Consider the following 129,920-nt stretch of genomic DNA (forward strand, 5'->3'; position numbering starts at 1 on the left):
CGCTTGTCACTGTCGGTTCGGTGCAGAGCTGAGTGTGTACGTCAGTCCACGTGGCCAGATATTCCTGGTTCATCTTCAGGCCACGCACTGCGGCTCAGTTCGCACCTACTGCTGGCTGGCTGGGGACAGGGCCAGCAATAGCCTCTGACTTGAAGGGATTTTTGCTTATGTTAAAAATCAACACGTCATATTTCAAAATCATTCCATCTTGAGAAACTTGGAGCTGGAGCGTCTCCTGAGAAGCCTCTGCTGTACCCTGCAAGGCAGGTAGGGGGCGCTAGTCTATTTTACTTAGGAAGCTGGGCAGCCAGAGCCCTTAAATGCTGTCCCTGTCAGGATGCACAGTGTCGGGGAACTAATGTTTGCCCAGCTCCAGCCAGGCTCTCTCAGTTCCCATCCGAGGCCTGTTCTTACTCGAGGGAGTGGCTAACGCTCACTTTTCTAATGTTGTAGCCACAGCAGAGTAGAAGCAGTAAATTTCAGAAGGTTAACACTAAAAGCAGGAGGGAGCAAAGACTAGTAGGTTAACAGGAGATTCTAAACATTAGGAGGCAGGCATTCTGGGATTTTTTTAAAGCAGCATTCTGGGAATATTTGATATAAGCCGGGGCCACCGGCCCGCAGACGACTCCTTGAGCATCGGGGCCTCATATAATCACGTCAGGTCGCCAAGAAAAGGAAATTGTATTTCACTCACTCTGGACCAGAAGCCAAGGAAATGGAGTACATATTAGACGGCCACAAAATTTACACACACGGGCAGCTTTGGGAGGTTAAGAAAAAATAAACCCGAGGAATAAATTTTTCCCCAATTACTCCGGATAAACAGTCCTGTTCTGCCTCTTCATGGACTTCATATTAGTTTGGTACACACCTTAGAAACACTTAAATAAGGGACTGAATGACATCGGCATACCGTTGGGTTTTTCTAAGCCATGTGAACCAAACGCTGGACTTGAGAGCGCTCGGCTAGCTTTCGGCCTGGTGACAGCCACCCGCAAAGCAGTCCTGGGGACGCAGATGCGCTGTTTCACCCAGGACGCACAATCAGACGCATTAAAGAATATAACCAGCCCCGTCTCACAGCTGTTGGGGATCAGAACCCTTCAGGGGCTTGTCTGCATCACAGTTTCATTGTTTTATGTTGCCCCCTCCCCAGATGGGCAGCTTGTAGTTCAATTGAATTCCTTCCTGCCCTGGCCCTTAGCACTATACCTGGTACTTAGTGGGTGCTCAATGCGTAATTCTTGGATGGAGAACACGTAGCATGGTGACAGTGCAGGACAGGATCTTAGAAATCCCAGAGTGGGCGACGCGCATATGCCTGTGCCGCAGGAGGGGAGATGCAGCCGCCCATGGAGCGCCCACCTGCCCCGTGCTGAGTGGGTAAGACACCCCCTCCCAAGGGCCTTGCAGTCACGACAGGGACAGGGGCAGATGCAAGAATGTCGCGAGGACGGGAAGACAGTGGCCGTGGGGCTCTGAGTACCAGAGGGCAGCACCCCAGGGGGCAGGGGAAGTTTTACCTGGATGTTGGGAAAGGGTCAAGAGCTGCTACCTAAAAGGGAAGTGCTTTAAAAAAAGGGGAAGTGCTTCGGAAGAAGAGGAAACAGCCAGGGCAGAGGCCTGCGTTGCAGACCCGTGGGCAAGCCAGAGAGCCTGGGGACTTCGTCTATGGGATGAGAGGGGGTCACGGGAAGGTGGAAGCCATGGGTTTTTGAGGGATCAGCCCCATGGGACGGTTGCAGGCGACCTGGAGGCCATGCAGGGAGGCGGGAGACCAGTCGGGAGACTCAGATCCGACCTTGCTGGTCTCTGGCTGGCGTGGTGCAGGTGTCCAGGCTTCAGAGGTCAGACCGACAGTATTTGGCAACTGGCTGGCTGTATGGAGGGGCCAGGAAGAGGAGGGAGGAACTGGGTTTGTCCCCAGGTGCCTCCTACCTGTGGAGGCAGGGCAGACAGGAAGGAGGGTGGAAGGGCTGAGGCAGGAACTGCTCTTGGACACACTGAGTTTCGAGGAAGGTGAGGTGGTGTAAGTCATTAGATTACAACTGAACATTCGGAGGAGAGGACTCGGACCATTACATCTGCAGGTCTGGACCTAGTGATAAGAGAGGTTGGGGCAGGAAGAGCAAGAAAGAGGAAAACAGGGAAGAGCCCTGGGGAGTGTGTGCTACAGAGAAGGACGGCCCAAAGATCGAGAGGGGCAGGATGCGGAACAGGAGCGAGAGCTCCCCAGAGAGGCCCTGATCCCCAGTGGACGTCAGGAGTCACCACGGCAGCAGGTAAGGATGAGAGTCTCCTGGGTTAGGCAAGGCTGGTGAACAGGGCTGTGGGCTTTGCAGGGTCTCTGGGCCGGGAAGGAGTGGCCCAGTGAATTGTAAGGTGTCTTCTGGTTGACGTGTGCAAGCACACATGTGTGTGCATACGTTTGTTTCAGGCCGTCTTAGAGTTTGTACGCCGAATGCATGGGGCCCAGTCCTTTTGCCCAGATTCACCGGTGACACAAATAAACATTTCAGTTTGGATGATGAAAGAGCCCAGATTGCTGAGGCGGTGACCTGATCCCACTGGGACAGGGCCAGCAAGGACCTTCTGGACACCCAAGGTCACCGGGGTGAGCATGCTGCCTTATCTCCTGCCTGGTTACAGGGGCTGCTTTGTCTGCTGAGCCTGGCTTTTTAATCAGCCAGGAGGTGCCTTCGTGGCACCTGCCGTTTTCCCTGCACACCAACTCTGCAACATCAAAAAGGACAGTTAAGATTTACACTCTGAGATCTCAGGCCAGGTGCTGCAGCTCTCGAGGGGACCTGTAGCAGGCACTTTGGCAAGTGTTTGGTCTGCGTGTCTAGAGCCCGTGGTCTGCAGCAGAGGTTGAAGGTTTTGTGGAAGGAGGCTTCTGCAGTGAACCGGCTTTCTCTGCACCAGGCACATCTTCAGTCATTAAGAACTGTCACCCAGAGCAACAGTCCACGCACAGGTGCAAGGACGCATTTGACACAAGCTTATGCCACTCCCATAAAGGGGTCAGCTGTGCCCCAAGTGTGGGCTTCTCCAAAGAGCAGAGCCCCCCCCCACTCGCATGGTGATGGTGGGGTTGGCCCAGATGCCCAGCGTGGGTTCCGCTGCCCCAACTCAGGTGCCAAGGCCGGGCCTCTGCCAGTCTGCCAGGCGGGGCTCAGAGCCTCCCCCGCCCCCACTTCCTGGGCATGCTACGTATCACACAGTGTTGCTAATATTATCACATGTGCAGGGCAGCCAAGTCCGCCCAGAGGAGGCAAGAACACTCCTGCAGATCCCAAAAACATGTCTCCAGGGAGCCAAACAAGACAGGGTTTCTCTCTTCACAGGGAAGTCTTCCTGCAGCCTCCCCCGAGGTGGGCTCTGCTTCGAAGGTTGCGAGAGCATATTCATCGGAGACCCCCCCTCCAGCACACACCTGCACCAAACTGCAGGTTTGTCTATGGCACAGTGTCCTTCCTCTCGAATCCCCACCACAGCTCCTCCAGAGAAGACGGGGCAGGAAGTGGGCCCATCTTCCAGACCTGGACACATGGGGAGGGGGCAGGGCCCACCCAGCACGGCCTGCTGGGGAGCATGTGCCTGGGGAGAGAGCACGAGGAGATTCCCACCCGGTGAGCTTCTCTCTCTGCCGACCTACAGCAGGGTTGGCCGCTCAGCCGTTATCAGGGCTGCATTCTGGTTTCAAAACAAAGATAAATAAGCCAGGTTCCTAACACGCTACTGTGTAGACCGAAACGACGAAGCTGGAAGGGCGAGGGGCATTTCTGGCGCTGACTGAGAAGTGCTTGCAGGGCCCATGTGCTGTTCGGTAACCAAGGAAGTCGCTGAGCGTGGAGGCCACTTCCCTGGTACAGTGTGTATGCGGCAATTCGGAGAACACGAAACCACACGCCTTATCTGCAGGGGCTCAGCCAGCCCTGCCGTTCTGTCTACGCAGCTCTGATGCTCTTCCTGCAGCAGGCGCAGGGCCTGGACATCGCGCGGCCCAGGGTCGGGGGGGAGGGGCTCAGCCCTGCTGCTCACGCTGCCCCCCACCCCAGCCTTCTTGGCTGCTGCTCTGTCACCACAGAGGTCCCACTTGCCACCAAAGCTGGTGCTGTTCTTTGCAAAGGACTTTTCTTTTCCATCATAACCTTGACCATTAAGAACTCATCATATTAATGAAGCCAGAGCTTAACACTTTGGCTTCAGTGTAGCTCTTTGTAAAGCTATAACCAAAGGAACGGACTGCAATTTCATCATGACCGGGGAATGGTCCTTCAATCTTGCTACCAGCCAGGCAGGGTGCATAGTGATTAAGAGTGTGGGCTGAGGCCAGGGGTGCTTGGGTTTGTACATGAGGTCAGTCACATGACAGCCACGTGACAATGGGCACGCCTTTACCCTTTCTGTTCCCTCACTTGTTAAAACATAATAATTACAACTAACCTGAAGGCGGTGGTGGGGATTAAACACGAGTAAAGGCTTAGGATCGTACTTGGCATGAGTAACCCTTTAATAAATGTTAAGTAGCATCATTCTCCATCATTCCAAATGCAGCGCACATCTCGCCTTACCCAGAACACCTTTCCCCAGACACTCTGGCCTGCACCCCTCCCTCCCATTTCTGGGTTCCCCTAAGAGTCCCCTCTGTACTGTGCAGTCCAGAATTTGCAGTTCACTTTCCTTGGACTTTAAAAAACCCGTGGCCCAGTCTGGGGCGATGACTGGGGTACGTTCATCTCCACAAAAAAGTGGGCAAAAGCCTGGCGGTGTGGCATCACGTACGGGTACTCCGATTTACAGTAACACATGAAGTGTGAAAACTCGCCTCGGCACAAAACTGAACCGAGTGTTTAGAGCAGCCTCCAGCCCCAAGCTGGAGACAACCCGGAGGTCCTCCAGCAGGTGCTCGGTGAAGCTTCGGTCCAGCCGGGCTGTGGGCACGCCTCAGCAGCAGGAGGCTCGCGCTCCTGACCCAGAACAACCTGGTGGCATTTCCAATGAATTATGCTGGGAAAGTATGTCACTCGAAGTTGGCATGCCTTATGGTTCCAATGGCAAAAGCATCTTGAAATAGCAAGAGTATGGACATGAGGACAGCTTAATGGTTGCCAGGGCTGAAGGAGGGGATGAGGGCAAGAGGAGGGGCAGCCCAAGTTCCGTGGTGGTGGACATGCTGTGTACCTGCAGGTGGCAGAGTCAGCGTCCTCTTTGTGACATTGTACCCGCGGACCTGCAACGTGTTGCCACTGGAGAAAACTGGGTGAAAGGCACAGGGGTCTCTCTGTGTCATTTGTTACCACTGCGGAACCCACAGTGATCTCAAAGTCAAACGTTTATTGTAAACAAAACTGCTGAAGGTGTTCTCAACAGAAGTGGAAAGAGTGGACACATTTGCCCACTCATGGGGAGAGATGGCCAACCTCTTTTAGAGGGTTTTACTTCTTAGAAACAAAGTGTGTCGATTGTACCTGAACATTTTTGAGTTTGTTATACTTATTCCTCGGAGTGAAATAATAGCAGTGTTAAGCCATATTAAATGACGGTATTGTCTACGACAGCGATTTTCAACCAGTGCGCTGCAGGAATTTTTAAAGCACGCAGCACCTGACTTACTTATTCAGGGGCACTGACCGCTTTTCCCCAAGATTGTCAAATAAAAAAGTGACGACAGCTAACACAATAACCGTCCAGTGTGAATGGATACAAATTGTACCTATTTTTTGTCAGATTGGCAAAAAATATGGCATATTTTTGGTGTGCCACAGAATTTTAGTAATTAGTTTATGTGTGCCACGAGACAAATAAGGCTAGAAATCTCTGGTCTAATACATTAAGATTCACATTGTGTTTTCAATTGGGAGAAGTACAATAACTTAAAGGTGATCTTTTCATCTCTCTTTAAAAATTTTTAATTATTTATTTTTACAAAGAGAGGATGGGACAGAGACATCTGGCAGGGGCTGACCCCGAAACCCAGGCCTGCGCCCTCACCGGGAATCAAACAGTGACCTTTCACTTTGGGGGCTGATGCCCAGCCCCCTGAGCCTCGCCAGTTTGGGCAGAGGCGATCTCTGATTGGCTCACTTCACAGATTCAGGAACTCAGAGGCTCACAGCTAATGAACAGCACTGACAAGAGCTAGGACCCCAATACCCAGGACCTAGTCCTGTGCTTCTGATACACTTCAGCATTATCAGCAAGTGTAGAGGAAAACCCTGAATTACTCTGGTTCCCAAGCTTAGTTCTTGAGATGACTCACTGCCATCCAGCAGGGGCACCCCTGCTCTGTCACTGGGTGGGCAGAGGGCCACCAGTCCAGAAAAGTTCACAAACCAGGCAGGTGTGTGGCCTCATCCTTGAAGCCCATTGTAGGACCTGAGTGGGAAAGGACAGACTGACGCTTGGAGAGCTGGCAAGAAAGAATGAAAGGAAGAGAGGTGGGAGGGAGGGAGAGGAAAAGGGGGAGGAAGGAAAGCGAAGAGCAGACCAAGGCAAGAGCAAGCTCTCCAGCTCAGATCAGGGCTTCTCTGATGGGTGCCCCAGAAATGACCACACTAGGGTGAGCTTTTCATTTCCGTTTAGCCAACGGCACTAATTTATTTCATCACTAAGGGGGAAGCCAGTTTAGGACAGAGCAATGGGAACATAATTTTCCAGAACACCAATTACCACCCTGGGACTCTGGGCAGGGTCCCTCCTTGTTGCCCTCTTGCCCTCGCAGAACAGGAGGCTGGATCTTTCGGTGGAGAGGAGCACACAAACAACTGAAATCAGGTTTGCAAAATAAGATTCCTACTGAGTTGCCGTTCAAGCTAGCTAACCAACTACAAATGTGAAACAGACCAGAATAATTTCCCTAGCTTATTGAATTGGCCCCCGCTTCCCTGTGAGTGGTGGGGATGCTGGCTGCAGGGAAACGATGCAGGGGAAGCAGAGTAAAAATTCTGCTTTTTTGAAGACTTTTTGCACTTTGCACAAACAGCTCCCACTGCCAGATGAGTCAGAATTTCCGAATGGCATAATTTTAGAGCCTTCTTGTGGTTCCCTCTCTGGGTCACTTCTGAAAGGGAGGCCTTGGGGTGGGGTTTCCTGTGCTCAATTCCACAGATGACAGAGGGGCTCCCCACCTCCTTTGCCAGAATTTTCTTTCAGATAAGTTTTCCTCTCCACTCCTTTTTCTGGCAGCAAGGAATGCTGATGCCGAATTGAAGTCTTTATGGTCTTCTGGCTGCAAACCACGCCCCGGTCTCCCTCCCCAACCCCAAGGCCGTTCTCCTGCGTTGCTCCCTCTACTATTTCCTTCTGTATGAACTGTTTTGCAATGACAAAAGGTGGCCATGTAATTGACAAGGAACAAGTCCAGTTTTCAGGTAAAGCTTAAGAAAAACAATGGACGAATGTCCTGAAAAGCATCAAGTTTTGTAAAACCAAAGATAATGACAATAGCAATAAAACCAGTAATATCTGCACACTATCCTGTGGTTTATAAAATAATTTTGTCCCATGTATTCTCATCTATGAACCATTATTGCTATCCCTCTTGAACAGATGAGAAAACCAAGATTCTAAGAGGTCACATGGCTAAGGTCCACGCAGTTAAGCAGTGGGGCTGGGCCTGGACTTGGGGTCTCCCAGCTTTGAAACTGGTGCCCATGGGCGTGGGAACAGCGAGAGGAACAATTCATCTCTCTGCACCAACACTGCCCTGTTCAGGTTCCAGTCCCTCGGACACAGATTCATTGCACTATGGCCTCCTTGAAGATGACAGCCCGTGTCACATTCTTCTCCATATTCCCAGGGACTAGCACATAGTAGGTGCTCAGGAAATGTTTGATGAAAGTCTGAATAGCCGGCTGTATGCCAGAAACTGCAGTAATCACGCTGTACCCAGAACAGCTCACAAAACCATTTGAGATAGGTTCCTATTATTGCACCCATTTAACAGAAGAGGAAACCAAGCGTGAGTAATGAGCTCCGAGTTGCAAACTCCAGCAGTCTGACGGCAGGGCTTGAGCTCTGTCCTCCCAACTGCATGTACCTGGAACTGGTCAAGGGCAAGAAAGGGAAAGTCCCTTTGTGTAGATGGCCTGTGAGCCTCAGAATAATTATAACTTAACAAACGGGTAATTAATTCGGAGGTCTGGCTGACACTGGCATTTTGACTCATGTTAGGTCTACCCAGTGGTAACTCCAGGCTCTATCCACCTTCCTGCAATGTGCAGAAGACACACACACACACCGTCTGTTTTACACTTTACTCTTTCCTTTAGGACATTGGTTTCTACTCTTATTTATTCAACACACCTTGGCAGAGGGCCTGCCAACCTCGGTAAGAAATGAAAGAGGAAAACACCCTCTGGGAAGCATTAGATACGTGCCAGTGACTTCACTCCTCAAGCCCAGCCTCCTCCTCCCCATCTTCCAAATGCGCGTAGCCACACCTGAATTGTGAAGACAAGTCCGCCTGGTACTTAGTTCTACAAAGCTGTAGGGCTCCTTGGCGGCTGTCATCCCCATCCAAAGGAGGCGGCACCGATGGTGCAAACGTGTAATTACTGGGACAAAGACCAGGGATGGGGCAAAGGATGGTTCAAAGGGCCTGGAAGCGCTGGGAGCGCCAAGGCCCAGAGGCAGGTAGGGGTTAGAGTCCTTCTGCGGAGAGGTCAGGGGGTTGGTGTAGTCCGAGTCCGAGGGACCAAGCTAGCGGGCTGCGGAGGGAGGGAGGCACTTTATTGGGGCTTAGGTTTCTGGGAGGTTCGGATGAGGCGTGGGGTTCACATTCTTCGTGGCTCATTCCCAGTCGCCTCCATCCCTGGGCGTTCGGGGGGCTCCCACCTGAGCCTGGGGCCCAGAGATCCCGCGTGTGGTGGCCCCGGGGACTGTGGGGTCAGAGGGGCCGGATGGCGCTCCCTCACTGTCAGGCTGACCAAGGATGTCACTTCCTTCTTGGATTTGCGCCCCCCGGGAAGGGTGCCCCCTGCCTTTGCCCCCACCCGGGCTCTGAGAGGGCGACCCCGCCAGCCCCCCAGCCTTCTCCCCAAGTCTGCACGCGCAGAGGACCTCCCTCCCGGATTCAAATTTCCCGGGAGAGCTTCGCGCCGTCAGCGAGGATGAGACCCGCGCGGAGGCAGGCCGGGGCGGGGGCTGCGGGCGGCTGCGTGACTGGAGACCGCAGCCCTGGGCGCGGGACTAGGCGTAGGATGGCGGGCAGCCCCCCGCGCTCTCTCCGCCCGGGGGCTCTGACAGAGCGCCCTCTGGGCTGGGCCCGCGCCCCCACGCCCCCGCCGAGCGTCCGGAGTCTGGCGCGCCTTCGTTGCCCGGGCCCCGCGAGTGCCCGGGGCCGCTCCCGCGTCCGGTCCTCCAGCCGACTGGGCGGGGCGGGGGCCGGAGTGCGAGCCCCGCCCCGCCCCGCCCCGCCCCGCCCCGCCCGGCCCGGCTCCGGAGCCGCCCAGGACGCAGGGGGCGGAGGGCGGCTCCGCGCGAACAGCCGGCGGTTCCGCGCGAACTGCCCGCGGCGCCCCGCTCCCGCACGCCCTGGGCCGGGTAAGTGGTGCGTGGCCGGGGGCCGGGCGGGGGGCCGGGGGGGATGTCGGGGCCTCAGCCCCCGGCCCAGCCCTGACGCGCTTCCCAGGGACTAGGGTCCCCGAAAGTCGAGGGGACCAGGGGAAGCGTGCCCGGCGCGGGGGCGGAGGCCCTGGCATGACAGCTGCCGGCGGGCGGGTATTTTTAGTTTAAACCCGGCCGTTCCCTGCCGCCTGCGAAGTCGCAGAGTCCTTCCGCTCCCCAGCCCTGGAGGTTTGGCCCCCAAGAAAAGGCCCCGAAACCCCGGGCAGCGCGTCTGCGGCGGGCTGGGCGCCGGGGGAATCGGACCTGTCACCGCGGGCTCCCACGAGCAGTAAACACGGGCAGAAATCCCCGCTCTTGGCGAGCGCGAGCTGGCCCAGCGCCGCACGTCGGGAGGGAGAGTCAAATCCCGCAGGCGCCGTTTCCTTCAGACCCCTCCTGGCTGCGAAGCTTTGGGCAAGCCGCTCGCCTTCTCTGAGCCGCAAGCCGCAGCTCTGAAGGAGGAGGTGGTGAGGCAAAGACCTCCCCCTGCGGCCTGAAGGGGCCCCCACGTGGATGCTGACTCCACGCGGGGCCTTCCCATCTTGACTTCGAACAGTGAATCTGCGAGATGTGGCCCAGCGGTCAGCCCAGGAGCAGTGGGTGCTGCCCCAGCCCAGCGGGTCTCTGCTCCGAAGCTTTAAGGAAGGCGACTCCAACTGGGGTGGGTTGACAATGAGTGTTATTACTTTATACCTTTAGTCCTGAAGCTCCAGCCCAGGGCTGCCTTGGGACTCTCTCCCAGGTTCCTGATCTCTTTTGCCTCTGAAGGGTTACCTTCTTTAGGCACTAATTAGGGCTGCCAGTGGGAGGGGGCACCCTCATGGCCAGGGGACATGCTCTGTCCCACCAGAATGAGACAGTGGGGGATGTGCCTGTTCTCCCAGAAAAGGGAGCATGCCACACAAATCCCTGTCCTCCTAAACTTGGTGGGACACCTTCCTCAATCACTGGGAGGAGAGGAAACAGGCGCAGAGAGAGGGAGTGATTTGCTTAGAGCCACACAGCCAAGAACTGACCCTGACTTCTGAAGGCCAGGCCCTGCCTCCTGTACCGCTGGGCCAGCCAACAGGCCCCAGGGTTCAGGAGCTGGAAGGCGGAGGGGCTCCGGTGCCAGCGGGCTGTTTTGCTCCGTTTCCTGTAACCGTGCTGCCCCAGCGGGGCTCTCTGACATGTGTGTATCTGCACATTCCTCAGGCAGGACCGCCTAGGGCAGCCCTGCAGCCACAGCTGGGCCAGCCCGCAGCCCTGGACGGAGCATTCTTTTCCACCAGAGGGGCCCCTGGGAGGGCAGCTGGGGCAGGCAGTGGGCCGGGGAGGCTTACTTCAGGAACTCCTACCTTGCTGGGGGTCCTAAGGGGAAGTCCTGAGGATTTCCTGGTGACCCCGAGGGAAGGGGAGTGGTGAGACTGAGTTCAGGTTTCTGCCTCAAGGCGCACGCAGGCTGGTTGGCCCCAGGCCCAGCTGGCACCTTCAGGGTGAGTGAGAACACCTTCTCTCTCCATGGGAACTACTCCCAAGCCCAGGTGCTTTGCATGTGGTCCCAAAGCTATGGACTTACTGTGCCTGCGCAGTCCCTCCACCTTGTTAGGCCAAAACCCAAGGATGGAGGCTTCTGGGAGGGCCTGGCTTAGCTGCAGGGCCACCTCCCCTCTGGAGAGGTGACTGTGGGCGGGCCAGCACAACCTCCAGAGTACCTGGGAGCCCAGAGAGCACAGGGCCTCCCTAGTCACCAGCTGTTGGATGAGGGTGGCTAAGGCAGAATACCCAGATTCTGTCCTGTCAGAGTCCTTTCCCAGCTGCATGACCCTGGGGACATGGCTTCACCTTTCAGAGCTTTGATTCCCTTCCCCACAAGAGAGGGTAACTGCGGCCTCTGCACTGTAGGGCACTGGGGGCTCAGACAACACAGCCCACCACAGCTTGTGTGTGGTTACAGATGGCACCTGCAAGCCACTGTCACAGTCTGGGGCAACGCAGCCTGGCTGGGACACCTGAGTTCCTTTCCCTTCAGCTTGGCCCTTTCCTGCTTGGCCTTGACGTTTGCATGCCTGTCAAGGCACGCAATGGAGATGGAGTTTGGCCCCAAGTCACTGCACTCAGAGCCCTTCCAGCACGGGAAGCGGGTCCTTGACCCAGGCAGAGATATCCGAGGGGCCTTGGGGAGGGCTCCTCGTGGCTGTGGGCTCTTTCATAGCATTCCTTGTCTCTTGCCTCCATGACTCTGACAGTGGGCGGGGCTGCCGTCACCCACTCACAGAGGAGGAGGAGGGCGGTGCAGAGGCTGGGGGGCTGGAGGTGGAACTGGTGTTCTGGGGCCCTTCTCACACCACACAGGCTGCTCCCAGCGATGCAAGGACAGTGTTGCATGTCAGTCATTGGGAGGGCAGTATTGACCAGGCAGGATCCTGGTCATCGTCACCACAGTGACATTTGCTGGAAAACATGGATTCTAAGCATTTCCCACCCCTACCCCTGCCGTACGTAACATCTGAAAGTAGCCAAGAGTCACCAAGAGGGGATCCTGGGCGGAGCAGATGGGAGTCAGGGAAGTGTCTGCTGACTCCCCGTGCCCGCCACCTGCCACAGCCCCCAGCGGACCTTTGCGTTCGGACCTGGGGATGATGCTCTGGGGGGTGAGCAGCTCAGGAGCAGGTGGTGGCAGTCCTGGCCGCTGAAGCCATGGTTTTGTCATTTCTAAAGTGGAGATAAGAGCCCCCAACACCCCCTGTGTGCTGCTGAGAGGAGAAATGAGACAATTGGGGACAGCACTCAGCAGGATGCCCACCATGGCAGGGACATGCCACTGACAGGTGTCCTCATCGTGGTTGTTACTGTTCCTAATCCTTCAGTGGACTTGTAACAACTGTGATGACCTGGAGTGGCCTGCACCTCTTGCCTGGATGCCCAGGCTACAGACTGGGAAGAGGGTCCCAGCATCTCCGAAATGCTCGGAAAGGCCCGGCAGGGAACCGCTAAGGAAAAGATGACACTCAGTACATTAGCAGTGAGTCACGTGGTGAGACATGCGTGTGGAGTGAAATGATGGCAAAACAGGGAAGGGGCTGCCTTAAAAGTCCAAACACCACAGCGTGGGGAGGAGGCTGGGGTTGGCAGCGTCGTGGGGGGTGGTTACTAAGCAACTCGCCTTGCAATTATGTGTAAGTACACCTGCGTTATATGCATACCTCTGCACATAGATCCCGTTTCACAAATTTAAGCAGGTTTCAAAAAAGGGCAAGCGAATGGCAATGCAAGATTGGGGTGGTGTCTTTGGTGAGCGGGAAGGATCGGGATCAGCGGGAAGCCTGGTCCACGTCAGAGGGCTCCACTGTCTGTGTTTCTTTGAGTGGTGGGCTCATGGGTCTTATTCTGAAATATCCTGTGTTTCATCATTTACAAGTAGGAAATATATATATATATATTTATATATATATATATATATATACACACATTACAATGTTCATAAATGTCATATATTCCACTATATACAACGTTTATAAGCATTGTTTACATTCCATTATATATAATGTTTAGAAAAATTGTATATTATATTACATACAGTTTAAAAACATTATATTTCACTATATATAATACATATAAACATTGAATATATTCCATTATATGTGTATACCAAATGTTACAAATAAATTAAAAGATGATATGGAACATATTCACAAAGCTCTCTCAGAAAATCAGATTCTACCCACAGATTCAGACATTAATCTGGCTGGATTTTAAAACTCAAAGAAACAAATCCTGTTGTCTGACAGATTTTTCATTCGGGAGAAGTGACGCGATCTCCCTCTCCTGGCATCATACAACCTGAAGATATTAACATCTGGGAGCTCAGATTTTCAACAGGATTTTTTTTTGAGTCCTAGCCTAATGATTTATGCTTCTGAATCAGAACGTTCTGGCATGTTTGAGCTGGGAGGAACCTCAGGCCTCCTGGCCCGATCTGATGGTTTTATGGAGAGGGAAGTGGCCTGGCCAAGGACAGTGTGAGGCCCCTCGGTGGGGAGGCAGTTCCTTCTGGGCTGCCACACCTGCTGAGTCTCATCAGGACACACCGCGCCCCTCCTGTGACGAGGGCCATGGCTTCCTCCTCAGGATGGGCGGGGAAACAGGTGAGACACCTGAGATTAGACCGATGTGATCATTGTAACTTTAGAAGGTCAGGAGAGGGCTACCACCTGTGATGACGGCATACTTCCAGAATGTACATGAGCAGGAACATTGTGGAAGGAACTCTATAGGCAGCACCCAGAACCTCCTTCCCTGTGCCAGGCCCCTGGGGACAGGCGCTGGCTCTCCCCCTGCTCCTTGCTGGGTGGGCTCCATACACTTCAAAGTCGCCAAAGCGACTCAGTGCCATGGGGGTGGTTATGCCCATCTTTCAGTTGGGGAGATGGGTTCAGAGGGGTTAAACGACTTGCCCCAATCACACAGCAGGCGAGTCTGCAACAGGACTTTCCCCCGGAGGGGGGCTGACAGCTGAGGAACCGTTTTAAGTGAGCTCTGCTGGGAATGCTGCTTCGCTCCCCAGAAGCTGCAACCCAGCCTGGTGGGCAATGGGGACACGCCGACGCTGAGGGTACTAGGGTGGCGTCCTCCCAGCTGTCAGACTGCAGAAGACCCTTCAGGCTGATGGCTCCAAGTGCCATGCCTCCCTCCTGACCGAGTTTGCTCTGGGACACGGGCAGTGGTGTGCCAAGAGCGGGGCGGTCCACCCCTTTTTGGTCTCTGGTGCTTCCCGGGTTCCACTGGGCTCCTGGCCACCTTCTCTTCGCCCAGATCAGAAGGGTTCTTCTGGCCCTCCCTCTGCCCAGGTGCCTGTCACAGGGCTCAGGGGGCTGTGGTCCCAGGACTGATGCCTCCGTGGGAAGCTTTGCTGATGTGAGGCGTACACAGTGACAGCCTTTGTCCCCTGCATGCATACTCATCAGGGCAGCAGAGCCCGGGGGCCAGGTCCCAGCCCTGCTCTGTGTCCAGGGTCCAGTCACGGTACTGTGACCCAACTCCCATTTGTCTGATGGGGTGAGTGACACCTCCTGCAGGGGTGATACCTCTTACACGAGGGCCCAGTGGGCGAGAACTTTGCGCTAGCCAGGAGCTTTGAGAGACTAGGAGACAGAGCTGCCCTGCCTGTGCCCGAGGCAGCCGTGCGTGCAGGGTTGGAGAAGGGCTTGGAAGCGACAGACAGCCGCGGAGGAGAGGGGGAATGCTAGAACCAGCAGGGGCCTGCGGGCCGGCTCGCCTGAGCCCGTAGCTGGGTCCGCGGGGGGACTGAGTCTCCACAAGCAGAGGTGACCAGCCTCAGTCTCTCGGGTGACTCTGGGCCCATCTGCGATTTGAGACTGTACCTCTGGCCCTTGGGCCAGTATCATTCCCCTTAGAGCCACCTCCCTAAAAGTCTGTGTCCTTGGCATTCAGGGTAAAGGGATGGACACGGTGGACATGGGGAGGCTGATCTTCAGGGTCAGACCCACTTGGGCAGCACCAGGGCCTGGATGGAATGAGGGGACCCGCCGTGGCTGGTTAAGCGCTAATTAAGCCCAGCGTTTTGTTTGAGATCTGGTGAGGGCCGAGCCGCTCCCACGTGACATTTGCTGAAATAATAGAGCAGGCTGACTCACTGGGGTAGCCTCTTTCCTTGTTGTTCCGAAGAGCTTGGCCCTTCTGTGGCAATGGGAGGAGCTCACAATGTTACAGCCACCTTTGACCTTCACCTGGGCCAGTCCCTGTTTCCTGCCCTTTAAAATGGGAGGTTGAAATTCCATCTCTAAGGTGCCTTGAAGTCTGGATCTTCTCTAGTCTGGGAACCACAGCCCAGAAATAGGTGTCCTCTGCCCAGCGCCCCATCAGGAGCCAGGCCATTTAACACAGGTGACTCGCTCCCTGTCTGGCTCCCCCTCGTTCTGAGGATCAAGTCCCAAGCCCCCTACCTGCCTCCGTGGCATTTCAGGCTCTTGGACACCTGGGTCGCCTCCTGGCTTCCCCATCCCGGGGCCCCAAACTCATCCTGATCTTTGTTTGCCACCTCCGCACCCGAGCGCCAGCTGTTACCTCCGCCATTGTCCTCGCTGCTCATTGTACCAACACCTGGCTTCACGGCACCTCCTCCTAGAAGCCTCCCTCGGCCGCCGCCATGACACTGCACACAGCATATTTAGTAGTGTTCCTGTCTGATTCCCCACTAGACCATGACCTTGAGGGCAGAGATACAGGATGATGCGTTCTCACATCCCAGCCAGAGGGAGGTGGTCACTGTCATCATCATGGCTATTGTCTAATGAAAAGGCTTTATACTCTAGGATTTTACAAACTTGAGGATTGCTGAGCTCACCACACCCCCGAAGGGAGTGGACAGAGCCGATCCTAGTGACCCCCAGGACATAGAGGACAGAGGTGGCTCCAGAGGCTGGGTGACCCATGTCATCTCCCGGGGAGGCCCCCTGGAGAATGGTCCTTTTTCTGGGGCTCTCCAGGGTTGGCTCTGGAACTGGGAGCACGTCTCTTGTCCTCTCAGGGACTTGTGTCTGACATGCGCTCTCTTTCCTGAGCACCTCTGCTTGCTTCTCCCACTCGGGTCGGGTCTTCCTCCTTGCTCTCCCCTCTGCCGAAAGAGTCCCCCCAACCCCTGCCAGGCCTTCCCAAAGCTCCCCCTCTCTTCACCCAGATCTTAGCTCCCAGTCACGGCCTCCAGGGGCCTTGCTGCCCACAGCAGCCCCATCCTGCCCCTGCCACTACCTCCTGCCCTACTGTGTGCCTAGCACTCATCACTACCTGAAGTTATTTATTCGCAGTGAGTTTTTCTTCTATTTCCTCGACTAGAACATAAGCTCCAAGGGGGCGGGAGAAAAAGGTCTGTCCCCATAGCCTGGCCATAGAGGGTCCTCAGTGTATCCTTATGGAACAAAAGAATGAATGAATGAACAAGTGAATGGCCATATAAACGGAGAGGGTGGACGGGGTGCCAGCTGCGACCCTGGCCCGGTTTGTCACAACGCTGGCATCTGCCCAGCATTTACGAACTCCAGCATCGGTCTAAGAGCTCCCTGCGTTTTTTGCCTCGATTCTCCCAGCTACGCAGTGAGGTGCACTCCCGTACTCCCATCGGGCAGAGAGCTTGAATAACCCGCCCTCGGCTGCTTAGCAGAGGGGTTTGGAAGTGAACCGAGATCCCGGGACCCCCGAGCTCAGGCAGGTAATGCCAGCCTGCACTGACCTCTCTGTCCCGGTGTGCGCAGGGCGCGGCGTGGTGAGTCAGACTAGAACTCAGCCTCCTTGCCAGGCAGCTGGTTCTCTCCTTGCAACCCCCAAAGGCCATTCCTCAAAGGAAATCCTTTCTGTGTGGCCAGTGTCACATGGGTCCAGGAATTCCACTGGTTTTGCAGGGCCGGGCCCACCCTGGAACAGCCCATTCTGTCCACACCCTTTTCTCTCTTGGGCCGGAGGAGCTCTGTCCGCCTGTGGCTGGTGCGCTAGCTGGGAGGCCTCAGTGGCGGAGAGCCGGCCGTGGCAGGTTGGACGGGAGCCAGGTGGGGTTGCCAGGGGAAATTCCTCCCGTCAGGACCAGGCAGCGATGGCACCTGGTCCATTTCATGTGCCTGTTTATCTGTTTGCTGATTTCAAATGTAACTTTGCTCAGAAATAATTGTAGAAAACAGATTTTTGAGAAATTCCATCTTGTGGTATCTCTTGCCCCCACTTCCTTCTGGGTGAAACCATCTGAAAGCGCAGGGGTGGGGGTGGTGTTCTAGATGTCCCGTGGCAGGCTCTTCTTGTCAATGTGCTTGTTAGAGGCGGTGAGGGGGCGGCCCTGTGAGTTCCTCCTTGTGTCCCCCGCAGGAAGCACTGGGGTTAGTCACACAGCTCCTGGCTGGCGCCAACTTTGGTCTGGGAGCCAGAGAGGCACATGCTTGTGATGGGACCTGGGCTCCTCCGCCCCAGAAGCCACTGGCCTTGGGTGACCACATTCCTTTGTGGTGCTGACAGTGACTGAGACGGACAGGAAGGAGGACCCAGAGGCGGGCCCTGCCTGGCGGTGGGAGGAGTCGGGCAGGGCTGGAGGGTGCTTTAAACAGACTATCCCATCCTGGGTGCTGATGACTGGGAAAGAGTGAAGTTTGGGGGCTGGAGGGGCCCCAGGAGAGTCTCTAGTTTTGTCAGAGGGCACAGCTTTTTGTTTGTTTGTTTTTTTTAGAGCTTTTATTTATTTATTTTTAGAGAGATGGGGAGGGAGGAAGAAAGAGAGGGAAAGAACTATTGATATGGGAGAAAAAAAATCAATTTTTCTGGTGCCTCTCACACACTCCCTACTGGGGACCTGACCCACAGCCCAGGCGTGTGCCCTGATTGGGAATCAAACCGGTTACCCTTTGGTTTGTAGCATGATGCCCAGCCCAAGGGGCCACAGTTTCTCTGGACCTCGACCCTCTTCTCCGTAAGCTGAGGGGTGAGGGGAGCCTGTGCTGCACCCACACCCAGCTGTGGGCATGCACACTGCAAGCCCCCACCTGGAGCCGAGGGGCTGGTATTTTTAGGTTAGCTCACGGAGCACAGGGCCACCTGTCTTCCTGTGCAAAGGGAACTGAGACCGTCCGGTCTGGCTGAGTTCCTCGCTGCTCCTGGTGTGGGGCCGGCAGCCTCGGATGGTGGGATCGCACAGGTGTGCACGGGGACCCTGGTTCTGCCACCTGCACTGTGCTGTTGGCACGTCACATAACCTCCAGGGCCCTGGCCACCTCACCTGTTCAGTGGGGCTGGTCACACCTTCCCTCTAGAGTCACTCTGAGGAGCAGGTGTGATCACAGACCTCCAAGGAGTCAGTTCCCAGCTCCAAGTGAGTACTTTCAGAAGTTCTGGCTCCTCCATCCCCAGCTTCTCTGAGCACTTCCCACTTTCCCGAGGCGCCCTGGCTGTGGAGGTGACTTTGGTGACAGTGTGGGTCACTTGGGGCTCTCAGCACTTCCACTTGCCTCTGCTCTCCCAGTGGTTGAACACAGCACAGCTGTGAGTGAGTCAGCCTTGGCACAGGTGTGCTTGGCAAAGGCCAGTGCTCTGGCAGCCCAGGGCGGGAGGGGCCGGAGTCACCGCAGCCAGGCCCGTCCCAGCTGGGGGACTCCTGCAGGGGGTACAAGGTGTGGGCCACACACCTTGGTCACTCATTTCCCTCCCAAGGCCCCAGTCATCCCTAATGGCTAATGCCAGCCTCTTCTTTCACAGAGGACTGTGGAGAGTCCCTGCCACGGCCCCGGGCCGTTGGTCTTACCCCCCAAGCTGAGGGGCGGGGTCCCTCTCCACATGGTGCAGGCCATCATTTCAGTGGGTGGCGCCTCTGAGTTCGGACCCGGGCTACTGGTAACTGGCAGGATGAGTGTGGTGGCACAAGCCCGAGGTCCGGAGGGACAGGAACTCCCTTTGCAGTTTCTCCAACGTCCTTTTGACTTTTCCTCTCAACCCTTCTGTTTATGTGATGTTCTCATAATCACTGGGGCTTCCCCTGAGGCCGGCCACGGTGTGCAAAGCCCCCCAGGGACTGCTGCACAGGGGTGGCTGAGGAACCAGACCATGTCCAGGGAGCGTCCCGTGTGGCACTGACCTCGTTGCGGCAGCTCTCCACCGCTTCTCGCCTTTGACTCCTTGCAGGCCTGGGCGGCTAGCAACCGCACATGGGCAGGGGGCGGGAACTGAATAAACGGTATTGTGTTTATTCTTTGTGATGTTCTAGACACAGCAATTGAGTTTTGCCCTGCTTTTCTACATAAGGCAAAGATAAAAAGCTTTCTTTTAAAATAAATTTAAGTCTAAATGGTCCAATTAAAAAATAAAACTAAGGAGAAAAAGTAACAGTGCAGCTGTCTGCACATGTGGCAACGGCATGGGTGTGGCAACACACAAGGGGCCAGGTGTGTGAGCACAGGGAATGCGGGGACCTTTCAGAGCCCCTCCAGGCCTGGTGTCCTGATGGGCCCAAGGGCGCTCACCCTGGGCTGCCTGACGTAATGGACAAATAACCGGGCCTTTTTGTACCAGCCCTGGGCCCCTGGGGAGATCCAGGGCTGGCAGATTCCAGGTGACTGTGCCTAACCAAGATTTCCCAGTTTTGCTTTAGTCAGTGACTCCCACCCCCACCGCTGCCCGTGGACAGTCCAGCTGGCTCTCTCTGCTGTGATGCGCTCAACAGCCTCCAACCCCCGATCGGATCAGAGGAGGCTCCCTGCCCAGCGTTCAGAGCCATTTTTCTGGAAACATTGCCGCATCATGCCAGGGAATGTGAAGTTACCAGGATCTCAGCATCCCCAGGGCCCGCACTGGCACGTGGGCAAACCACAGGGGGACGAGAGGAGCTTGCCCCCCAGGGCAGCGCCCACAGAGTGGGCCCAGAGCGGGCCCAGAGCCTTGACATCTCAGATCCAAAAGGGCCCCCGTCCTCCGCCCACGGGTCTTACACTCTCCAGAAGGGAAACAAACAGAATTCGAGGCGATCAGACCCTGCCTGGCCCCCACTGCCTTTTTTCAGCTCGTGCCTGCTGGCACCGTCCTGCCGTCACCGGAGAGCTGGCCCACGTGCCAGCTTTCTGAGTGTCAGTGCAAGGCTCCTGGTGTCTTTTGACTGGGCGCGTCTTTCCAGCTGGGATTCACACCACGGCCCTGCTGGGAGGGGGTGGGGTGTGGAACTCGGTGCAGGATCCAGATGCTGTCCCACATGCGGTAGGTGGCTCTGGAGGAAGTCCTGTCAGTTCAGGGAAGACCTCAGCTCAGTGGCAGATGCCACCTAAGTGCCTGTAAGGAAAACTCTGGAGGGCAATCCCGAGGGAGACACAGCTGCCAGCCCTAGACACCTGCCTGCTCGGCCCATTCCACGTCTCTGGGATCGTGTACTGCCGTATTTTGCTGTGTATAATGCGCACCCACATTTTTTACCCAAATTTTCAGGGGAAAAAATGTTTCATTTTAATTTTTTAGTTCAACTTTTTTACTTACTTATATTTTGAAATGAAACATTATCATAATTCAGGGTATTATTTTGCACACAGGTAGCATTATTGCTTCCTAGAGTTGTACTTTTAACACATAAGCATAAATAAAAGAATTAACATTTATATAGATACAGAATTGGTACTACCCATGGATAATGTGCATCCTTATTTTTCCATCAAACATTTGGGGGGGGGAGTACACATTACACATGGCAAAATATGGTATTTGCTAAGTGAATAGTATGGGATCTTCTGGATTGCTGATAGGTGAGGTTGGGGTGAGCATGTCCCTTGAGCTGACCATGGCCTTTGGTCCCTGGAACTTCTAGAACAGAGGTCACAAGTTTTCCTGTAAAGGGCCGGAGAGTAAACATTCTTGGTTTTATGGGTCGTACAAGCTGCACCGCAGTTTTCCCATCTTCCTTGCGCCCAGCAAGCAGCCAAGGGCACTGGGCAAATGGTGGGCGTGGCCACGGGCCAGTGAAGCTTTCCCAGGGACACGGAACTTGCCTTTCCTGAATTTTCCTCGGTGGCGTGCGGCCCCTTGCTGTAGGAGCTCTCTCTGTGGTGGAGGACGGGCCTTGCAGGGTCAAGCAAGTCACGGTTGTTGCCATTTCAGTTCCTAAAGGTGCAGTTCTGAATACAGTCTCAGTCTGTGTCTGCTGGTTAAATTCGGACCTGGAGTTAATTGGTTCATTCCTTCCTCCAATATTCATGGTCTAGAGGGGAAGAGAGGAAGAAACAGGAGGGAGGAAACCAGGAAAGTCCTGGGCAGACCAGGACAAGTTGGTCACCAGAGATCAGCCAGTCACATCACTCTGACTGTGGCACTGGGCAGCTGGGGTCCTGGGCAGACCGTGGAATGGGGGGTCAGCTATCCGCGGAGCCTCAATGCTCCCTCAGACCCGACTGCCCTGCCTCCTCCTTCCCGGAGTCCCTGGGCCCAAAGAGTCCCCTGCTGTGCTGCCCCGTGAATCTCTGAGCACCCGAGGCAGAAACCACCTGTCCTTGGGCCAGCCCCTGCCGCCCCAGAGCACAGAGCTTCTCATAAACGATGTTGGGGGACCGGGCGAGGGTGTGGGGCCTCCACCTTCATCTGCACGCTGGAGCCAGTGACTCAGAGGCTTGCTGTTGCTGCGCCACTTTGCACATGCTGTTCCTTCTCTCGCATGCCCTTCCCTGCCTTGGCCACCTCCAATGTGACTCTTCCCTTGACCGTCCCTCAACACAAGCAGAGGGCTCTCACCCCTGCGGTGTCCCTCTGAGCTGAACCACACTTGACTCCCTGATCTCTCCCTCTGTTCATCTCTCCCTCTCCCCTTACACCTCCTGAAGGAAGGTCACCCCAGCTCAGGGTTTTCGCTGCTGCATTTGGAACCTGGAGTCCTCATGAAGGTCCTTGACGGGGTGGATGAGCACACAAAGACTCACTCTTTCATCCACTGACCAACTCCTTGCCAAGGACCTCCTCTATGCTGGACAGCAGGATGGGGGCATCACTGGCAAAGTCATTGATTGCTCTCGGGGAACTTACATTTTAGAAGGATCTAGAATCATCTAAGTGCAACAAGGAAGTGAAAAAGAAGCAAGACCCTATCAGAAGGTCTCCTGTGCTCTGAAGGAGATGCAAGGGGGGGGGGGGGCAGGGGCTCCGTGTCTGGCAGGCCAAGGGTGGGGGCTGCCCCCCCAGAGGGGACATAGCTCAGGCGCCCCTCCTGTGGGCCCTAGAAGAGTGTGCCTTCCCTGGGGGCGCCCTACTAGAGTGTGGTGTCCTCAGGAATGGGGCCTCTGCCTCACAGCCAGCACGTACCTTCAGGAAGCCCATCGAAGCCGGCATTGTGCTCGAGGAGGAGAAAACACTTCAGACAGCCCAGTGTGCTCTGCGCCTGGGGTGGGACGTCCCCCCAGGCTGGGAGCACCGGGAACAGGCTCCCGGGCTGACCACTGCCCCTCTACCCGCCGTGGGTGACCACTCTGTAAGGGACATGAGGTCTGCTAGGGAGCCCCAGGTCCCCCGGTGGGAGAGGGATGACGCTCCCTACTGGCTCTGGCAGGGGGCATGTTGGGGGAAGGTCAAGGGGGAGCCTGAGAGTGGCAGTGCTCCGTCAACATCCAAGCGCCACACACAACAATGGAGTGCTGTCCAGGAGGACGGAGGGGGCAGCTCAGCCCCAGTCACAGCCCCTCCAGGAGGGAGGATGCAGCCTTGGTCGCAGGGCTGGAGTACCAGGGCCCCTCCCTGGAGCCCCTCCCTGGAGCCCCAGGGGACAGCTCCTCCCCACTGCTTGGTTCGGGCTGCCACTTCGTAAACCTAGCGTCCCCAAGCCCTGGCAGCACCCGGCATGTGCTAATTCTAATCAGCATGGCCTGTTAACAAGTGACCTTGGACTCTAGGGAAGTGGAAGTCTCTGGAGGGAAGGTCTCAGGGGTGCTGTAAGGCTCCCAGATACATGGATGTAAAGCAGGGGTTGGTGATACAGAGGACGGACTCTTTTAGATAAATAGCTCGGGGACAGCACCTTGCACTCGGCACAGTGGGGATCAGCTAAGGGACTGTTGGGGGGCCAAGCAGGATTTCTTGCACTGTGACCTCAGGAGTTTACTTACCCTCTCAGAATTTTGATTTTTTTAACTCTATATAAAGAAGACAATCCTTCCTACTTAATGGTGAATCCAGACCTCAATTAGTTGATGTGTGTAAACACCTAACACAATGCCTGACACCTGGTATGTCAGTTCCCAGCGGCTACCCCCTGAAAAATCCTGAAGGGCTTCCTGGAGGCAGTGGTGCCAGGTTGATGGTGAATGTAGCCAAGGAAAGAAGAGCACGAGGGAAGGGGGCGACCCTGGGAGCTCCTGCTGCAGGGGGAGAAGGTAGGAAAGGGTGGGAGGGGTGTCGCAGAGATAGATGAAGCAGAACTTCAACTGTTCTGCTAAGCATCCAGGGCCTGCTTGGTTGAGGGCTGTGGATCACGGGAGGGTTTGTCAGAAAGACTCGTAACCCTGACCCCTTAAATGCTCCTGTCCACCAAAAAGAGAGGATTTTGGTTCCTCTTCTTCTTGCAAGACTGGCAGGTTTCCTGGGGAAGGAGTCAGAGAACCCTGGTGCCTGGGCCTCGGGCCGGGCGTGGGTCTCCCCAGGGGTTCGGGGAGTCCAGCCATGAGGACTCACTGCCTTTGAGAACTCCCACGTGGGGTGAACCCTGTCTTCCTCAGGCTGTTCTTCCCGCAGCTGGAGTGCATTTCAGTAATTGAAAAGTGAGGTTTAAATTGTTCTGTGTCATTTTAGAAACCAAATCTGAAAGCCGTCCAAGGGCATTTTTCTTGGCTGGAAAGTAAAGCGTGCTGGCTTTTCTAGTCTGCCTTGTTCCCAGCAACGACATGAGCCAGTGCTGGCGGGGTCTGGCCTACAAGGGTCCCATGGGTCTGAAACGTGGCTTCTTTGCATTGAAGGCCCACTGTGCCCCAGGCTCAGTGCCAGCCAGGCCTTTGTGTTCTTGTTGGTACCATTGCTATCCTCACTTTACAAACGAGGAAAATGAAGAACAGAGAGGTTAATAAACTTATGCAAGGTTGCACAGCTAGTAGTTGGAGAAACCAGATTCAGTCCCAGAATGGCCACACCGCGGAGTCTCTACTTTTTCTATACAGCAGAATGTGGATGCTAGGTTTTATTAATACTAGTTATACTTTAACTTATGTTGTGTTTTTTAAAAAGATTTTATTTGCTTATTTTAGAGAGAGAGGAGGGGAGAAAGTGAGGGAGAGAAACATCAGTGGGTGGTTGCCCCTCACATGCCCCCAACTGGGGACCCGGCCTGCAACCCAGGCACTTGACCTGACTGGGAATCGAACTGAACGACCCTTTGCTTCACAGTCTGGCACTCAATCCACTGAGCCACACCAGTTAGGGCTGCTTGAGCTTATTTTGAAAGTCTAATAGATCTGTGAAATTTTTAAATTTGTTATTAGAATGGATGTAATGTTAAAATGCTTTAATTTTTTAAAAACGGTTACAACCCCCTTAAGGAAATTGAAAATTAAAAATGTCTCTATGATTCCATTGCTCTGAGAGAACTCTTTTTCCAAATTCTTTTTGATCTTCATGGGGTTTTTTTTTGACAGTTTTTGTATAATTTGCACAGGAGGGCTTGGCAAACTACAGCCCACTGGCCACATGCTACACTTTTTATAAATAAAGTCTTTGGCACACAGCCATGCTGGTCATCGACATATTGTCTCTGTTTTCACATCACAACTGCAGGCGTGGGTGGTTGTGACAGACTTACAAAGCCTGAAATGCTCGCTCTCTGATCCTCTGCAGAGAAAGCCTGCCCACCCCCAGCCTGGTGGGCACAGAAGGTGGCAACACACTTTTTATATTTTTCCCCCTTAGCCACAGGATTCATCCACAGTGTGCTCACACTTCTCATTGTAAGTGGCCCAGAATATTCCACAGAATGAATGTCACAAGCATTTCTTAACTGTTGCCTTTTTGCTGGACTGTTAAGTCGCATCTTCGTTTTTCTCTCAGAACTGTCGTATTTGCAAGTTTGGTATTTATTCAAAACACTTGAATAAGGCCCGTCCCTAACACTGTACCAACATAACTCAATGCGCTGCCCATGGGACATTTGTGACCTGGTGGGTTCTGGAAGGTCTCAGGCTGAGAAATGCCTGGTAGGAGAGACCAGGGGTTGGAGGGAGGAGACCGCTCTTGTTGAGAAGGCTCTGAAGGTCAGCACTAAGAAGTTCATGTGAGTGCGACCCCATGTCCCAGATGAAAAGGCGAAGTCAGAGGAGTTAAATCCACGGGCTGCCGCGTGGACCTTCAGTGGCAGAGTCGTCTCTGTGTCTGCTCAGCAGGCTGGCTCCCGAGTGCCAGAAGCTTTAGGGCAGGTCCCAGAAGAGGCCTTTAGTGACTCTGGGTGAGGTGGGGGGTCTGGGCAATGACTCAGGGGGAGAGAGCCCCGCCCTGCCTCCTGGCCTCACCCAGCCGCCCCCGTCACCAGATCTGCTTAATTCTCTCGTCTTCTGGGGCACAAGCCAGGCAGCCAGGGCCACGTGACCACAAACTTTGTTTCTCTGTGGAAAGCGGCCCTGGAAAGAAGGCCGGCTGCTGCTACTGCAGGGAACACACAGTCTCCTGGTCAGAAAGTACCGTGCGGGCTGTTAGAGATAATGACGCATTTGCCAGCATTCTAGCTGGACCAAGAAAACAGCAATAAAAATGCAACACACTGCCCAGAGAAGCGGAAATGGCTAAGGAAAGTTTGTGACATCGCCCCTTGGAATATGTGGGTCATTTACAATGAGAAATGTTAATGAGTCACACCATGGGGCCCCTGCAGCAAGCTTGGGTTTAGTCCTCCTTGAGTCAAGGGTCTGTGGGGAGCTGATGAGAATGGCAGGCTTCCCAGGAGACCGAACGCTCAGGTTTGAGGGGTGTGTGGAGACCTCATGCCCACCCAGGGTTTCATGCACCTTGGCGGAGGAAGCAGGTTGAAATCCCTGGTCCCCAGAGACATTTCGAAAAGTAGATTGCGTGAGTGCTGCCCATGGGATGTCTGCAACCTGGTGGATTCTGGAAGGTCAGAGGTTGAGAAATGCCCAGTAGGAGAGACTGGGGGTCGGAGGGAGACCACTCTTGTTGAGAAGGCTCTGCATGTTCCTCATCTTCCAGAAGAGAAAAGGAAGGGGACTGGGGTGTGGTCATCTAAGAGCACAGGACCTGGTCCGTGTCACCCATCGCTCCGATCTCCAGCACCGATTCCAGTTGTCTGGTGCAGAGCAGGTGGACAAGCAAGATTTGTCAGTAAGGGGACCAAGCATCTCACGGGCTCTGGAATGGAAGGAAAGAGGCCTGGTGTGGTTCTAGGTCAGCAGATGAGTTTGAGCCCAACCTGACTCTGCCTGTCCCCTCGAGGTCTTTGAAAGACGTACTCTTCTTCCGGGTGGAAGGAGAGGGCACAGGGGGAGAAGGCACAGTGGATGGGGTTTTTCTCAGCCGTCAGTTCCTGGAACCCCAGGCCCAGGGCCTCCCTGCAGCTGCAGTGGGTTTCCCTGTCGGGCCTGATTCATTCTGAGCCCTAACCCAAAGAGACCTACGAGAAGGTGTCGCCAGGCCCATCAGCGGTAAGCCTGAGCCATACATGCCTCTCGGGCTTGTCCCCATCTCAGGCACACTCACTGCGGAGGGGCTGGCCCGGGCCAGGCTCCTTGTTAGTGGGAGCCATGGGCATTCACTTCACACCCGCCTGCGTCCGCAGTCAGTTAGATGTGTGATGGGAAATCCTGTTCTGACTCAAAAGGGAACCTTCCCCCACTTTTGTCTTCCTGACTTACTTCCTCATTTTGCTGGCCATTTTGCAGCATGGCACAGGGCTCGAGCCAGACTCTGCACCTCAGTAGCTGTGCGATCCAGGAAGGAGAGTTGGCCACTCTGAGCCTCAGTTTCCCCACCTGGAAGGTGGTGCAGTCACATCTGCCTTGGTGGTAGCAGGTCGGGGACGCACAGCATCTGCCCAGTGCCTAGCCCTGGGTGGGCAGGTGGCCTCACATGTAAGAGCTTTTGGTGACCTTTTTCCAACCCCCGGAAGTCTCCTTTGGGATCCAAAGGTCAAGACCCACGGTGACCTTGATACCCATCCAGGGTCAGATGCGCCTGCGGTGGGGACAGGGAGGAAGCAGGCAGGACCCTTGTTACCCACCAGTGTTGGCCATGTTGCTGGCTGGCGTGTGCTGGTAGAGGGCCCTGGAGGACAAGTTCAAGGGCAGACACCCCGGAGGATGGAGGCTGCAGCTGCACAGCTCATCGGATGTTTGCACATCCAATCAGTTGTTGGGAAAAGATCATTTGATTTGACCTCCTAGCCCTCTTTTTTGAAGAGTGGGTTTTCACTAAGAAGGATGACAGGGACAAATGGCACTTTACAAGGCTTTTCCTTGCATGTGACCTCAGGTGTCATGTTGCAAGGAGCCTTCTGTTGTTTCCAGGTTGATCAGATGCTGCCCAGCTGCTTCTGGGCGACCAGAGCATGCCATTCCCTCACCCCCAGACCCTCACTGGCTCCCTGTTGCCCATGAAGTCTGGGAACCCCTTTGAATTCCATGCTGCTCAGGCCCCCAGCCTGCCTCTTCACCACTGTTTCCTTCTGGATCCCTTTGACAATTCTCTGAACTTGGCCTTGCAACCCATCTCCCAGCCATGGCACAGGCCGGTCCAGGTCCATCCACTTGTCATGCCTTTACCCACCTCTCATCTTCTCCAGACCTGGCTCAGCCTTCACCTCTCAGTCAGGGTGTCCCCTCTGCTGGGAGCCCCTCCCTGGACCCCCGATCAGCATCACGGCTCCGTTCTCTGGGCGCCAAGAGCTTTGGGCGTGTCTCTCTATAGCAACGTCATCCAGAGTCCCACAGACCGTGAGCTCTGTCACCAGCGGGGTGTAAGGCTTTCTGCTTCCCCTACTTCTCCACCAGGCATTTGTTGTCACCTGCTTGTTTGTTACAGCGCCCTAGTGGGTAAAAGGTAGCATCTCCTTTTCCTTTTCATCTGCGTTTCCCCGAAGGCTGGTGACATTGAGCATCTCCTCCTGTGCCTGCTGGCCATTGGTGTGCGTGCTGAAGAAATGTCTGTTCAGGTTACTTGCTCATTTTACCATTGGGTTGTCTTTCTAGATCAGATTCTTTATTAGTTATATGATTTGCAAAAAATTTTCTCCCATTCTACGGGTCATCTCCCATTCTCACTTTCTTGTGTCCTTAAAACACAAAAGTGTTGACTTTGATGACGTCCACTGTCATTATTTTTTCTTCGGTTGCTTGTGCTTTGGGCGGCACGCCTAAGAAATCATCGCCTAACCCGAGGTCAGGAAGGTTTACGCCTGTGTTTTCTTCTAGGGGTTTTATGGGTTTTGCTCTTAGCTTTCCCTTCTGATCTGCTCTGAGTTAATGTCCGTATTTGGCTGGAGGCAGGGGTCTGCCTTCGTGCTTTTGCCTGTTGTCCCAGCACCGTTTGTTGAAAAAATCACTCTTTTCCCGTTACCCTGTTTCGTCAACCTAGTGGACGACGCATCCTCTGTAAATCAGCGAGCTGATCGTTCCTTCATCTGTGGGTCACTTTGAAGGAATGGTGTGCTCCCCCTTAGAGATGCTGGATGTCTTTACATCAAGATGAGCGCTGGCCTCAGGGCTGGCACTGAGCCACTACAAGATCTTGGGAGGGTCCCTTTCCTTCTCTGAGCCTCCTTCTCCCGGCCTATAAAACGGCTCAGCAAGATAAAAGCATTCCTAGGAAGTGGTCCAGCTGTGGCATGCTGAGACTCAGCTCAGCAAGGTGTCGGCAGAAACTTTCACCAGTTCCTCGGGGTGTCCCAGCACCCCATGAGGTCTCGCCCCACAGCCAGTCTCTAAGCTGGGGGCAGTCCCGGCAGCCCCCTGGCCTGGCCAGGTCAGTGAGAGGCAACCCTGCCTCTTGAAGGATGTTGGTGTTGCACTCACGTAGTGAGCAGTGTCATCGGCCTCCTCCACGCCAGCTGTGCTCCGGGCTGCAGTGTACACAGCCAAATGGACATGGCCTCCGCCCTGCGGGGGACAGTCTAATGGGAAGACAAACATACCAGCAGCAGTCACATGGGCGGGCTGGTTGGTGCTGTGCACCAAGGGCTGCAGGAGCGAGTGGGCAGAGGGCAAAACACAGCTGTGCAGATAGAGCCCCACGTGACCACAGGCCAGAAAGTCAGCACTCGCTCGGGGCAGTACCTGAAGACTCTCAGGCCGAGCCAGGGCGAGGGGCGTGCAGCCACTGTGAGATCTCTCCGGCAATCACCTGACTCGCTCCTCTGCCGGCCCTGACACGTGGGCCGCCTGTCTGTCTGCAGGTGCGGTGCTCAGCTCCAGGAGAAGCCTCTGGGGCTGGCTGCCCGAGTTGCAATTCCCGTTCCGCATGCTTTGGGAAGTCATTTTGCATCTCTGTGCTTTGCTTCCTTAGCTATAAAACAGGGTTAATAACAGCACCTACCATGTGAGACATTTGTTTCCAAAGCAATATAAAGATGGAATTGTAGCTTGGAACAATGTAGCATTTAGTTGGCATGCTATGGCCCCCACTGTAGGGTATTGTAGCCCCCTGGCTCTTTCATGTTGCAACATGGTAACATAGTGCAATTGCCTTTAAGCTGCGAGAACCGAAGGTGATCATTACAGCCCTACGCATTTGACAGAGCAGGGCTCCTTGGCAGTGTGTGTCCCTTGCTTACAGCAAGCGCTCTTTAGGAGCTCATGTATCTGTTATTACAGGCTCCTGGCTGTTGGTGCAGGGTGCCTGGGTTTGTCCTCAGAGAGCCTCCTGTTCAAGGAGTCCTCTGGCAGCATCCTTGGGATTGGAGCAGGTTCGTGTGGCCTGCGCGTCTCCCTGTCACTCAGGTCCCCATTCCCTCAGCCTCCAGCCTACTGGCGGGAGCTGAGCACACTGGTAGACTTAAAGTGGGAGGAGCCTGGGCAGTGCTTAGCCCAGAGCCTGGGAGCCCAGGAAGGGGGTCCTGAGGTACACGTGCCAGAGTCCATCAGACTGCTGCAAAGTGGAGCCACAGTGAGATACTATTGCCCGCTGCCTCCAAGGGCTAAGATGAAAAAGACTGACCCCGGGAGAACGTTCGAGAACTCGAGCTCACCCACTGCGGGTAGGAATGTAAAGTGGCGTGACCACTTTGGGAAGCAGTCTGGCAGTTTCTTAAAAATGTAAACACTCCTACAGCTGATCCAGCCACTCCATTCCCAGGATTCCTGCAGGAGAAACGAAAGCATATGTCCACACAACTGCTCTGAGCAGCTTTCTTTGTAATAGCGCCACGCTGTCCATCTGCCTGTGATGACACAGGCGCGGCGTGGCCGAGTCTCAGAGTGACCATGCCGAGCGGAGGCCAGACCAGAAAAGGTCCGCACGCACTTATGACTCGCCTCGTTTATGTAAAAACTTCCAGAAAATGCAGACTAGTCTCCAGTGACAGCGGTTGTTTCCCAGGAGCTTCGGAGGTTCCTCCTCTGGGTGGCCAGGAACCAAATCTGGAAAGGGGAACAGGGAAGCGTCTTCTGGGAGGAGGGGTGGAGGGGCGGGGTGGGGAAGGACTAAGCAGGCAGAATGAAGCTGGGGAGACAGTACCCGCACCCAGGCTTCCAGACACATCAGCAGCGCGGTGCCCCTGGTGCGTGGGGACCAGGAGCACCCTGGCAAGTTGGGCCTGCAGGATTAGGTGGCTCTATCCTTGAGGGCCCCAGGAGTGCTGGCTTCATCCTCCAGGGCAGGGTTTGTCCAGCTGGGGTCTGAGGAAGATTTCTCGGGAGAATGCAAGTTCTACAAGAAGTTTTGAAGTTTTCGTCTGATAAAACCCAACAAAACACTGAAAGCCCTACTTCTAAAGCCCTCCTTGGGTAGAGAGGGTTCTGAGAATATATTCTTGTGCAGCCACAGTTGTCTTTTCAGAAGGTCTGTTCACATGTTCTTTGGGTTCAGGGCCGACGGGGGAAGCGCGGGGAGGTGTGTGCAGTCTGACCTGCTCCCTGGAGCTGGGGCCCAGACGGTCCAGGAAGGAGGCTGCAGAGGTGGGGCCAGGCAGCCGAGTGGGTCTGTGGGTTCCGGGACCGCTGCCCAGGAGAGGCACCGCTCACGTGGCTCTGACTCCCCGGGCCAGTGAGAGGCCTGGAGAGGGAGGCATGGGGACTTGCGTCACTGCCATGCTGTCATGGACCCTGCTGTGGGTCCCTTCAGAAGGGAGGTGAGGGCAGGTGCAGGGAGGGGCCTTGGGGGCTGCAGTGGACCTGAGACCGGCTTTGTCTCAGGCCAGGTGGAGCGCTCAGCACTGGCACTTGGGGACGCAGGTGGTGCTGTCACTGTGGATGCATGGGGTGGGCCGTGGCCCACAGTGCGAACACCCAACATTGACCTTGTGCCTGCTCTTCCGAATGAGAGGCCAGCAGTGCCGCAATCAACCCGCCCAACCGCACACCTCTGGTCCGAGGCACTCGGGGCCCCCCAGGCCCAGAACGGTTCCCTGTGCCCTGTCCGGTGCTCTCTCTCCTGCTGCTGACAGCCCATCCCTGCCTCCCAGATGCTGACCGCTCCCACCCGCATTGCCAGCAGCCACCGGGACCCTGTGGCCAGGACCCCCTCACAACGGGATGCTGGGAGCCCTGGGCGGAGGCTCTGCCCTTCGGTCGCCTCTCCTTTCTGGCCAACCTGGCCTCCTGCGCCCCTTCCCAACGGGCCCCCGGTGTCACTGCCTTCTCTCCTGGTTGTCCTGTGCCGTTTCTCTCCCCCCCCCCCCCAGACACTTACATTTGACCGTGTGCCGCCCAGGACAGCATTTCCAGGGTAGAAATCATGTCTTCTAGACTCTGCCTCTGGAGGGAGAGCTGGGGTGTAGCTGACTTCAGTGATGGGAAATGCCATTTTATAGTCAAGGGACGCGGGGAGCGGCTGGGCCAGAGAGCAGCTGCCAAAGGCCACTTCTCAGCGACGGAGGGCTGCCCGCAGGCCGCTCTCAGAGCCCTGTTGTGCAAGCAGTGCCCGGTCCCCCCTCTTTTTGGCCGGACTGCAAAGTGCCCCTTACAACCCTGATGCCGAGCAGGGTTTCTCGGAGGGCCACTTGCGAGCCCATGGACAGAGGGTGGGTTGTGCGCCCCATAGACTGTGGTGCTCTGGCAAGGCTCGTGTTGACCTCGAGGCCGGGTTGTTCCCTCATCCGGATTTAGCCGCCTGGGGGGGGGGGCGGTTGTAAAACTAAACTTGGTGGTGTGGGCTCCCGGTCCAGCGACGCATTTGGATGTGGCTACCGCGAGTGCCTGTCTCCCCTTTTTCTGCACTGTGCTCTCAGAATCCCCTTCCGTAAACTCCCCATGCCAGAGGCTCACCCAGGCCCAACCTGGGCTCTGAGTGATGCTGTGAGCAGAGGCCTCTCCCAGGCATTGTCTGCTACTAGTAAACAAAAGCCAGTGGTCCCAGAATCCACTTGGAGGGAGGGCTGGGATTAAAACCAGCTGCCGGCTCAGTTCCCGATGTTCCATCTGCGGATGCGAGAGCGGTGGGAGCGGGTACGGTGGAAACTGTGTGTGGTGGGGCAGGAATGAGTCACAGGGAAGCCGAGTGAGTCACGGGATGGTGAGGACGCCCCGCGCCTGGCTTCTGGGCCAGGCTGTGGTGTGGGCCCCTGGCCAGGTGGCAGGGCCGGCTGACCAGGTTGGCACGGCCTCTAGGCCCTGCTATGGGAGCTGGGGTTTCCTCGGTCTGAATCCTAAAGGCTTCTGGGTCCCAGAACAAAATGCCAGTGGGCAACAGGGTTGGCACAGGGTGAGAGTGGCCAGGCACTGTGTGACTGAGGCTGCCTGGCAGTTGGGGCCTCAGTCGTTATCCCTGTTTATGTTCTGGAGATGGCTTTCTGGAACTTAGATGCTCCTGGCTGCAAGATGACCCACAGAGGGCTGGCTGCCCCAGCGTCCCCACACCACGTGGGCAGCTGTCAGTGGGTTCTGAGGGTACAGGCAGGAGCACAGAAGCCGAGTAGTGCTATGGTATTTAAGAGCAAAGCCTCTAGACTCAGGTTGCCCTGAGTTCAAGTCCCGCCCCTGCTGCTCTGCATCCCCCTGGCCCTGGGCAGCATTCTTGTATCGTTGGTCTCAGCTCTCTCGGCTATAAATCAGGAATGAGAATGAGCGTCCCCCCAGTCTCTGCAGGAGAAACGGGTTCAGCCTGCATCGCAGGGCCAGGCACGCACAGGATGCCAGGTGCACATCGGCCGCTGAGTGACTGTGTTTACTCCTGGACCCGCCACCCTTTCCATCTTTATACAGTGACACTGATGATACCAGCCACATAACATCCACTCTGCGAACCTGACTTTGCCTCTCTCTTTGCTTGGAAGGGTTTTCCGTGTCATGTTTTAGGGGTGTTCCCTAGTGGGACTTGGTTGGGTCCCAGAAGGACTCTTGGAGGGTCTGGATCACCGAATGGCACGCGGTATTCTGGTTTTCGCTTGTTCCCGAGAATGTGTTGGACGGATTGAGGTGGGAGCTGTTCCCACCTGGCCAGTATGGAGTGTCTGCCCCTTACTGGTGGCAGTGCAGAGCCAGTGGGGAGCTCCACCTACAGCCCCCGCTTCACGGGCCTGGGAAGGAGACAGGGGTGTGGGAAAGAGGTGTCCACGCCGGCTGATGCCCGGGACACAGGGTTCTGAGCCCAAGTTGGCAATCATGGCTGATTCTGCCGGCGGTCAGTGTCAGGAGGTTTTTGTTGGTGCCAATTCACTGCTGTTTTTCCTGTAAAGCTGGTTCCCCAGAGGCCAAATTGCAGCTCAGCCAGCTGCTCAGGGGGCCCAGAATCAGGGCAGAAAGAGCTGCTTCCTTCGCAGTTTCCGGATGGACGGCCTGTGCAGCCCTGGCTCCCAGGCCCTCATATCCATTCCTCCTGTCCTTTGCTCCGCTCTGGGTCACAGGAGGGTCGGCTCCATGGGCCTCGGAGCCCGGGTTCCCTGTGCTGGCCCAGGGAGTTCACCAACGGCTGGCAGCCTCTCCACCCGGCGGGGCTGTGTCTCCTCTGGGTCCCCGGGTCCTGCTGCTCAGTGGCTCCCAGCCCGGATCTGTTAATATCACCTCCTCCCATGGTCCCTTCAGCCTCAGGAGGGAAGTGGACTATCTCTGGGCCTATTTTTTTTCTCCAGGCAGCTTCAGTCCCTCTGGCTCACAGCTGGGCTCAGAGAGGATCCCCCCAGCCTGGTGGGACTCTGACCTTGTCCTCCAAGGTCTTTGGGGGCCCTGGCGGGTGGCAGAGTTGCACTTGGGTTTGGAGCCCATGTGGTCAGTGGGACAAACATGGGCTTTGGAACTCGATGGAACCAGGCTTAGACCTCAGCGCTGCCACGATGGCTCTGTGTCCCCTGCCACTCACTCCAGTCTCCGTGTTCTCGTCTGTGGTCAGGGCAAGTGATGGTGGCCTGACTGCTGGGCCCCTGTCCCGGAGCAGGCTCCCCAGGAGCGCCCACAGCATTCAGAGAGGAAGGCCTCTCTCCTCCACCCCGCCTACCCTGCCTGGCCCCACTGTGTCCCCTGTGCTGTCTCCTGCACAACCCTGACCCACCTCTCATGCCAGAGATGCTGAGGGCTGACGGGCCAGCTTGTCACCAAGGGCCAGCGCCGCGTGGGCTGTGCCTCACTGGGGAGACGTCAGCCCCCTTCTCACCCCTGGCTGGCTCTGCGGTTTCAGTCGGCAGCACGTTCCCCAGCACCTTCTCGTCCACCACCCACATTTTTAATGATGGTTCCTTTGCTTCACTCACCCCGAGCCTTCCCCGTCTCTCCAAGTAAACTCTCCCCCTTTGAGGCAATGACTCAGGCCCAGAGCTCAGATTCTGGAAGCTTCTCAGCCTCCCCCAGAGGACACCCTCACCATCCACCCCTGGGGAAGCTGTGACCCCAGCTGTGCCCACGGGCCCTGCCTGCCTTCTGTGGGTGTGTCAGTCTCACAGGCCCATGGCCTGGGACCCAGGCTCCCCCAGATCACGTGCCCCCGTCTTGACTGCGCCACCGTCTGCCCTGACCCACAACTTGTCTGGCATCAAGGCGAAGTAAAGTCCCTTCTCTCCTGGTTGTCCTCGGTGATGGCCATGCAGGTGCTGAGACCAAGGCTGTTTCCTTTCCGTCTCTGCCGCGAGACCAACGCCAGCCCGAACCAGGAAGGGCTGCGGCTCCGGCCCGCCTGGCAGACTCCTCGGGGACAGCCCAGCAACACGCCCCCAGCCACACCCAGGGCTGCCCCTGGGACTTGGAAGTAGAAATAGCTTTTTCTCTTTTTAACACTGAGCACAACTTTTTTTTTTTCTTTTTGCCACAGTGGTGGGGCCAGGACCACCAAGACCAACTCTAGGTCCTTCTAGCCTCAGCACCTGCCCTTCCCTAGGACACCTGCCCAGGAGTCACGGAGCCAGCTAGTTTTTCCTGCTGGCCACGGTGGCTTCCCGCAGCTGCTAGACATGGCCTTGACCGTCTACAGCAAGGGCGGCAAGCTCCAGCCCATGGGCCACCTTTGGTGAGCAGCCTGGGAATATAGAATAGTTCTGACATTTTTCAAGGGTTGTAAAATCAAAGAAAAATATGCAGCAGAGACTGTATGGGGCCTGAAAAATCTAAAAATATTTACTATCTGACTCTGAAGAAAAAAAGCGCAGCCCTCTGCTTATGTGAAAGCCCCCCCGGGCCATCTCCCATGGAGGGGGCCTCCATCCGCCTTAGATTAGAGGGGACTGCAGGGCTGGAAAGAGGGTCACGCTGGGGGAGGGGGCCCTTCGGCAGACCACGCTGCTGCAGGTCACGGAAGCAGGGCTGTGGCCCAGAGGAGCTGACTTGCATTCCTGCAGGACCCGCTCCTTCCAACGGAGACGGCACCAGCTCTCCTCTCTTTGAGGGAGGGTCCGGCACCCCGGGGCTCACCTGGCCATGGGGCCATCTCTCTCCCTGGGCCCTCCCTTGCTCCCCTAACCCTCAGGCTCCCACAGAGTTAGTTCCCTGGTGAGTTCCAGGAAGGGACCTTGGGAGGACTGTCTCCCTGGGCCTTACATTGATGGTGGGCAGGCGTTTCATGAGCTGCTCATTTTAATTTCACCTTCTAAATTTGCATAATGAAGCCGGCCTTTTTATTGGCTGTTAGGAGGCTTGGAGCAAGATTCTTGCCGGGTCCATGGGATGGAGCCGTGGTAGGAGTTAGGGGCCCAGGAACTTGGATCGGAAAGTAACTGCTTCCAACCTTGAACGTGAGCGATTCCTTCAATGACGCAGGAGACAAAACCGAGACAAAGCACACTCGGGCATTGCGAGGGCTGCGGCTGCGTCACGCGTGTTTCTGTGTGGCCTTGCAGTTGCAGGTTTTCTGAAATGTCATATGTGCCCTTCACTGTTTCAAAATGAGTGGGCCTGTGGTTAGAGCTTGTGATTTAGTATGTTAATAAGGACACATGTGGTGGGGGTCTCATGAATTCGGTTTTCAGTATTTTGATAACCATGTTTTCGTATGATTGGTTTCCTCTGCCATCCTTTGCATTTTATCCTCGGCATTTCAAGCCTTTATTCTGAGGCGTCCACAGAAAAAGTTAAGAACCCACCCCACTCCACCAAAATCTCTCCCCGACTTGTAGCCCTGCCCTCTGCAGCCCCCATTGTGTTCAGCGTGCACTGGGCCTCCTGGGGCAAATGGATTCGGGGCAGCGCCTGTGTGTGCTGCCACAGTCACGGCCTCAGCCAGGAGCGTGCACTTGTCCCACGTTTTGCTGAGTTGGAAGGAAGTGGTTTAGCCGAACAGGACAAAAGTCCAGTCTCCCGAACTCTACCTGCAAACCAAGCCCCTGGTTAGTTTGGTCTGTCCGCAGGGGCTGGTCTGTGGGGTCTGAGGGCCCCCAAGGCCTGCCGCCCCTGCTGGACCCCTGTGTTCCAATCATGTGCCTCGGGGTCCCCACACCACCACTCCTCGCAGGTTCTGGGTATTTCCAGCCGGGAGGGTTGTCCCAACCCTCACTGCCTCTCGGTAATCAGAGCTTCCCCACTGTTGGGTCCCTCTGGAAACGGGGGAGCCCCATCCCTCCTCACCCTCTTCTTGCTTTATATAAACAAGAGCAGAACGTTTGGAAGCCCATCAAGTCACACACTAGCCAAGAGATTAAAGCCACAATGAACCAATTTAAATGCCTGCACATTCGAATGTGCTTTTCAAATGAAGCATTCAAAGCCTGGGAGTGGCTGCGGGGTGCATATTAGATTGTTAGGAAAAAAAGTCGAAACAGGTCTGGAAGGAAAACAACACGCTGGGAGACGGAGCTCTGAGGGATGGGTGGGCTCAGGGCGCAGGCGAAGGCCCCCCTGAGTCACCTGCCCTCCTCGCAGTGGGCATCCGTCCAGGCAGGGCCCAGGGAGGGTGCCCAGGCTCCCGCCCAACGGCCAAGGGACGACTGAGAAGAAAGCACCAGCAAACAATTCAGCCAATGTGAGGAGCTGTTGTGTTTGTTTTTTTAAAAAAGGATATGATTGCCCTTTCTGGAGAATTCACCAAGGCCTGAAGAGGAAAAATAGCAACAAGAAAAACTCCCAACTGCGGTTCCACCCACCACAGACAATCATCCTTAACCAAGTGGCCTCCCGGGATACCATGCCAGTGAAACAGAGGCCTGAAGTCACATGGGACGTGGCGTGGGTCACTCTGCCCACACCCCTCCCTCCAGCTCAGTCACATGCGCACCATAATGGCAAGACCTCTTGACCTTTCCCTACAGGCGTAGTTGTTGCTTCTGTTTGCTTTTATTCATTGCAGAGTAGTGACTAAATACACAGTTTTGTGTCATCGTTCGGTATGGTCATTGTAGTCTAAGAATTCTCCATCACAAATTCCTTTTAAGCATACTTTCATTGGATGCAGAATATTACGAAGTGTCAATAACTTATTTACTTAAGTAATGCCCAATGTTGGGCATTTGGATTGTTTCTAGTTTTGTGGTTGGTTTTGGGGTTTTTTTGGTGCATTAAACTTTATACCAGTTCTAGGCTATTTCGGCTTTTGCAGATGGCTAACTCTGTGCAAGGCATTATGGGAGATGGGAGGATAAGCTAGACACAATCCTTCCTGTAAGATGCAGATATAAATAACTTGAATCCAAAGTAGCTTAGAGTTCCCCCCAACCAACAAGGACTGGCACACGGGGGAGTTTTGCCCGGGCTCAGAGGGGATTGAGACAGTGATAGGAGACTGTTGGAGACTTCGCCTGCACAGCTGGAAGGTGAGGTTGAGGGAGCGCTGGGCCGGTGGCTGAGGGCTGCTTTGGTGGGGAGACCTACACCAGCAGGCAGGTCTCCTGAGGCAGGCAGAGCAAGGTGGGTCTCATCTGAAGCACTTAGTCATCAGTGGACAAGTAGAGACACGACACCTGGCTAACCTGTGACCCCCAGCCCGAGATGTTAATTTTAGGCCAGTTTCAGGGGCTGGTGTCGGTTTGGCTGATAACAAAAACTGTGTTTCTTAGGGTGAAGCTTTAATTCATTCAGATCAGATTCATTATCCATCAGCCAATGGGAGGCCATGTGTGTTTCAGGATCCTCTTTGGGAGGGGCTTCAACCCAAAGAGACAGGAAGGCGCCCCTGGTTCCCAGGGTGGAGTGACCGCGGAGCAGGAAAGCAGAGAGGCCAAAGAGAGTCTTCGCCAACCTAGCCCTCTCGGCTCGCTGTGGGGACTCAGTCACAGGGAGCCCCGAGGAGCTGGTTTCCTTTCCTGCAGTTTCCAGTCATCTGGCCCTTTGACAAACACAGTCACCCCTGACTATGTCGCCTTGTCCAAGCACAGGCGTCAGGGTGTGGACCGGTCCACAGTGTCAGCCTCCCGCCCCCTTGCCTGCTGCCCTGTCAGCCTGCCCTGGGGCCCCTGCATTCTCCCCCATCTGCCTGGTCTCATGTGGTCCTGCCTTCAGCCCCTGCAGGTGCCATGACTCAGCAGCCCCAGGATGGCTTCGACAGGAGCGTGGAGGATGCCCAGGAGTGGATGAAGGCCGTGCAGGATCGGCTGCAGGCCAACGACGACACCCAGGGGCCCCGTGCTGCCCTGGAGGCCAGGCTGCTGGAGACCGAGGTATGCAGCACTGTGGCCCCGATGGCTGTGGCCTTGGCTGGGCCCCTCTCTCTCAGGTCTCAGGTGTCCGGCCTGGACCAGTGTTCTTCAAACTCTGATGAGTTTGAATCTCCTGAGGATGTTGATTTAAGTGCAGATTCTGATCCCAGAGGTCAGGGTGGGCTCGAGATATGGCATTTATGACATGCTCCAGGTGGCACCATTGCTTCCAGTCCTTAGACCACACTTTCACACTAATCCTCTGGCCCCCCTGTCCTGGCAGGGGCACCGTGCAGCCAGGTGGTTCCCCAGCCCAGCTGGCCCAGGCCTGGTTTCCTGCCCCCTTCCCTGTTTCCCTGCAGCCAGGTCTGGGTTGGCCCAGGTTGGCCCTCATGGGAATGGGGAGGGGCCTGTGCCTATCGAGGAGTGACCCCTTTGGCTTCTCCAGGGCTGGGGCCCAGCTTTACCCCCCACCTGGGTAAAACCCATCAAACAGGGTGGAGCTATGATGAGCTATTGATGCAGGCGGAGCTATGCTGATCAGAAGTGCAGGTGCCTGGTGCCTGTCCCAGTGTCGTCGTAGGAAAAAGCACTGGCCTAATGGAGAGCTGGGTGATAGTCTCCGAGCTGATGCTAGGGCTGTGTGGCCTCGGCCAAGACCCTGTCTGTCTCTGGGCCTCAGTTTTCCATCTGTGAGCAAAGCAGTGGGCTTGCACGTCTCTCAGGCTACATCTATTGGGATATTCCACGACTATAATTTATCACCTAGCAATGGTTGCTTTTAAGGGAGGGGAGGCTTACCTTCTATTACACAAGCTAATCCCCCAACCAGGCTAGCTGTGGTGCTGACCACACACTTGGGTGGGGGTCTGTCCGTGAACAATGCCTGGTGTGCTGGGCATGCTGGTTAGAGCCTCGGCCAACTGACTGTCATAGCAGAAAGGAGGGGGGGACTCCTCTTGAATGACCCAATCAGAGGCTTCCCAATTGGATGACAGAGTGAGCAAAGAATCCAGGGCAGGCGGGGAGTTCGGAGGAGGTCAGGTCCCCTGGACTTTGCTGCAGAGGCGTAAGTGGGGAGGAGTTAGGTTAGGGGATGTGGGGGCGAGGCACAGTGTGGGTCCCCACAGAGGGAGCAGTATAAGGAAGGCACCCGGGGGTGGGGACAGCTGGGGCACATGCTGGGAGCCCTGCCAAGGGCTGGGAGCCCTCCCACACTGACTGTTAGGCAGAAACAGGGGACTGGGCCAGAGGGGTAGGCTGGGGTCAGAGAATGACAACCTTCCCTGGTTGGACTTGTCATCGTTGCTGTCACCAGTAGGCATTTGTCAAGCGTTTGGTCCACCCGGGGTTGGGGGAACTCGCACTCACCGAACACTGCTTTCGGCTTTCAAGTTTCATTTCACAAAAGCCTGTGAGTGTGGCTTCATTGTCCCCACTTTTCAATGGCAAAACGGACTCCTAGACACAGCAGGGGGCCAAGATTCAAGGAATCGATCTGGGGAAGACTTGATCCCAGGGCTGAGTTCAGAACATCGCCGGCTGTCCCCATGCGGGGACCTGGGCCGGAGGCGGCCGAGGTGCGGCCTGCTCGTGGGTTCACAGTGTAACAGGAGACAGGAGTGCACACAGTCCAGGCGGCCACACCAGCACGTGTGAGGAACATCATAGAGTGGATCTCATGATGTTATTCTCTTCCCCTAAAACCTTCTGTGGCTCCCCATGGCCCACCAAGGAAGTACCAAACTGCACCTGGCAGCCGAAGTCATTCGCTGTTGGCACCGCCCTGTCTGCAGCCTCCTCCCCACCCCCACTCCTAAAATCCACCTTCCAAGTACGTACGTCCTCCTGTTGGCAGAAAACCTAGATTTTCTGTCGCTGAGCCTTTGTGCTGTCACCTCGACTTGGACACCCTTTCGTCTGGGTCCAGGTGTGACAACACCTGTGAATCGAGACGCTCCCTTGTCCCCAAGTCTCTCCTGGCCCCCTCCCAGCCCAGCTGCCCGCGCTCTCTGTCCGGAAACACCGCTGCCCTGCGTGTGTGCACACTGTCGTAGGGTGCACATCCCTTCGGCGCTGGCACCCTGTGTAGGCGGGTCGTTACCCTGGCTGGCGGATCTGGCTTGGGCGAAGGCAGGGATGGTCCCTGGGAAGAGCCACGGGCTTGGCCGGGGTGAGTGGGCCCTGGAAGCCGGAGGGAGCACTTCTCTCACCTGAGCCCCAGGAACTTGACCTGGAGCCTCCGAGGGGCGCTGTGCCCCTGTGCCCCCCATGGGACTCAGCACGCCTTTTTTCTGCTTTGCCATTTCAAAAACAATTTTGTGATAAGAAAACGTTGGGTTCCTCTCTGCTGGGGCCTCCTTTGCCTCCTCAGTCCGGGGACCTCGCCCTGGGGTTCGGGGCCTCCCTTGTCATCCCTCCATCAGCTCAGTGATGCATGTCCCAAGTGACCAGGGTGCAGATTTCCTTCCAGCTCCAATGCTGCGTAGTCAGGAGCAAGTCTGTGCCCTCCCACAACCTCATTTTCCATCAGTAAAATGGGGGAAGAACCCCCTCGCCCCTCCTATGCCAAGGCTCCCGGACCCTCAGGAGGTGGAAGCCACCTGTGAGCGGAGACCGCACTCACAGAGGCTGAGAGCCCCAGTCTGGGAACACAGGCCCGGCTCGAATCCCCATGGTGGCCACGGCACCTTGGCGCCTTGGCGGAGTCTCCGAACTCTGGAGCCTCAGCTTGCTCCCTTCGAGGGAAGGGGAGAGCCCCTGCCTCTCAAAAGGGAGGGAGGATGGAGGGGAGGAATCTAGTGGTGAGCCCGGCACCACACAAGGCACACTGGCAGCCTGCCCAAGAAGGGAGTTGTTTCTGGTGGCTCTGATGCAGGACCCAGGCACGCTGGCTGTCCCTGCCCTGAGCCCTGAGCCCTGAGCCTCGGGAGCTGCTCTCCTAAGTCCCAGTCCTCCAGATCTTCGTCCTCTGATTCTCAGCCTCCTTGGCCTCGAACTTGGGGACCGGCCACAGCTAGGCTGCCTCCTAATTGGATTCTGGTCCCCTCTGTGGCCAGGGGTGTGCCAGCATGTCCTGGGGCTTGGATTCCACAAGCCAGATGCGCTTTCCCTAAACATGCAGTGCTTCCCGTGTGCTCAGCCCCCATCTCAAATGTCTGTACTTCACTACTTGGTGCCGGTGCCGCCTACTCAGGAAGCCTTCTGGGATTTCCCCACAACCCTCCTTGGAGCTCCAGTCACCCTCTGTGGTCTCATGGCTCTTCCATTGTCACTTGTGCTCCCATCTGTAGCCCCCACCATGGCCTGCAAACACCTGTCTGTGCCTGCTCCTCCTGGAGTCCAGTGTCCAGCACAAGGTCCAGCACTCTGCCCCGCTGGTCTTGGCGACCTTGAGGGAAGCACTGGCTAACCCCAGCCCTCCAAGCTTTCCTAGTCTCCTGCTTCTGCCACGAGAGGCCCTCCCTCCATCCGCCCACCACGTGACTGTTGCCTTCACTGGCTCCACAGAGACAGTGTATTATCACTGCCACTCAGACGCCCTCCCAGCCAGCTGGTGTCCCTTGCCACGCAGCCCTGGATGGTGTCCCTGCCAGTGTGATGGGCTATAAAGGAGCTTCGCAGTGGCGAGTCCCCAGAGTGGCGAGGGAGGGCGGGGTCTGCTGCTCAGCAGTTGACTCTGCCAGACCAGCCACAGCCGCTGGTGTGGTGTTTCGGGGCAGGTGTTCCGCCTGCCTTGGGGACTGGCCAGGCCTTGTGTCTTTGGCAGGGACGCAGCACTCAGTCCCGTGCAGAGGGCAGAGGGCAGAGGGCAGAGGGCAGTTGGTCGTGGTCTCCCGTGCCTCTCAGTCCAGCCCACGTCTCTCTGACCAGGAGTTAGGGAGGCAAAGTCCAGAAGCCTGGAGGAGGTCACAGGATCGGGCTGCTGGGCCTTAGGGGAGGGCCATTGCCCTCACAGGGACTTTCAAGGCCTGGCTGGCTCCTTCTGCAGGTGGCAGAGAGAGCTCGAACTTCTTGGAAGCTGTTGGCTCCCTTGCTTTGTGGAGCTGGATCCCGCCCGAGCTTATGCTAGGCCACTTGTAAAACCGGAATGCCCATGGTGCCCATCCTGCCCGCTGGCTCGGATGGTGGGCGTGCAGTGTGCCTGCATCTTGGTGTCAGCAATATCGGGTCCTCACTTGTTCCAGTTTCTAATCTAATTAAATCTCACTGGAGGGCAAGAAATTCATCCTTAGCCACATGGTGGGACCCTTGCTCCTGAGTGGTGTGAAATGGTCTGGGCAGGGGATAGGTAACATTTCTCAGTCTAGAACACTCCATGGTGGCCCTTGGACATTTGGTCTGTACTAGTCACAATGGTACCTTTGTTGTCCACATTGCCACTGGCTGCTGAGTGGGACTCAGGTCTCTGAGGGATGCTTGCTGCAGCTGTGCCCCCCAAGGGCCCTGCCCCATCCCAGTGCCTGGCCCACCCCAAACCTGAGCAAACCCCCTTCTCCTGTCTTGGGGAATCTCCCCAATCTTCACCGTTCTAGCTCCAATTACCCATTCTGGCTCCCCCACCCATTCATGGCTCAGAGACCGCCTTAGAGAGGGGCTCCTTCAGCTTCACTCTTTGGTAAGATGCGTAGTAGGGGACATCCCTCCCGTCCGCCTGTCATCATCACCATCACCATCGTTCACCATCCTCACATGGAGTGACGAAAGGGATTTGGGCCACTGCCCGTTTGCACAGGCTGGGGGAGGGTCTACCTGATTGCTTATTAAAAAGCTGCATGAACTTGTATTAGTGTTTTAATTAATAGTATTTATAAAAATTAATACTACACCACTACAAGGTAGACAGAGCAGCAATTGTTGTCACTATCTCAGGTGAGAAAGGGAGGCCCAGAGTGGCTGAATGACCTGCCTGGGGTCACACAGCTCTCCGTGGGGCAGCATTTGACACGGCGGGGGCCCCTCCCCCACCCCACCCACAGAGAAGGGTCAAAGCCAGCCAGCCCACTGGGGACATCCACCTGTGAAGGTGATTGCCGACCCTCACACACAGGAGGGGGAGGGAGTTTCTCCCTGGCACCCTCAGGGCGGGACTGTTATCCCCCAGTTCATAGACCAGGGCCATTGAACACCGTGACGGCTGGTCAGTTTGGCCCGGGAACGGGGATCCAGTTACATTTTTACCTCGGAGACCAAGCTTCTGTTTGCCGAAGAACTGGAACAACCCCTGCCAATGATGACCATAGCTCCCGCCTGTGTGTTAGTCTCAGCCCTCCAAGACTCCACAGCCAAGATGAGGTTAATTGTGCAAGAAGTTTGTTAGGGAAACACCCATGAGGGCATGGGGGCCAGACCCCAGAGAGGCTGGGAAGGAGGAGGTCTGTCCATGCAAGTCGGACCCCAAGGCCAGGGGGGCAGGCAGTGGCCCAAACCGCCTTATAGTTCTGGGGGTTTCGGCAAGGCCTCAGGTCCTCCTGGACCCGTCACCCTTCCCTGGAGCCCAATGTCCCGGAGGAACAGGCCCGTCTTAGCACTCCTGTGTGGTCACTGGTGGGAGCAGCCGAGGGAGAGGCGAGGTGTTGCTGCAAACTGCCAGCCCAGAGGTAATTCTGCAGCCTGGGCGAGGGTCGTCGGTCAATCCCGCTGCCTGCACAGACCCGAGAGGCAGATGCGCACGGCCCCACACCGTGGTACCTGCTGCATGTGAGTTTTCTCGTCAAGGTCCAGAACAAGAATCTGAGAGCTAAGTGCTCTTAACATCCCCATTTTACAGATGATACAACCAAGTCCAGGGAGATGACCAAACTTGTCTGAGTTCACACAGCTAGTAACGGGCCGCATGGGGAAGGGAGGGACCTCCAGTCATCTGACAGCTATGGCCCTTCAGCGCTGATCTGTCGCTCCTCAATCCCACCCTCACAGCCATTGGCAGGATGTCACGGTCACAGGAGCAGGGCGCAGGGGCCACCACTCAAACCCCAGCCCCTCTGGACTCAAAGTCCTGCCTCTTTCCATCCTGCACTGTCTGTTGCTCTGCCCCTTCGCACCTTGATCCCTGGACACTGGCTTTTGTGCCCGCCACAGAAAATATGCCGACTAGAGCCAGAGGGGCGCCTGAAGGTGGACCTGGTGCTGCAGGCGGCCCAGGTGCTGTTGGCCTGCTGCCCCGAGGACCAGAAGCCGGAGATCCTGGCCCAGCTAAGGGACATCAAGGCCCAGTGGGAGGAGACGGTCACCTACATGACTCACTGTCACAGGTAGGGCTGCTGGGGACCTTGCCAGGCCTTTGTCTGCAGCTGCCCCTGCCCCTGCTGGCCCACCACCGTGCTGGCCTGGGGCCTCCGCCCCGGGCACACTTCTCCAGTGCTGGGGTTTGTGGGAACAGGATGTTCTCTTAGGATTTCCTGCAGCTCGGCCTGCCTCTCTCTAATTATAATTAAGCTTAATGATGATAATAGACAGTGGGAGCCCATCTCGTTCTGCCAACAATTAATTCTTTGTAGACTTGCCATGTGCACATCCGTCAGCGGGATGGGAGAGAGTTCCTGGAGGAGGAAGGCCTGTTTCTTGCTAGCACTGCAGCCCAGATCCTCTGCCTGCAGCGGGGGGGCCAGGCAGGGCGGGGTGGGGATTGCCCCGAGGGGGGCCTCTGGCTCAGACACCTACTTGCTGTATGGCTGTGGGAAAGTTACTTGACCTCTCTGAGCCTCGGGCGCCTCACCCAGACAGTGGGTATAATCAAATGTTCCCCAAGGCTGTTAGGAGGATGGAAGGGGGAGATACCCAATGTGAAGAGCGAGGCGCACAGTAGGCCCTCAGTAAACAGGAACCGCCAGCGCCACCCCTCAGAGTGGTGAGTGGGCCAGGGGGCTTCACACAGTGCTTTTGCTTTTCAAGCCTTTTCACATGGAATTCCAAAGTGGCTTGATGTGGCTGGACAGATGGGGTCACGTCCATGCTGCAGATGGGGAAACTGAGGCGAGTGAGGAGGCAGTGTTGTGCAGAGTTCATGGCACCCCCGGAACGCACACACAGGCCCTCAGCCTGCGGTCCCCACAGGGTGGTGACAAGCCCACAGACAGTGGTGTCCTCTGCAATTATCGGACACACTCCGGCGGCACTGGCAGTGTCTGTTAGCGGGCATGCCGTGGTAAGTCTGGGTGCCTGTGCCCAGTCCCACCACTGGAGCAGAATGACTGGGGGCCCCGGCACACCAACAGTGAGAGTATAGGGTGAGGATTTGGGGTGCCAGTAGCTAAGGCTCCACAAGCTACATCTGCAAGGCTGGTGGTCCTAGAGCAGGTCTGGGATCAGAGGCCCCCTGATCCTTAGCCCCCCACCCCGCCTCCACGGGGTCTTGTCCAGCAGGACCAAGGTAGGGCCCAGAATCCGCAGTGTCAGCGAGCTGCCCAGGTGATTCTAAGGCCCAGAGAGGGTGTCACCGTGTTCCCTTCCCACAGACACATAGTGCCAGGAGACAGGCTGGCGGCTCGTTCAGGGCGCCGTGGTCTCAGGGCGCCATGGTCTGTGTGCCCGCAGCCGGATCGAGTGGGTATGGCTGCACTGGAGTGAATACCTTCTGGCCCAGGACGAGTTCTACCGCTGGTTCCAGAAGATGACGGTGGTGCTGGAGCCGCCCGTGGAGATGCAGCTGGGCCTCAAGGAGAAGCAGTGGCAGCTGAGCCACGCCCAGGTGCTGCTGCACAACGTGGACAGCCAGGCCGTGCTCCTGGGCCGGCTGCTGGAGGAGGCGGCCTCGCTGTTCAACAGGATCGGGGACCCCAGCGTGGACGAGGACGCCCAGAAGGGGATGAAGGCCAAGTACGATGCTGTGAAGGCCAAAGCCCAGGTGGGTGATGGTGGTGGGCGTTCACCCATGCAGCCATTTTCCCACCTCCTCTAGCCACCCAGCCACCCATTTGCTGACTGACCATCTGTCCATCCATCTACTACCGCCCACCCAATGCCCACCTGCCAACATTCACCCACCTGCCCACCCTCCTAGCCACGCCCCCATTTATGTCCCCACTAGACGACCCAGTGTCCCATTCACTGCCCACTCATTTACCACCTGCTCACCTTCCCAGCCATCTGCCCAGCTGCCCACCCTCCTAAACATCTGTTTCCTCTCTGCTCACGCATCTACGTCCCGCCAACCCATCTAATCTCCTATTTGTCCAGACAACTGCTTAATCACCCACTCAGCCATGAGCTCCTCATGCACCCACTCATCAACTTGCCCACCTCGTCGCCCACCCCTCACTTACCCATCTCTCCGCTGTCAACCACCACCGTTTACCCCTGCACGCTCCTACCCACTCACTCACTACCTGTCACCCGTCTGTTCCTCTGCCCACTCACCATCTAACTGCCCTCTCCTCAGTTGTCCCTCTACCCACCCTCCCACCCCTCAACCCATATCTGCCATTTACATACCCGTGTGCCCTCCAGTGATCTGTACACGGGTGGGGGCCCGATGTGCGTGGGGTTGACCTGCTGACCGATGGACCAAGGTTGGCTTTTGGCTGGCTCTCCTCCCTCCTCCCCACCCCCTCTTTTCCCGTCCCCATCCCCATGCCCATCCTTGGTCCCTGTTCCCTCTCCTCATTCTTATTTTGATTTTTACACCACCCATTGAGTTATTAAGCTCGATCACTATTACTGTTATGTTAGAAATCCTATTTGGTTCTTTTATATGTGCCCCCTTCTTCTTTGCAATGTGAGGGTCTCTTGTCCCTTACATCGTGTGCCCATCGCAGGTGCGGGGTGTGTCTGGAATCATTCTAAGTTTGGGTGTTTCACAGTCTCCCTCAGAGGTGGCAGGTGGGCAGGGGCCAGGGCCCTCCGATGTTAGACTCAGACTGTCCTGTGAGAACGGGCACATTGCTGTGAGATTCCAGAGGGGGCCATGACCCTCCGACGACTGAGAAACTGCCGAGAGGGGCAGGCGCTTTCACTGCCCTTGGCAAGAGAGTTAGCGCCCACCCCGGGGTCCTCATCGGTAAAATGGGAGCAATATCCCGGCCACGCCCCGGCCGCTCTGCCCCCTCCCTGGCTGCAGGAAAACAGCCTGGCTCCACCCCAGTGGGTGGTTAACACTGCTGTCCAGTAGTCCCGGAAGACTCACGGTGGCCCAGGTGCCTCCTGGTCCCCTGCTCTGAACACATGCTGCGGGGTCACCTGGCCTAAAAGGCTCTCTCAAAGCAGGTGAGAAAGCGCCGCCCCCCTCCCCCCCCCCCCCGGCAGGCACTGAAATCCCCCCCCACCCGGCGATAGGATTGGGGCTGTGGAAGGACCGACCCCCAGAGGCCCCGGCCTGTTCTCTGAGTGGGGTGGGCCCCTGGGGTGTTGCCTTCGTCGGCCTGGGCGCCTGTCATGAAATCGCAGGCCTGTGGCTCCAGCAACCGGGATTCACTCCTCACAGCCCGGAGGCTGGACGTCCGGTATCAGGGTGCCGGTGCCTTCGGTTTCCGGTGGGGGGCCGCTTCCTGGGGTGCAGACACTGCTTTTTCATGGTGTCCTCCTGTGGTGGACAGTACAAGCTCCCTGGTGTCTCTTCTTATAAGGGCACGAATCCTCTCCTGGGGACCCACCCTCAGGACCTCATGGCACCCCGAGCAGCCCCCACAGGCCCTTCTCCAAATGCCACCCCATCCGGGGTCAGGGCTCCGCCATGGCACTCTGGCAGGGGACACTGGTCAGTGTGTGGCAGATGCCGTTTGTGCTAACCCTCATCTCTCACCAATGAGCCCACTTCGGCAGAGCTCCCCTGGGGAGCAGGCCATTAATTTTGCCCCTGAAAATCTATTTCTGACTTCTAGTATGCTAATTAGCAAAGCCTCTGATGTTAACGTGGCCAGGACCACGGAAGCACCGTGGGGGCCACCTCTGGGCTGGTGGCCTTTGTGACCACTCTCTAAAAAAGTTATTTAGTAAAAAGCCTGGCTCAGCCGGAGGGTGTGTTCCCTGTCAACTCAAAGCACTTGGAAGCGAAGAAGAAACGGAGCAGGCTGGTAGCCAGTAAGGTCTGGCTTGTTTTGTTGGAGCGTTTTTAATCCAGCGATTCCATCTTCTGAAGAGCCAGGGGCATAGTAGCGCCCTCCATCCCCCGCTTCCCGCCCTCAAGGAGGCTTGAGTGTCCAGCATCTGGCCGTGAGTCGAGGTGGCCCGTGCAGCCTGTGCAGAGGGTAGGTCTGCGGCGCCTGTGTCAGCAGGCTGGGTTTTGACATTCATGACAACTCTTCTGGCCACAGATGGTTTCATTGTTTGGTCTAATGAGAGAAGGCTGAGGCCTCTCCCATGTGTCACCCCTGTCATCTGCTGCCCTGGCCGCGGTGGTGGCTGAACTGTGCTCTGCAATCTCTCTGCCTGGCACGGAGCTCGCCTGGACGGCTGCCCCGCTCGTCCGAGGTCCTGTCTGAGCCTGCTCCCTCTCACTGAAGCCTTTATTTACTCTGCATTTGCCCGGGGTGCCAGCACCTCACCACTCACATGCTCACGCAGCCGCCGGCCGGCACGTTCAGCACACGGGCCTGCGTCACCACGACATTTACAACCATCGGGCAGCCGGGCCAGAGTTTACTTTCTGCTCGTTGCTCCTGACCCTCTGGTTCTTGAACAAGCCTTGCCCGTGGGTGGAGAAGCTCTGGTGGACACAGGCAATCCTGTGGGAAGGGCAAGGCGAAGGAGCAGGTCACCGTCCCTGAAACAGCAGTGTTTTTGTCGGTGGATGCTCCGGGCCTCACGCCCACAGGTGGGAGGCTTCTCAGCTCTTCACTGAAGGGCTTGGCCGGTGCCTCGCTTTCCTCATCTCGAAAGTGGGATTATTTTCTCCTACTTGCCGTGGTTGTAGCGAAGGTTTAAATGAATTACTTAGTATTTCTAGATTTGGCGAGGAGCTTCTCAAAGGGAGGGGCAGGCACCGAGAGCAGGGCTGTGTTGGAATCTGTATGTCTGCCCACGGTTCCCAGCCGGGGACTTCGTTTCGTACATGCTCGTAGCGAGCCCCCGGGGCTCTGTGGCTGCCAGCCGAGGTCCACACACTGAAGCCCATGGACCACACCCAGCTCACCTCTCGATTTTGGGTGTTTGGATTTTGCGTGGTCTGTGAGCTTAACACGGTGTTTATGTCTTTGAATGAAATTACCAACCAGAGTATTCCGTGACGGAATCACCATTCCAGAGTATTCAGTGATGCGAAGATGTGGAATTTGGGTTGGAGTGTCCCCATTTCGGTTGTGTTAGAAAGCACCCAGTCCTGGGGTGTTTGCCTGTGCTTGCCTGCCCCCCCTCAGCAGGAGCAGCTGTGACAGAAACCGTAGGTTGGGGAAGCCGGACCGGCTGCAGGTGGCCAACCTCGGGTCTGGAGCCCCGACTTGCAGTCTGACATAAGCTGTTTAAATCCTGTGTCTAAGGCCCTGCGAGGGTTCTGTGACCCCACAGCATCGATTTGGGCACTTGCGTAGTGGGAGGGTTTTGTGAAGATTAAGTAAGATCGCGCCCGTCAAATTCTAGGCCCGTAGCCAGTGCTTGTTCAATGGAAATCCCCTCTTTCCCTTCCCTGGACTCTCCTTGAAACATCCCCCGCCCACTCCCCCCCCCCGCCCCTCCCCTCTGGCAGACACCCAGCGTGTGTCCTTCCTGCTGTTCAGGAGGCATCCACAGAGCCTGCCCTGAGTGGACCTGGGAGACGCGGCGCAGCCTGCCTGTAGGGGGCTCTTGGTTCCCTCAGCGGGAGCCACAACAGAGGGACGGCCCTTTATTCAGCCTGGGCAGCGGCACTTCGTCAGAAAAGGAGGGCGCTGGAGGGTGGTGCTGCCAGAGCACAGAGGGCAGCGGGTGACCGTGAACGACGGCGGCTCACCGTGCTTCAGTGCTCACCGCCCGCTGCTGTTCTTGGGTTGTGTGAGCTCCCACCCGTTCAGTCCCAGCACAGCCCAGAGGGGCGGGCACTGTTGTTCACCGCCACTTACGGGTGGAGAGGCTCGGGCACAGAGGGCTAATCGCATNCCCCTCTGGCAGACACCCAGTGTGTGTCCTTCCTGCTGTTCAGGAGGCATCCACAGAGCCTGCCCTGAGTGGACCTGGGAGACGCGGCGCAGCCTGCCTGTAGGGGACTCTTGGTTCCCTCAGCGGGAGCCACAACAGAGGGACGGCCCTTTATTCAGCCTGGGCAGCGGCACTTCGTCGGAAAAGGAGGGCGCTGGAGGGTGGTGCTGCCAGAGCACAGAGGACAGCGGGTGACCGTGAACGACGGCTCACCGTGCTTTAGTGCTCACCAGGCCGCCCGCTGCTGTTCTTGGGTTGTGTGAGCTCCCACCCGTTCAGTCCCAGCACAGCCCAGAGGGGCGGGCACTGTTGTTCACCGCCACTTACGGGTGGAGAGGCTCGGGCACAGAGGGCTAATCGCATGCCCGAGGCGGGCCATGGTTCGAGTCATGGGCAGTAGGCCCCGAGCCCAGGGTCTGGACCGCCGGCTCCCCTTGCCCAGTCATGGCATTTGCCCTTGACCTCCAGACTGTGGCACTTGAGCCTGGGGGCAGTGAGGAGCCCTGGAGGGGTTTAAAGAGAGGGTGCTGTGATCAGTGGTATGTTTTAAACAATGGAGGACCTAGGCACAGAGTAGGTCTTGTGTTTGGAACGCTTCTTTTCCCAGAGCCAGTCACCCTCAGACTCCCGTCTTGGCCCTGTGTGGTCAGAACTTCTGTGGGGCTGTCTGAAAATCGAGGCAACTCCAGCCCACGCGAGTGGCTCGGCCTCCTGCGCAAGGAAACGGGCAGCCTGCCATTTATTTGCATGCCCCATAGACACCGCTGTGAAGGGGCCGTCCCCCGCCACCCAGCCTTGCTGCTGCGTTTGAGTCTTGGTGCTTGCCCAGGCAGCCGGTGACCTCGGACAGGTCATTCCACCTCTGGGCCTCTGTGTCCCTGTCTGTTAGACTGGACCAAGAACATTGCCTGTGAGGGGCCGCTGGGAGAGCCCAGGGAGATGGTGGTGCCCACAGAGTTCCCGGGGCAGCGCTGGCCCCGTGGTGAGCGCTCAGACGACAGTGTTAGTTGGCAGGAGTTGCGGTGACCAGGCCCCTGTCTCGGGTGCCTTTCCCAGGGCACAGTAGGACAGAAAGCCAGCTGTACAGGTGACGGGCCCGGCACTGATGTGCTTTGGTCTCCCAAACTGGGAGTCTCTTGGCTTTTATTGCTAATGAGCTAGAGAAGAATGTCTGGGGTCTTTGTTTCCAGCAAAGGGGCTGGGCTGCGGGTTGGCTGTGCCCCATCACTCTGCACACATGCACGTGCACACATGCATGCACACACGCGTGCACGTGCACACACACGCAGGCCTCGAAGGCCAGGGCAGCCAGGCTGGAGCCCTCCACGGCCGCTGACGCCCCTCCCTCCCGCAGGACAGAGTGGGCCTGCTGGAGCAGGTGACCCGGGAGCACGAGCGTTACCAAGCCAACGTGGACGAGTTCCAGCTGTGGCTGCAGGCGGTGGTGGAGAAGGTGCAGGGCTGCATGGGGCGGAACTGCAAGCTGACCCACAGGCTCCGTCTCTCTGAGCTGCAGGTAACTAACCTGGCCGTGTCTCACCCAGGGGCCCCCCGAGGGAGCCGCGCCTGGGGCGAGTTCCATGTTAGAGTTTATTTAACGGGCAGTGCTGGGGGCCAGAGGAGATACAGATCCCATGGGGGGAAAAGCGTGGGATCTAGTGAAGAATGTTTGGGGCCTCAGCTGCCCTGTGGAGATCTCTGGGCCGGCAGGGCACCAGGAAAGCCCAGGCCTTGGCAGCATGGTCTAGACTGGTGGGTCTCAAACAGAGGCCATCTGGCAGTGTCTGGGGACATTTCTGGTCATCACAGATGGGGGCGGGGGAGCTACTGGCATCCAGTGGGCAGAGACCAGAGACACTGCTAAGAATCCTATGGTGCCCAGCACAGCTCTCACCACAAGGAATGACCCGGCCTCAAATGTCAGTAGGGCTGAGGGTAAGAAGCCTGGTAGTGGCAGCAAGCCTGCCGAGGGCAGGGGCTGTGTCCCCTCTCACCTTCCCGATGTGCCTCGACCTTGAGTCAACTTCTGACTCCCTCTGTAAAGTAACTGGGTAGATTATCTCCAATGATTTGAAAACCACTCTATAATTTTTGCAACATTATACAGCACCTGTACCCTTTATTTAATATTTGTATTTAAATGGACTCACTTTACAAGAACAGCAATGAACGATGGCTTATATAAAAATGTCCACAGCAACCTTGCTCATCGTGGCCCCACACGGAAAACAATCCAGGTTCTTGTCGGCAGAGTGCTGGGTAAACAATCCGCTAGAATGTTACGTGTCAGGACAAATGTGTTATTATGTGTACCTGCAGGGATGTAGCTCACAGGAAGAAGGAATGAAATACCAACACCCACCACAGCATGGAAGAGTCTAAGACAATATTATGCTGAGTGAAAGAAGCCAGTTTAAAAAAGTAACACATTCTATGACTTCAAGTAAACACTAGAATCTTCCAGAGTGTTAGAAATGCCGTATGTTTCGATAACAATGGGGCTACATGAGCGTGCTTATTTCTCAAAACTCTTTGAACGGTCACACCTAAGGTCTGTGTGCTTTATGCCAGGTAAACTACACTTCAATAAAAAAGTTAAAAAATATTTTCAAGGTATTTTCAGAGAAAATAGATTTAAAGGTGTTTACATAACAGTTTTAAAAAAATCAAAAGCTGATGACCGTTTATTTAAATCAGAAACCTGACATCATTGTCATGAATGGATAATCAGTACTCATTCGTAGTTAGCGGGAAACCCTACAAATTAATGTCATGAAATCCGGTGGGGTCACTCGGTTCCACGTGGCTCCGTACTGTTGCAGCTGAAGACTCTGCCTGCGGCTGCCTCAGTCTTTGCTAAAAGGGCAGATTAACAAATGTCGGGGAGTGTCAACGACATTTAGAGAAGCACCCGAGAGAGACTTTCTCCTTGACGTGAGGAGATGTCTGGTGAGAGACGTGGGCAGGGAATTACATCCTCCTGCTGTGAGTCAGGGCTATGAAGGCGGACAGTCCGTCCCTTGGAAAGGGGCCGCTGGGCCTAAGCCAGGAGTCTGGGAGTCCATGCTCGGCCTGACCCTGCCCTCCAGGTTTTTTCTATCCACTCTCCCCTTTAGGGCATCGCCAAAGACCTTCCCAGGGGCGAGGAGTCTTTGAAGAGGCTGGAGGAGCAGGCTGTGGGGGTCATCCAAAATACCTCTCCTCTGGGTGCAGAGAAGCTCACCAAGGAACTGGAGAAGATGCGGGAAGTCCTGGAGAAGCTCCGAGCCCTCCAGGAGGAGGAGGAGGGGCAGCTACGGGGCCTGCTCAGCTCCGAGGGGGCCTTTGAGCAGCAGAGGAAGCTGCTGGAGGCCGAACTCGGGGAGTTCAGGAAGGGCCTCCAGAGGCTGGCTGAGGACGGCCTGGAGCCCGCGGCCAAGGCGGGGACTGAGGACGAGCTGGTGGCCCGATGGAGGCGCTACTCGGTAAGCGGCGCTGGGTCCGGCCACAGCCGAGCAGGCAGCGTGTGTGCCTTGGGCTGTGGCCCCTGGGAGCTTCTGCTTCTGTGGTGGGAATCGCAGTGAGCCTTCAGCATACGCACTCTGGTTTTCCCAAAGTTGGGTGTTTGCACCCATTTTCTGGATGAGGAAACCGAGGCCTGGAGAGATTCCCCACTCCCAATATTCCTAGGATCACATGATGAATCGGTGGGTCAATAAGACCAGAAGCGGATTGTCTCCACGTTGCCCCTTCCATGCCCGGCAGGGGGGTTGGGGGTGGACGACTCCCTGAGCACAGAGCAGAGGGTGTTCAAGCCAAGGGCAAAGCTCTTAGTGTAGAGATGACGATGGACAAACACAGCGGGGAGTCTGGGGAGGCCAACAGACTTGCCCATTCTGGGGAGTGGGGCGGGTTCCAATGACATGGGGTGCCCGATCAGGATCCCCTCCCCTCCCCCGCCCCATAGGCCCACTCACAGGAGGCTCAACTTGTGGACTGAGGGATTTACAAAAATAAACACCCTCCCCACGCCTACCACTATGTATTAACTCAGCGAGGCCACTCAGCGTCGGTTCCGTCAGGGGACGTGTCTGAAAGAAAAACCACCCAGACCCACTTCCGCTGTGCCTTGCGCGTCTCTCTTCCCTTCCCTTCTAATGTCTGCCCACCAGCACAGCTGTTTCTGTGTGTGTCGGAGCAAGGCGCACGTGCCTGTTGGGGCCTGCTCAGGCCCGTCTTGGGGGCCAGATCCCACCGTGATCAGCTTCGTGCCCAGGGACTTGTCCCCCTTCAGCACTGTGTGCCATGGCACGAGGTAGAGGTGTGGGCGGCAGTTAGGGGCGGGGGCTTTGGGGTGGGATGCTGGCCTCAAGTCCTGGGTCCTCACTTCGCCAACAGGACGACTTTGGGAGAATTGCTCGTATCCTCAATTAAATGTCAAAGGGGACTTAATAGTAGGGACCCCCCCTCAGTTCTTTATGAACATGTGGGGAAAAAAGCCCTTAGACTAGCACCTGCCAAAAAGTCAACACTCAAAGTACTGCTTTGACAGTGAGGTCCAGAGAGGGGAGGTCAAAGGGTACAAGCTCGGGAGGGGGACGAGGTGGCCTGGATGCCCTGCCACTACCCCCTGTCACTCAGCCACGTGTGTTTTGGGAACCTGTCCCTGAAGTGGGAGGCTGACCACAGCCTGCCAGAGGCTCTCTGCCACACCTGATTCTGGTGTCACCTCAACTCTGATCAAGTCCTGACTCACTGGATATCAGCAAAAGGGAATTTCAGAATTGATCACTAGAGACTTTTGTTCTTAAATGGCACTCGCGTAGTTACCGTGTGCACTTCCTGTGACGTGTCCTGTAGCCAGGAGCAGCCACACCCAACCTGCTCAGCCCAGCCCAGCCATCTGGGTGCCTGGGGACCAGGCCAGGCATGTGGCCGCACGGCCGTGTGACCTGCAGTAGGCAGGGACTGCCCTGGCCCAGCGGAGCAGGGACAGCCAAGTGCACCGAGTCCACCTGGCACCAGGAAAGGAGTGTGGACTGCTTGTCCTTTTAAGAAACTCGAGGGAAGCCGGTGTGTCAGGGCCTCCGCTGAAGGAGCAGCCTGCAAAGAGAGCATCCTCTCTGGGCAGCTCACCCTCAGAGCCACACGGAGTGCTGCAGGACCCTTTGCGGGGGCATGGCCACTGCCCCCCTTTTATAGACAGGGAGATGAGCCAGGACGGAGGGGGCAGAACGCAGTCCCAGGGCACAGTTCTGTGGTGCTCCGTGGAAATGTCCTTGTGGCCTGCCAACAACCCTTTAGGCCCTTGTGCCTTTTGGTACTGAGGAGGCAGCTAAGGAGCCCGGGGGCCTGGCTCCAGTGCCCACCTTTTACTGGCCCTGTGATGTCGGAGAACACTTGGACGGCACTTCCTTGCTTATGAAATGGGGACACACCCACCCACCCTCGAGAACCCTTGGGAGGCTTAAATGGATGAGACACCCAACACACTCAGCATGGTGTCACTGGTCCTAGATGTGAGTTGTTTGTATTTTTAGGGGCTAGTACTCGTGACTACACTGCAAGGCGGGTGATATCAAGAGAAACACCAGCCTGGTGAGAGAGAGTCATGGATCAGGAGGTGGAGGGGCAGGGTCAAGTCCCTGCCTGTTTTCTCCCTGGCTGACCCGCTCCTGCCCGCCATGCTCATTGCCCTGGACACACGCCCTGTCCTGTCCTGGGACCTCACCACCCCCCTTGGGGCTCATTTGTGTTGCAGGCAACGCGGGCGGCACTGGCTGCAGAGGAGCCCCGGGTGGACCGGCTACAGGCACAGCTGAAGGAGCTCATGGTCTTTCCCCACGACCCGAAGCCAATCCCAGACAGTGTCGTGGCTGCCATCCAGGAGTTTCAGAGGTACAGGGAGGGGTCAGGGGCTGAGGGGCAGGACTCAGGACCCCCTTTTCCCATCAGATGCCGTCTCTGGGCACTGGGCTTGCTTTCTCTTGCCACCTGGTAACCTCAGTAATTCTTGCACCTCTCAGTGGCTGGCTGGCTCTCACAGGTCTTACTCAGTTTGGTCTCACTCAAACGAGGATTTGGCTTGCTCCTGGGAGGTGCCCAGGGGCGAGTGATACCTGTCTTGGGGCTCCGTAGTTGCTCTTTAGAGCTTGACTTTCCCTGGTGGTGAAGCTGGGCTGCAAGTCTGTTTGGGGACTGGCTTCTTTCCGGTGCACTTCTGTCCAGAGGGCACATGGCTCACAGCCTGTGCAATAGCAGAGGGGCCACCCTGGGAACAGTACATGTCAGTGCCTGGGGGTCCAGGCCGCACCCTGGACTGAGCCCACTCTCTCTGGTTCACTGGCATGGCCCTGCAGCATGAAGGCAAAGAGCACCAGACTGCGCAACGCTGCGGGGGTGGAGCTGTGGCAGCGTGTCCAGCGGCCTCTGCAGGACCTGCAGCTGTGGAGGGACCTGGCCCAGAGGCTTCTGGACGTCACTGCCAGCCTGCCAGACCTGCCCTCCATTCACACCTTCCTGCCCCAGATCGAGGTAAGCCTGGCCCTGCCGGAGGGCTGACCTGGGAGGCTGGGGGAGGTCACCATGGAGCATGGCACCTTGGGTATTCTCTAGGGAAAGGCGTGCTCCTGGGTCCTCTGCTTGTCTGGTAAAGCTCACGGCAAAGGCGCCTGGCACAGGAGGCCTGTGTGCCCAGGAAACACTGACACTCATTATCGGAGACAGAGATCAACCTCGGAAGGCAAAGCCCGGCGCCCGGTGTAACCCCAAAACTGCACTGAGCCTCTATGCCCTCTCCCTTCCACACCCCACTGCAGGCAGCCCTCCGGTGGGGACTTGAGCAACGAGAGAGCACGTCAGGCCATGACCTTTACATGGTAGGATGCATGTGACAAGTGACAGGAGACCTGACCAGTGGTAGCTTAAAACTCAGTGATCTTCAGGTGGCCCCAGGCTGGCTTGATAGCTCAGTGGCATCATTCAGGACCCAGACTTCTCTAGTTCTAAGCCCTCCTTTCACACCCCTCGATGGTGCCCACAGCTGCCAGCATGCATGTGCACGTGAACAGCCACATCTACGCAGGAAGGAACATCATGGGAGCTAAAGGACTCTCCTTCTGCCACTTCCAGCAGGAGGCAAATCCTCCTTCCCAGAATTGCCAGCGGACTCCCCTTATACCTCACTGGCCAACTGAGGTCACATGACTACCCCTGGCCCAATCACTGGCTGAGGATGACGGGATTCCCACGATGGGTGTCCATTATAGCTTAGAACCTGGAAACCTGCCATTTGCTACCCAAACAAAATCCTGGTTGTTCCGTGAGAAGGCAGGAGGAAGGGCGGCTGGGAGAGCCACGGACCGTGTCTGCCACAAACCGTGTCTGCCACAAACGCCTGTCACCATGGTAGCTCCGATTCGCCTGTAAACACTGCCTTGGGCCGCCGTGGAGCTCCGAGGTCCACAGCGTGTTTGCAGGGCCAGGCTTCTAGACATGCAGGGTGGAAGCAAACACGGGAGCATCGGGAGTGTCAGCCCCACTTTGTGTGCATTCCACTCTGATAACATGAGTCACGTCTCCTTGGAGAATGTAAAGACTTGTGATGGAAGCAGAGCCCTCCCGGGTATTCCCATGAGCCTCGGGGCACAGGTGACCCCTCAGGCACTGTCTCCATCACTGTTTCTGTCCAATCTGGTGGAGGCCGGCGCTGGCCCCTCCTTGGCCTGGAGCACCCTCCTCGGCTGTAGACCAGGGTCTCCCTCATGGTTTTCCACTGGGCGCTCAGGTTGAAGCAAGCGTTTTCTCTTTCCGTGTTGCCCACGCTGCAGACTGTGGCCTTTCCTTCTGGGGGTCCTGTGGGCCCCCGGCCTCGTGCTCCAAAGGATGATGGTCCTTTTTTTGAGGTACTCCTCTGGGGTCCCCAAAGAGAATTTCATATGTGCCATAAACCTCAATTTTAGGCTAGACTACCCCAAATACACCCTTTGCATCTGATGAAAATCCGTCTAGCCATTTCCATGAGATCTGGTCATCAATAGACTGAAGCTTTAATTAATGAATTACAGTTTCTGTATATTTGAGGTCATATTATATAGTTTTACCCACTGATATGTCAACTCTATACAGACGAGCTTTCTTTCAACATCATTTAAAGTTCTTCCAAAAAGTCATCATTTTCAATGGCTGCCTACGATTCTATCTGTGGGTATGCCATAATGTGTTGAGTGTATCGCAGATATTTAGGTTGCTTCTAATTTTTGTGTCAGTAATTAATATATGTTGAACATCCAGCTACACCGATTTTTGTCCCCATTTCTACCATCTGCCCTCATTTTGCTGAAGGACCCAGGCCAGGAAGAAGTCAGGGTACTTGCCAGGGTCAGGCCACTCAAGAGAGGCAGAGCCGGGGCCAGAATAGTGGGCTGTACACCTCTTCCATCTAACGTTCTTGTCCCTGTTAGTGCGCTGCTTCCTGGGAGCAGTCTTGTGAGTTAAAAGAACAATTTTGTGACAGGTGTTTGACTGTCGAGGAAACCGGGTCTCACACAGGGGAAACCCCTCTTGCTCCAGGTCACCCAGTCACTGTGGCTCTGACTCTGGCCTGTCTGACTCTGCAACAAGTACACTTCTGTCCTTTCCTTCCCACCGGGGCAGAAGGCACACCGGGACCTCCTTGAGGTGGGAGCGAGAGCACTGTCCTTCCGGAGGGTGGCCGGGACCCCCAGAGCAGGGGTTTCTTGGAGCCGTGGGCTGGAACAAGTTGGGCCAGGACTTCGGTTTGCTGGCAGAGGGTCAGTCTGTATCACTGTCCCCAGCCTAGCCGGGCGGCCTGGATGTCACCGGCTAGGGCTTGAGCTGCCCGCCCTGTCTTTTTTTTGACTCAGCTCCCATGTCTAACCTCAGAGCAGCCTTCGGACCTGCAGAATTCCTCCAGAACTGAAACTCCGAGCCCCCAAAGTTGGGCATGGCCGGTGTATCCGTTTCCTAGGGTAACTGTGACAACATATCGAAAGCTGGGCGGTTAAAGCACCAGAAATGTATCCTCTCGCAGTTCTGGGGACGAAAGTCCAAGGTCGAGGAGGCAGAGGGCCTCACTGTCTCCGAGGGCTCTAGGGGCCTGTGCTGCCTCGCCTCCTCCAGGTCACTGGTGTTCACCACGGCCACTGGTGCCCCCAGGCATGTAGCCCGGTCTCTGCCTCTGTCCACACGTGGACATCTTCTCCCCATGTGCTGTCACTTCTTCTTCCCTCAGTGAATGTGTGTCTGGGTCCAAACTTCCCCTTTTCATTCGGGTGCCCATCAGCCTGGATCAGGGGCCCACCCCAATGACCTCACCTGACCTTGGCTACCTCGGTAGGGACCCTGTCTCCAAAGAAGGTCACGTTCTGAGCTAGTGGGGGAGGGTTAAGACCTGGCCATTCCTTCCCAGGGTAGGACGCAGCTGGACCTGGGACAGCGGGTGGACAGCACCAGCTGGGAAGAGCTGCTGTTCGAGGCACGCCCACTGCGGGGCTTGCTCTGTTACGTGTTTCACGGGCATCATCTCATTTAAGCTTCGCGATACCCCCATGAGCGGGGCTGTGGCCACCCCTACGTTACCAATGAGGAAACTGAGGCTCAGAACTGCCCATGGCCTCCCAGCTAGCACATAATCCAACTCATCACAATGACAACTGCCCAGCCTGAATTCTTAACCCCATGATATCATGTCTGGATTTGGTGAAAAGGGGGTACAGGTGACCCCCCACCTAAAGAGGCTTGACCTCTGTGTGGCCGATCACAAAGCACCCGCCCTCATTCGCAGGACACGGTAGTCCATTCATGCCAGCCATGTTTTTGCTGTCCTTCCACCAGGGACCCCCTCAGCCCTTGTCAGTACTGCTTCCTCTGAGGAGCCTTCTTGGATTTCCCCAACCAGAAACCCACTTCCGCCTTGAATGCCCACAGCAGTTGGTTGAAACTTTGTTTAGGAAAACATTCCCTTTCTGCCTCAACTGCAATTGCCTACCTGGGCCAGGGTCTTTGTTCTTCTGGTCCAGGGTCTTTGTTCTTCTGGCCTCCTACCTAGCTCAGCATCTCAGTGTTGTCGGGTAAAAACAGACAGACTCTGGCCAGCTGACAACAAAACCCCTGGTCTCCAGGGCCCTGGGCCTTACCCAAACAACTGGCTAATCAGCAGGGGCCCGAGGCTTGGCCCAGGGCTTTGGGGCAGAAAGTGAGTGTAGGTTGGGCATGTGGTCAGGGCAGGCTTCCTGGAGGAGGCAGGGCCTGGGTTGTGCAGAGTTCAGGCTGTACGGGAGCAGCTGCCCATTACAAGGAGGCCTCTGAATCCCCTTTAGATCCCCTTTCCACCTGGCGAGCTTCTATGTCTCATGACTCCATTCAGGTGCTACCTCTTCTGGGGAGCCTTCCTGAATTACCCCTGATCATGCTCCCACAGGCCCTTAGCCCCCTCAGAATGTCCCAAGCACCACCCAGGAGGTAGCCCATTGCTATTGCTGAGCAGAGGACTGGACTGGTCTGGTTTGGTTGGGTTCACCTTCAACTGTGGGCACAGTTGGTGCTGGGAGTGGCGGAAGCCAGCAGGTGGCTACAAGCTGCTATGGCCCAGGTGAGTGAGGCTGAGGGTGCCCACAGCCAATGGCAGTGGGGATGGACAGGAGATGATTTCCAAGACATGTAGACGGTAGAATTCCTACTCAGGCTTTGACAATAAGATGGATGTCAGGGGCAAGAAAGGAATCGAGGTGACCCTGAAATTCAGGGCCTCCTCAGTGCATTCCTGCCAGCCTGTTCCTCAGGTTTGCCGCTGCCTTGGGGCCCAGCACAAAGGCACAGCCACTGGGCAGTAGCGACAGAACAGGTGTGTGTTTCTGGCGGGGGCTCTCGGCTCTGTCCCGCGCTGTCCTGCTCTGTGGCTGATGGTGACCTGTCTCCCTCCACAGGCAGCCCTGATGGAGAGCTCCCGCCTGAAGCAGCAGCTGACCATGCTGCAGCTGAAAAAGGACCTGCTGGGCAGCATCTGTGGCCAGGACAGGGCAGCGGCCCTCCTGGAGCAGGTGGCAAGTTCTGTGAGGGACAGAGACCTGCTACACAACAGCCTTCTGCAAAGGAAAAGCAAGCTGCAGGTGAGCCCCGCCGCTGCCTGCCCGGCACTGGCACTGGGGCCTGGCCGGAGGACAGGGCCACCCCTTCCGGGCCGGGCAGCCCTCCCTTCCAATCTCAGCTCCACCACGTGCCTCCATGTGGCCCTGGGCACGTCCCTCTGGCCCCACAATCCCCGGTTGCTTGTCTCTAAACTGGGCGGGATTGTTGTGCAATCCTTCCAACTGGGCTCCTGGCCATCCGTCTGCCCCTGACCCTGCCCGGAAGTCCCCTTTCTCCTCTCTAGTCACAGAACTGTCTTTCACAGACAGCTAGGGAGTGTCAAATAAAAAGCGCAGAGAAAAAAATTTAAGCTTTGAACCAGCAGTTAATTGGAAACTATGTTGATCAGCAACACGTTTCTAAATGTGACTACACGAAATTGAGATAAAACGGGGCATGCTGCGGACAGCTCATTCGTGTTACAAATGTTTGCTGCATGTCCAGTGATGCTGAGGACGGTGATGGCAATGGTGAAGATGATGGTGATGATAGCTGTGGTCTGTGGGGCTCCGATGAGGGGCCGGGCACCTGCCGAGAGTTCACGGCCATGACCTCGCTGACCTCGCTGACCCCAGCGGCAAGCGTTCCAGGGTTTGCAGGCAGATGCGCTCCACTGCAGCCTCCCCCCTCCGCCACAGTACCATGAGAATGACTTCACGTTAGTGGGGGGGGGTCCAATAAAACGTTTTTAACAAAAGGGGTGTGTGGTACGGATGTAGTCTGCCAGCCCCTGTGCTAGTGGGCAGAACAGCTGTAGGTGAGGATACTTTGGTGACTCTGAGGAGGGGCATTCAACCATCTCAAGAGCTCTGGGAAGGCTTCCTGGAGGCGGTGATGCCTGGGTGAGCATGAACGAGCGGGGAGAATGCTGGAGAAAACAGCTGGGTTGCGAGGAGGCTCTCAATTTGGGTGCTGCCCATTCTGCGTCTCTCCAGAGCTTGCTCGCGCAGCACACGGACTTCAGGGCTGCTTTCAAGCCCCTGCAGGAGAAGCTCTTAGGCCTACAAGTCAGGGTCCGAGCCGAGAACGGGTTTCAACGGAACCTTCCTGCGAAACAGGCCCAGCTCTCAAGGTTGCAGGTAAGGGGCCTGTGGGGCCCAAGTCCCCTCTGCTCAGGAGCCCAGCTGCACCTGGAGCAGCGCCCCTCCTTAGCAGTAACTGGCAAAGCAGCCTCCGGCCCCAGCCAGACACCTGGGCCTGTGCTGAGATCTGATCTTCCATCTCTGCTGCCTGACCCAAAGGTTCCTGGCCTCAGCGGGGCCCTTGGCACCTCCAAGATGCTGACTCTCAAGCTTAGAAAACTGATAAGCTGTCCGTGGTTCAAAGTCTGGCATCACTCTTGTTTTTAAAGTTGCTAATAGTGTCCTAACGAGTCCAGAGGCCTTCAGTTAGATAAACCCACCGGGGCCTCAAGAATCAGCGTTCCAGTGCACTCGTGGGCGGGATGCCGCAGTGCACTGATGGGTGTCGGCTGGATGAGGAGCTGGCCAGCTTTTAGCAGCTGCATCTCACAGCCCAAGCTCAGCTCATCCCTGCACTCACCCCCCACACGTGTGCTTTGGAAGACACCACAGATGGAGCATCTGGGGCTTTCAGACCACAGCCGGGATGGGGGTCTTCCTAGCGTGAGATGACCACCCAGTGAGAGTCCGGCTGTGTGTCCCGCAGTTCGCTCTCATGGCATCTCAGCGTATTTTCATCTCGTTTGAGAGCTCTCCCCATTCCCGAGAGTGGGCCCATCAGGTGGCCTCAAGGTGCAGCCGCGGGTCAGGGACCCGCTGTTCCAGTACCGCCTCCCATGCCCCCCACTCAGCGTCCCTAGCCCCAGTCAGCACCCATGACCAGAGGCAGGAAGGGCAGCCCTGTTCATTGCTTCCTCTGCTGTAGGGGCTGCAGGAAGAGGGGCTGGACCTGGGGGTGCAGGTGGAAGCCGCCAGGCCTTTCATCCAGGGGAACCCCAGCCACCAGCACGAAGTGGACCAGCTTTCTGCCGACTGCCAAGCCCTGCAGAGGTCTCTGGAGGTAAGAGCCATGACCCACCCTAGGCCCTGGGATCTGACCCTCCTAGATGGGCCCTTCCTCCTTTCTTCCTTCATTCCTGCCAACTCTCCTTTCTCTTTCTCTCTCCCTGTTTCCCTTCCTCATGTACTCGGTGGGCAGTTATTGAGTGCCTCCTGTATGCCAGACAGCATTCTGGGCCCCCAGGATGGGGCCATGTGAATAGGATAGCCCTCCCAGGTTTACGCTCTGGTGGGTAGGTGGACAAGTAGGAAGCCAACAAGTAAATACACAATCTCCCAGGCGGGCAGCCAAAAAAAGGACAGCACAGAGTGCTTGGGATCTTAACAGGAGCCCCTCGGGCAGCAGGCCCATCACGCTGCTGCCCAAGCTGGGGCTCCAAGGTGCAGCAGCCTGGTGGCCACGGGCCTTGTCTGCAGTGCCCTCTGCTGGCCACCTGGGTCTTTCTGGGGTTCCCAGAGGACTGGTTCCCTTTTGAGCAGTGGGAACGGAAATGGAGGGTCCTGCAAAGTTCCCCCCAGGACAAGCTGACAGGCAGGCTCCAGCCAGCACCCCAACATCCGTCCAGATGGGTCCTGGGTCTGCACCTGTAACCAGGGCATCCGGAGCCCGCGGCCAGCTCTTGGGCTGCCTCCCTTTACGAAAACTCCGTCTAAGGCAGGGCTCCCCACCCCAGCGGCCCCGCCCACCCTGCTTAACCAGAAATACTTCAGACAGCCGCCTCTCTGTGTCCTGAAGTTGACAGAGTGTAAGTGCCCCTACCACTTAAAAATGCAGTGTGATGCCCTTTCTATAGTAGAAAAGGGAAATAAAATGAAGCACTGAATGGTTATTTAAACTGTCTTTGAAAACATAAGTGCCCCCAGGGGGCCACACCGGAGGCAGAGGGTGGGGGGCGCCTCCAAGTGCCTCCAGCCTCGGGGTTTTCCGTGCGGTCCTCCTCCAGCTTCTAGAATAGCCGCACTCCTGGGAAGTTGGCCTGGGAGGAAAACTGCCAAAATCTCCTCGTCTTTGCGTTAACTGGAGTGAGTCTGAACTCCCACCCTACTAAACGGGGCTTTCCTATATGGATATCAGTGGGGCGTGAGAACCCCGCGGGATGTGGGCTGTCCCCCAGAGCAGGCCGGGGGGTGCCCCCACTCTCACTGTGTCTGCCGGCATCACCCCCACCCCACCATCGGCACAGCGTCCGAAACCCCGTGTGATTTCAGAAAACACAGCTCTACCCCCAGAGACCCACCGGCCTGAGGGAGGTCTGAGGTCTGGATGAATTTGTTTAATTCAGTTTAATCGATGAGCAGCTAATTTATTGCGGGGGAGGCAGGGGCAGCACAGGAACAGGAACCGCGGTCCCTGTCCTTCCCCAGCCGCGGAGCCCAGAGACACAGCAAACTGCAGCCTTAATGCCCACAGCCAACGATGACCCAGATGGACAGGGAGAGTAATTAGAGGAAGCACCCACTGAGCATCATTAGGGGCTGCAAAGTGGTGATTTCCAATGCCCTCATACGTCTTTATTGTTTAAATGCTTCTCTAAAGACGTGTAGTGCCCCTTCTTTATTGTTGTGGTACTCAGTGCTTTTCCTGCCTAACGAGTTCTAATAAGTCTTTCCCCAACAGCCCAGGGGCTTTCCCTGCCCCCATGGGGGGCATGCACCCCACTAAGCAGTGGGGCCATCAAGGTCATTGAGTCTGACACAGGAGCACAGGAGACAGGAGGGGTCTGTATCAGGGCACATGCAGGGAAGTGGAGCCTTGGGTCAGTAGCAGGCCCTCATCAGAAGATACCTGCACTGTCCCAGCTGCTGGTGGGCCTGCCCTGAGTTCGGTGGCGCCAGCCAGTGTCTGTTGAGTATAGGGAGGCGGGGCCCATGGGGGCCCTGCAGAGCATCACAAGGGTGTAAGGCAGGTGTCTGAGCACGAGAGGGGGTGAGGGCCCCCGGGGGCTGACCAAACTGGGGTGGGCTGACGGAGGCAGTCCCAGGCTGGGCAGCCAGGCAGACAAGGGGTGTCTGTCCTGTCGGGTCCACAGCCCACCCTTCACAGAGACAGAGAAGAGGGCGAGAGGTCAGCAATGGTTGACCCAGGGCAGGGGGTAAAAACGAGACTGCTTTTAAAAAACTTCTCACCCAAGTCCAATCACGTACAGAAAAACGGCCCTCCAGGTGCGCAGCTTGATAAATGTTCACAACTGAACACGTCTGTGTTACCAGCATCCAAACCGTGGCACAGAATAATACTACCAACCCCACGCCCCCAACCCAGCAATCACCTCACGTCCCTGCAGTCACCGCCCACCACTCCTGATAGCTGAAGGCAACCCTGCCCTTGGACTTGAAACAGCACAGGCTGGGTTTGCCTGAGCGTATGAGTTATTCAGGCTGCGTCAGACAGTTTTCTCTTGTCATGGCTTCTAGCTCTCCTGACAGTTGGAAATCCACCCGGGACGTTGCCTCAGACTGTGGTGTAGGTTGTTCATTCTTGCTGTCACCCAGTGTCCCACTGGGTGACAGCACCTCGGTGTGTTTATCCACCCTTCTGTTGATGGGCGCCTGGGCGATTTCTGGTCTGGGGCTCTTGCAGGCAAGGCCGCACGCCTGCCTTTGGGGGAGACGTGCTTGCGTCCTTGGGTGGGCACCCAGCGCTGGAAGCCTTGGTCATAGGGCTACCCATGCTCGGTTTCCGGAGAAATTGACCCATTGTCCTGTTTTCACAAATGGTTGCACCAACTTATACCCACACCAGTGGTGGAAGAGAGAGCCGATTGCTCAGACCTGGGGCAGGAAAGTAAGGCAGGCAGAGAGGCACTTTACACCAGAATCTGTCTTTCTGGGGTAAATTCCTTGCACCTTGGAGAAGGGAGGACCAGCGTCTCTTGTTCCTACTGGGCAGGGGGCCCTGAATGGGAGCCCTAGGGGCTGGCACAGTCCAGGGACCTGCAGGGTGGGGGACCCAGTCTCAGCGCTGCCAGCACTCAGGGCGCCCCGGCTGCGGGCTGTGCCACAGGGCCTTGTGGACCGGTGCCAGCGGGGAGTGCAGGAGCACTGCACCTTCAGCCACGAGCTGCTGGAGCTGCGGCAGTGGGTTGCCGTGGTCACTCAGAAGTTGGAGTCATACCTGGGGGACACAGGCCCATGGGATGCCCAGTCCCGCGAGGCTGAAGTTGAGGTAAGGTGGCTTCCCCTACGGAGATGCTGCGTCCCCCAAAGCAGGCCAAAGCTCTCACCCCGGGGGGCAGAGGCTACCCCCCAACCCCACCCCACCTCTGCCAGGACCTCGCCAGGTGTGTGAGCGTGTGTGTGTGTGTGTGTGTGTGCGCCCTTCAGCAGCTGCTGGCGGAGTTCCCCGAGAAAGAGGCCCGGCTGCCCCTGGTCGAAGCACATGGCCAGCTCGTGATGGAAAAGTCCTCTCCGGAAGGGGCAGCTGCGGTCCAGGAGGAGCTGGAGGAGCTGGCAGCGTCGTGGCGGGCCCTGCGGCTGCAGGAGGAAAGCCTGCTGAGGTGAGGTGGCTCCTGGCCCCGATCCTGCTGAGGACATCGCCCTTCCTGTAGGGGAATGCTCCGTGTGCCTGGGATGGAGGGGCGGGACTCTGTGGCATTGCAGCGGGGCTGTGGGTGCAGGGAGACGGCCGGCCTGGGAGGAGCATGTAGCCCATCGGGCTTGGGCCGCACTCGCATCAGTGGGCACCTGCACCTTGTGGGCCGTGACATGGGTCTCGAGAAGGAAACCAGAAATGCATGTGCCTTGGGGACATTCTGACCAACCAGAAGGACTGGCACAGACCTGGGAAGGGAAGTAGCCTCCCACTGCCACGTGCCCTAATTCTGTTACTTCTCGGTGAGTCCCTGTCACGTCCGTCCCCACGTCGACTGGGCTGAATTTGTCTTCTCAGCCTCATCAGGAACCGGCAGCTGCAGAGGACAGAAGTGGACTCAGGGACGAAAATGGTTTTCACCAACAACATCCCCAAAACCGGGTTTCTCATCACCCCCACGAATCCCATGTCCATTTCCAGGCGTCACCGGCAGGTGAGTCTGTCTGGCGGGGCTGCCAGGAGGGGCTAGGTCCTGAGTCCAGTGATCAAGGGCGGGGTGAGAGTCTCCTTACCCCCACCTGTGGCCACAGGCTCAGCCCAGGACTTGACAGTGTCCTCTCTCAACTGAGCCTGCCCTGCTGTGTCTCAAGCATTCCTTGTGCCACAGGACAGAGGGACTCAGACACCCCGGACCCAGGCCCCTGGGGAAAGTCCCAGGCATCCCTTGGACAGACAGGCCCTCACCCCTCAGAAGCACGGCCCTGCAGGGAGGAGAGGGTGGGGGTTTGAAGCTTCCTGCTGGCTCAGATTGCAAACTGAAATCACAGAAGATGGGTATTTTTTGTGCCATAGGTTGTATTTTGTAAAGATAGCTAACCTAAGTACATTGTATTGTCCCTCCTGTCCCCTGGCTGCCTTTACAAGGGAAGCACATTGAAAAGAAATTCATTTCTTGTTCTTAGAAGACAGCCCATCACTCCACTCATTCTCTCATTTTCCCTCCAAAGGCATGTAGGGAGGGTAGCTGTGTTCGGAGCATGGGGCTCCAGGCTGGGCACAGCCTCGAATAGGACAGAGGCACTTCCCACCAGCGAGAACCCTGGGCCCAGCGCAGTCTACCATGTCAGAACTCGCACCCTGATCACATGGAAACTCATACTCTGACGCAGCAGGTCTGGGGCGGGGCCCGCGAGTCTGCCTTCCCACAAGGCCCCACCCGCTGCTGGGCCCTGGAGCACATTTTCAGGGGCAAAGGAGTGGGACCCACAGGCAAAGAAATGACGGTTTTCAGAAAGCCAGGTCCTCAATGGCAGAGGGGCCGCATGCCGTGGGAGCCTGCTGCAGACTGACTGTGACCCAGTTCTGGGGCAGGGAAGCCCTCCGGGGAGAAAGGAAGTGGGAGTGGGGGTCAAGGAGAGAAGTGGAGGGCGCTGCATTCCACGCAGAGGAGACAGCGTGTGCAAAGACCCCCAGGAGAGAGCACAGTGCCGGGGTCGTGGCATGTGTGTGGGCTCGGGCTCGGCCTCGGAGGGCAAGCTGCAGTCACGCAGAGCCGGAGCCTGAGGCTCTCGGGCCACATCGAGGAGCGTGGGGGGCCACCACAGTGTACAAGTGAGGGCTCAGCTGAAGGGACGTGTGAGCTAGACAGAGCTGCAGGGGGACAAAGTGGCAGGAGGGTGACCGCGATTACAACCATCCTGGTCAGGCACAAAGGGGCTGCCCTGGGAGGCTGGGGAGGAGACCATGAGGAATGTCCCTGAGCCCTAGGCACTGCGGCCACATTGAGTAGAGGCATTCCTTGCCCCCCGGGCCTCTCTCACCTCCACTCTGTGCCTCAGATGGACCCCCAGGACATGTGGCCCGTATGTAGGCTGTTCCTCTGATGCTTTGGGCACCCCGTGCATCCCTGCAGGCAGACCCCGCCCAGGATGCAGAAGGCGGCCCTGCAGATTTCCCCGGCCTCCTGAGAAACTTCGAGCAGTGGCTGCAGGGGGAAAATGCCAAGCTGGTTAGAACCATTGCAATGAGATCAGCCACAGCCAAGGACTCGAGGACCAGAGAGACGAAGCTGCAGGTCTGTGACCCCATCCGTGTGCTTGTCGCCAGAGAGCTCACCCAGGAAAAGGAGCACAGACCTAGCTCGGGAGCAGCCCTGGCTTGTGTGTGAACAATGCCTTTAAACCTGGCCTGGCTCAGGTAACCCAGAGGAACTGATCTCTACGTGTCCACGTATTCAGCCTGCTCCGTGCGCCCAGTCTGGGAAACAGCACCGCTCCTCAGGTGCGGCAGTGTGGCAGGCCGTCCCAGCAATCTGTGACTTCAAAAGGCACCTCTTTATCGAACTCAAGGGTCTGGGGCCTGGCCATGGGGGCGAGCTCAGCGGGGCAGCCTGCCTGCCCCCAATCTTTCTCTTCCACTCCCACCTGGAGGTGGTCACCAAGCCCCCCTGATTCCACCTCCTGAATAGGTCTGGTGCCTGCCCCTCCCCTCTGGCTATTAAGGTCACCGCTTTTGACCTTAATTGTGGAGACCCGGGTCTCAGCCGAGGAGGGAAGGGCTTTCGGTCTCTGCCTCCACAGAGCCCAGACTTTGACCTTCGAGTCCAGGGCTCTGAGGGGCTGCCGAAAGCGGCTCAGCTTCGCCACGATTTCTTCCAGACTGGCCCATGTCCTGTTGGCAGAGCGGGCCTGCACCCTGGGCTGCTTCTCGGGGCTTCACCCTCGCCCTGCTTTCGGCCCAAGGTGCCTCGCTCTCTTGTGAACTCTTTACTGCCTGCTATTTTTTTTTGTAGTCAAACCTCAGGTTTCTTTTTCTTTCTTTTCTTTTTTTTATGACATAGTTCTGCATCTGTAATGCCTTTTATTGTTTTTAATATTTTACTCTCAGTGAGAGGCGTGGTCCAGTCTCCTGCTTCACCACGACCAGGATGCCCCTCCTGCCCTCCTCCTACCTCCCACTCAGCCACCCCTCCCGCCTCCTGCCGCCGCCAGCCAATGCCAGCCCTCTCAGAGATGGCTTACGGTTCCCCGGGTGAACCCTCTCGCCCTTGTAGAGCTCACGTTCTGGGGGGCTCTGGGTAGCGAAGCAGCATGCCCTTGTCACACAGCTAGTTTCCTGGGACAGCAGGACCCAAAGCCAGAGTGGGAACCCTGGACGTAAGGGGCTGCTCCAAGCCCCGGGTCACACCATGTCTCAGGAACCCTGAGGATACAAGGTGCTCCCCTGGGGGGCACAGAGCTATATTTCAGTAGAAAAGTCCCAGTCCCAGCATCACTCTGCCAGGCTTCACCATGCCAACAGGAAGATGTTCAACAGTGGTAGCTTTTGTCATGGCACCTCTTACGTCAAGTCCTCTGGAGGACCCAGTTGTAGATTGTCAGAGTTGGACGTGGCCATGGAGGTCAGCGGGGCAGCTGGCCCTGTCTTGTGGGGTCCCTTCTGTCACATTGCAGAGAGCAAGGGCCTGGCCTTGGCTTGAGTTTGCAAGGATGGGATTCTTAGTAGTGGCCTTCAGCTCCTCAGTGAAACTCAATTAGCTCCTCCCTACTGCCAAGTGGGACTGCCTGGGCCCTCTGGCAGGTGCACAGGACATTGCCTTTGCCCATAGGAACTGGAGGCTCGGGTACCGGAAGGTCAGCATCTCTTCGAGAACCTGCTTCGCCTTGGGCCTGCGAGGGGGACCTCGGAGGAGCTGGAGGATCTGCGCTACCAGTGGATGCTATACAAGTCCAAGCTCAAGGACAGCAGCCAGCTGCTGGTAGGGCTAAGGACTCTCCGGCCCCAGGCCCAGGGGTGGGGGGGAGAGGGGGTAGGGGGCGGACTACGCTGGGCCCAGCTCACCTGGGAAACCTGGGTGGGCTCGCATCCACTCTGCCCTGTGCCTCCACAGACCAGATGGAGGGGGCCCCCCAGGGAGAGGAGAGGGAGACTGCTGGGTCCTAGCTGCTGGCTGGCAAGATGTCCCTTCCCTGTCCTGCCACCCTGCAAGGCCGGGGCTCTGGAGACAGCACCAGCCACTGTCACAGTTGATGTCTGAGAAGCACTTTGCTGCCCCTAAGCCACAACCTGTGTGGGTGCCACCCTGGCCCGTCCTCACAGCAGCCTCTGCCTGAGTAGTCGTGTCCCCGCCCCCAGCGGGGCGCTGGGGCTCTGAGAAGGCAAACCTGCCCAAGGCCCCAGAACCGGCCCCAGAACTGGGCAGCGGCAGAGCTGGCACTGGTGTGCACCCCGCTGCTGGAGGCTGAGACGGAGCCTGGGATCCCTCCCCCACCCCCCACCCCACCCCCCTCCTCTACCCGCTGTGACTTGGAGCCAGCACTTTCCCCCATTGGGCCCCGGTGTCCCCTCACACGAAACAGTGATAGCTAATAAGAGCCTTTATTAAGTGCTATGTCCTCGTAGAAACCCTGTAAAGGAGGTACTGTTCTTATTCTCTGAGAAGTGATGAGGAAACTGAGGCTGGGGGGGCAGCCTTGAGCAGGGGGCACGCGGAGCCCCGCAGCTTCTGTGCTGGCCCCGCAATGTCCAAACCGGCCACTAGGTGACAGCCCAGCCCCAGCCTGGCGGCCGTGCCTGCTGCCTTGGCCCTGGCGTTCCCAGACAGTCCCACCTGGGCCTGAAGTGCGTTAAAAAGCTCATTAAATCGAATCACCTGCTGGTTCAGCCTGTCCAGATGACCAGAAGTTTTAAAGAAACGCTCCCCTGACAAAATGACTATTCCATTACAGGCTCTGTTGGGATTTAAGTTTCACTCACTTAACTGTTTTTTCCCCCTTTTCCTCTCCTTCCCTAAAATAACAGACACAGAGTTCTCCGGGGCTGACGACGGGATTCCGGAAGGTATGGAGTCTGCCATCTGCTCCACAAGGCTGAAGGGCAGGGCGTCAGGAGGGCTGGTGGGCCTGTGATGTGGGGGTGGGACTCCTGGGCTTTCTGGAAGGTTCCGTGGAGTCTGAGGAATACTTATGCAGGGTCAGCTCAGGCTGCACTGCACTGGGCCCCAGGAAGGCCCAGGGGAGCACAGAGAGCACTGAGCTCTGATGGTCACAGGAGAGAGGGGTGCTAGACTTTTCATCCAAAACCAGGACCAGGTGAGGTGTGAACAGGGGTGCTCTTAACGGCCATGCCATGATGAACGGTGTGAACCAGCACTGTCCCAGGAGACCTGGACCACTCCAAACTAGACAGTGCGGCCACCTGAGTGGCAGACAGATATCAGGGCTCAGTGGGGGGCAGGCAAGGAAGGGGCAGGGTGCCTTTCCGGTTCTACCAGGCGTCACCACGTATGCCCCCCGAGCCATGCTCTGAGCCACTCCCGTGGGGCCTACGGACCAAAGCAACAACAGTGACAGCCCTGATGTGTAATAAGCATTGTTACTCTGAATGCTGCAGGCTGGCCATCCGCTGCGGGCACAAACAGTGCCAGTTGCAGCTGGGTGTTTCATTTAACTGTCCCAGCGACATGCACAGGCTCCGTTTTAAGTGTGAGGAAACCAGAAAGAAACAAGCTGGTCAGCAAAGGCTCTGGAGTGGTCTGGGGCCTCTGACCCCAAAGCCTCTCACGCATGCCTTGGAGAAGGCACCCCTGAGGCCTGGCGGGTCTCCCCGCTTCTGGAGAAGCCTGGTGTGAACTCATGTCCCCAGGGCCCCCTTTTCCAAGGGAACACAGTTGTTTTCCTGCCAAGCATTGCCCGTGAGAGATGCGCCTCCAGCCTGCACTGCTCCAGAGCAGCTGGGCTCCTCGAGGTCTCTCTCACCGCAGAGCCTGTTTCCAGACGCTTTGCACACCGGGTTCCCCAGATTGTGGTCATGCCTCGAACATCTGGGAGAGAGGGTGTCCCCTGGATGGGGCAAGGTGGTCACGAGACCAAGGCTGTGCTCTGGGCCCCATGCCAGTCAGCTTTGTGGTCTGGAACAACTTGCTTTGCCTCTTGGGCTCACTTTTCCCATCTGTGAAATGGAACTATTAATGTGGACCTTATTTACTTCATTATCTAGTTTTAAAAGTCACAAAAACTGCCGCCTGTGGAACTTCTTTAGAGACTCCAAGACCATGCCCCCCCCCCGCCCACTCCTCCCCAATTTAGAACAACAGAGACTCTTCGTGACACAGGGGAAGTATCAGGAAGGACTGGCTCGGCCCACACTGTCCCACCTGGTGGGACATGGGGGCCCTGGGGCTGCCTCTAGCTCTCACACTGAAGCCCCTCCCTGGCTGGGAGTCCTCACCCATGCAGCTCCCGGGCTGCAGTCCAAGGGGAGCCACGTCCGGGTCCCCTGGCACTTAGCACATAACAAGTGCTCACTCCGTATTTCTGAGTAGGGGACCCTTGGCCGGCTAACCGCAATCCTCTCGCATGAGCTCCAGCTCCCAGCATTCTGTAGTCAGGTCAGTGTGGAGTGTTCACAGCACCTTGTTTATCTGCTGTCTCCTCATTCATTCATTCATTCATTCGTTTCACAAAGGTTTGCTGTGTGCTGACTTTGATCAAGAGCTGTTTAGGGCACTTGAGATCCCTCAGTGAACACAAAAGCAAAGCCCTGCCCTGGTAGCCTGTGCATGCTGGCTGGGTGCGGTGGGTGGAGAGGGGACTTCCACGTCCAGCTGGTCTTGCAGAGCACAGGACCAAGGCTCCAGGTCAGGAAGCTCCCAAGGGCGACAGCCATGGTGTGCGGGTGTTCTCTTACTCGTGGCCAGCAGATGTTGGGCACCATTTCACGGGGTACGCGAAGCAGGCAGGCTCTAAATGGCCAAAACATCTGCTCATTTGGGCTGTGTTTCAAACAATCAGTTGTGTGAATATTTGAGTCTGGTGCTAGCTGGGTTGGGAGCTCACAGGGCTCGGCCCACTATGAAGAAGTAAGCACCCGAAGGCCAATCCACAGAAGCCACCTTGGGCTTATTTCTAGAACAGCTTGTCTCAGCACAGACTTTGTGTCCTTCCCCCAGTTTTGGATTCAGTTGGTCTGGGGTGGCCCGAGAACCTGCATGTCTAGCCATTTCCCAGGGGCTCAGGCAGCCAAATGCTGTGTGCTCTGTGTTGGAATCCAGGACCCACCCTCGGCATGTACGATCATTGGCAACTCACAGCTTCCCGATGAATAGAAAGAGGGCCCGCTGAGCTTGTGGTGGGCAAATTTCTTGTAATAACCGGCACATAGTAGGCCCTTCATGGCCACGGAAATATGGACCCTGGAGACTTCTATAGACGCCACCCCTGTTCCCGTGTCTGAGAACAAAGGGATCAGTGACACTCTGCTGGGGGACCCTCCCTTTGACATGGTTCTGGTGTTCATTTTCCTGGTGGGGGTGTGTGCATGTGTGTGTAGGGGTGTGCACCCATGTGCATGCATGCACATATGTGCACATGTGCACACACACGCAGGCCCGACAGGTAGAAAATAGGCACCGTCTTCAGAGGTTGTCATCTTGCCAACTTAAAAACATTTCATATATTATTTTTGTTCGAAAGGGAAGGGGGAGACCTGCCCCAAAGCTGATTATTTATGAGCCGTTGGCTTTGCACGCTTTTCTTCTCTCCGTGCACCGAGTCACTGAAGGCTCCAGCTCTGTCGAGGGCTTCAGCCGGCTTGTTTGTATAAACAAAATAATTAAGATTTATTAAATTTGCAGCTGCCTACACATTGCCGGCTCGGTGCCACGAGCTGTTTGCCTGCAGCGCTCAGACACACGAAATGAAATTGCTTTGCACATTGCAGTTGGGCCCTGAGTCAACTGAATTCCCGCCCTGGCCCGGGGAGCGGAGCCTGCCTGCCTGAGACGGACCAGGGCACAGGTGGGCCAGTGTCTCCGCCGGCCCAGGCGAGCTGGCGCAGGGCCTGTGTGCCCGACCGCAGGCGTGGAGAGCGTTGGGGGCGGTGGCCTCTGGGTGCAGGTTCAGGTGCTGGGTGGCCCACGGGTGCCATTTTATTTACTGGACCCTAGTTTATGCAACAGGTTTTAAGGCTCCTTACTTTTCACATTTCTACGTCTGTCGAATTGGGGTGTCTTATTTCAATCAAGTTCTTGCAGTGAGGATATGGACCAGCTTCTCCCCATCCCCTCAGGACGTCATCCACCTGAGATTTCTTTATATCAGCATCTCCGCTGGTGGGGTGTGTTTTGTTTTGTTTTCCCCTGGACCACACTGACTGGGTCAATGCAGACGGCCCCTCTCCGGGAGCCCCAGCCTGTGGTTCCAGTTCTCAGGGGGAGTTCTGTTTCCTGCCCCTCACCCAGTGCCGTGGTCGGCCTCGAATGTCCTCCCTTCCCTTTTTTGTGAGGTGGGGCCAGTCCTTGTCACCCCCAATACTGAAGGTACAGCTCTGTGGTGCCCCAACTTGATGTGGGGTCTCCAATGGATGCTCTATCTTAGTTGTTAGTTTTGTCTTAATTAGTGGGATGTAAAATAATGGTGTGGCTTATAGCCAGCACCTTAGAGTGGGTATAATACCGTAACACCAAACCTCAAGGTGTTGGTGGGTTTTCCATGTTAGGTAATGACTTTCTCTCCCACTAACTGTGGTTTTTTCCCAATAATCCCTACTGTGTGCCAGACCACCTGTTGGGCCCCTGATGCTCACAGCCACCTTGGCTTTGTGGTGGGAGGAGCGTGGCTTCTCGGCCCCTTCTCCACTGTGGCAACGGTCAGGTTGGGCTGGAGGTGGAGGGGACGCAGCTTGACTTGACCCCCCTTCAATTCACTGTCCAACCTCGGGGACTGCTCATATTTGGTTTTTCTTTAGTCAAAGGCCTGGGCTTCACTAGGGCCCTGCTGTCTGACCTTCCAAAGGACAGAGCCAGGGACGGACCCCAAACCACAAGCGACGTCATCTCTGGGGCCTGTCCACCCACCTGTTGAGCCCAGAGGGAGCTGGCCCTTGCTGGCCCATGAACGAGTCCATGCCAACCCTGTGGACATGGAGTTTTTGAAACTTGCCTTTGACTCTGGACTAGGGTCCAGAGTTCGTGGCATTTGCTCTTTCTACTTCCTCCTCCTCCCATTGCTCAGCCCACCTGCTTCCCACCCCGAACACCTCTGAAATTCATCCCCGTAAGGTGACCGGCGGCCGCCTCTTCGCTAGGCACAGGAACCGCCTCTGTCCTCACCTACTTGGCCTCTGGACCCAAGGACCGCGTTCCTCTAGCAGGGGTGTCCAACATTTTGGCATCTCTGGGCCACACTGGAAAAAGAGTTGTCTTGGGCCACACTTTAAATGTATTATGACATGTAATTCAAAAAATCTCATCGTGTTTTAAGTAAATTTACGATTTCATGTTGGGCCACCCTGTGATTTTCATGTCACAGCCACCCTGGGCCGCCTACGGGCTGCGGGGAGCGGGTCGAACACGCCTGCCCATTCCCTCTGGTTCCTCTGGCGGCCCTTCCTAGACACGACCAACCGTGGGTGCCTCTCCCTCTGTTTTTTTTGTCTTTTACTTTTTCAGTTTTCAGAATCAGCGTTGATAAGATTCAGTGCTCAAGAAGTAGCATTACTTAATTCTCCGTCCATACATGAAATTTTTAAGCTATTTTAAGCTATTTTTATTACTATTTGTGTATTTAACGTGTGGCCCAAGACAACTCTTCTTCCAGTGTGGCCCAGAGACGCCAAAAGGTGAGACACCCCCGGACAGAATCACCTCTCACTCCAATCATGTTACCTGGAGAGACTTCCCACCAGTCAACGAAATCACCCCCGAAGGCCAGCTCAGGCCGTCTCATCCCCTGACGCCCTCTGAACCGGCCTGGGCATCTGGAACAATACAGTTCTATGGCCTGACCATCCTAGGCAGAGCCAGCCCCGTGAGGAGAGGGAACGACCTAGCCACAGCCCAGCCACGACCACCGGCCCCTGGTGGGAGCCACCCAGAGCCTCTGTGCTCTCGTGGGAAGTGCATTCTGGGCTGTGANTCCCGCCAGTCAACGAAATCAACCCCGAAGGCCAGCTCAGGCCGTCTCATCCCCTGACGCCCTCTGAACCGGCCTGGGCATCTGGAACAATACAGTTCTATGGCCTGACCATCCTAGGCAGAGCCAGCCCCGTGAGGAGAGGGAACGACCTAGCCACAGCCCAGCCACGACCACCGGCCCCTGGTGGGAGCCACCCAGAGCCTCTGTGCTCTCGTGGGAAGTGCATTCTGGGCTGTGACGCAGAGCTTCGGCCCCGAGAACCGAGGGAGAAGGCATCCAGGGCACAGTGGGCAGGGCCTGGCTGGTGAGCTGTGGACAGCCAGAGAGTCCTTGGAGCAGCTGGGGAGTGAGGTGGGTCCTCGGGAGAGTGTCTGGAGGAAACCGGCGGAGAGGAAGGCAGTCTGCACATGGCATAGTGGCCCATCAGGGGTCCTCTTGGCCTGAATTCACTGCTGACTGAGTCTGATGAGGGGCACTGGAGCTGGCCCATCTTGAATTGCCAGAGGAGAGCTGGCCCCTGTCCATCACCTTAGCTCTTGGTGCTGGAAGCATCTTTGTGGTGGAGAATGAGACCAGCTCCGTGGAAAGCCCCTGAAAGTCCTGCACTCGGACCCCAGGTCAGGGTGGGATGGCAGTTCCAGCTGGCTGACAACAGAGGCCGAGGGTGACCGCCATGGTGGTTTAGTTGTTTCTTATGAGAGACACCATGGAGGGTGCTGGACAGAGCCTGGGCTGTGGGGCAATGCTGGCCATTTGAGCTTATCTGTTGACCTTGGACTGGTGCCATTCCCACAGGCTCAGTGTCTTCCTCCATGAACCAGGCCTAGGGAGACCCACCTCCCTGAGGGGTGCTGGGGCTCAGCGAGCCGTGAGTGGGGGGCAGCCACAGCAGGGCCTGGTGGGGCGCATTCGGTGCACTCATTAACGAGGGAGCCCAGGTGTTCTGGGGAACCACTGGGCTGTGGGAACAGCTCACGGCCAGTGGGCAGTCTGCGTGGTCACACCACAGGCACGGGGGACGAGCCAACAGCAATATAGATGCACAGGAAGGGAAGGAGCCTGTGGTCACTCAACAAACGTTTATTGAGCACTGCTGGGGACGCAGCAATGGGCACAATGAATGTGAATGCTGCCTCCGGGGTGCCCGGGGATGCAGACCTGAATCAGGTTCCAGAGGAGAGGTCTGGGGCCCACGAGAAGGTGCAACTGAGGCTCCTGTTGGTTGAGGAGCCCGAGGAAGCCACTCACGAGCTGAGGTTAGAGTGATCAGCAGGAGCTAAGCAGGTCCATCGGTGGAAGGAGGGAAGTGAGTATTCCAGACAGAAGGGGTGGCCTGTGCAAAGGCCCTGTGGCAGGAGTGGTGAGGGCCTTCAGGGGCCCAGTGATGGCATTTAAGGAGAGGGGTGCTTTTCTCTCTGATGGGGCTGGGAGGTTGATGGCGTCTGATCCTGACATCTGGTGGAGGGGAAGCTTTCGGGGCTCCCAGGACCCACCCATCTGACCACCGGGTTGAGGGGGAGGGGAATGAGCATTTGCCTACACACGTTAAGCATAGCATGTGCTGCCTCCTTTACCCGACCAATTTTGGTAGGAAGGTATCGTGCCCCCATTTCCCCACAGATGAAGGAACTGTGGCTCAGAGGTTAACTGGCCTGCCCTAGGTCACACAGAGTCAGGCCTAGAGCCCAGAATTCCAAGCCTTTTCTTTCCCCGATACCCCTTTCCCCTTTCACCCTTTCTTTTTTATTTTATTTATTTATTTATCTTTTCTTTTTTCTTTTTTTAAAATATGTTTTATTGATTATGCTATTACAGTTGTTCTATTTCCCCCCTTCATTCCCCTCTACCCTGCACACCCCCTCCCCCACCATTCCCCCCTTTAGTTTATGACCATGTGTCTCAAGTTCTTTAGATTCTATATTTCCCCTACTATTCTTGTCCCCCCTATCTATTTTCTACCTACTGTCTATGCTATTTTCTATGCCTTCTCCCCCCGTCTCTTCCGCCCACTCCCCTGTTGCTAACCCTCTATGTGATCTCCATTTCTATGGTTCCACTCCTGATCTAGCTGTCCTCTTAGTTTGCTTTTGTTTTAGGTGTGGTTGTTAATAAATGTGAGTTTGCTGTCCTTTCACTATTCATATTTTTCATCTTCTTTTTCTTATACAAGTCCCTTTAGCATTTCATGTAATAAGAGCTTGGTGATGATGAACTCCTTGAAATTGACCTTATCTGAGAAGCACTTTGTCCTTCCATTCTAAATGAAAACTTTGCTGGATAAAGCAATCTTGGCTGTAGGTCTTTGGATTTCATGACTTGAAATACTTCTTTCCAGCCCCTTCTTGCCTGTAAGGTCTCTTTTGAGAAATCAGCTGACAGTCTGATGGGTACTCCTTTGTAGGTGACTGTCCCCTTATCTCTTGCTGCTTCTAGGATTCTTTCCTTCATTTTAATCTTGGCTAATGTAATGATGATGTGCCTTGGTGTGTTCCTCCTTGGGTCCAACTTCTTTGGGACTCTCTGAGCTTCCTGGATTTCCTGGAAGTCTATATCCTTTGCCAGACTGGGGAAGTTCTCCTTTATTATTTGTTCAAATAAGTTTTCCATTCATAGCTGTTCCTCTTCCCCTTCTGGTACCCCTATAATTCAGATATTGGAGCATTTAAAGATGTCCTGGAGGTTCCTAAGCCTCTCCTCATTTTTTTGAATTCTTGTTACTTCATAATTTTCTGTTTGGTCATTTTTTCTTCCTCTGGTCTTCACCCTTTCATTAGTGGCAGAGGGTCAGGTCCCAGATTCCTGAACTCCTCAAAACTCTTGCAAGTAATAGTAATTACACAGTCTGCCGTCTCACCACCAATTGCTACAAACCCTCTGCTCCCGTACCTCCTGTACAGGGGCTTCTCACACCCTCTGTCCTTGGGTCGGTCCGACTGGGTGGAGGCAGAGGCGAGGCAGCACTTTCCACGGGGAACGGAGGGACAGAGAAACTCCCAGACCCGGGAGGCACCGGGGCCATCGATTTCTCTGCTGGCTACTTAGGACGCCGCGTGTGCCCACTGTGTGACTGCATGCGTGCTTTCTGAGCATTCGAGAATCATGTTAAAACGTGTCTTCTGTTTTCAAGAACACTTCAGAATTCAGGTCCCTCAAAGCGAGGATGTGAACTCTTTTAAGTAAACAGCCGCTGCGCAGGCAGCGGGCGTCCTGTGGGAAAGAGGCCCCGCCCCAACACTTCTTACTGCAAACACACTTTAGACCTTCAAAAATGATATCCCCCGAGGGTCACGGCCAAGACCCAGCTCCTCACTTCAGGAAGCTGAGCGTTAGCTCAGAGAGCGGAGGAGCGAACCGAAGCGGGACCCCTGTAAACAGATTCTGCATCAGGAAGCCGTTCACCACAGGCTTGCAGTTGTGGAGTGAACCCAGGCTAAGGAGGGCCCCAGCACGTCGTCGCACCCTCCTTCCCGCTCCCAGGTGGGCTGGGGGTTTGGACCAAGGCAAAGGCAACCCGAGAGGTTACATCAAGTCAGACTCCTTGCAGCGGCTGGCCCTGTGTGAGCCGAGTGGGTGGGCACAAGCTCACGCACCAGCCGGCTCTGCCCCAGCCCGCTGGCTGTGCGGAGGCCTCCCCCTCTGCACAGAGTGCTCACGTGGCTTTGCACCCCGCCCCAAAGTCACTGCTGAAACCAGTGCAGCCCGCGGGGCTCCCCTGTCCTGCAGGCTGTTGGCAGTCAGTCTGCTCTTACAAAGCGTCTACAGACTTGGCTGAGTGAGGGCTTTCGAGGCTGGGGGCGCAGAGACACGTGCTATCGGCCTGGAGAGGGTAGTAGGGCAGGATGGTGGGCGAGGCAACGCGGGTACGAGAGGGAGAGGGACAGAAGTCCCCAGGTTAGGACCTGCCAGGGACATCTGCATTTAGCGAAATTCCCACATCACCATCATCACCATCATCATTACCTTCCTCACCACCATCATCCTCATGGCCACCACCACCACCACCACCACCATCATCACCTGATTGTAACTTTTGGTGTCTTGGAGAGGGAACCTTTGGTTCTGCAGGGAGCCGGCAGATAGATTTTACAATAACAGTACGGCAAATAAGAGCTCGCTTACTTTCTGATTGGTGTGTCAATGTACTCTGCCTTGAGTCCTCGCCATAACCCAGCAGATGGGAGGTAGATGTTTTCTCCCAGCTTTGCAGAGAAGAGAACAGATGCTCAGAGATGTTACTAGCTTGCCCAGGGTCACACAGCTGCTGTGCAACGGAAACTGCCCTGGAACCGGTCAGCCGGGCCCTGGAGAGCTGGGCCCTGCCCTGCACCCTGCTGAACGGTGACTTCGGTGGCCTTCACTTTTCTAAGTGGCCAGCTCTCGGCCCTGCAGTCCCCATGAAGGCGGGACCCAGCCATCCCTGCAGAATTCAGGAGCGTCCTTGGGCCACTTGCGTGGACAGTGCAACAAAGATGTTTGTGAGGCATGCGGACGTGTGAGGCTGAGCTCCGTGCGGTGCTGAGGGTGTTGATGCTGAGAAGGGCGATGGAGCAGATGGAGGAGAGAGCGGTGCTGAGGAACGTGACGGTGGTGAGGTGATGGTGATGCTGGTGACTGTGGTGAGGAGGAGGATGTTAATGGTGTGTGATAACAAGACAGACAGCAGTTTTGAGCACCTACTATGTGCAGGCCCCGTCTCATTTCTTTCTGACACCTCTTTCGGGCAAGTATCATTATTACCCCATTTTATAGATGAGAAGTTTGAAGTTCAGAGAAGTGGAGTGACCTTCTCATGATCCCCACCCAGGACTCACGGCCAGGCAGAGAGTTTGTAATAACTGGCAGAGTCTGTAACTTGTTATGTTTGTTCTTCCTTTCGTGCCTTGACCGGTTTGAGAAAACCAGAGAGAGCGTTGCTTTCGGCCCAAACTCTCATCAGGCCCACTTCCCAGCTGGGAATACGGAGACCCGTGAGGTCAGACAGGGGGCCCAGAACTGCCATGGCCCTTGGTGTCCTCCCGGCCCCGCCCCGCCCCATCCCACCCACCTGGAGCCCCCAGCCCGCTCACCCCTGCCGCTTCGGTTCTGCAGGCCCAGCCGGGACCCGGACCCTGCGCCCTGCTCCGGAAGGTGTGCCGCGTGGCGCTGCCCCTGCAGCTGCTGTTGCTGCTGCTGCTGCTGTTGCTGCTGCTGCTGCCGGTGGGCGAAGACAACCGCCGCTGCGCGCTGTCCAACAACTTCGCCCGCTCCTTCAAGCTCATGCTCCGCTACCATGGCCCGCCCCCCACCTAGCCCACTGGGGGCCACAGGTGACTCTCTCCTCCCATCTGCCACCAGCCCTGGGCTCCTCCCGAGGACGCCGGGGGACTCTGGAAACAGGGGCAGGCCGGGCGGCCAGGCTGCCCAGTATAAATACTGTAGAGATGGTCCCAGCACAAAACTACTTTTTATACAGTGTTGTCTTTGTCTATTTATACTAAACGCATACTATGTGTGACCAGGAATCATGTATAGACTTTTTATATGCTCTTATGTAAATGCTCAGGATGGGTTATTTCAAAGGTGGCGTCCGTGCGTGGTGGGGAGGAAGGTGTGGCATGGCTGCCCTGGTCCACAGTCAGCCCCGGGAGCCGTGACGTGTCTGGTGGATGGCGGCCTCTCACCCAGAAGCCCAGCCCCAATCCAGGTGTTAGGGCAAGGGCCTCGGGGCTGCCGCGGCTGACCGACACCCCAGCCCTCAGGACCCCGTGTTTTAGGCACAATCAGGACAGACGTGCTTTTCCAGTTTTTAAAATGGCAGCAGAGTAGAGCAGAGATGGCAATGGTTGAAGGCGGACCCGGTGACGGCCACGAAAAGGGACAAGTGAGAGAGTGTCCGAGGAGCAGGGGAAGGACAACAGAGAAAAGGCCCAGAGAGAAGTAGAGGCAGCGCAGGACTGGGAGCTGAGCTCCCAGCGCATGGACCAGGGACACGGGCTGTGGTCACGTACAGTGTCTTCAGAGGACGGTCAGCTCGTACCCGGCGAGTTCTGTTTGGGGAGGAAATCACGGAGAGAGACGCCCCCTGTTAAGACCTCCCCGAGAGCGGTGGGCAAACTCTGTGTGCAGCAAGCACCCCCTGACAGTGACAGGGAAGATGTGGCACCTCAGTCACCCTTGATCTGGGTTTGTCATCGTCTCCAGCTCCAGCTGAAGGGACAGAAGGGGAGCCCATTGCACACGAGAGACCAGGGATGGGGGTCTGAGCCAGAGATGGGACCTGGCCGTGGAGCTCAGCCCATCCAAAGGGCTGTCCCCCCCTATTCCAGCAGGGCCTTTGGACAGAGCACACCCTCTGGACCGAGAATGCTCCACCCACACCCCCACAGGGGAGCCCGGCTCCAGGCGCCCCAACCCAGGCTCTCCCCGGCCCTGGCTGGCGGGGAAGGCTCCATGCGCCACCTGGGGAGGAGCCGGGAGGACTCTGTGCTGGGCCCCAAGGCCGGAATTGTGTCCCCTCCCACCCAGGGAATTCCGGAGTGGGTCCTAAGTGCTTTATAACAGGGTCATGTTTTCCCTAAGTCGACACTAAGTTTTCCTTTATAAACAGTGCCTAGTGCCCCCTCTTTACAAATCCATTTGTCTGTTCAGCTACAAATACACCCAGGGGGAGCTCCTTAGGCCTTTAGGACCATAATGTCTCACAGACCCAGGAAGGCCCTGCAAGCAGAGGGGAAACGCAGGCCCCAGGGTGCCCTGCCCCCAGCCCCCTCCTCCCCACTGCCCTCACACACACCACCCCACGCTTTCTAGCACAGGTCCCTCCAGGCCTCCCGGGAACCGAAAGGGGCTGGACGTTCACAGCACAGGGAAGTGGAGTTGCTGAGGGAGCGTTCTTTTCTCCAGACATTTGCCCACAGGTAACTCCTCCCTGGAGAGTCCGGGCCGCGTGACCCAAGACCTAGGCCCAGGCGGCAAGCCCGGGCCCTCTGGCTTGAGTGGGTTCCGCCCTTGAAGGTCGGAGCCGGGGCAGACCTTGGGATGTCTCCGCTCCCCCACTTCACAGGCCAGAAGCTGAGGGGCCCAGAGGGGAAGGCACTCGCCCACAGGCACACAGCGAGGTGGCGGCGGGCGGCCCGAGCACTGTGGCACAGGGCAGGATCCCTCACCCCCACTCCAGTCTCTTCAGAAAACCAAACCCTTTGCCAGGAATGTGGCTACAACTGGTCTGGTCTCCCTCGGGGAGGGACAGGCTGCGGTATGCGGGCCGGCAGTGGGAGTGTGTGTTTTTTAAACTTTGATGATGATGCCATAGAGTCTGCTTGTTTGCAGAACTGTGTTTTTTTTTTTAAAAGAGAACTGATATTTTCCTTACTTGGTATACATGCAGTTGTAATATGACCTAACAGCCCATTTACCAGCACTTTTCCAGGGTAATCTCTTTGCTGAAAGTGCTTGCAGACGGTTAGGATTTTTATGACTTTCTAGCTTCCTAACCAAGAGCCGCGGAGAGTTTTAAAGGGCCCAGCGAGGGACGTGCTGGTGGTACCGCGTGTTTGGTTTCCCTCCATCCCCAGAGCACAAGGGGAGGAAGGAAAGGGGAACAGCACTGCAGCCCAGCTGTGTGTGTGTATGTGTGTGGGGGGGGGGGGGGAAGAAGAGGGAAAAAAGAGGAAGAGGGAGAAGGAGAGAGAGGGGGAGAGAAGGAGAGGAGATGGCGGGTAGAGGGAGGACACTAGTGAGCCTGGTGGAAACTGAAGCTGCTGGTTGCCCTGCTTGGCTGGGGGCTTTTCTCAGCTCCCCTGATGGGGGTGTAGGTGGCAGACAGGCCAGGAGAGCCTCTCGATGCCTGGACGGGACACAGGGCACAGAGGGAGCAATAGAACATAGAACATAGGACACAGAACAAGGGTGCCTTCCAGTTGATTTTCCACAACAACGCTTGGGGCCTGCTGTTACTTCACCGCATTCTTGAGATGACAAAGCTGAGGCTTGAAAGCAGAAAGGCACTGTCCCTGCAGAAGTGGGACCCAGGTTTGTCTGTCCCCAAAGCCCATGCTGGGAGGAGGGTTCCACCAGGTTCTGCCAGGGTCTCCTGGGTACAGCCTCTGCAGACCCTGGGCACGGGCTTCATGAGCAAGCAGAGCAAAGCGTGTCTGCCCTTCTGCTCCGTGGGGATGGGGCTCGAGGCTTCCCTTCAGGGTTGGCCCTGGGCCCCAGGGAGAGTCGCTGCCAGGAGCACAGTCACGCCAGCCCCTTCCCACTCTGGGCTGGGAGCTGAGCCCCCTGTCCTCCTGTGAGGTCCCAGGGAACAGCACCTGTGACGGGAGCACGGGGGCCTGGCCCAGGGCAGGATCTGAAGCTGCAGTTTGCAGAACGGTGTGGGAACCCCCACAGTGAGCGAGGGTGTTTGTGTCACTCCCCCGGGTGCAGTGAAAATGGGTCCTGGGTGAGGGGACCACTTCCCTCCCTCACAACCTGTTTGCCTTGGGCTGCTGGCAGGAGTTCTCAGCTGAGAGGAGAGGATGGGGGTGCTTGGCCCATCGACCGAGGGCCCCTGGTGTACTGCTGCCCACACCCTGGGAGCAAGCGCTGAAACACTGCAAGTTCATGGTTATTTCTGTTACTGGCACAATTAGTCATTTACAGTCACAGTTCGTGCTAAAAATTTGTGGCTGGAAATACCAAACTGAAAACCTGCTTCCCCACCGAAGGTGTTCCAGGTTGGTGGTGGACATTCCCGCAATGGATTTGGCCGTGTGTTAGCATAAGCTCTCGCCCTTCCCCATTCCTGCCTACTGTACTCCCCAGGGTACAGGAGGTAAGAGGACCTCTCCCCCCTCCTCGCCCCCCAGGGAGGCTGCACCTGAGGTCTCTGCACCTGAGGTCCCTGCCTGCCCTGTGAATCCTGAGGCACCAGTGGCTTCCTCTGAAGTTTGGCCTCTCACTGGTAGCCACACAGTGACCTCGAGCTAGCTTCTTGTGTCCCCACTCCAGTTGCGATCATGCCCTAATTCCCTCGTACAGGGACTCAGCTAACCCAGTGGGGCTCCCCTTGTTCCCCTTGCTCCCCTCACCCCAATCCCATTGTCACCAGTCTGGGTCAGCAGCAGAGGAGAGATGGTGAGGCCGAGAGCCCTGGCCCAGCGTTAAACCCGTGGCCGTCTACCTCCTTTACTGCGTCCCTGGCAGACATCGCTGATTGGTCCTGCCACCTGGTTGGCAGGGCCCGCGGGGACTCCAGCAGAGGCCCAGAGACCAAGGACTCACACGGGCTGTCATTTCTCCCTGAGTCCCAATGACAGGAGAAGTGCCTTCTGTCTGTCAAAGTAAGAAGAAGGGGGAATTGGTTTTTAAAAGGAAATTTAACAAAACAAAAGCTCTGGTTTGGAAACAAATCTTACAGCAGAGCACCCAGGAACAGCATCCTCAGCGCCTGCCTTTGGGTTGCCATGGTAACATCACAGCCACTCACAGGATGGTACCCAACCACCTTATCCAGACTGGAGATAGTAATCATATGACAGGACCTCAATGTCCCCAAAGTGTCCTAGACTTTCTTTCTGAGCTCAGTAGCCTGGACACAGGCCTGCAGCCCTGTTGCTGTTCTGATGACATAGGGACAGAAGGGACATAAATTGAGGGCCTACAAGATGGCCCCGGTACCTTCTGAATACCTGTGCTAGAGAATCATACTCTTGTTTTTAGATGCTGAAACCAGATTGCATAGAGGGTTAGCCGCTTGCCTAAAAGCAACCAGCTAGTTGGTGAGAGGTCAGCTGGGGGCTTGCGCCCAGGAATGACGGGCTCCAGGCCTCTCCCCGTCTCCAGGGGCTTCCGCCAACCCCCCCCCCCCCCGTTGTCTTTCTTTTCTTCGTGGGCCGCAGGCAGCTGCTGCTTTGGATGCTGGTGAGGGTGCTGGTCCAGGGCAGGGCCTGTGGGGCATTTTCCAAGCGCCCACTCCCACGGGCATCAGGGGCTGGCAACACCTGGGTGAAGGGCCGGGGGACGGAGGCTGGTGTCAGAGATGGGCTCCGTCTCGCAGGGCAGGCAAGGACAGTTGGCTTTGCGTCACCGATGCCCGGAAAGCAGTTCCAATTCCTTCCAGTGGAGGAAAAAAAGAGGCGTGCTCCCTGCAGAGGCGGTGGCTGTGCATGTTCTAGATGTTTCGTTGTTAGGGAAGAAGTGGACAGAGGAAGGTATGTGCATGCATGTGTGTGACTGTGGTGTGTGTGTGACTGGTGTGTGTGTGACTGTGGTGTGTGTGACTGTGGTGTGTGTGAGTGTGTGAATGTGGTGTGTGCATGAATGTGGTATGTATGAGAATGTGATTTGTGTGAGAATATGTGTGTGACTGGTGTGTGTGTGAATGTGGTGTGTGAGTATGTGTGAATGTGGTGTGTGTGTGTGTGAATGTGCTGTGTGTGAGAATGTGATTTGTGTGAACGTGGTGTGTGAATGTGATATGCATGTGAAAGTGCTGTATTATACGTGTGTACTGCACACACATCCCCACCCAACACACAGGCCGGCAGCCCTCGTGTCCAGCCCTGGGCTTCCAGACGACAGACACCACCAGCTCTGGTCTCTGGGAACATTAGGGTGACCACGCTGGACCCTGATTCCGGTGCTTTCCTGGTGCCCCCCACCCCCGCCATTGTCTGCACAGGGGGAAGGTCCACAGACCCCTGCAGGCTCTGCCTTCTGGAAACGCCCTTGGGCTGGTCTGGAAACAATGGTGTCTTTTTTCTCCTTCTGCGTATATATAACCTGCTTGTGGGTGGGGACTCGTGCCCCTGTCTTGCTCTGTGTCTGTCTGTGCGCCTGTGTGTTTTAGAGACCAGTGATGGTCATCGAATTGGGGGAGCACCCAAGGTGCCAGAAGAGGGAAAAATGGCAAGTTTCCAGTCCCAGCTCTGGGGGGAATGGGTGCTTCCCCACTTTTCAAGGCCAAGACCAGCCATTCCCGGGGCTGGGCTGGGTAACAAGCCAGCAGTGGTGCGGCAGAGCGTGAGCGTGTGTGTTTGCGTGTGTATGTGTATAGACGCTGGGTAAGTGGGTTTTGGCGTCAAAAGCAAATTGACTTCATTGTTTATCGTGTTCTATTATGTAAACAGTACACACAGGGACCATATCCACTCCCGCCCTTGTATTTGTGATTATAAAACAAGCATTTGCAATAAGTTAAGCTTTCTGGGAAGGCAAGCGGTGTCGGAGCCAAATGACTGTCCTGAAACACGTGTGTTATCTCAGTCCCTGTCACGTCCGAGACCCGCCAGAGCCTCCTCTGCCCTCCCTGCTCAGGAGGGGACGTGAGGACCCTCTGAGCTCCCGCTCGTGCTGCGTTTTAAAGTCACATTGAAGCTTCTGTCCCCTCCTTGCTGTTCCAGCTGGAAGTAGCAGTGTTCTCAGACACAGCTCGATGTTTCTGTTGTTGCTTTGTATTTTTTAAAATGGCTCTGCTTTACATTTGGAAATAAAAATCTCTATTTTGGTCTATGAAAGATTGTATGGTCTGGAAATTCTTTTTCTGAAGAAATAGAGGAAGGGGTCTGTCTGAAGAGGCTACGAGGAGGGAGATGCCCTGTGACGAAGGCCGCCTGATGTGAATTCCGAGTCCCTCGGTAGGAGGGGTGCCCAGTGTACGCCAGGGTGGGGCTCTGGGCGACAGCTTCCCTCAACCCGGGGTTAACATCGGTGTCACCAGGAAGCATCTTCAGTGACACTTCCAGCAGCTCCCAGATGTCCTGGGTCACAGACTCAGGGGTGGAGGGGCAGGCCCTGCGGTTTGAAAACTGCACATGCGCCCTGAGTAGCTTGGCAAGGTGGCCCCGAGCAGATCCCGGCACCAGGCAAATAACAAACAGGAGGCCCTTCCAACGTCCTGCCCCCAGCCCCGGATCAAAGCTCCAGTAGGATGGTTCCTTTAGCAGCAGTCCTTGGCTGTGGCAGGCTATCAGGTTTCCCAGCCCACAGTGTGTGGACGCTTGGATCCAGGGGACATGGGGGATACTGTCCCCTGTGCAAGGGGAGGTCTGAGAAACGGGCAAGTGAACCAGGACCCGCCACTTGTGAGAGCAGGCTCCTACCACTGGCCCTGGCTGGCCAAGCAGAGGACAGTTCATGGCCAGAGTCTGCTGACAAGGGGGCGCAGTACACACTTCCATTCCGAACCCTCTCTGTGAGCAGGACGTCAGCTAGAAAGGCTTTGCATCTCGCGTAATTAATTTTCCCCACAAATGGAAAAGGCCTGCCATTATTTCACTGTAATAATGCATGTAATCTGTTTCCTAATGGGTCATCTTAAGGAACCCTTCTTGCCTTTCGGGAGGGGAGAGAAGGACCCCTCAGGTGCAAAGCGATGCGTCTGTCATCCTCCATCCTTAAGTAGCAGGAAAAAGGCGGAGCCCAGGTGCCGGGGTATCCCACCTTCTGGTGTCTCTGGGCCACAGCTGGAAGAAAAAGAGTTGTCTTGGGCCACATATTAAATACATAAATGCTAACAAAAACAAAAACAATCTTGCAATGTTTTAAGTAAATTTACGATTTTGTGTTGGGCTGCATTCATAGCCATCCTGGGCTGCACGCGGGACCCCTCTGCTAGACTTTGCCTTCATCCAAGCGAGAAAGACCCTGAACCTTTTCCATCCAGGATGTGATTCCATGGCACGTGCCCTGGAGTCCAATACCGTTCAAATCGCTTTGCATTCTCAACTTCAAGGAGCAACTCTGCAGACAAAGAGCAGAGGGTGGCAAGTCTGTGCTGTCAGGTCGGGGCTTGGTTTCCACTGGGGCCCTCGTTTCATGGCCAGTGAGGCAATGGCATCCTCGGCACGCCAGCTCCCACGGAAGGACAGGACAGCGAGAACAATGCTTACTCACTCCACAGAATTTGCAACTGGAAGGAGTGTGTCCACCAGGCGTCTGAGGCCGCGCAGTAGGAAGTCTTACAGTGGCACCGAATGCCCCCAAATAACCACTGTGACTCTCGCCACCTGGGACACAGAGGCCCCTCGCCTTTGATGGGCTGTCCAGAGAATAAAGTGTTTCCTGTGATGGAAGACAGACCTTTGCCCTCTGGGACTCTCTGCCCTTTAGTGGTGCATGGAATTGGTCATGGCCTTGCCCTCTTTAGCTGATTTTAAAAGCCCAACTCCAAACAGCGTGCAAACATGCCGTGTATCCTCCCCAGTAACCAAACACGGTGTGCGTGCTTTTCCCACAACAGAGCACCACCCTCGGTCGGGAACTTCAGTATTGAAATGCGGTTTCAGTGGGAAAGCTAGACTCAGCCTCCCTTGCTGAGATTTCACACCTTTTGGGGAATCCAACCCATCACGAAAGTGACACTGAACACACACGCAGTGTTGAGACCTTCCCAGAACCCTCCCGCCCACTCCTGGCTGGGGGATTAACTCGTGTTTATGTCGATGTGATCTTTTTCTCACAGCCAGGCGTGTTATGGAAGTAATTATCTTACCGCTGTTTTCATCTGTGGCTTCCAAGCCCAGCCGTGACGTGCTTAATTGGGGAGATTCATCATTTCTGGTGGACACCCCTTGGTGCGAACGTCATTCAGCTACTTGGCCTTGGCCTCTTCTGTCACCGGCTGTCCATTCCCGGCTCTCACTGCCCCCCACGGTGACCTTCCTCCCCCTGCTTCCCTCAATCATGCTTCCAGGGGGGGCCACCTGACTTCCTTGGGCTTACTTTGCTGAGATTCCGCCTCTCATCCCATGCCGCATGCTCCCTGGTCGCTGCTCCCAGCTGCCCCTCGACCTTCACTGTGGCTTTCGGCTGCCAATTTCCAACCAGAAGCTCCTCTACCGACAGACATCAAGGGAAATTGTCCCCAACTGTCCTCTCTCATGTGGTGAGTGTGCGTTTCCCGTCCTGGGGCATGTGCAAATAATCGAGGCCCCTTTTGCCTTGGAAGGAGGTGAAGGAACAACAAAAAGAAAAGTGAAGTCAAACCAAAAAAGCTGAACACAATGTGGTATCCTGGCTCACGTCCTGGAGGAGTAAAAGCACATGAGCCAAAATCCAGTGAAGCACAGACGGTGTCTGTAGTTTCGTTCCTGATATGGCCCCGTGTCCACTTCTCGGTTTGGACCAGGAGCCCGTGGTCATGCAGATGTTAGCGTTAGAGTTGTTCTGCACTGTTCTAACACGCTGCAAAACTTTAAAAAAAATTTTTTTTCATAAGGTTTTTGCTTTGTGGCTTTGGAAAAAATGTAAGGATTCTTTTTTGCCCTTAACCAGCTTCCTTAAAGATGAGGATGAATCTGCTCTAGGAACTGGCTTGGCATCAGCCTCATCTGGGCTGGGTTACCAGCAACCTGGCCTGTCTGAGGTTTTTGACCTTGAGAGAAGTCTCTGATGCTCCTGGATGACACTTTCCTGGGAGGGCTGGGGGGCGGGGGAGGGGACAGCACATGTACAGGGTTCACACGGTGCTTGACACATAGGAGACACTCAATAATCGGGAGCTAGCTACTCACCCCCCACCCCAGCTCCCTCCTGCGGCAGACGGGTTCAGAAGCAACATCTCATTGCAGCCATCTGAGCTCGGAGTGAGTGCCCAGGTCACTGAGTTTGACCCTGCAGTTCCGCCCGCAACTGCTGCTGGAGGTTGGGGGTGTCCCCTATGGGTTTATGAGTGCCCTGGGGATACTTGTGGAGGGAAAATTCCAGAATCAGTAAGGGCTCAGTTGCAGACAACAGAACCCACTCTACCACTAGCTTAAGGAGAACAGGATTTCTTATGAGGCAGCTCGTGAAATTGCCAGAAGGGCTGAAGGGGTGGATTCTAGTGTGAGAATTCAGGGAGAACTCTGACCCCCCGGACACGCTGCCTTTTTCACAGCGGAGAAAGAGGCGGTCGCCCCTGGAAGGAGCTGCTGAACCAGGAAACCACTGCCCCCGCTGCCGTCCACCCACAGCAGCTGGACAGGTGCCGCGTCAGGCCGCCTCCCTTCCACGCCAAGGATCATGCCGGAGAACTGAGTGGGAGACACCGAGCTCTTGTCCAGGACTCAGCAGCAAGGGTGTGCGGAGGCATCCCTTCAGCGCACCCCTCTCTGCAGGACTGCAAGGCATCTTGCACGGAGCTTAATGGGTGACAGGTGAGCAAACCCACAGTGCCCTCCTCCACAGGCACCTGTCTGGGCACTTAATGACCATGCGCATTCCCGACTCTGTGTCTGAACTTCCTAATGAAAACAGCGGCAGAAACAGGGACTTCCCCGCTCCAATGGTCCACTCCCGCACACACTGCACCCACTGGGCCCAGTGTCACTCCGGTCGGTGTGTCCATGTCTCCGCTCGGTCAGCTTCCTTCTCACTGTCCCGAAGTCTGTAAATTACATCATAAGGCTAACCATGCCCATCCCTGCCACTGTGCCCACAGCTGGCCACCACTCTCTTCCTCAGACTGCCTTGTCATCAGTCCACAGTCTTGTTCTTCTCAAGCCCCTGACCGTCCTTAAGTGGAGTCAAGAATTAAGTAAAGAATATGCAAGTAAAGAGTATCGTGGAGCGCCCTCCATACGTCAGGTGTAAACAAGATGGAGAACACAACATAACCCCAGTGACCCACCTGCATGGAGCTTGGCTGCCAGGCTGGCTCCCGCCCAGCACCCCGCGTAGATCTGCACCCACAGTCACGCCTCCTTCCAGGCTCAGAGTCAGCCCCCGGGGACGTCCCTTCCCCACTGTTTTTCATGCCCAGCCTTCAGCAGGGCTGTCTGTAGCACTGTACTGTGGCTGGTTGCATCGTATCATCCTAGGCTCAAAGCCCTAGGATGCAGTCTCTCCTTTGGGACATGGCCCGCACAACGGGGCATTTCCTGGCATTTCCGTGCCATCGAGGCTCAAAGCCCTTTCTCCTATGACAGCTGGTCATGGGGACTTCCCAGGATCCTGGTGAGGCCAAGGGGGCGGGCAGAAGAGGAGAGGCCATGGGGCATGAGTCACCTGTGTGCAGTTCCCCAGATGACCAAGGAGAGGGGGGCAAAGACCGAGGGCTGGACCCTCTCCATCCACAGGACTAGCACATTGGGGTCAGGAAGCGCGAGGTTCCCCCCGCCTCCGCCACGGAAAGACTGGACACTCAGCCGGCAAGGTCCTCTCAGCCAACACGGCTCCGGACCACTTTTCTGAACATGACCTTCGCCATGGACTCTCTCTGTTGATCATCTCGGTGGTCCCGGGACGCAGACCCTCCTCTGGCAACACTCTGTGAGGGAGCTGTGTGCACCCAGGGCTCTGACCGGCGCCCCCCGTGCCTGTCTGCCCGTCCAGAAGGCCAGTGCCCGACCCGGGTGCTGCACCGGCTCACGCCGCGCCCTCGCTGCCCCTTCTTTGTTCCCTGTCGAGGCTGCTCCCCCGCTGGCTCTGACCGCCTGTCTTTGCTCTGGATTCTGGTTCCACAGAGTCAATTTTCCGCTCTCATGCTCCCGTCCTGCAGGGCAGGGGCTGCCTGCCCCGCCTTCTGTACAGCCCGAGAAGATAGAAATGATTTCTAGATTTTAAAATGGTTACATTTTAAATGGTTATTTAAAGACCTACATCGTATTTTCAATTTTGCCTCTTTGCCTATAAAGACCTGAAATATTTCCTATTGGGCCCTTTACAGATGACGGCGCCGGGCCATCATTATCTTCTTACAACCACGTGCTCCCTGACAGGCATGTCCAGCTATGACCGGAGGCCCGGGGGCCGCATGCTGCATGTGTAGTCGGGGTTGCCGAAACACCTCCCACAGCCACGTGTTAACATGGATCGAACCTTGAAGTTGTGCTGGAGTTGGGGGGAGCCCTTTATTTTATGGGTCATGCCTACCAGACTTCATGCAACAATAATGTGCATTGACAATTTGCTGGGCGTTTCCACCCGCCTTCCTTCATTTGCTTCATACAATAGACAACAAATGTATCATTGTGCGTCGTCCCCAAGACTGTTAGGGGCAGAAGAAAGAACAAGGTCTCGAGGTGAACAGGGCAGAGTTGGGGAATCTTGAACAAAACCTCTTAGCCCAGAGCTACCTGCTGGGTTCACTGAACACCTGCCTGAAGCACTGTGTTAAGAAGGATTCTGAGGCTGTGATTAAGCACAGAGCTCCAAGATTTCTTGGTGATGTCTAGCATGGGGAGAGGGGGAGGGGCATATTTGGATTTCTTTCTTCAGCTGTAGTTTCTTTATCAATAGAAGTGAGGGGATTGCTCTCAACACCGGCCCATAAACCCAAACACTTCCCGAGCCCAGCCAGGAAATGCCCGGTTGTGCGGGCCATGTCCCAAAGGAGAGACTGCAGCAAACATAAAAAATACGGTGACGGAAGGTTTGGGGGCCCTGTTCAGTCGCTGCCATGTGGGTGTGCTAACTTTGGGTTACTGAGTCTGGTGGTTTCAGGATCATGCAAGACTTTAAATTTTAGTGTCAGGTTTTTTTCAATGGGCAACTAATTTGAATTAGCTTAAGAAATGCCTGTGTGAACCGTGTGGGGGTGGGCTGGGAGTGGCCCACGGGCCTTCACTTTGCATCCTTTGGTCTAAATAATCTCCAGAATGCCTTTCAGTTCAAAATTTCCAACATTCTGTGTGGGATGCAGCCCCTCGGGCCGCACGCATGCAGGCCCATCTCAGCAGGCCCATCATTCTGGACCTGGTCGCTTGGCCTGAGGTTAGTTTCAGGACCTGCTCTGCGCCTGTGAGCCTTGATCTCACTCAGGCTTCATAGCGACCTTTCCAGATGGCTCAGAGAGGTTACAGATGTGCCCAGGGTTGCACAGCACACAGGCAAATCCAAATGTACTCCTTGGTGATTTTCTCCAGCTTCTGGGCTTTGTCAGTAGAAGTTCTGTGACAAAACAGAACCAGTGGTGGGAAAACCCTCTCCAACATACCTGTGTGAAGCTGGCGAGGACTTCAGACCACCCGGAGTCGCCTCTAGAGCCACCGTGGCACACCCAGTGTCCCTGGGGATTGTAATGTGACCTGTTCCAGTGAGAAACCCGGCAGGGTTATCAGGGCTGGGTGGCCACCTGAGGCCTCTGGACAAGCAGTGCCTTGGCTGCCTTCCAGCCTGCTCATTGTCCTAAAAGCCTGGTTTTGGCTGCTGGTGGAAGGTGGGAGAGAAGCGAAGGCCCTGAAAGGCGGGGTCTTTCCCATCTGTTCCACATTATCAGGCTGTGAAATATTTCACGCTCTTCATTGTACCATCAAATAAAAGCAGAACTAATCTCTTTGTTTAAGGTTATTAACTGGCATTGCTGGTGATTAAACAACATACTTATTTTCTCATAAGTGGAGGAGACTGGTTCTGTGGGAGGTTTGTAAAAAAGACAGGCTCTCCCCATGAAGCCAGAGAAACAGCCTGAGGCTGACGGAGGGAGAAAAGAGCAGTTCCAGGGGATGGGAAGTAGAGACACCTCGCAATGGTCTCAGCCATGGGGATGAGAGCCTAAAGGAGAGAGAGGACTCCTGGGTGTCCATCCACCCATCAGTCTGTCTACCCACCTCCCCATCCTTCTATCCATCAACCCATCATCCATCCATCATCCATCCATCCATCTATCCACCCACCATCAATCCATCCCATCCATCCATCCCTTTAACCTATTGCTGGAAGGGGACCACAAACCAAGGGATACACATGGCCTCTAGAAGCTAGAAAAGACCAAGAGTGGCTTTTCCCCCAAATCCCCCAGAGGGAACACAGCTGTACTAATATCTTAACTTTAGCCCCATTTTTGGACTTCTGACCTCCAAAGCTGTAAGACAACAACTCCTTGTTATTTTAATTCAGCAATCATGTGGTAGTTCATCACAGCAGCCAGTAGAAGCCTAACACACAGTCTCACGTGAGCATGGAATGAGCTGGGTCAAGGGCAGGCTCCACCCCCGCCCCACATTCTGAGGGCCACCCTGGTGACCAGCGCCAAGTGTTGTTCTGGGCCCCTCCCCCCAAAGTTGGCCCGTCCCAGGCAGAGGTGAGAACTGTCGGGAGATTGACGGAGTCAGTCTCTAAGAGAATGGAAATTGTTGTTAAATAAGAGCGTAAACATTTAACGGGCACCCTGACTACTCTTTGCATGACTATTTTGAGTCCAGGTTCAGTATGAAGGGAGCTTGAATAGACACAACAGCCAGGTACAGGGACCATGCCTCCCAGTGGCAGTGGCTGTCACTCCGAGGCTGCCTTGGCACATCTGTCCTGAAGAGAAGCCCTTCAGTTTGTCCCTCCACGGTGTCTGCAGGTGATGAGGGAGTGCCAGCCACCTAGCCACAGCCTTCCCACACCACTCATGGCTCTGACATCAAAAATCTCACCTCTTTCTCCTAAAGGCCCTTTGCATCAGGCCCCACGGCCTGGGGTGAGACATGGCCATGACACTGTTGGCTCCTGTCACTGCCCAGACGGCAGGTTTCAGGGGACACTTCAAACTGGTCTCTCCGTGGCTTACCCCTTCCCCTGCATGTCCCTCTTCTAAGCTTAAGGCAGAAAAGAGACAACCAGCTTGCATTAGGGCCACACCTGCCCGACCTGGGCTCCCTCCCACCTGTCCCCCTGCTGTCAGTGGGGTCCCCGTGTCCATCACATCTTCAGTGGCAGTGACTCCTTCTCAGGAAAGCCCTCTCATGCTTAACACTTCCCCACCTCCTCTGAGAAATAGTCTGGGGACCCGCTACTCTGGCACTAGGTGATCCTCCATCGAAACACCTGAGAGACAGCAGACAGAACCTGAAACAAATTCCATGGGAGTCTCTTCGGCTGGGTGGGAACATGCAATGGCCTAGCCCTGGAGAGCCCAGAAGTGGCCTTACAATGGCTGGAGCGTGGGAGCAAGGGAGAGGGTGACAAAGATGGAGAGGGAAAGAATGACAGCAACCAGGTCATGAATAGGGACATCACAAAAATAACACAGTGATAGTCATAGTTGTAACAGCTCACTCTTACGCTGTGCTTCCCACGTGTCAGGTCTGAGTAGCAACTCAACTCACTGAATGCTGCAATGCCTCTAGGCAGCGGGCGCTGTTGCTATTCCCATCACACAGACCAGGGAACTGAGGCCCCCTTGGCCCTGCCCATGTCTAAGCCAGATCTTCCAGCTTCGTGATATGTTTGAGGAATGCCCCCTTCCTTTATTGTACCCTTCCCATACCTTCCTTTTGGGAATGTTGGCCAAAACTGACGTCTGTGGTTTGCCTCCAGAGGCCCTACGCAGTGTGGGGCAAGCCAAGGAGCCGCCGTACGCACCAGTAATTGGCCCTTTGTTTACTTGGTGACACCTGAGCCTGCCACCCAAATCCCACACCTATTCAGCCTCCAGCTCCCTCTAAGCCTCAGCCAGGGACAGTTTTGCCCTCCTAGCCTGGGGACATTGGGTAATGTCTAGAGATGGGTTTTAGTTGTCACCACTGGGGAGGGAATATTACTGGCATCTAGTGGGTGGTGCAAAGCTGAACACCCAACACCCACCGAGGCCCAGGGCAGCCCCCACGATAGAGGGCTGTCCAGCTCCAAATGCAAACAGTATTGGGGTGCAGGGTGCTCTGCTCTAAGCCTGGGGTCCAGCTTCATTCCTGCCTGATGTTTACATCACCCCTAATATGAGGGTCCCGTTTCTGAACCCCCTCTTTGGTTAGATCTATGAGTGCTCTTTCCTACCTCCACTTAATGTCTGCCGTCCCCCTTTGGGCATCCTGTAGTTCTCCGCGGACCCTGACTCCTTGCTCCAGTAGCCACACCTGCTCCCTGTCACCCTCACCACATGCCACTGCCATGCAGACATCCCTCCCACCACCTGCAGTGGGTCCGCCCCATTCACTCACCCCCTCACAGTGCCAGCTTTGCCACATGGGCGTGGCTGTGCCCAGTCTTGGCCAACACCAACTGCCGTCCCCATGCTCTGCCAGGACACAAACGGACCCCCGCTGGAACGAGGCTTCTCACTCCAGGACACGGTGTCCTGCTCAGAACACCACCCGCCCCGCTTCCTGCTGCCGCCATTCATTTCCTGGGCAAGCAGAGGCCCTGTTCCCTGGAGCTCTGGCGCGGGGGCGAACCCAGCAGGAGAATGAAAAGAGCTGGTGACCCATGCCTAAAAATAAAAATGTTACCCAGTTGTCGAGTCTGACAGAGCTCCTGACGCAGAAAGCAAACCCATGGCAACCGGGCAAACACCCTGGAAGCCTTTCTGCGCAGCGGATTAGGGCGGATCCCAACAGGGCCTCTGGAGGCACAGGGCACCGAGTCCCTGCAGCACTCGGCTCCTGGGTCCGGGTGGGGCTGGCTGCGGCACTGGGACGGGCGGTGGGCTGACCTGGGCCCGTGGGTGAGGGCTTCCACTGCCCTTGGGTGGTGAGCAGCTTCAGAACTGGATTTCCCCTAGAACAAGGGGATCTGGAGGGTAAATACAGATACGTCTTGTGGGTCCCCAGTTAAAACAAGCCTCTTCCTTTGGGAATGTCTGGGTCCTCAGATAGCCGACAGCGGTACCCCTTTGTCCCCCCGAATACTTCTCTGACTTGCAATCTTGCTTCTGATCAGTGCCTTGCCCCAAACGCCTTTTTCTGCCATGTCTGTACAACTGAATCTGACCCATCCTTCTGGACCCAGTTCACCCCAGTATGATTGGGGTCCTTATAAGAAGATGACAGAAGGACACAAGAGAAGATGGCCATGTGACAAGGAAGGCGCAGGTTGGAGCCATCCAGCTGCGAGCCAAGGGGTGCCAGAGACCTCTGGCACCCACCTGCAGCCTGGAGGGAGGCTCAGAATGACCCTCCTCCACACCCTCAGGGGAAACCGGCCCTGCCAAGGCCTCGACTTAGGACTTCTGGTCTTCTAAACGTCACGAGAATATATCGCCATTTGTTCTCAGCCACCGAGTACATGGTGATTTGTGACAGTAGCCTAGGAAACAAGGACAATGAGTACACACCTGTCTCGGCTTTTGGTTCCTCAGCAGTAATGCAGGGAACAGGGGAGGCAAGAGAAATGAGGGTGCCTGGCAGCTAGTAGGTGCTGAAATGATATTAATGGAATGTGAAACCCAACCAACCTCAGCAAAAATGAACCAGGTGGGGAGGCACCTGTAATCCCAGCCCAACCTGGTGGGTGATGACGATGTGGACCCCATGCGAGAGATCCGCTCCGAAGAGGCCCCTTTTGTGCCCTGGCATGTATCTATACCCGGCCTCCCCTGGAGGCAGACAGGGCACTAGAATGCTCACCGGACAATGAGATGGAGAGAGAACCGGACAGAGAAAATGCAGAGCGATTAGAAACATGAGGCAGCCAAATAAGTATCTCTGAGAAACCGAGGACTCCCGCCAACCAGGCGGTGAGGAGGTCATCGCTGCTTGCGTTTGCCAAGCACCCCTCCCCGTCTTCTTACAACGGCTGCTTCCTTCTTTGAACCTCGCTGCCTGGCATCCTTCTGATTCCGGCACAGCTGCCCATCTAGTGCCTTGGCCGAATGGGTGGACAGGTGACCCAGGCCCAGGCAATCAGAGCCTCATCCCTCTGGCTATTCTAAGGGAGCCATACAGGAAATGCAGGTGACCCAGTGTCCAATCCCTAGCTGGGATTCTCCGTGGATTCTCCATGGAGAGGCAGGGTCAGGGGAAGGCCTCTCTTATCTTCAGGGGGTCTTAGCTGGGATGACATAACACCCGAAACTCTCTGTACCTATAGTAGGAAAAGCTTGGTCTATGGAGGGAAGCAAAGAGGTGTATGTGTGTGTTTGTGTGTGTGTGTGTGTGTGTGTGAGAGAGAGAGAGAAAGAGAGAGAGGAGGCAGAAAGAGGGAGACCGAGGCCTGATAGCATTATCTTAGTTCTAAGCCAGCCCATTCATGGACTTCCGGTTACACAAGCCAATAAATCCCCATTTTTGCTTTACCCAGGTTGAGTTATTCTGCCATCTATGGTGAGAAAGCCCTGCCACACCCAGGAGGGTTGGGGGACATGCAGGAGGCAATGGGGAGATCTCCCTGGAGAGAACAGCCCCAGGGCACCAAGAGAGAGGGGGAAAGGGAGGGGCCAGGGTGGGCTTGCCCCACACTTAGGCCTGAGCCACTGGAGGGGCTTGGGCAGGGCACCACGTGGTCAGCTCCACTCTTTGATGAGGCCCCTCAAGCTGCAGCAGGGGTATGTGGTTTGTAGGGGCAGGAGGGGAAATGGGGGGGCTGTTTGGAGGCTATTCCTGCAGCCCAGGCCAGACAGGAATGGGGTGGCTTTAGACTCAGAATTCCCAAGAGCCCAAAGTCCAGGTGGAGGGGACATGGGGGTTGAGGTCCGAGGTGAGGCCAAGAAAGCTGTGAGAGGGAAGGGTGGGGCCCCCAAAAGCCCAGATCTGGACACAAAGGCACATGAAGAGAGACATGGGTTTTCAGGAGGGAAACTGAGTCCTACTCCAGGGCACTTTACAAGCAGCAGGCCTCTCTCCACCTTTTGCTACAAAGCAGTCCGTGCTCCATGTCCCCCCGGCCTTCAGTTTATTTTAATCATGGGAAAACCTTCGGACAGTTTAGACTCCTCCAACTGGAGACAAATGAATGGTCTGCAGTGAGACTGTCACTTCCCCCAGCACTTTCATGGACAGCTGAGACCGAAGATGACGCTGCTGGTCTCCCCTGCCCAGGCCTTTCTGGTTGGGAGCCATAGACTCAGACGGACCTGGCCTGAGTCCTGCTTTTGCCTTGTGCAAGCCCTGGAGCCACCCCCACGCCCTCACCTGTGACTGCCCTTTGGGCCGCGGCAACGCACTGAAGCCCCCCCATCAGAAAACGTTCGTCTCCTCAGGCTGCACTTAAACGCTGGGACGGCCTTGGCTCAGGAGAACAGTCACTGCCTGACAGAGAGTGGCTCTAACGGGCTCGGGACACAAACCGCCCAGAGGGCCCCATTTGATAAATTGATCCTATTTTGGAGCCTTCTGCTTCCCTAATTGTAGGGAAACCAAGATATTGAACTTCGATGACCCCCCCAAGGGGCCGTCAGTCCTGCCAGCAAGTTCTCAGACAATCAATGTTTCTCCTGTGAAGCTTTAGTATCCCCTTGAACAATCAAGGGGCCCTTTGACAGAGCGGGGCCGCGCCAATGGGCCAGGCTGGAGATCACAGACACATCTGCTCAGAAGCCGAAGATAATGCCCACCGAAGAGAAGGACTTCAAACGGGAGCCTCCGTGCAAAATCAAATCCCGACTTCACCTCCACCCCCGATAAGCTGCCTTAGAAACTCCGATCTGATTCGGGCCCCCAGAGAGAAAATTAAAACCAGAAACTGAGATGCACACATGATACTTTGTTCTGTTTTGTTTGTTTTTGTGTATGCACATGTTAAAGGAGAGAAACGCAAATGTCTTTTTGCTAGGGTTCTGCTTTCAACAAGGTGAAACACTGAGCCATTGTTCCCGACAGCAAATATTTTGACTTTAGAGGCTTGGCAATGTTTTACGGATGTGCGGAAAGTTCCAGTGTTTTGAGCAGGAGAAGAGGGCCGGAGTTCCCCCGAGGAGGCACTACCTATCCTGACTGTCCCTGGGCCCCGGCCCTTAGTGCAGGGCCCGTCCAGACTGGGCGCTCCCCCAGCATCTGCCTGAGGGGTGGACTAAGCCGTGACCATGATCACAGTCAGCCGCTAGAGAGTCTCGCAGCACTGTGGTCCCTATGTCACCCTGACAAGTCAGGCCCAGCAGGTCTGGGCTCAGAACAGACAGTCACCCATAGGAGTGCACTGAGCCAGGAATCGCCTGGCTGGGGTTGGTTTGTGTATTTGACTGGAAATATTCTCACGTCACTCAGGTGAAAATTCATCAAACCCCATGTAAAGGACGTATCAATACAGTGGATTAAAAATAATAAAGTAAAAAGACAGTTGTATGTGCATTTGTGCAAATATTGGAGACGGCTAAGTCCTCACACCTCCTTTCTTTTTATGTTCGGAAGCTGCTGAGAAGCAGATCTAGGGTCCTGACAGAGATTTTTTTTCAAAATCAGGTTTATTACTGAAATAACCAGATTAAAGAATGCAGGTGAGCGCTGTGGCCACAGCCGGGGTCCCCGGTGCTCCCCTTACCCACCAACGCTGGCGCAGCAGGTGCACTCAGTCGGGCCACAGGCTGGTCACAGCCGGCACTGTAGGGCACGGGGAGGGGCTTGCACTGGGTTCTCCGGAAGCAGAGCCTGCAGCGCCAGCTGCCGTGAAGGTGGTGCATTTGGGAGGTGCTGCTGGGTAGCAGGAGGGAGCGGCTGGGAGAGGCCGATTCGGGGGAGTCCAGTGGAGTTTGCTGCAGGCTGGGCCCCATTCCATGGGACCTTCTGAGGGGCGTCCACGTGTGGTGCCCCACGGAGCTCTGCCTGAAGGAAGCCAAGCAGGGAAATTTCACCACCAGCTCTTCCTCTGCATGTGCCACGGCGCAGCAGTAGGCGTTCCGAAGGCAGAGTGGTTTGTAGAGCAACTGGGGTGAAGCTGGAGCCCCTCCAGGGCAGAGACCCCGAGTTACCCACCTTCGTATCCCCTGGCATATCCCTGGGCACAGAGCAGGCACTCTGCGTCCACTGCCTACTAAGTGCTCAGCAAATACGGAGGAAAAGCTTTACCCCTATGAGGGGGCTGGTCCTGAGACAACCTCACAGCGTCCAGAGCGATGCCAGGTGTAACACAGGCATCCAGGGGTGGGAAGGCCCTCCCATGAGAGAGGAATGCAATCAAGGGGGGAGAGCACGGGGCGAGGGCTGGAGAAACCGTTTGTCCACACATCTCTGAACGTTCAGTGTGGAACCAAGGTCAAGGGGAAGGTTGGTGTGGGAAGGAGCAGCAGCAGGTCTGCAGTGAGGAGCAAGGAGCCCAGTGGGGCCTGGACCGAGGCCCTGGGGTCATGCAAGCCAGAGTGAGTTGAGTGGCTGAGCAGAGGCCTGGGCGCCCACCCCGTCCCTCAGGCCACCCTGGGAAGTCATTTCCTGCCCCCGTGGGCCCTGCCCGGTGTCTCTGGCCCAGCCGCCCGCTCCAGCAGCTGGAGTAACCCTGGGGTAAACACACAGGGGTGACCTTCAACAACAAGGAGTGGGGTGTCTGGAAAAACACCCTAGCTTCCTGCTCCGCGTTGGGACAAGTCTGAAGGTTGCTCCAAACAGTCTCTCAGGAGGTCCTCAACAGGACTGAGCTTCCATAAGCCGCAACAATGACACACTCATTTCTCCCTTCCCCGTCCCCTTCCCTGCTCCCTGAACCACCTCCCATGAAGCCACTTAGACCCAAGGCTCAGGCCCGCTTCTCAGGGAACCCAAACCATGAGTGGGTGAAAGACTAAAGCAAAGGACAGCTAGGATGAATGGTGAAACTGTGGGGAAATTAGCAACCTGAGCACCGGACGGACCAGAATTTACTCTCACCCTCTATCATGAGGCTGCCCCTCAAATCTGCCAATCATACAAAATAAAATTTAAGTTCTACCTGGAAATGTCCTTCTTGTTAACAATATTAGTCTGCGGGGGCTAAGACAAAGTACCATGGACCAGGGGCACGTAGACAGCAGAAATTTATTTTCCTCATGGCTCTGGAGGCTGGAAGTTCGAAATCAGGGTGTCAGCAGGGCTGGTGTCTTCGGGGGCTGCCTCCACAGCTCGGAGACGGCTGCCTCCCGCCTGTTTCCTCACCGGGTCTGCCTTCTGTGCCTGTGCGTGTGCAAACCTCCTCCACTTACAGGAACACCAGTCGCACTGGATGAGGGCCCGCCCTACCACCTCTTCAAAGACCCTGTCCCCAAATGCAGTCACATTCCAAAGGAGTGGGGGAGGTCGGGGCTTCAAGACACAAATTTGAGGAGCACAGTCCAGTCCGTCATACTACCCTTGGATCTTATATTAGGAATAGGCTGGATGTTCATTTGATTTGGGGGCTGACCCAGTGGGGAGAGGGCCCCACACACCCTAGGGACACTCAGGGGCTGCCACGTCCTCCCTGCCATCTGCTGCTCAGAGTTGAGAGTGGACTCAACCCTCACTGAGGTTTTTAAATTTAAATCCCCTTGCAGAATATTAATCCCACCTGCCTCTTTCCTACTCCAATACCGAAGGAGTTGGTGGTGATGGAGACCCAGCTGTTCAATCTCCTTGTGAGCAAGCCAGCCAGCGTGGGTTCTCAAGGTACAGCTGATCTGGAGCGGTTTTTTATTTGTGTTTTAACGTCTTCAAACTCCAGAGCATTTCCCCTGAGCACCGGAGGGGCCTGCGCTCTTTCCTCTCCACCTGCTGCCTGCAGACACAAAGCTCTGTTTGTGTCCCCGCGGCTGCGGGGACATGGCTTCCCTGCCACCTCATCCTCCCACAGGCCACTCACGCCCATCGGGAGGTGAGGATCGAAACAGGCCAGGGAGGCGCTGCCAAGCCAAACACAGAGGGGCCGGCGTGGGCCCAGCGGAGAAACCAGATTCCCCTGGAAATGGCTGCTCCTGGGCCGTCTGGAAGGCCAGCTCCAATAAAGTAACTCCGGAAGGCCTGAAGGACCCCCACGGCCCTCGTCTTGATGGAGGTGCCAATAAAAATCTCAGAACATCCAGCCTGCAGGCCCCTCGGCTCTGCCCTGGGGCCATAAACCGGGATATGAGCCGCTGGAGAGCCGGGAGGGAAGAGGCCTGCTCCAGAGAAAGGCCACCAGCCAGCCAGCCGGCCAGAGAGTAATAGAGACGCCGTTAGGGTGAGGGGGGGCCCCAGGGAAAGGGAGGCCGAGGCCGGCTGAGTGGGAGGGGAAGCGCCGGCCCAGGCCTCTGCTCCCCAAGCACACCAGGGCTGTGAAACGCATGGGAACTTCAGGGAAGAATCATAGCCGCCGGCCCCTGCAGGTTCCTAGAGGTGCTGTGAGGAGCCGGCCTCGGGAAACGACCACAGACCCTGTAGCTGTGAACACAGCTCTGAGGCCCTCGGGGACCCAGGTGTGCTCAGCAACAATGGAGGGGGAAAGGGCATGCGTGTGTGCACGTGCAGGTATCTGAATCCACCCGCCCGGTAAGCCAGTCCTTCGTGTGCCTGAGCACATGTTTGTGTGCACACGGGTATTGGTGTGTATGGAGGCCCGTGCAAGATGGGTGTGAACGTGGCCGGTCAATGTGTAAGATGTCCAGCTGCACTCGAATTTTAGATGAAAACACAACTTGTTTGGCATAAATATCCCAGAATATTGCAAGGGACATGCTTAGACAAAAACTGTTCATCGCTGGTCTGAAATTGTACTTGTGTACGCCCTGTATTTTACCTGGTGACCCTACGTGTCATGAGTGTGCAAATTTAGAGTGGTACAGATATCTGGGAGTAGAGAAGGGGTCTTTGGTAATGAGCCAAAATATATTTGTATTAATTGCATTTTGTTAATTATAGTAATATTTGTATTATTACAATATATTATATGTAGTATTTAGTATGACAGTCCTCAAAAGTTCTCCTGCCAGGTGCTCAGCCGGTCTTTGTAAGAGAAAGGTTGTTTGCCTACAAGGTGCCCCTGTAACCTGAATGCATTTAATTTGCAAATTCACCTGCGGGCCTCTCGGAGAGAGGAGTAACGTGCAAATAGTGTGTGAGCACTTTCTGCAGCTCCTTCCTTCAGGGCTCACCACAGACGCAGACCTCCGTGCGGAGGGGAGTGAAAAAAACTGGTTTGCACCTTCTGGCCTCCAGAGGACTGGCTTTCTAACACAGAAACTTGTTTTCCTTTGCAAACGGTCTCAGCTGGCAAAGGGCCTCTCTGTCTCAGGGCTTCTGTTTCCCAGACTCGGCAGATACAAGCCCTTCTCCCCGGGATCACCCCAGAAGTGGATGGTTGGGGTTTAGACTGGGGTTTCTCACTCTGGCACTGTTGACACGTGAGGCCAGCCCATTCTTTGTTGCTGGAAGGGTGTTCTGTGCCTTGCGGCTCGCTCGCGTGGCAGCCTGCCCAGCCTCTGTCCACCAGATGCTGGTGGCACCCCTCCACTGTGACAACAGGGAGTGTCTCCTGGGGGCAGACCCCCCACCCCATTTCAGAATGTTGGGTTGATTAAATGAGTGTGGTTTCTAGTTCTTGGGAAACGTTCTACATTTACTGCATTTTTAGTTTTTATTTTTTTAAACCCACACTCAGTAGTGTGTTTATTGATTTTTAGAGAGGGGAAGCGGGCAGGGGGAGAGAGACATCAATGTGAGAGATCAGCCTCCCCCGCCATGAGCCCTGTATTCTGTGGAAATGCCCAGGGGACGAGAGAGCTTCATTGTTTCTAGGGGACATTTTACCCAGGTGGATGTTTGCCCTTCTAGAAGCTTCTCTGTGTGCCGGACACACAGGCTCATGTCTGCTTTATGGCAAGCGTATTAAATGCTGGCTGGAAGGGACTCAGGGAGAGACAAGAACTGCCCTTCTCCGAGAGGAAAGAACTGCTCAGCTGGGAAACCCGCCCACGTGCACAGCCCCAGCGCTGCCAGGAGGCTGGCGGGTGTGGGGGTCATCACAGTTGCCATGTCGGCTGCATGGAGCCCCCTTCAACTCCCCTGGGCCAGAAAGCGAGTAGGCGTGTTTCTCATAATGACCCAGCTGATTTTTGCGGAGTGGTCTCTACTCTTGTTCCCGGAGAGGAGGGATGCCAGGGTTAAGTCAGAAAAACGGAAGAAGGAACCTGGGTGAACCAAGCAAGACAGCCCTTGGCAGGATGTGGCTCCTTTGGCCACCACAAGGGATTCACCTGGGAAAGGGGCCAGCTCGGGACAGCTTTTGTGAGTAGCTCCTCAGCCGGAAGGCTCTGTCGAGCCAGCCGCGGGAGGTGCCAGCAGGCCTTGGGCCACTCCTGCAGGGACACAGGTGGTGCCAAGGTGGCTGCCTCTGTCCCATCTACTCAGATGGTCCCACGGAGCTGCAGGAGGGCACTGCCACCTGCACACTGGTTGAGCTGTAACACCTGCCACTCCTGGTGTGGCCCCTGCCCTAGGCATGTCCCAGCAGGCCAGTTTTTAGCCCCATGCAGGCTCAGGAAACTGGTGTTTGCAGGCCACCAGGCCAGGCCCACCTGGCAGCCCTGTGTGACACCTACTTCCTGCCTCCTTAGGGATGTCAGCCACGATCATTACCACATTTGCTTTTACTGAGCACCTACTAGGTGCCAGGTGCTTTAACATCACAGGAGTGCTCTGGGTGAGGTGTAAATACCCCCATTTCACAGACACAAAAGGCAAGGCTCAGAGGCCACATAGTCAATAAGCATCAGAGTGGGGTCCTCCCTAGCGCAGGTCCCGGCTCCTGCCACCACACCGCACAGTCTAGATCCCGTCTTTCCAGCATTGCTGCCTCCCCGCTGGGGTCCGAGCTTCCTTGACGGCCTAGTACAGCTCACACGCCTTCAACAGCACCCCCAAAAGGAGTCATCCAGACTCTGGGCCCCAGTGGGAAAAAGACGTGGTTCTAAGTCACAGCCTGACCTTGGGCAAGTCATTCCCTTTACTTAGCCTGTGAGAATCCAAGTGGCTTCCTGGAGGCGGAGGTGCCTCAAGCTGGACCTCAGGACCCATGCGGTCTGGCATGTAGAGGGCCCTGGGCGAGGGCTTGCAGAGTGTGTTTCTTGTGTGAACACTCACTGAAAGTCTCCATTCTGAAGACGAAGTTCTGACGAGCAGGGCCAGCCACCTGCGGTCCCCAGCAGAGCCCTGCACACAGGTGGATGCTGCTTTCTCTCCATCTGCTCCGACAGGCCAAGACCAGAGCGTCACCTGCTCCAGGGAACATGTGGCAATGTCTGGACACATTTCTGGTTGTTGCAGCTGGTTGGGGGGTGCTCCTGGCATCTCGTGAGTCCAGGCCAGGGATGCCGCTGAACACCCTGCAGCGCACAGGGTAGTCCCACTGCAGAAAACTGCCTGACCCCAAATGTCAGTCATGCGGAGGGTGAGAAGCCTGTCTGAGTCCAGCTCTTTTGTCTCCTAACATTCGACAGATGGGGAAACTGAAGCCCAGCGGGGAGGGGGAAGTTGCCTGACCCCGCTGTGTTGAGGCCCCCATATATCACAGTTCTGAGGGCCCTGGTGTGAGTTCCCTGCCTCTTACCTGGGTGAGAGCAATGGCCAAAAGTGGGGATGGGGGCACTGGTTCTGTGTTTGGGCCAAACATGCATGATCTTATTTAATCCTCATAGGCGGCTTGTGAGGGAGGGACTATTACAACAAAGCACAGGAGCGGAGACGACCTGCCCAGGGCCACAGCAAGCCGAGATGTGAGCCTGCGACTGTGGGGATCCACAGCCCATTTTCTGTTCATTCCTGGCCTCCTCTGGCTGCGCTCCCATCAGAAACACAGGCAACCTTGTTGCCAAAACAAACAGGAGTATCCTCCTGTGATCTCTGGCATCCTCCTTGTGCGCTCATTGGCGTGGGGCTTTCTGGTGCTTCTCGGGGTGGCCACATACCTGTGGCCTTGGCCGAGCACTCTGGCCATTCTGAGCCCCCATTTCCCACCTTGAGAACAGAGACTCAAGGCTGAGCTAGCTGAACGCAGGTATGAAAGGAGATCACATGGGCACAGGCCTGCCCCCAGCAGAGGATTAGCCTGGGGGGCCTGTCTCCTAACTCCTAATCTGGGGGGCCAGAGCTCTCCTTCATAGGGCCATTCTGGTGGTGGTTCTCGGGGGGACCTAGCGGCTTTTTTCCACGGCCAGGGTTAGGGAGGCTTCGCATACTTGTGTGGGCAGCTAAGAGCCGCCTGTGTGCGTGCCTGAACAAAGGGTCCTCACAGGGTTTCCCTCTCCCCTCCTCCAGGGGCCACCTCTGGCTCAACTGAGGGCTTGTGGCACCCCTGGCGCTCACCATTGTGCATTGTGTGAGGCCAGCGCAGCCCCTGGGGAAGGTCATGCCTGGGGTGGGGGGTGTGTGCACGGGTGCAGGCTGACTCTGCAGGGGCCTCAGCAGCTCTGGATTTGCCCCAGGGCAGAGACCATGGGGGCTCCCCAAAAGAAAGCCTTCCCCAGCGTCTCTCTGCCCTGGGTAAAGGCACCGTCATCCTTGGCTAACAGCTCTTGGACATCAGGCCCAGTGCCCCACGTTCTCCAACAGATTTCTGAACTGAAATGGTCCGGGAAGCCGAGGAGGGGTGAATTCTGAGCTGAAACCAAATGTTCATCTTTCACTGAACAGTAACAACAGTTTTAGTCTCCAAAATCATTCACTTAGAACATTTGTGTGTTGGTTCATTCATCTAATAAACACTCACCGGCCACTGTTGTGTGGGTCAGACACAGCTCAGGGCACCGGGAACAGCTGGGAGTAAGCCAGGGGGTGGGCTTGGGCCACAGAAGCACAGGTCCACCTGGACGACAGTACCACCAATGACAGTGCATCCACTGGGTGGGGCTGTGCCCTGAAGAAAGTCACAGTGGCATCGCGAGAAAGGGGAGCAGGCACTGGGCAGACATAGCTGGGTTACCCCATCCACCTTAGCAACCCCAGGACCAGGCTCTGTGTCGGGCACCTACTAGGGCCTCAGGAAATATGTGTTTAACAAGTGGACGCAAACTCAAAGGCACCAATGTGCATGAATGAATGAATGGATGAACACGAGTGAGTGAGCAGATGGGCAGTGTGCTGGCCTTTGAAAACCCCGGCTGGATGGTATTGCACTTGAACTCCCCTCCACCCAGCCAGGCTTTTCTCTTCTCAAGAGAGTTTGCAAGCCTGGATTCTAGAATGTGTAGGATTTTAATCCCCTGATCCTGTCCATTTGAAACATCATACACTTTGAACAAAATCGGTGATAATTCCTAAAAACACTCCCGAAGTAGCAACTCCCTAGTCCTGCTTGATGCTAAGTTTTGGGGGNAGCTGAAACCAAATGTTCATCTTTCACTGAACAGTAACAACAGTTTTAGTCTCCAAAATCATTCACTTAGAACATTTGTGTGTTGGTTCATTCATCTAATAAACACTCACCGGCCACTGTTGTGTGGGTCAGACACAGCTCAGGGCACTGGGAACAGCTGGGAGTAAGCCAGGGGGTGGGCTTGAGCCACAGAAGCACAGGTCCACCTGGACGACAGTACCACCAATGACAGTGCATCCACTGGGTGGGGCTGTGCCCTGAACAAAGTCACAGTGTCATCGCGAGAAAGGGGAGCAGGCACTGGGCAGACATAGCTGGGTTACCCCATCCACCTTAGCAACCCCAGGACCGGGCTCTGTGTCGGGCACCTACTAGGGCCTCAGGAAATATGTGTTTAACAAGTGGACGCAAACTCAAAGGCACCAATGTGCATGAATGAATGAATGGATGAACACGAGTGAGTGAGCAGATGGGCAGTGTGCTGGCCTTTGAAAACGCCTGCTGGATGGTATTGCACTTGAACTCCCCTCCACCCAGCCAGGCTTTTCTCTTCTCAAGAGAGTTTGCAAGCCTGGATTCTAGAATGTGTAGGATTTTAATCCCCTGATCCTGTCCATTTGAAACATCATACACTTTGAACAAAATCGGTGATAATTCCTAAAAACACTCCCGAAGTAGCAACTCCCTAGTCCTGCTTGATGCTAAGTTTTGGGGGCAGGGTGGCGAAGGAGACAGAAGGGAGGGAGAGTCCCTCAGAGGTTGGCAGCCCGGAGGCCCGGTGTCAGCGGAGGCAGCCAGCTGTTTAGCAGAGGGCAGCTGGAAGATGCCTGGTCTGCAGGGGGCTGCCCCTCACCTAAGGCAGGTGAGTCTGCACACGTCTGCCCCCAAAGAGCATCAGACCACGGTGTTTCTACACGGTCTCCTGAAAGTAAACGGGTGGACTTCACCAACAGCTTCAACAAGATACTGCCGTGACTTCTGTTGGGAGCTCTGCTGCCGGACACCGCTCCCAGCTGCGTAACGAGACGTGGATGCACAGGGTTGTCTGCAATGTTAACTAGAACCCCTGATGCCTCTACAGCGTGTTAGAGCATACACAACAGGAAAAAATTAAGAGCAAGCTGTGTCAGTATGTACTCAGAGCGGGAAACACCCCAACTTTCGATCCGGAAGTGCCTGCAGTAGCCAAGGCTCCCCAGACAGGAGGGGAAGGGCACACAGGCGGGGAAGGCCGTTGGGCTGAGCAGCGGCTCTGTGCCAAGGCTGTAAGAGGTGCGGTCACCACATCAGGCCCTCCTGTCCCTGCAGCGATCAGAAACTCACGCACTTCACACGCTGGATTAGAACCTGGCAGCGCTGTGCTTCCACTTCCGCTCTGCCGTCCTTTCCCCTAACTTGTCAAAGATTTTTACTTTATAAATGTTATAAACCCCACAAGACAGTGTTCATCTTTCCACTTTAAATATTTAATTATCTTCTAAAGGGATTTTTTTCAAAGAAAAAAATATATTTTATAGTTACCCACATAGCTATCATTTCCGGCACTCTTCATTCATTTAAAAAGACTCATTATGTCAAGTGTTGCCATGGACATGAAACAATTAGAATTCTCCAGCACTNTCTGCTGTCCTTTCCCCTAACTTGTCAAAGATTTTTACTTTTATAAATGTTATAAACCCCACAAGACAGTGTTCATCTTTCCACTTTAAATATTTAATTATCTTCTAAAGGGATTTTTTTCAAAGAAAAAAATATATTTTATAGTTACCCACATAGCTATCATTTCCGGCACTCTTCATTCATTTAAAAAGACTCATTATGTCAAGTGTTGCCATGGACATGAAACAATTAGAATTCTCCAGCACTCTCGGTGGGAATATAAAGTCGTATAACCATCCTGGAAACAGTTTGGTGGTTTCAAGCTAAAAGTAACCCCTAAAAATAATACCGATGCTACAATGTCCACGGAGAAGAGAAAATGGAGCTCTGAGATGAATCTGTTACCCCAAAGGAAAGCCCGAAAGAAGGAATAAAGAGGCAAAGAGGAAAAGAGAGAGAAAGGAGACGAGTAGACAGTGGAGGCTTGTGTCCAGCCGCGTCAGTGATTACAAAGGAGACTCTCCAATCACAAGGCGGCAGTCGTCGGACTGGACGGAAGAGCAAACACAGCAGAGTGAAAGCCAGATACAAAGCTGCGCTGTCAGCCACAGAGAGCTTTCCATGGGACAAGAACAGGCCCGAGAGGCCGTCAAGTGACAGAAAATCTCTAACAGGGAAACCCCAAGCATGGGCAAGCCAGGGAGAACATGCTGATAACGGGTGGGGTTCCAGATAAGGGATATTACAGAGGGAAAGAGGAACATTCCAGAATGTTCAAAGGATTGGTTCATAAACAGAAACCCGAATAACCGTAAACGCATGGGGTATGAATAAAAGAGCTTCGAAACAACGATGCAAACATTCACGGAACTAGAGGGAGGAGTAGGCAACCCACAGCCACCGTTGGAGATCTTTGGCAATTCCTCTGTCAATCGCCAACAGAACCAGGCCCAGGAGTGGGGCGAGGCGCTTGGGGGCACAATCTAAGGGGGCACCAAGTCACTCCATAATCCAGATTAATAATATTTAAAGCAATGTTTTTTAAAATCAAAATTAATGCAAAAAAATCCATCTGGAACAAAACATAAACATTTTCAATAACAACAAGATCAGCATGCCTGGTTTTTCCATCTGCCTCAGGCTACAATATGGGTGAGAAGGGCCCCACGACTGACCCCCTTTTTATTTAAGATTTTAGATTTTCTCCAGCATTTCTACCCACGAGTCACTAAAAACATCACCAGGGGAATTAGAAAATGTTTTAAACTGAGTGATAATGAATATATAACATAGTCATATTTTGGGAGGCAGCTAAGGTACCTCTGAGAAAATGTATACATTTTGATGCTTCCATTACTTTTAAAAATAAAGTTTTACAGCCCTGGCTGGTGTAGCTCAGTGGATTGAGCGCAGGCCTGCGAACCAGATGATCGCAGTTCGATTCCCAGTCAGGGCACATGCCTGGTTGCATGCCAGTTCCCGGCAGGGGCCAGTTCCCGGCAGGGGCCAGTTCCCATCAGGGGATGCCCGAGAAGCAACCATACATTGATGTTTTTCTTCCTCTCTCCTTCCCTTCCCCTCTAAAGCTAAATAAAATATAAAAAAAAAAAGAAATGCAAAAAAAAGTTTTAAAATCAATGAACCAAACTTTCATGTTAAAAAGCAAGGAAAAAGAGCAAATTAAACTTTCACGAACACAACGTTAATTACAAAGATGAGTAGAGATTGTTGAAACAGCAACTGACAGCTCAAATGAACAAGGTCAAAAGGTGTTACTTTGAAAAGATGAGCAGAATGTGTGAGTCCTAATTAGACTGAGGAGGAAAAGAGGGAGAGAGAGAACACACAGGGGATGCTGCTGCGGAGGCTACAGACATCAAACGCGTGATAATGAATAACTTCATGTGGATACATTCGATCATTCAGATGACTCGGACCGCTTGCTTGCAAAGCACTATCTACGGAAACCGACTGAGGAGGAAGGAAACACCTGACGTGAGTTAGTCCTGCTCCGGGTCCCTCTGGCTCCACACCCAGCACTGCTTGTATCTCAGGGTTCCCTGGCGCCCGGCCCCTCTCCTGGCAGATCGAGTAAACAGACCTTTTTACTGATCGCTGCATTTTATTTTATAGATTAATGTCGCCTGGAATAGATTTGTTCCCTCATTCACTCAGCAAAGGCTTACTAAGCATCTAGTGGGTGTCAGGCACTGTAGTAGGTAGATATTAGGGCTATAACAGCTAGTTACACTAATGAATGGGTAATTAAATTTGATCATTTATGTGTATTCTTATTAATGGTTGGGCCTTGGATTCTGGGTGAGGGACCTAGTCTCTCGCTGTGACGTTCCTTCTATGGAGAACTCAGATTTGGTGGGTGTTATTTCTATGTAGTATCTTTGCACCAGGAATCAAGTTTATTGTTACCTGTATTCTATTTGGACCATAGAGAGATGTGTGATACAATGTAGAGAGCATTTTAACCAAAAAGATTTAAAAGGTGGTCAAGGTTTTGAAAGAACTGGCAGTAGCCCTGACCGATGTGGCTCAGTGGGTCGGGCGTCATCCAGTGAAATGAAAGGTCATGGGTTTGGCAGCCCAAAGGGCCCATTCCTGGGCTTTGGGTTCAGTCCCCAGTCGGGGCGCATATGAGAGACAATTGATTAATGTTACTCCCTCACATCAATGTTTCTCTCCCTCGCTTTCTCTCTCCCTTCTCCTCTCCCCCCAAATAAATACAAATCTTAAAATAAATAAATAAACTGATTCAGTTCTTTCCGGTTGGGGAGGCTGATGTGCACAATCGTGGGTGCTGGGGGCTTAGTGGGGGCTCTCTGGCCATGTAATGGACGTTTGTAAACAGCCCTGGAGCCAGGTGGGGCCGGTAAGATGTTAAACAAACAAGGACTATCTTTTAGACAGGTCGTTTGCACAGGTCGTTTCCTGGAGTCCAGGCCAAGCAGGCGAGACTCTGGGGAGGGGCGGCCCCTTGTGCTGGGAAGGAGCCCACAGCACCCACCTGGGAGTGGCGTGAGTCTGGGGATGGGCCTCTGGTTTCCACCACAAACCTGCGTAAACATCTGGAGGGCGTCCAAAGGCTGAGATGTGTTTCCCAGGGTGACGCAGCCAGACAAAGGAGGACCTGGACGGCAGCGTGCACCATGAGAGCAGAGTGCTGAGCCACCGCTGTGGGCCAGGGTGCTCCCACTGTGTGCTGTCTCCCCCACCTCCTGCCCCTGCTCCCCCGGCTCATGTTCCTAGATTCCTTGTCCCCCCTCTATTTCTTAAGGGCTTCCTGACCTGTGTGTGTTTGGCTTGGGCTCCCCCATTTAGCTTTGCATGAGGTTAAAGCAAGCAGGAAACTTGCTTCCTTTCTGAAGCCAAAGCTGAAACCTGGGTGTCTTCCTGCAATCTCTTTCCCCAGCCCCACCCTGAGGTACATTTCTGACCTTTAGTATCCCCCGAATTCCTGTTGGCACCTCCATTGGTCTAAACACCCAGACCTCCCCCCCAGGACGGTTGCACTGCGTCGGGTCTCACCCAACGTCCCCCCCAAAGCCTCCCCCAACTAGGGCTGGGTGAGAGAGAAGCATTGCCCCCTCCCTCTGATTGGAGGAGGAGTTGGGGATAGGGGTGTGGGGAGGGGCTCAGCATGCAGGGACCATGTCCTCTAGTCCCCTCCTCCTCTAGTCCCATGTCCTCCTTAGTGTTCTGGTGGACGAGCAGACAGAGCTCATAAAACCGGTTGTCAGACACCTCCTTTGCAAGTTCCATCTGGTGACCTGGTGTTCTCTCCAGAATGGGGGAGCCTATTCTTGAGCGTAAAACAGAGTAAAATAGCCCTGCATAAACACTACAGGATAGAATGGCCTCTTCATTGAAAAGAGCCCAGCACACAGCAGCTATGCAGTAAACGTCAGTGCTCAACTTCCTGAGCAAACGCCAGCCAGTGCTGGGACCATCGCTACTGAGACCTGTCGTTCCCATCCAGATCTCCACGGTCTGCTCTCCATATACGGTCGAAGCTCTCCAGATGCTTTTCCTGCCTTTCTCCACGCTGTTTCATCTGCCCAGGACACCTTCCCATCCCAGTCTGAAGGATTTCACCGATCCCTTTATACCCCATCAGCCAAGCCGTGGCCGCAGAGGCAGGCTGTTCAGCCTCCCCAGGTGAAGCTGACCCCTCTCTGATTCTGATGCTCCTGCAGCATCTAATCCATCCTCCCCTTCATTCTGGCACTAACCCACCTCTGCGTGGCTTCACCTGTTGTCATGAGCCCTGTATGTGCACACACACAACCTTGAACTTGGTCTTACACTTTTACACAGCCCCAGTGTTCCTTATTCAGCAAAAAATGGTCAAATGAATGAGGGAATGGATGCAACAGGGAGTTAACAGGTCAATCAATCGATGTGCTAGAAAAAGACGTGAAATCCTCCTCAATGGTCTTGCCCCAAGTTACCACCTCAGCTGAGCATTTCAGTGAGATTTCAATGACTAAAGTATAGAACAGGGCGTCTACTCAATGACACTGTAACAACTACGGATGGTGTCAGGTGGGTACCGGACCAACTGGGGTGATCACTTTGTAAATTACACAAATGTCTGCTGTGTGCCAGAAACTAATATAATATTGTACGTCACTATAATGGAAAAATGAAATTTAAAAAAACCCACACCAACAAAAATAAAGAGAGAAAATAAAATTAATTCCAGGATCTCCTCTGCATAAAAAAAGTGTATCTCAATTTTTCTAGCCCATTCAGCTGAAAATATAAAGCAGTGAGTGGTGGTAGGAGTGTGGCTCATTTCAGGTCTTTACAGCAGAGTGTCGGGTGCCCGGACTCTCCAGATTCCAAAGTCGTGAGGCCATTCCAACCCGGACTTTGAGTGACAATGGTTGTTTTCTTTGCTTTGCACTGGAGTCACCATCCCCATGTAAATTTATAGAAAAATGCTAACCATAAAGACAAAGATTGATAAATTGAATTACATTAAAATCCAGAATATCTGTTCACCGAAAGATGCTTTTGAGATAATCGGAAGGCAAGCCACAAAGTGAGAGACGATGATAGTTTTTTGTATATATCTCCAACACTCACATTTTTGGGTCATAGCCACTAGAGCTGACCATACGCACATCCTATGGACACGCACGTCCATGCTCCTATGTGTGTATGTAACAGAAACACTTCCATACATGTGAGGGCGAGACGTGCACAAAAGTATTACTAGTGGAATCACTATTAATAACCCCAACCCAGAAACTACCCCAATGCCTATCAACACTAAAATGATCAAGAAATAAAAGTATAGTCATTAATAGTTATCGGAAGGAAAAAATGAAGCAAAGAAGCTGCAAGATCCAGTCACTGCAGCTCTTAGGAAAACGGCTCCACTGTGATTGTGACAGTGATCGGTGTGAAGCAGTGTGTGCCCATAAAAGCACACTTTCCCAGTCTGACCCCCACCCCTAGGCCCTCCTGGGGCCTCGCTGCAGAGAACACGCCCCAGGCAGCAGCCTGTATGTGCGGAGTTGTGGGTTTGCCAACCTCCACCCCCACGCCTGAGCTTTCCAGAAACTCGCCACAGTGCACAATGGGGTGAGTGCCAACTGGTTGGCTCTGGGTTGGCTCTTCGTGGGCTTTATGACATCAACCCTCTGCAGACCTTGCCAGGTAAACACCACCATCATCCTCACTATTTACCAAGGAAATAGTAGCCAGGGTGGTTAAAGAGCCGCAAGAAACTTGCCCAAGGCAACTGGTAGAGCAAGATTTAGACCCCTAATCAGTCCTGCTGGTGTGGTTTCCAGCCTAGAGCAGGAGAGAAGGCCCTGCTCTGAGATCTGGGAGCCCCAGAGCTGGCCCCGAGCCTCCACAGTCTTAGGGTCAGTACTTCCATTCTCACTCTACGTTCCTGGAGCTGGAATTCAGTTTGGGAAAAGTATCACATTGAAGCTGTGAATTATTTGCAAGGTCTTAGGTGGCTAAACAGACAATTCTCACTTGCAGCTTCAGATCCCAGCCTCCTCTTGAAATGCTTAAATAAAGGCAGAGAATAGCACCCCGCATACAAATATAAATATAGGTGTAGACATAGTTGTAAAGCTATATAATTGTAAAAAAGGAGAGGAGGAAGTGGTGAGAGGCCTATTTAGAGGGAACTGACATAGAAGGAAAAGGGACAATAAAAACCACCTTGGCTTCTAGCACAGCAGTTTGCAGAGTTATGTACACAGAAGCCTCCAGCAAGAGGAAAAGAAAGATGCAGAAGCTTCTCGTGAAAGAACTTGCTCAACTGCAGTGCAAAGGTTTCTGGGTGTGTGCCCAGCACCCCTCAGCCAGAGGGAGGGTAGCAGTGGGCGGTGGGGGGACACACAGCCAGGAACAAGATATTCAGGTCAGTGCTCACCAGCCTAGAAGTTGAGAGGCAGGGGCTCTTGAATCAGCCCTGAAATTGGAAATCTGCATGTGCTGTCTTTGCAGCTCTGCAAACCTCCTGGGCTAGGGGCCGAGAGCAGGCTATTTGGTGACAGGCTTGGTTCAAATCCTGGCTTTGCCCTGAACTGGCTGTGACCCTGAGCAAGTGGCTCTCCCTCGCTGGGTCTGGAAAGGGCAGAGGATAGTATCTGTGGTGCAGGAGGAAGAAATGGGATATCCCATGGAGCTGGAGGGGACCCAGAGCTTGAGAAGGGGGGGGGAATGGGTGGAGCTAAATGAGTGCCTGTTGATTTGGACTCTCGTGGTTGGATGTGCACCTTCTTAGTCCAATTTAATATTAAGATCATTTGCATGTTGAGTTGCACCAATGGGTGAGGAAGAAGCTGGCGTGGGCACTTTTACTGCATACCAAATAACGGTAATCCCCTGCTGTTCCCGGAGGGCCTTCTCTTTGGCATAGCTGTTCCTTGTCTGCCCCGCTGGAATACGTGCTTCAGAACGGTGCGAGTGAGGAGGCCGGGTCCTGGGCTGCGTCCCGAGAACCTGCCCAGAGTGGGCTCACAGGAGGAGCTCAGGAAAGGTCTGGGCGTGGACAGGTGTCCACCCAGAAGCCAGGTCAGCCGTGGGATCAGCCCTCAGTGGACATGCCTGCCAGCCTGCAGCCCTGCAGGCATTGCCATTCACAGTCTCGAGCCTCCAGCAGAACCAGAGACAGAGTCAGGGTTCAGAGCTTAGCACCAAGGACACCTCCTCCTGGAAGCCTTCTTATCTCCCTGCCCCTGCCTCCATGGTTCCATGATATGGGCCTGGATCATTCCCCTGATTGTCCCCTTTCACAGATGCCAGGGGCAGCGTCAGTGATCTCAGAGGAGCTCCCCGCAGGGAAGTGAAGAGCTGCAGGATGGTCATGGCAGAAAGACAATGACATCTGAATCAAGGATTGACAGAGGCCACCCAGCTGCTGGGCTGCGCCCAGACTGCAGCCGGGAGTGAGGACAGACACAGGGAGGCTGGTCAGGAAGCAACTGCGATGGTCTCAGCAAGAGACGAGGATGGCAGTGAGGGCAGATAAAATAGATGAATAATGGATTTTTTTCCTTTTTTTTTTTTTAGGTAAAATGGGCAGGATGTGCTCAGCTAGGTCAGAGTACCCAAATACTAAGTCTGGAAGACTGGAGTTGGGGGCAGTGAGTGCAAAGAGAAAGGCAGACCAAGGAGCTAGTCCCCAGGGCTCAGCCCCGCTGAGGTGAGCGTGTGCACCGTGCCCAGTTCCTCACTAGGAGCGGTGGGAGGGTCCGTCCTCAGGCGGCTCCAAGCCTGAGCTCACCCTGGAGCCTAGGAGCTGGGCAACATGGGAGGACTCTGACCTTGAGCCCGGCGAACCTGGGCCGGACCCTCCTCCCCCACCACATGCCTCCCACCACTACCTGTCGGCCATGCCTTTCCAGCTGGACGACTGTGTCTCTGAGCCTCTGTTTCCTCCTCTGTGAAATGAGGGAGATTCTACACCTTGGCAGAGGGAATGCTCAGAGAGTTAGAGAAAAGGTGTGATTCTCACGCAGAGGTGCTCAGCCACCTGCACTTGGTGCCATTGGCTGACACAGTCACCCCGGCCCACAGCTCAGGAGCCCTGTTTTTGTACATAGTATCAGTCAGATTTCTGGGAATGAGCCTGGGGACTCTCTGCACCCTCTGCCTGGCCTCCCTCCGTGGCTGATGCTGCCTCAGGTGGGCTTGGGACGTCTGGTGGCAAGGTCAAGGCCACGCTGCCCTTTGGAGTAATTGAAGATGACAACGGTATTTTGTGTCTCAGGGAGACTGGCGGAGATCAAAGGCAGCCCGAAGGAGCTGCTGCGACAGGCAGGAATTCCCTGGCAAATGCCACCAATTACTGAAAATTGGCTGCAGTTGTGGCCATTACCAAGCAGGGCAGCCTGCCTTCCTCCAAAGGGCTGCGAGGCGCGTTTCTGACAGTGGTCCCCCCCCACCCCTGCAGGACGGGTGAGGGGGCAGAGGACTCCAAGGGTTTCCACTCCCACAACTCTGACTTCAACATAGATGACTGGCCCGGAGACCAGCAAAGGAGAGTCTGGGGTGCTCTCTGGCCAAACAGGAAGTGGGAGGCCTGGAAATATATGTGGGGAGAGGGACTAAACGCTAGTGACCAGCAAGGGAAATATGGTGGGCTCAAGGTTCTGTCTGGCATCGGGCACAGTTGGGCCTCGGCAGGGAGTTGGGCATCAGCCCTCTGCCCTCTGCTCCTGCTTGGAGGGCACAGCTGTACATACCATGCCAGAGGAAGCCCTCATGTCGGGCCTGAGAACAAAGCATGGGGGACCTCAACGGGACACAGGACTCTGGGCAAAGCTATAGGACCCTGCTACTGTCTGATGCCCACTCGCTGCCCTTTTGTCCTGGCAGTGACTTTAGGGAGAGGGTTCTGCGGAAGATGGGCAGCCAGGGAGGGACCCCCAGAGCAACATATCAGAATTCCAGCAAGGACCAGGGATGAGAGGGTGGGTGGTGGAACAGCAGCTTGTTCCTTCCAGAGAGACTGGATGTCACAGAAAGGCCATCATCGTCCCAGCCATGGAACATCACACATCGGAACTCTGCTTGCAATGCTTATGAGCTGTGTGACCTTCAGCAAGCCACTCAACCTCTCTGAGCCTCGGATTCCACATCTGAAAAGTAAGGAGAATAATACTGACATCAGAATTGTAAACTGAGTCATGAAACTATTATTGCTGTTAATGAAAGGCACAAGGCTATCTGCTGCTCGGTGACCTGAGAAGGTCCCCACTTTCAGTGTCCTTAAGAAACACGTATACTGCTGTCTCAGCTGTAAACCAGCTGTTAATGGGGTCCAATGCATCATCTCCAGAGGGAACAATAGAATGGCCTGGTATTAAGATGTTTTGGGCTGCAAGCAACAAGATAATGGGCTGCAAACAATGAAGATAATTGTCTCGGCCAACAGCTATGGCGGACTCAAGGGGGCCTCTTCCAGGGTTGGTTTAAAGCTCAACAAACCAAGAATTCAGTTTCATTTTATACCTTCACCCTCTGCCATCTCCAACCCTATTGACTCAACTGGGGCCCAGTGCAATGAAAAGGCAAAGTCCTCTTTGAAAAAGCAAAGATAAAGTACTATAAAATGTATTCATATATAAAATGGTTTTATTTGCTTTTTAATGTCATGCTTCCTCAGAAGGGCCCACAGGTGGCTAGGGGTCCCTGCCCTGCAACTGGACGTGCTGGCTGCTGAGCTCCCCTCCCCCCAAACACAGGACAGATATTCGGGGACAAGGTTGTGGACTGGAGCACTGGGGGCTGGAGAGCAGGCGGCCAAGGCCCTTCCTACAGAGCAGAAGGCAGTGGAAGGCAGGGCCACATGAAAACTGAGGCACCCAGGTTTCAAGTCTCCAGCACACACTCTACTGTCCCATCAGACTTCACTTACAAAACACGAATAAATTCAAAGAAAACATTATTTGGGATTTTAAGACAGCGACCACAGAACATTAAACCCCAAATAAGAAGGGGCCCCTTCCAGGCAGCTGCACTGGCTACATGCCCATGGGCCAGCCCACCCCCAGCCTGGCCTCCCCTCTGCATGGGGCGCCTTCATGGGATGGCACCCCAGGCAGGAAGAAAGCAGGTTTTTCTGCACAGCCTCTCACCCCGTTTCAACTTACTCCCAGGGGCCAATGAGATGAGAGAGAGAGATTTTCACTGTCATCTCATTGGTCAAATGGGGGTCATGTGGCTACTGATGTCTACAGAGGAGTCTGGGACTGCAAGTGTCTAGAATTTTGAGCTTCTATAGGAAGAAAGCAGCTGGCAATTGCCACTGTGTAGAATAGTGATTTTCAACCTTTCTGTGGCACACCGAAAAATATATTTTTTGCCCATCTGACAAATAAAATAGCTATAATTTTGATTCCTTCACACTGAATGGCTATTGTGGTGTCAGCTGTTGTCATTTTTTAACCTGACAATCTAAGGGAAAAGAGGTCAGTGCCCCTGACTAAATAGTCAGGTATTGCACGTTTTACAAATTCTTGCAGCACACCTGTTGGAAATCACCGATCTAACCGAAGGCAGTGCCAATCGGAGCACCTGTGTGGGCCTGACACAGGGCAAACTGCCGCCACAGGGTTGTGCCCACGCGGCAGTGCGCAAGATTTGGGGCCCGTTCCTCATGTCAGTGACAGTTACGCTGCCCGGATCATCACACTGTTGGAACTGGACAAGGACTAGAGGTGGATGGAGGCTTCTTTCCAGAAGGTGTTTCCTTCTACGGACACTCATCCTTGTTAGTGCTCATAGCGGCCTGTTTCCCAGATGGGAGCCGAGCCTCAGGGAAGCTAAACTGCCCCCTCGTTGCGGGTGTCGCCGGGTCCAGCTGAGGACTGTGGGGCGCTGAGTGGCTGTCCTGGTTTGGGGGCTGCACGTCCAAGGGAGCACCCTGACTCACTGGGGACACTGCCTGCCCCCAGGGGGGCCTTGTGTGGAATTCCTCCAGGAGTCTCACACTCCCTGGGCCCTACAGAGGGTTCCGCTGAAAGGGTGTTAACGTGGCTTCTCTTGGAGTCATTTTGGGGGCGAGCAAGTTACCCGATGCAGGCACACGGCATCCCCCTCGCTTGTCCTGAAAGGTAAGAAGCTTTAATTTTTGCTTTTCTTAAATCATAATGGTCCTGGGGGCAGCAGGACACATAAAGTCAAATCACGGGCAGCATGCAGACAATTCCTAGTTTCCAGATGCACACCGTCCAGCCTCAGGAAGTGGCCCTCCTCACAGTAGGGGCTGCCAGAAACCCTTCTGGTTGCAGAACATCCGGCAGAGAATTAGCCAGAACTCTGCCTTCTCACCTGGGACCTGTCGCCGGATTTAGCAGCTTTTAAGAAACAATCCGCCCGCCATCACTGCTGGTTAAAAGGAACATCAATTTTAAAGGAAAGGTGTTACTGAAGTTTGGCCATATGGCCTCGCTGGAAAAAGGTCACCTTCTCCAAGTGCCTGCCTTTCTTTCCTTCCCCAGTTAGGCAGCAGTGTGTAGAGCCAGCCTTTCCTATCGAGTGGCCAACGTCTGTCCCTCCACAAGGCTGAAGGCCCTCCTGTCAAAGACATCCAGGGGAAGAAGCGTCATTGCACAGGCTTGTGGGTTGGCAGTGGGGTGACAGATTTTTATGGTACTATGGCTTCACCTAGAAACTCTGGGAAACATGAGAACCCCTTCCCCAACCACAAGTCCCCCTCTTGGGAGGTTCTGTCATGGGCTGTTGCATTTCTGTGTGCATTTTCAACAGCCACACCAGTTGGGGTGCATGCAAACTGCAACCTGTAAAAGCAAAGAGAAGCTGGGCATTTGAGCTGGCCCAGTCTTCCTGGGCTACAAGTTCTCTGCCAGTCTCTTTCCCAACGACTCTCTGAGACCGGGGGCAGATGTGGGTGGTTTTCCAGCTAGCCAGGAATGGAGGAAGTGAATGGTCGCAGTGACCGTATATCCTACTGAAGTCCTGTGGCAAGTCCGTTCATGTTGATCTAACATGTTGGTTATATTGTTGCATTTTATAAATGCAAACAGTATCAGTAGGAAGATTCATTCCTACTGTCAGAGCTGAACACACCCATGCCAGTCACGGTGCTGAGGGCTGGGGATTGGCTGAGAAATAAGAGTCATGAAGGAGCAAGGATTCATTTGTTCATTCATTCATTAGTCGCTCATTCATTCCTCCAGCCAACTTTAATTGAGGGCCTACTAAGTGCAATCTGCATTCTAAGCACTGGCATCCGGCGACAAACGAGAAGACAAGTCCCTGCCCCAAAGAGCTGTACGTTACGGGGTGCAGCCCCAGGGGCAGAGGGAGAGAGAAAATGAACAGAAACAAATGTGACTAATTCAAGCTTGTGAGAAGAAAGGCTGAGGGCAGTGAGGCAGCAACAGACTTCTAACTGCAGGTTAACGCGGATGGGTGTTACTGGTACAGAGATGCGTGTGTGCAGAGCCCGATGCCACTGGGCAACTGGGATGGGAAACGCTTCCTAAAAATAAGTACTTTTTTTGAACACTGATTATGTGGCAGAAGCTATGTGCTTAAAGTGTGTTTTCTCTAACCCATGTGATTACCACAAGGTAGGCATCATTGTCCTACATTTAGATTAAGAAAACCAAAGTTCAGAGAAGTTGAGTCACTTGGCCAAAATCACACAGCAAATCGAGCGTGGATTCCAGGCTGTTCTGTCCCTAAGGGCATAGGCCATCCAGGTGGAGGTGCTGAGGCCTGAGCTGAGCCCTGAAGGATGGGCAGCTGTTTACCTGGCGGGCAGTGGCCGTGGGGGAGGGGAGGACAGCAGAGGGCCAGTCTGGCGACCAAGGGTCTGGGTGTGGTCCTGAGCTGGGGTTAGCAGGGAGCTGGGAGGCGAGGCTGGACGCCTGGTCAGAGCAGGAGCCAGTCTTCGGTGAAGGGGTCGTGGAGGGTAAGAAGCAGGGGGAGGGGTAGGAGAGCACATGTGTAGTCCCTTCCCGTCTCAGCCACCTTAGTCCATTTTTCACAGGCTTCTGGGTCCTCAGTAGCAGGAAGGAGGCTGCACTACCTCACGGTTCAAATCCCAGCCCCACCACGACCTGGCTGTGAGGCCTCAGGAAGGGGCTTATTCACTCATCTTCCTCCCTTGTGACGAGGAGGTTTTGGGGGCCCAGTGAGTGTAGACTTTATTTTTTTTTGAGTAGTTTTAGGTTCACAGAGAAATTAAATGAAAGTGCAGAGATTTCCCACATACCACCCAGCCCGTGCCTGTATATCCTCCCCCCCATCAACTCCCCCTCCCCCACCCGGAGCATGCAACCAGTGAACCGACACTCACACACCTTTATCACCCCAAGTGCAGAGTTTACATCGGGGTTCCCATGTGGTGTTGCACCATCTGTGGGTTTGGACAAATGCCTAATGACATGTGTCCATCATGAAGTATCTTACAGAGTAGTTTCACTGCCCCCAAAACCCTCCGTGCTCACCTATTCCTCCCTCTCCCCCAGCCCCTGGCGACCACTGAAGTGTTCACTGGCTCCGCAGTTTTGCCTTTTCCAGAAGGTCATACAGTGGGATCTACAGTACATAGTCTTTTCAGACTGGCTTCTTCCACTTAGTAACATTCATTTACATCTCTCACAGGTTTTTTTCATGGCTTAAAAGCTTTGTCTCCTTTTTCAGAGCTGACTAATATTCCACTGCAAGATGTACCACAGTTTGTTTATCCATGTTAAGTTTTCAAGAAGGGTATACATTAAAAGCATTGAGAATTGTTTTAGACTCACAATAGGGACACAGCACAGACCACTTATGGTCCTTCGGGGCATGTGACAAGCACCCAGCAAGGCAGCGCTACTCTGAAAAGTACAACCCTCTTCTGGAGGCAGGACCCTGAGTGAGGGCAGGACCCCAAAGGCAGCAGGTGACATGGGCCCAGTTGAAGCTGGCTCTGAGTGCACCTCTGAGTGCACCTCTGAAGCTGTGAGGCCCCTGGGTTCACAGGATACTTGAACTCGGTTCTTAGGGACGAGAAAGACCTGTGAGGCCTCAGTCATGGAACACATGACTCTTTTTTATCAATGAGAGTGGATTTGCAACATCGCCTGTGCTAGGTAGCCGAATCCTTGGAGGCCCGTGTAGCAAAGCCGTGCTTGAAATTCACTGATTCCTGACTGTGTCTCGTTAAACACCGCCCATGCACCCCCCCGCAGTCTGCCCCGAAGTGCAGTTCTAAAGACGGACACAGACGTATGACAGGCTTATTATGGGATGGATCTTACGATGTCTCCCTTCCCTCCTGGCCTTGGTGACCTGGTTGTCTCAATAACTAGCCTCGTCCCCTGTAAATAACTGAGCTCGTCCTCCTGGGCTTGGGAGCTTGGGCACGGAGGCGGGATGGAGAGGCTGCAGAGGCCATCAGTAAGGCCAGGCTGCCTCAGTGGGGGTCCTGGGCTGCCCTAAGTTGCTGTGTAACCTTGGAAACCCCTTCCCCTCTTGAGAATCGGGCTGGGCTCCCGCTGACATTCCATGGGAGATGTGGTGGCTCACAGCCCACGGGAATGTCACCCAGGCCGCTGCAGCTCGGCCCCAGGGCCCAGTCACTCCAGGACAGCCCCTTGCTGGCCGGGAAAAGGCAGGCTCCTCCTCCACCCCATTAGTTGCCCTCCATCCACGGTCATCCAGGGTTAGCACCCCAGGTCCTCCAGGCCCAGCCTTCGTGGGGGCAGCCCCCCAGCTCCAGGGCCTCTTCAGCTCCCATGGCCCCCAAAACATCCACTTCCACCAGACAGGGAGGAGGCAGCCCCGTCCTTTAGGGATGCAGAGTTTCACTGTGGGCAGAGCGGTCTGGGGACTCCTGAGCTGGACAGCCCGCAGCGCCACATCTTGCTGGTGGCTGACTGTGGACAGACCTTCCCTGAGCCCCGTGTTCTCATCCACTTAATAGAAACATCCACACGTCCAACCTCAGTTTCTCATGGGGCTGGTGGGGTGTTCGAGGTTGTGAGGGGACATGTGTTCATGACAACGGACACAGTGAATGCCAGGGATGGCTAAATCCCCTCGGATACTCAGGAGGAAGGGATGCAGGTGAGGGCTGAATGGGGTGGAGTGAGGTGAGGTGGGGTGGCTACCCACTAAAGAAGCCAGGAATGGAGCGAGCAGAAGAGGGTGGGAGGGCACAGGGTGGCCAAGACACAGATGTTACCATGAGAACAGTGAGTTTGGGGGGGTGGGTAAGGAGGGCACCCAGCCTCCCAGAGATGGTCCAGGCGGTCCTCTGCCAAAGATATGCCTCCTGTTCTCCCAGGGTTTCTTCCCTCCCTCCCCCTCTCCCTCCTTCTGTTCCTCCTCCCTCCCTCTCTCTCTTTTTTTCTTTCTACTTCCTTCTCCAAATACTCATTAGTAATATTATTCCCAGCCACTGTGCTGGGCACGGTGAGCCCACACCAGCCCTTGCCTGTGCAGAGTAACAGGGAAGTAGAAGAGGAAGATAAGGGACAAGTCACTGTGCAAATAGCCCATTGCCGTGGGGTGAGTGGCATGAAGGGCACGTACAGGGGGCAGTGAGCACGTGTAACAGGGTGGCAATTCTCTGTGTGGGGTGGGGGCAGGGCAGGGCACAGACTGCTCAGATGGCAAGGCCACCCTGACTCCTCCCCTCCAGTGTTTATTCCTTCATGTCGCAAATCTGAACTTGGCCGGGGCACTTGCTTTGTCCAAAGCAAAGGGGACACCAGCAGAGGCTTGAGCAGCACCTGCGCTTTGAGGCTTGCCCTCTTCGGGGACCCCTGAAGTCCTCAGATCATGATGTGATGAGCCCAGGTGGGCCTGCTGGAGAGGTCACACGGAAGAGGACTGGGGTGACCCCCCCAAACAGTGCGCTACCTGGCACGCCCAGGACGCCATCCTCAAGTCCCTGGTAGCCAAGGCGCCAGCAGACATGCGAGTGAGTCCAGGTGAGGCCAGAGCAAGACCCGCCCAGAGCAGCAGCCCTCAAGCCACGAGCTAACCAGTGCCCCTGCTGTGCGTTGCTACATTTTTGGGTAATTTGTTACACACACGAGACACACTGATACAACAAAGGGCTCCCAAATGAAGGGAGGTCAGGGCTAGATCTGAACACCTGGTAGGAATTAACCAGGAAAAGACAGAGTTGGGGCGGCGAGTTCCAGGTAGAGCAGACTGTGTGCAGAAGCCGTTTGGCAGGGCTGCGCTTTGATGCTCTACTGAACATACACCCAGAAAAACGCACGCATCGGTGAACTATAACACAGCGAATAAACACTTGTGTAACCGGGCCCATGTGCGGCTAAGGCCAGCACCCCAGAGCCCCGCTTAGGTCTCCTCCCTTCCACACCTCCCTCCAAGGCCGACTGCTGTCCTGACTTCTGTCACCGCGGAGAGAGGAAGGGTCCTTGAACTTCTTACTTTGGGACTTCATAGATTGAAACGTTTTACCAGCGGAACTCTGCAGGCTGCTCCCTTCTGTGTCTGGCTTCTTTTATTCCACATTGTGGTTCCAAGATGCGTCTGTGTTGCTCTGTCATTCTCACTGATGAATTCCATTACTTATCTGTTCTCCGCCTGATGGACATTTGGGTTGTTTTGGCGATTAAAAGCAACGCTGCTACGAATACTGGAACCCATCATGTGAGGAATATAATATGGACCTTCCTGTTCCGGGCAGACAAGCAATGGAATTGCTGGATTGTGGGGTTTGCATATAAAGCAACTCTGGAGGAACGTAAGGAAGAGGTGTCTTGAATGGGGCAAGTGCATTAGGGCAGAAGGGAACCCTGCGGAGGGCGTGGTGCGGAGGCCGCGATGGCTGGAAAGGGCAGTGGGAAGCCAGGCGGTGACAGGCTCGGATGACAGTGACGCTCGCTCTGTGGGCTGTATGAGGAATAGGACCGGGAGTGAGGGAGCGGGCAGGTGGGGTGGAGACGGTGGCCTGGACCAGGGCGCTGCGGAGAGCGTGGTGTTCTGGTTGCCCGGTACTGCGAAACGCACTTTCGTGGGTTAAAGCGGCGGGGCATTTTTCTGCCCCGATTTGGGATTGACTGGACCCCGCTGGGAGGTTCTCAGTGCGGGCCTCTCGTGCAGCTGCAGTTGGATGGTAGCTGAGGCTGGACCCAAGAGGAGCTACAGCTCTTTTAATCCCCACCCTGTGCCTGGGCAGGGCTGGCTGGAGGGGCTGGGCTTTCCCTCTCTCCCCACTCCCCACCCCCACCCCATGACTGGCTTGGCTTCCTTCACACAGAGTCATTGGCACCTGGCTCTCCCCAGAGCTAGCATTGTAAGGGGCCAGGACAGATACTGCAGGGCTTCTTATAAGCCGGCCTCCAAGGTCTCATAACACTGTGGCCACCATACTCTTGTGGCCAAGCAGGTCATTCAGTCCAGCCTAGGTTCAAGGGAAGGGGGATGGGTCCCCCCCTCTTCACGTGAGGAGCAGCGCACGTGTACGGAAGGTTGAGGATGACGGCTGACTTGGGACACTGGCCCCCCAGGGTGGCCTGGAGATCCGGTAAAGCTGGCAGGACCTGTTGGATACGGGTTCTTGACCTTTTCCATCATGGACCTATGCTTTGAAATCCATTTGAACAGCATGAAACACACACACATTTCCAGCAGAGCCACGCCGAGCGTTCTTCATAGAGGTA

At 55.4% G+C, this 129,920-nt stretch overlaps 1 protein-coding gene across 2 annotated transcripts; it reads left to right on the forward strand.

Moving 5' to 3' along the window:
- Positions 1–9,463: 9,463 nt before the first annotated feature.
- Positions 9,464–83,366, forward strand: SYNE3 (spectrin repeat containing nuclear envelope family member 3). 2 transcript variants are annotated; one of them, XM_037031103.1, is made up of 18 exons: positions 9,464–9,552; positions 39,090–39,247; positions 45,308–45,480; positions 46,763–47,072; positions 52,626–52,787; positions 54,388–54,735; positions 57,012–57,148; positions 57,610–57,784; positions 62,197–62,379; positions 63,334–63,477; positions 64,286–64,420; positions 67,424–67,585; positions 67,744–67,916; positions 68,309–68,444; positions 69,864–70,025; positions 71,559–71,708; positions 72,752–72,790; positions 82,954–83,366. In XM_037031103.1, the coding sequence occupies exons 2-18, from the start codon at positions 39,104–39,106 to the stop codon at positions 83,152–83,154; spliced, it is 2,934 nt and encodes a 977-aa protein (XP_036886998.1). In that variant the 5' UTR covers positions 9,464–9,552; positions 39,090–39,103; the 3' UTR covers positions 83,155–83,366. The 2 variants fall into 2 exon arrangements, with proteins under 2 accessions (XP_036886998.1, XP_036886997.1); XM_037031102.1 differs by lacking the exon at positions 9,464–9,552 and adding an exon at positions 38,295–38,404.
- The last annotated feature ends 46,554 nt before the right edge of the window (positions 83,367–129,920 follow it).

This window comes from Sturnira hondurensis, unplaced genomic scaffold, assembly GCF_014824575.4.
Source record: "Sturnira hondurensis isolate 20B ecotype Veracruz unplaced genomic scaffold, ASM1482457v3 Scaffold0021143, whole genome shotgun sequence".
In the NCBI taxonomy this organism is placed as follows: Eukaryota; Metazoa; Chordata; class Mammalia; order Chiroptera; family Phyllostomidae; genus Sturnira; species Sturnira hondurensis.

What these genes read in the sequence shown, in the direction of transcription:
- SYNE3 (XM_037031103.1), top strand. Translation starts at nt 39,104, where the DNA reads ATGACTCAGCAGCCCCAGGATGGCTTCGACAGGAGCGTGGAGGATGCC. An exon ending in CCCTGCAGAGGTCTCTGGAG is followed by an intron (nt 64,421 to 67,423) that starts GTAAGAGCCATG and finishes GCTGTGCCACAG; the next exon opens with GGCCTTGTGGACCGGTGCCA. An exon ending in CAGGAGGAAAGCCTGCTGAG is followed by an intron (nt 67,917 to 68,308) that starts GTGAGGTGGCTC and finishes TTGTCTTCTCAG; the next exon opens with CCTCATCAGGAACCGGCAGC.